The sequence below is a fragment of the Corvus kubaryi genome, unplaced genomic scaffold (genome assembly GCF_017639235.1).
Source record: "Corvus kubaryi isolate FWS band 111438036 unplaced genomic scaffold, C.kubaryi_AGA036_p1.0 134, whole genome shotgun sequence".
NCBI classification, from domain to species: Eukaryota; Metazoa; Chordata; class Aves; order Passeriformes; family Corvidae; genus Corvus; species Corvus kubaryi.
Genome location: NW_024580668.1, coordinates 5,195,996 through 5,336,048, shown reverse-complemented (window position 1 = coordinate 5,336,048; position 140,053 = coordinate 5,195,996). Strand labels below are relative to the sequence as shown.

Here is a 140,053-nt window from a genome sequence, read left to right as displayed (position 1 = left end):
TAACCAAAATCAGATTTATTTAGCCATGTTATTCATACCAATTTGGAGAGAAATATTTTCCAGCACTCATCCCACTCTAGTTTAAAGAATGACTAATAATCTCTTAACACCAATGTTCCTTCCATTTAAGCTCTTCTGCTATGAAATTTCTGTTAGTCAAGAGGAGTTCGTCAGAGTTGCTGTTCCCAGCTGGTCTCCCCCATTGTTACTGGCCCTTGGACAACTTCTTCGGATGGATCAAGAGCATTTCTCCTGGAGAAGGAAAGTGGAACATGAGGGAAGGTGGTGGGGTGTACTGATGCAGCTGGGATGCAAACTGTCCCCAACTGTCCCCACTGTCCCCAGCTCTCAACTCCCAAGATGGGGGGAGCTCAGAGGCCCGTGATTCCAGCACAGACCCGCAATTATGGACTAAAGCAGCTCTCCCACAGATGCAGCAATTTCCTTTGGGATCTGTAATGGAGAGTTATTGTCCCTTCTGGTGCTGTAGCTTCATTTTGGCCTTGTGAAAAGCAGTTGCTATTCCCACAAACAAGATACCCATCTGCTGGTCTAATTTTGCAGTGTGGTTGTGCACGTTTGTATCAATAGCTGTCTGCAGAAATGCTCTGCTTTGGGTTTTGTTGCCTCGTGTTTCTGCACACAGGTGATGTGCAGGCACGGCTGATAACGAGGAGGGAATTGCCCCAGCAGCTGTTCCTGAGTGCTCCGTGTGCTGCCTCCTCCACTTTCCCTCCATGCCAAGTACTGGCAGGAAATGTCAAGAGACATAGTTTAAAAATAATTCTAATTGGAAACTGAAATAGCAGGTAGCTGGAAATAATGTGGCTGTTGATCTACAATCAGCACTTCAACAGGATAGTGCAGTTTGTACCACCCAGATCTCTCCTTTCCTATAAGTGCATGGGGAGGGTCCTACCCCAAAAGCTGGTAGGGACCACCCCAAAATTGGGCCGAGTGCTCCTATGAGGAAAGGCCTCAGCAGCACATTTCTGTGAGCTAATTAATTTAATAAATTCTAATAATTCCTTGGCAAATCGGCCTCAGCCACACGTGAAGGATTCTCACTCTCATGGGCAGACAGCTGTGCTCTGTTGTCTTTCTCACAGACAGGGTGTTGAGCAAAGAGCTTGTCTCCTGGGATGCAGCCTTGCATTCTCGAGGCAGGGATCAACCTCTTCCCCTTTCCAGAAAGTTTTTGCCCAGGCAGGTTCCCCCTTCTGTCCTCACCTCCCTTTTACAGAGCTGGGCACCTACAGCTGGCCCGTGCCTGAGCCCCTGCCAGCCCTGGTCTCCAAGCAGGCAGAGGCTGAGCCTGCCAAAGAAGACATCCAAGATATCCACCCCTTTCCCATCCCACAGCCACCCCTTTCCTGCCTCTCTGTGCAGCACCTCTTTTCTCTCCCCACTGCCAGCGCATGCCCCGGGGAATTTGTGAATTCCCTTTCTACAAAATGAATGACAAAAGCATCTCTTCTCACCTTTACTTCTGCTCCCAGAAAGGTTTTAATCCACATTCCCTTTCCAGCCAAAGCAGAGGCCAGGATGAACCACTTCCTTCTGGTGCTCCAAAGCCTCCACCATAAATCCCCACTGTTTGTTTCGGAACCAGCCGACCTTTTAGCTAATCTGGGCTCCTTTTAATATATTTTGTGTGTGTGTCTGTGGCTTAAAAAAAGAAAAGAATCATGGAAACCAAGAGATGCCTGATCTCAAATATTACAGCAAGGCATTTACTTAAAATCTTGCTGGAAAATGTCACCCAAAGACCTCATCTATTTAAACTGCCCAGACTTCAAGCCAAGGGTCCCACTGTGCCTCAGATGTGAAGCCTCACTCCCTTTTATGTAGACTCAAGTATTTTTCATCTTTTCTTTTTCCAGGTGATTCCAGTCACTAGGAATTTTTCATGTTAATCCTATTCCTGCCTGATTTCACCAGGTGGGATTTTTCTGAAGGGCAAGGGAAGCATCAGAGGGAAAGCTCTGCAAGACGTTGGTGCTAAGAGACAGCATCAACCTTTTTTCCATCGAGCACCCAGCCCCAAAATGCTGTTAGAGCAGGTTCATGAGGCAGGGGATGCTGGACCGATTGAAGCCTTTAAAATCAGTTCCCAGTGGGTTCACTGTAGACAGGCTCTCCCCTAAAAGTCAGGAGTATCTAAGATGGGCTGGCAAGGTAAAATTCTGGAGTGTACAGGGATTTTTGGGGGGCATGCTGTGCCTGAAAAGCAAGGAAGTGAGGGAGAAAGGGGTGATAGAAAAAGGGACATCGATCAGCTTTGTTGGTGGCAATATTGACTGGATCATTACTTACAGGCACTTCTACATTCAACTTATTGCAAAATAAAGTGTTGGTTTGGCTGAGCAATAAACAATATTTACTGCCTTTGGCTGAACTGATTTTTCAGAAGAGTATTTTAAATCAAACCAGTTGATACACAGGAAATTTATTGACTCTGGTTTTCATAGCAGATTCACCCACTGAGGCTCTGCAGTGTGAGCACGTTGATGTGTGGGTTGACAAAGTGGACAGACACGCCCAGAGCAGAGCAATGATCACACACCCCAGCATGTGTGCTCTTGGGCAGCTTTAAAAACCAAAAAGGCAGCCCAAAACCCAGAACTCACTGTGATGTGTATGGTGCTACTGGTAAGAGAATCACCCTGAAGAAGGATCAGTGTCTGGGAGGGAAGAACTGGGAAATAAAGCGTCCAGGCACCTTTTACAGGTCCTGTGTTCCGTGTGCTACACAGTCAAATTCAGTCCTTTACTCAGGCGAAACTCCTTCTAAGATAATGAATGTACTGGTTGACAGACCCTGTAATATTTGTGTCAAACATCAGAGACTAATACATTAACTGGACACACACAGCAGATATCAACTGTTTTATCTTAGAGATAAAGGAGTTTGGGGTCCCTTGGGCTGGTACTGCAACAAGCCCAAATCTGATTCCTCAGGGCAATAAATGCATTTTATCTTCATTTATGCAGTACAAGTGCTCACCACAGACAGTCGTGCTCACACACTGCAAGCACAGTTTCTCTTTGGAAATCCTGGGGTTTATTCCAGGAACAAATATTATAAAAAAGAGACAGAGGAGTCTAAATGGAAAGTTTGCACTTGCTGTGGCTGGGACCCCTATCGTGGCCCCAAGCAGTGCACATGCAGATGGCTGGTGCTCTGCTCCCCAGGGCTTTAATCTGCTTTCGCAGCCCTGGCAGCGGCTCTGCCAGCCCTGCTTCCAACAGCTCCGCACAGCGGTGCCGGCTCGGAGCACAGCCCTGGCTGCCAGGAATGCTCCAGCTCCAGCTCAGCTCCATCCCTTCTCCTCACACACTGCGCCAGCATCTTTCAGGGAATCTCAGAAGTCAAGTCACAGATCAACCTCATCTTCTCAGCCCTCCTCCAAATAATTTATGCGATTTTCCAAACTTTTGGTGTGCCTGGCAATTGTAAAAGTCAAAGGAAAAAGCAGCACAGTAAAAATCCCTGGCAGCCAAATGCTCTTTGCTGTCTTTTCCCAGTGACCTTCCCATGTTTGAAATACTCCCAGATCCTTTTAAAAGCCTTGGATTTCAGGAAACACACAAAGCACCGGGCATGCTTTGTGCTCTTTCCTGGTGTGAGAATTTTTATTAAATGCTGGAAATGCCGTGGGCTGGAAGGGATTTTTCCTTGGCTCCATGTCACCGAAAAACAGGGCATGTCCAGACACCCCTCCACCTCAGCCCCTCGCACCAGAAAGCCCCTTTCCTTCTCCAGGGAGACCAGCACTGTGGGATGCAGAAGGGTCAGCACCAGAAAGGCTCCCAGTGGAACTTTCCTGGGACACCCTACGCTGGCTTTGAGTCGCTCTGTGACATTTCAAACTCAAAAACTTGGCACTTCTTCTCTTCCAAAGCACGCTGTGACCTGTGCAAATGTTTATTACTGGTTCTCTGCAATCCGGCTCGTTCCTGCTATTCTTCCTTTTAAGAGCCCATATCCTCCTATTTTTTCAAGCACTGACACCCCGAGCCTGGGCTGCTCCTGAGCCTGGGCTGCTCCTGGACCCAATCTGGCACCCCTATCCCTGAGTGAGGAGAAGGTGCTGACACTTCCGCAACCTCTGAGGGTATGACAAGGTCCCTCCTGATCATCACCAGGCAGAAGAACAAGGGGATGCTGAGCTCCATCCCTGCTCTGCAGCTGCCTGGGCACAGCCTGACCTCAGCCTGGAGAATCCCAGATTCCATCCTGCGGTTTCCTCACTGATGTCACTGCAGGGCCTGCTGCTCTGATGGGGAATGTGAGACTCAGAGGAAGGGTTTATTCACACTCCTGTGGCCAGGAAACTGCCGGGATCACTTCGTGGGCTTGCCTGGGGTCCTTTGTTTCCAAGGGAGTTGCTGTCTTGCTGAGCCACAATCTCACACCTCGGGCTGTGCTGGCTTCCTTCCTCCCCTTGTCCAGATTTACCCAGACAGTAAGTTCAGTTCAAGCATCCTGGACCAGAGATGACAAAAACATTATTAAGCCTGTTAGAGTGAGCAGAGAGTCCCTGAAGAGGGATTTTTGTTTCTTCTGTTATGGTGGAGAGGTTGTTGCAGCCAACCCAAGGGAAAAGGCTCCCACGCTCAGGTAAAAGCCCCAAATCCAGCCCAAATCCAGGGGCTCTATAGTGTAGAGCAGCCCTGGGACTGCTCTAAATTAAACTGTAAGAAAACAGCCAAAGGAAGCAGGAGATAAAGAAAAAATTACCAAAGAAAATGGCCAGGGAAGTTCGTTCCTTTCAGCCTGTGTTAGAGAGGGAGCTCATTCAGTGCCTTACAGTGATAACTGGGGCTACATTCAGGCCCTGACATCTTTTTTTTGTCTCATCAGAGCTGTTTGGGGAACTGCAGGTACTGAAGAAATGTCAGGAAAAAAAAAGGGCCCAGCTTGTGGGAAATAAATCTTTGGTTGATTTAGTGAAAAGATGTTTACTGAGAAGGGGAACTCTCTGGACAATAGCTATCTTTCTAAAGACTCTCATAAATCGCAGACAAACTGTTCTGATTCCAAGGGAAAATATTTCCAACTGTTTCACTGTTAAAAAATAAGTTGGACTTTTTCATCTTACAGAAAACAATATCTGCTCTTGTAGCATCTCTTTGGTTTTGATTCTAGAGACTTCCCTGTTCTGCTTCTTGTCCTGCCTAACCTGGAATATCATTCCAAAGCCTAATGCCAAAGCAAAGGCATGATCCTGTGGTATCTTTGCTAGAATTGGTAACTGGCTCCTCAGAAAACACTGCTGAATCAGAATCATAGAATGGATTGGGTTGGAAGGGATCTCAGATTTTGTTCCAACCCGCTGCCATGGGCTGGGACACCTTCCACTAGACCAGGTTGCTCAGAGCTCTACCCAACGTGGCCTTGGACACTTCCAGGGATTCAGGGGCAGCCTCAGCTTCTCTGGCCACCCTGTGCCAGGGCCTCCCCACCCTCACAGGGAAGACTTTTTTCCTAATATCCAATCTATACCTGCTCTCTTTCAGTTTGAAGCCATTCCCCCTTGTTCTGTCCCTCCATGCTCTTGTATAAAGCCTCTCTCCATTTTTCTTGTCGCTCCCTCAGGTACTGGAAGGCCACAATTAGGTCATTCCAGAGCCTTCTCTTTTCCCAGGCCCAGGCTGCAGTTTTTCTCTTTTGTTTACAAAGCCCATGTGTACAGATGTTGAAACCAAAACAAGTTCACTTTTAGTGCAGTACATGATTTTACAGCAAAACAGAAAAAGTTGCACGCCCAGCCTTGAATCCAGGTCTGAATGCCTGAGGAAAAAAGTCTGGAGAATGATTTGGGTAGAAGGGTGCATTCATACAAGAAATTGCTAAACATCAGCAAAGCCACACTGGTGACAAGGATGTGAAATAGGTTAGAAAAATTAGCTGGAGTCCTTCTTCCTCCATCATCAAAGAAAGTCATATTTCGCCAGGTGGCAAACCAAAGTAACGATGACAGAAACTGCCACAAAAGCAGCTGTGAGAGGAAGCAGCAGGCAGCTGCACAGAGTTCAATTAGCAAAATGATTTCTTTAAATGACTTGGTTCTCCAGAATTTGCTCCGATCCTTCAGCAAATTTTGCAGCCACGGGTCAGCTTGGCTCCGATATTGTGTGAGGTTCAGAGAGACACTTAAAGCCCCTGTTTTTCCTGGAGGTACGCTGGCAAGGTGAGCAGGTCGACCTCAGTGCAAGGAGAAATGTTCCTCTGCCAGGGAGGCACAAGGAGAAACAGAGCTATGAAATTCAAGAATTAAAAGCCAAAAGTCAAGCTGAAGTCAAGGTGGCAGGATCTGCCTGGATTTTGTTTGCATAAGTAATAGTTTTAGAGGGCAGAAGTGCCCAGGCAACACTTTCTGTCACCTCTACAGCTTAATTTGCGAAGCAAGGCCAATGCTTGGAAATGGTTTTCCAGCGTTTGGGGCCTATAATAATATGGGGCATATAATAAAATGTGGGAATTTGACCATAAATGCCAGGAGTTATTGTTAAAGATTTTTAGAATTACTTTTAAAGATTTTTGGGAGTTCTTCACCTGTTGTCCCCAGACAAGCTTGGCTTCAGGGATGTCTCATTTGAGTGTCTCCCTGGAGAAAGAGAGGCACCTGAGACACCTCAGTGGATCATAACTGGGAGAATAACAAATTACAGCACTGATGAGCCTCTGAAACCACTGGCAAACGAGCTGAGCAAGTCCTAAATTCCTCTTTGTGAGGACTAACCTCTGGACACATTAGGAAGATGTGTAGTTCCCACCTGCTTGTATCTGTACCTTAATGGAGATCTTCACCTCCCAGAAGCCCCTCCAAGGAGCTCAGAAATATACCCCAGCCCCCTGTGAGACTCTCTGCTTTCCTCGATAAGTATGCAAACCCATTTTATTACGAGCCTAATATGCCAGATAGAAGGAGAAATTGATAGTTTGCCATATAAAGAGATCTGAGGTACACTTGAAAAAGGGCAAACCTGCAAGAAGTAAAATCCATCTTGTGTTGCAATATGAGGAGATCACTTTATCTGTTCGTCTTTTATTGGAATAAAAGGGCATGTGTAGGTATTGAATTAGCTGCGTGACATGTCACAGGCTGAGCTTGAAGTATGAAAAGAAAGATTTTGATCAAATGCATGCTTGCTTCAAGATGTAAAAGGGATGATGTGAAGCAGCAATTTTGCAAATTTAAGCGAAATTGGTTTAGAGCAGATTTTGACAGCAAATAGAGACAGCAAATGTGACAATCCTACCCTCACCGACCAACCAACCCACAACAAGCCCAGCTGCAGGGTCTTGTCACTGCTGGTCCCTGCCCTCCTGCAGCCCATGATGGGAACTCACCCAGGGCATTTAGCACATCACTCTGTGAGCAATGGCAGTTCACAGCCCTTTGGCTGGCTCTGGCCTCAAAGAATGGAAGAAGGGAGCTGAAGACAGGGAGCCCAAGTGGGTACTTTTGCTTGAGGGGTGACTCCTAGTCCTGTTTGGCTTTTGGACCTAATCACAGAGGACTGGGGAGAAAGAGATGCTCCTAATCCAGGAGAGGAGCAATAGTCTCATGTTCAGTTCCTGACAGGTTGAATTTCTTCTTCAAGTGCTAAAAGTCAAGGAGGTAAGTCAAATCCATTTCTCTCTATAGATTCTCCGTTTTTCTAATTGCAGACTTCCTCTCAAGTGCCATGCTCATGGAGGACTCAGAAGACATGAAGCTATTTTTACTCTTCATTTAACTCTTCTCAGCCATTAGCAACTGAGAAGTTGTGATTAGTGCTGCAAGCTCTCCTGTAAAACAGTTATCCAGTGAATCACTCTTCACTGACAGGGCTCTGCCCACCTTCCCACCAGCCTCACCAGGTGATAGCCTACTATTATAACTCCTCCAGGAGACAGTTATTTCATGGAGACATTCCTTTTCTTCCTCTCCTGCCTGGTAGGGAGCTGCTCTGCTCAGCTCCATGGCAAACAGCAGCTGCTGCTGGGCGTGACCCTTCCAGCCAGGGTACCCTGACGGATGGGCTTCAACTGCTCACCCACCAGAGAGCCACAGGGAATGATCCTGCTGGCTCCAGGGAGCGGATAAAGCTGGAAATAAATAAATGTCCCCCCAAGTTCCTGGAGAGCCACTGTCCAGGACATGTAGGGGGATCTGAAGTCATAGTTCTGGTTTGTGAAGTTTTCCCCATGAGCACCAGTGCCCTTGCTTTAGCCACCTCCAGCTGGATCAGGAGGGCATTCTCCCAAAAATGAGGAATTCCCTCCAGTGTCTGGTGCACACAGCACTCCTGTCCCCCATTCCCTGCTAAAATCAATGCACAGCAATGCAAAATCAAAGCACAGCAGTCTGAGTGTCTCATCTGTGCTGTGTCTCACCAGGAGGAGGAAGCAGAAGCAGATCCAGACCTGCTGCAACACCTTGTCCCATGGTCCCAGGGGATGGGCTGGCCTGGGCTGAGCAGGAACATGGTTATCCAGAAACACTGCTATTGATCATGGCAGGCTGTGCTGGAGAGGAGCTGCAAATGACAACAACAATCATCATCATTCTCATTGCTTTATTTGATCACACAGAAAGAGCCCAAAACGAGACAATAATAACAGGAACCCCCCGAGAGCATCTTTGATTTTCTCTTCATGAAATCACAAGTTTTGCTGTTCTTTCTGAAAAACATTAGATGAGAATCATCACAAGGCAAATTAGGTTTGAACGTTGCCAGTTTGTGGAGAGAAGATGGAGACATGGCCTCAGTGAGCTCCTTTGCTGCCCAGAATCAGGAATCAGTGGCAGAGATCCACATCTGAGTCTGATCCTGCCCTCCTGACTGCCCAGACCCATGCCAGAACTCAGGAGTTTCTGATTTTTGCCACATCCCAGCTGGCTGGGAGCTAAATGACAGGCTGGGTTCAGAAATTACCACCAATATGTTTTCCTATTTCCATTAAGATTGGTCTTGACAATCCTGGAGGTCTTTATCAACCTTAACGATTTTATGCCACCACCTAAATCAAAAGGAGTGGAGGAACAGCAGGGCCAAAATCCACTCCCTTCCTCTAGCTTGGTGCACTTGTATCTTACTGTCTCAAGGTAATTATTACAGCCTGTGTTTATGTAGATCCTTTTGCCAACCTATAAAATAGCAGCGAATCCTCACGCTTGGTTTTGGCATTGAGCAAACACCTCAAACAATCCTCCCTTGAAACTCCCTGGTTCCTGCAGCCCGTGGATTTGTCCTCCAGGGTGTCATGGCTGAGGTTTGGTCCTATATGGCTTAAATGACACTAAGTGATTTTTACATTACTCCAACAGCAAACCCCATTCATGGGTGTAATTTCCAACCTGGCACAGATGAATTAAGTTAAATTTGTGTGATGATACCCAGAGAAATGCTTTTGCTTTGAAATAAATTAAGGTAGAGGGCTAGTGGTGCAGGTTGCAATAAACCTGCAGGAAAGCTGCTATTACTGCTCAGAGCTGGCACTCCTGGAGTCAGGCTGAGCACCTGCAGTGCAGGAAGGCAGATCATTCTGGATGGGATGCAGAATATGTGTAAATGTTTTACATAATGGGTTTCGGCCAGCATATGCGGATTTGAGTCCACAAGAGGAGCAGCAGCCTTTACTTTCCTTCCCCAATTCTGCCCACTGAGGATTTTCCTTCACAGATAGAAGACATAAATCCCAAGGTTTATAATCAATTCTGAGCGTGGGGTGAGAGGATGTTCGATGTTAAATGTTTAAATTAAACACAGCAACTTCTGCTGTTCAGACAGAAACCCACTCCCCTGGGAGGCTTTCTCGTAGGTGTGTTTAATGGGACCAGCTTTGCAGCAGCCAAAATCAATGTTGAGTCTGCTACAACACAACCCCAGGGCTGAAGCTGGAGAATGTTGCCTCACGGGTTTTGTTGTGGGCTCCCAGTTCAGCCTGTGGTGAGGGGATGTGCATCCCAGAAACTCCAAGGCAGCTTCTTAGTTAAGGATTAAAATTTTCTGAAGTACTTTGCTATAATTGCACGCTTCTCCTTAAATTAAATGCTTGAATAATTCTAGAAATTGGCTTGAGCTAGAAAATGCTTCACTTCCAACTATAATTTGCTAGGAAACAGGTAAAAAAAGGAAGAGCTCAAGCAAGAATAACTAGCACAAGTATAAAGAGGTTTGGGAGAGGAATTAATTGTGAATATGTATCAGCAATAACTTACATTTATGTTACTGTCACAGAACTCTGAAAATAAAATCCACAAAAAATCTGGGATAAATATTAAACCAGCATTTATGATCACTTTCATTTCAACAGTGCAAATACTTAAACACATTAAAAAAGATTTAGATTTTCTAGATACTCAGGGGTTCTGTAGGCACTGTCAAATTTGATTCAAGTCGATGAAGAAGTCTGAATACTCTGTATAAATATGCAGCTTAGTAAGCCTTGTGCCCAGCCCAAAAAGCAAGGTATTTTTAAGCAGCAGACTAGAAATGGGATCCATACAGCCTCCTCATGATTGCTCTGGAAATCTGGACAAAGAAGAGAAGCTGCATGGGAGTGTGCAGGGCGTTATAATGTGTGCTGAAGGAGAGGTGGGAGAACACAGCCCTCCCCAGCAGACAAAGCACATTTTCCTTGCAGGAGGCTGGAAAAGAGGAGCCAGGGACCTGCCAGGTCCAAGGAAAGCCCTCACTCCAATCTGACACATTTCTGTGTTGGCTCATTTAACAATTCAAGTGTGACCTGGGGCTGGAGGCTCAGCAGCTGCTAAAAGTCTTGTGATGTTGTGGCTGCCCAGCTGGAGGGGGTTGGGTGCCCAGGGGGGCTCCTGACCTGTGGATTCCAGCCCTCAGGAGCTGCTCAGCTTTGTCCCTGCCCTGCCTGTGGCTGAAAGAGAAGAAACCTCACAGGGAGATATCCAGGGCAGGAGCAGGCATCACCTCGTCCCTGTGGCAGCAAGGACTGCTTGGAGCCCTGGACTGCTTCCTGTTTGAAAATTGGATACATTTAACCTATACAGGATTTTGCAGCATAAAAGGGATCTTGAGGAGACTGCAGGGTGCTGTGTGCTTGGGCAGCCTCAGCACAGGGAAAAGCCCACATCCACTGAGGCTTTGGCCACTGATTCTGGAGCTGGGAAGAATGTGACAGCATCAGGATTGACCATGGATGTTGATGCTCTTTAATTTTCGGACTTGCAAACGTGGTTGCAAACTTGGAACTTTGTTTGACTCATGACTAAAAGGAACATATGATTATTACAGCATTTGGACCCAAGTATCAGTGAAAAACAAAAGCAGCATATGAGGCAACATATGGTAAATATGTATTTAGAAGCACAGAAAGTAGACAAACTCATCTGGGTCAAGATTTAATCAGATAATGTTTGGTTTAGACTCAGCACTAATGCTGCTTTGGAAGCATATTACATTTGGGATCAGTATTTAAAACTCTGTTACAGGCAAATGAAAATAAAAACTAAGGGAAAAAAAGAAAGAGTGGCAAATTCATGGCATGGCAAATTTAGATTTCTTTGGCAACTGGAAGATCAAGTCTAATTAATCTGTACTCACCTACTTTCTTTACACTTCTAGTACAAAAGGCTAGCCTGGGTGTGTAATGCAGTTAATAACTCATTTCCTTTTGGTTTCTTCATCTTTATTTATTAATTCCCAAATTCCAACCAGACCTACCAATACCATCTTAGACTTGGAAGAAGCTCCTGAAAGGAGAAAAAGGAAAGCTCTGATAATGCTGGAACTCCTTTGTGTTTTAGTGAAAGTCCTTCTGGTTCAAGAGGTCTTGCAGGTTTTTAGGCAAAATATTTTCCCCCAAAGCCAATGAATGAATCACAAAGCAGTCAATGCTGTCATGGCTTGGGGTAATCTTTTAAAAGCTCTGTGGCTCTGTAGGTGTGATATCATCTCATGTTTCTCTAGTACCTTTACAATTTCCCAATTCCATCGATATGTGACCTTTGACAGGCTCCATAAGCTTATGCACATTGTTCCAGCGTGCCAAATGCACCGATCACATTCAGATCTCTCTTACTGAGGTGGAGACAATAGAGTAACCCCTTTATCTGTAGACTGGGAAACAGATCAGGACCCATCCAAAGTGTTTTCCTCAGGCAAATAGTTACAGCTTCAAGCCGTGAATAACAAGAAATGTGGGAAACCAGCCTGTGCACGTGTGAGACTCGTGGAACATGTAATATCCTCTGAATCCTGATGGATGGAGCGGTCGGGATCTGTTCTCCACCACTTATTTCTCCCCCAGACCATTGCATTGCAGATGGCCCATCGCAGAACCGTGCCAAGCCAAATCCAGCCACCAGCAGAGCCGCTCACACCTGCTTTCCATCACCTCCTGCTTGAAGGAGTGCGTGCCTTGCGACTTTTCGTTGTTCTTCCATTTGATTAAATATTCACAAAATCTCTCCTCCGTTTGGTACAGGGTTCCCTACCCAATTTGCACTAACAGGTATGAATTCATTCATTTAGTGAGAACTCAAGTGGGAACACAGTAAAAAGAGGTCAGGGACTGCACAATAGTTAAAGTCCAGGATGAGCAATTTCTGAGCAGACATGTCTTTCTTTGAGAGTCAGCTTTAAGTTAGGATCAGGCATTTCATGTGGTCGCTGAATTTCCTACATATTTATGACTCTACACATGAGAAAAGTTGTCAGCTCAGAAATGAGATGAGAACAGTTTGCCGCTCACTCCCCGTTTAACAAAGGCACCAGGTGGCTGGCAGAGACGCTGGATTACTTCATTAGCAGCAAGCAGAGCAGAAGGCTGGCTGTGAACAAGCAGTGCTGAAGGAAGCCAAGCAGAGGAAGCTGTGGAATGGAGCCCCTCCAAGTGCTGATAGGAGAAGGGAAGATGGGCCAAGCCACTGAGAAAACCCTGGCACCTCTTTCAGGCACTCACAGAGCCCTCAAACACCCCTTTCTTACATCTGTGAAACCATCTCCTGTCGAGACACGCGCTCTGCCTCGGCCTCTGTGCAACCTTTCCAAACAAGGGCTGCTGTCCACGGGACAGTGATTGCAGCAGTCCCCCCGGGAGCCATAAAGCACTCAGACATATGGCTCTGCTCCTCCACATCTGCTGGGTATGGCTGCCTCCCTTCTCACACGAGATGCCCAGCAAAGATGGAGATGTGCAGTAGCGGCTCACGGGTACCTATGGCTTTGGAGGGAATCATTTCACTCTCCTGGTTTTCGGGCTGTCTCTCTTAATCCCATCAGATTATGTGTTAGTGAGGGTAGGAGAGGCAATAAGCTAATGCAGCAGCCTTTCTCACAGAGATGCAGCATGGTTTGACATGGATATTGGGAACCAGCCCTGAGACTGTGTAGCTGGGAAGCCAGGAGCTTCTCGTGGGTCCTGGAATTAATTAATTAATGTGTCCCTCCGTTTTAAAAAGGCACATCAAAATATCAGGCTTCTGGGGCACTTGGAAATTCTGTTACCAACAGGTATTAAAACGCAAATGGCTTGCTGCCTGCCAAGGACATCAGGGAAATGAGAAGGGAATATGTCCAATTTTAACTCAAGAGAGGGCTCAGATAAAGGATCACAAAGCTCTCTGACCGGGCATGCTGCCCCTCAAGGCGCTGTAAATAGCTACAAGCCAGGGATAGCAATTACTGGAATGTTTTCCCTTTCCTTCTTGGTGAAGATTCAACGTGCCCTGGCAGTACGGGTGACATCGTGCATCGTTATAACAGATGGGAAACTCAAACACACTTCTCAGGGCCTCACTTGGGCTGAACACAAGACAGTCTTTTCCAAAGCAATTGCAACCCCTGTGAGCTCCAGGGGAAATCCAGAAGCTGAGTTTATTCTATGATTTCTCCTAGCTTTTCTCAAGTAAGGATTGCAGCAGGCAAGGTGTGGCTGCCAAGCCTTTCTGTGGGAGGCAGCTTGGGTGTCTCCCTCCCTCTCTGCCCCAGCTTAGCAGGGATCTTGTGCTGACCCCCTGCCCATTCATCTGCTGTGCTCACCCTTCAGAGCTGGCACTGCAGACAGGGTAATCCTCTTTGGTGCCTCTAACTTTAATTAAAAGGTCACCTTTCAAACTCCAGTGAGAGGAGCCCAGTGGTCCTTTCTGCTCTTCCCACAAACCAAATTGTCCATCAAGTCACAACTGGGAAATTCAGCATCTCTCTGCCACCATGGTAATTAATCACCAGCTCAGTTTAAAGAACTCTCTGGTTCACCCAGGACAGCAGCACTGAGGGAAAAGAAAAACCTGAGGAGCTGTGAATGGGGATCTCAATACAGTGTTACTGTCAAGTGGATGAAGCCTTGAGAACAGGTTTACAGACTTGAAACACAAATAGAAAAAGATGGGAAAAAAAGGAAAGCTATCTCTTCTCCATGGCAGTCAAGTTCTGCTGCTGGTTTGAACTGGCATGATCACAAGAAGGGAGAACTGGGAATATTCTTGCATTATAATCCATGTAATCGTGTTTCTGGGCAGGTTACTTTGAAAGTCATTCTCTACTTAGATGTTCAAGGACCAGGTGGCTTTGAGTGTGAACACAGTAGAGTCAGTACATCCTTCACCAAAAACTCTCTGTTACTCCTCTCCTGCCCACGTGCCACCAACTACAAGGTCTCACCCACCAAGACATGCCACAGGAGGTGAGCAAGGACCCTTCCCAGCTGCCGTGGGGGGACGATGGAGAGGAGTGAAACTTACGGCCTCTGTTTGATGGGAGTAACACAGGACGAGCAGGACTGCTAACAAATACTGCAAAATGAGTAGCTAGAGCCACAGGGACCATTTCATAATGCCTCTGGAAATGGGGAGCTGCTCGCCAGTTCTCCCTCACTGCTATTTCACAACGCCGGCTGATTAAATTTTGCTGTCTGGTATTGAGTCTAAATAACAATGAATAACTTATGAGGAGCTCTTCTAATGAGGCACACGCTGTTCCTGCGATTCACTCAGTGCTGGGATTATTGCTCACCAGACCCAGGGGAGCCAGCCAGGTCTCCTGCCCATTTCCCATAAATCCAGATAACAGTTGGTGAGGATTTGTAGCTGCCACCCCCGTGCCACCCACAGCTGGCTCCCAGCTACCTCAGGCCATGGATTGGGACTACAACTTTTGCTCCCACATCTCTGGGCATCGTGGCCAGCTCAGGAGATGAGTTGGCCAGTGAAGTGTCCAGGGAGAATACAAAACCAAAATCCCACCAGCTCCCTGGAAGCATTCAGCCTGTCCCATCAGCTCTTTCTTCTTACCCAGCTCTTGTCAGGTTTTTCTCTTCTGCTGAATGCAGTCTCCACCAGAATGAAGTGCTGGACAAGACAACTGAAAATATTTTGAGTCCTGCAGTGGGTTTTAGCTCTCCCAGCCCCCATTCCTACCGGAGGGAGCCAGCAACTCTGCCCAGAAGTGGTGCAAAATGTCCATTTGCTTTGCTTAATTGAGGCAGCAGGAACTCCACCACCTGTTGCTCTGCTCTGCCCCAGGTAGGGGTGATGCTTAAACCAATTCACTTCGATACAAACCATGTAGAATGCTTCACAAAGGCAGCTCTGAATTCCCCAGGCTGAAATGCACTTAAGCAGCAGCTTTTGTGCAGCTTTAGCTCTGATGATCCACGATCAGACGGGTGGTGCAAAGTGCCTGTCTCTCCTCCAGACTGGGAGGCAGCGATTTCTCAGCCGAAGTGCTGTGAGTGCATCCGAAATGCATGAGGAGCTGTTTAAGCACCAGTTGCCAGAGCCTGCCAAACAAGAAATAGATTTGCCTTCTACATTCGAGTGAATTTTTATTTTTGTCAATCTTGCCACTCTTATAACATGTCCCCCTGTGAAATGTGTTGAGCTGAGATAACCGGGCATAATGGATCCGCAGGGATTTGCAGTGGCAAGAAAACAATCTTGATATTCACGATGAAAAATGTCAAGTAGTCTTATAGTATCAAATGATGATGGCTTTTACATTCTGTCTGTGGAGAGTAAGCTGTGGAAAAAGCTAGACTGTGCGAATTTATGTACGTGTGTGCGTGTGTATTTACTGCAACCACTGATCAGATCAAGAAAGCAATGAGGAACCTCAAACAAGCCTCACAGTTTCCCCTACACACACCAGGACTTCTTTTCTTTCCATGTTCTTTTTTCCCTTCCTAATTACAGTGATGCTATTACCCAAATTAGCAGCTGAGATCACAGCACACAGAAAACCTTTTCAGGACCAGGTGTGATGGCAGTGAGACAAATGCTACTGAGACCTGGCAAGATGCTGTCCCAGGCAGGAGGAGAAAACACACGGGATTTGGGGAGTCCCCTCTGTTCTCTGCAGCTACAGGTTCCCCCAAACAGGCGATCCTTTGTTTATTTAGCCTTTGTGGGCCACAGTCTAATTGCAGCTTAGAGTTCAGAGCACCTGTGGAGAGCCCATGTGTGGGGAAGGCAGTGGGAGGAAGGTTTACCCTCCGAAGGGGATTAATTAGGAGAAAAGCAGCTGGTGGACATGGGATAAATAAGAACTTAAGGGTATAAATGAGTAAGAACGAGATAAGAACATTTCTCTCTCGGCTCCTGGTTCCACCATGTGTTTTTGCTATCTGCCATCTTCTCCAGCAGGGATTGTGCTTAAAAAACCTGAGTTAGGGAAATTAAGCCTATTTTCCAAACGTGCTGCTGGCTGGGAGGTATGATTTGAATTAACTCTGTCTCTCTCATGTGAATTTCTAGAATGTCAAGTAAAACTTCTTAATTCTGAGAAGATTTGTGCAGAAATTTCAGTTTAGGAGAGGGCCAGAGATGGGGCTGAGCACCAAGACCCTGCAGGGGTTGAAGTCAGCTGGATTGCAGAGGTGCTGAGCAAGATGTAAGATTTACCCCTCCTTGAGTTTCAATTCAGACCTAAAGCTCCTAAAATTAAGTGATTGCACCAATGTTTGCATGATCTTATCTGAATTCAAAACTGAACCTGTCAAGGTTTGGCAGGACTTGGATCTGGTACAGAGTTTTAAGCTAATCTACCTGGTCGTCATGTTATATTGAGTCAAAATTGAACTTTTTTAATCTTTTCCAAGATACTTTCCAGTCTGGGTCCATTTAGTGTCATTACCCAGGCATGTAATACCTAATCAGGCAGCAGGACAGCAGGAGAATGCAGCTCTGGGCTCTGGGTGTTGTCAGGAGGCTGCCCGTGGTGCATTTCCCCACAGACACCCACGGCTGCACAGTCTCACTTCGTGCCCGTGTGTGAGAGAAGGGAAAAAGCTCCCAGCAGTGAGGTGGGGAATGCTGTGGAGCAGAGAGAGGGAAGGGAAGACCCTAACACTACACTTGTCAGACAAAAGGTTACCAGGAATGATCTCTCCCTGGGGCCTTCTTCACCACCTGCTGCAAATGACGCCCTTCAACTGGCTGCAGGTAGCAAAGGATGGATTTCCACTATTTCCACAGCTGTTTAGGAGTTTTAATTACATCTGGCACATCAAGAGAAGCCTAAATCAAAACACTTGGCACGAGGGAGGTTAAATGTTGCTCTTTTCAAACTACATATTGTTTTTGGTTTTATCTCTATAAACAGAATATTGCGGAAGCAAATGTGGCAACGCTCAGTGAGCGCTTCCTCCTTAATCCACCTCAGCGCCTGCCTGCTCTCAGTTGGTTTCTGCAGTAATCACATTTCCTTTATCTTTAATTCATAACCTGATCTTTCATTTAAAGTGTTTCTTTCTTCCTCTAGCCCTGTGTATGCGTATTCCTGCTCACGGCTCTTGCAATGCACAATGTAACCTAATGCCAGAGGGAAAGTGAGGTGAATTTTTGCAGTGCCAAACTTCCGAAGGAGGCTGACATTTGAGGAAGGATGCAGGTGCCTGAACATACATCATGTGCTGCTTTGGAACCCCCCCATGGTAGCTGAGGCATCCCCAGAAGGGCTGGAAGACGTGATAGGAAACCTTTGGGATGACACATCCTCGTGGGGACTGTGGTCCCCAAGGCTGGCTTAATAGAGCAGAGAGAAAATCCCAGTGTCACAGCAATCATTCCTGATGTTGAGACGATCCAGGGGATATTGGAAACCTCCTCTCTGGCTTATTTCAGTCAGGGATTCTGGGGAGATGAGGCCAGAGCTTTTAGCCTTTGCAGTGTGCCTGGGGAGGATTGTCCCTCATTTTGGGCTACGAGGGGACACAGGGGCCCTGGCCCTGCAGCCCTGGGGGGTATAAAACACTCAGATCTGCCTTTAATCTACTGACAGGATTTGTATAAGAATTCTAGGAAATCTGGTAACTAAAGCTCTCAAGAGGTAGAGGATTTGCTGTGATCCTGGGTGGAATAAGCTAAGATGTTATTTCTTTAAAAACCTAATCTGGCATAGACATGGGTAAAACCCCCCAAATCCACAGAAGCCCTATTTTAGGCTGAAAACATGCAAAGAGATGTGTTTTAAAAGAACTCGACTCCAGGTATAGGATGGGTGCTTTTTTTCTAAGCTGCAGAGACATAAAATGAATTTATTTTAGTAAATTTGGGATCACTCCCTCACAGGCTGAGCCTTGTGGCTGTGGAGAGGTGGCAGGAGGGGATGTGGATGGGAGAGACCCCCAGGGCAGCTGTTTGGAGGAGGAGGGTTAATAAATCACCTCCCAAAGCTGCTGCCCCTCTGTCCCACCTCCTCCTGCACTAAGGGCACTCCTTATCCAGGTAGGAAAACTGCTTTCCTGGGTCTGGATTCCCTGAGCTCTGCCACTTTGGAAATGGGAAGCCAGAAAAACTCAAGAATAAACCTTAATAACCAGCAGCTGCCTGCTGGCACAGGGCAGCACTTGTGATGGGCTCTTCCCTTAACATCTTGAGCCTTTGGATGCTTTGTCCTGCTGAAATGAGAAGTGTGGGCGATGCCAGGCGGGCGGGCGTTGGAGAGGAAATGAGCAACATGAAAGGAAAAATAATAAACAAATGCCAACCTAAATTAGCAGCAGCAGTCTGGGAAGTGGGTCCATTGAGCAGTTTGTCTGTGAGTCAGATCACAATGTGCCCAGCTCATTCCCACTGCTTCCCCCAAGAGCCTATGAACACAAAAATAATTCTGTAAATAGCATTATTTGCTTCTTGGAAGGGCCTTTTTCTCCCCTGAAATAAACAGAAATTGCGGGAGCTTTGGTGTGGGTCGGACGGTCGGGACGGACGGAAACGAGAGATCTCTGAAGTCAGATCTTGGGACATGCGGTTTATTGCAAAGGGCATGGGTACAGGGGCACTGCTTAGAGCTGCAGCTGGCAGCTCTGAGCAGGCCCAAGAGAGCAAGAGAGTAAGCAGGTAAGAGAGAGAGAGAGCGAGAGGAATGAGAGTGAAGAAGTGTGTGTGAAGAGAGAGTAAGAGTGTGTAAGAGTGAGAGAGAGAGTGAGAGTGACTGAAGTTCTGGTTACAATACAATAAATCATCTTCTGTACTGAATATTCTAATTGTCACTAACCAATCTAATACAAGATAAAATCCTATAGCATTTACATACAGCCTATAAGAGTTCTTATATTACCATAGAGTGTTACATCTTAACTTCTAAAAACTACTCTTTGGACCCCTTCTGCTGAGCTAGTAGGGTCTGCTCTGACCCTTGGACCTGCCTGCAAGCAGAGGGTATTGTTCAATCAAGAGGGGATTACCTTCAGTCGGCCATACCATTGTTTTCCAGTTGTTCAGTAACTAAGATTTGGTATTTCAAAAGTGGCTTTCATTTTGATGTCGCCTGTAGTTTTCATATTCCCAAAATCTTTTGTCAGGCAATCATATTTATAAGGCTTTCCTGTTTCATCTTCCCCAGCAGAAATAAAATTCCACAACAGCTCTATAGGAAGTGAGCATGAAACCAAATTGTTTGCATTAATCTGCTGCGAAAAACGAGTTTCACTCTTTGTAAAATTTTAAGGAAAGTTTAATAAAAGGGACAATTAGGAGACAACAGCAAAAAGGGCGGTACGGCCGGGTGCTTCGGCAGAGAGCCAAAGGCACACCTGTACATCCAAAAGATCGGCTTTAAAAGTACATCGCTTATTTCGTATTCATCACCGCCATGCATCATTCATTAATTCTTTGGAGTTGCTGAGTATCATCTTATCAGTCTTATCTTCTTCCTCGGCTCAATTCCGTCTGGTTTCGGGTTTTTTTTTTTTCTTCTGATAAGATTTTCCAGGAATGTGAAGACCCCCCCCCCAATCCTTGCCAAACTGAGCACCCAAACTGCAGACGTTCTACAGCATTACATTACAGAACCCAGGCAAAGCTTTTCTCACATTAAGGAACATGAAACAAACCAACATCACAATCCATTCATAACAATTCTGGAACACGCGAAAAGCCAACACCACAGTACATTTATAACAGAGGGATCCGCGGTGCTGCGGCCCGCCCGCGGAGGGATCCGCCGGAGGGACTATTTGTGATGCGGTCCGCCCGCGGAGGGATCCGTCGGAGGGACTATTTGTGATGCCGTCCTGGCCGCGGAGGGATCAGCGCTGATTCCGCCCCAACGGCGCAGCCGTGAAAAACGAGCTTCACTCTTTGTAAAGTGTTAAGGAAAGTTTAATAAAAGGGACAATTAGGAGACAACAGCAAAAAGGGCGGTACGGCCGGCCGGGTGCTTCGGCAGAGAGCCAAAGGCACACCTGTACATCCAAAAGATCGGCTTTAAAAGTACATCGCTTATTTCGTATTCATCACCGCCATGCATCATTCATTAATTCTTTGGAGTTGCTGAGTATCATCTTATCAGTCTTATCTTCTTCCTCGGCTCAATTCCGTCTGGTTTTGGGGTTTTTTTTTTCCTTCTGATAAGATTTTCCAGAAATGTGAAGACCCCCCCCATCCTTCCCAAACCGACCACCCCAGCTACAGACATCCTACAGCATTACATTACAGAACCCAGGCAAAGCTTTTCTAGCATTAAGGAACATGAAAAAAACCAACACCACAATCCATTCATAACAATTCTGGAACATGCGAAAAGCCAACACCACAGTACATTTATAACATCTGCCTTGCGATATTTTTTTTTAATGTGCATTCCTGACGAATAAACCCATTTTTCCCAGCTGGAGAGGCGCTGTCCCTGAGCAGAAGCTGCAGCACACACAGCCTGTGCTGCTCCTTTGTCACTGTCCCGGTGTGACCCAGATTCACAGGGGATTTGTCACCACTCTGGGGAATGAGACCGAACACGGCCAGGGAAGGTCCACATTTAGAGAGGTTTTGTATCACTGGCCTCACTCTGGGCTTTTATTTGCCCTGGATGGGCTCAGATGGACCATGTGTAACTTGCAGACTGCTTTCTGCTGCTGCGGAAAATTGGGCCAGGTAAATACAACTGAGAAAAAAACCCGGGAAAGAGTTTTCCCTCTGGGAAACAGGGCAAAGCAGTCTGAAGAAACAGCCTCTTGGTAAGTTCCCTAAAAAAGTCTGGAGCTCTTAATATTTTTATAACTTCTTTTATCCCTCTGGTAGGACAAGGAAAAGGGGAAATACGACCCTCGAGAATTTGTAGATGCTTGCAAAAGGAATAATTTGATGATCTAAATTTAATTCAACTCCTACACCCAGATCAGCCTGGGAAATCCCTCTGGTCAGCGTGTGTCTGACAAAAGATATAAATCATCTCACATTTATCCTTTTAGGAACTGAAAATTCCTGGTATAAGCAAAAACTAATACACAGATATTTATGAAACTGAAGGGGAAAAAAAAAGAAAATAAAAGAAAAAAAAAGAAAGAAGACCTGCAAAATGAAAATTTAGAGGTCTGATTCAGTCCAAACAAGTTGTGCAGTTCCTTTTATTAATTAGGTTTTCAGCTTGCTGAAGCCCCAATTAATATCTTTTTTTCCTGTGCAGAATGTAAAATCTTGTTGTTATGGTTTGGGATAAGAAAAAAAATTATGTTATTCTTGTGAGATTGAAAAAAAATCAGAATCTTTCTCCCTTTCACAGTTAATTAGGCACAAAAGATAACAAAGCTTCATTGTGCAAAACCCTCTGCTGTTCTGTACTTGGGGATTTTCGCCCATCTCCTCCCTTTCCTCTCATCACTAACAGCCCTGTAAAAATGCAAAGTACTTCACAAAGGCAGAAAGGAGATGTTGCCTTCGAGATAACACAACAGATTTGCAACTTCGGGCAAAGAGGCATTCGCGGCTCCGAAACTCCGCTAATGAGAGCAACCTTGCGCTTCGCGGGAATGTTAATCAATTAGACACACAGAGTATTAATGATGTTCTTTTGCCTAATTAGATTAGCAAAACACGAGTACAGCCACTTGGATTTTCCCCTCCAGCTCTCCAGCTTGTGCTCCCAGGGAGCACCACCCATCTGGCTGCGGGATGCTCCGGAGGGAGGCGATTCCCCAGGAGCGGGGAGCAGCTGGGTCCCGCCGGTGCCCACAGCCCCCTGCGCCCACCCTGGGGACGGGCAGGAGAGCGACGTGGGAAGATTTCTAGTTCTCCCTACAGCTTTTAAATTTCCGAGGCTGAAGGCAGAGGTTTAGCAGCTCTCAGTCCCACAGAGCTGGACCATGTTGTCCCAGTGGAGCTCAGGGAGGATCAGGTGCTCTCCAGCCTTGACAGGATTCAGAAGGAATCTAAAACCCAACTGGGCATTCCCAGGAGCCATCCCACGTGGAGCTACCAGGATCTCCAGGAGAGCAAAATAACAGAGCTATGGAAAAATGAGAGGAGCCTTATCTCCAAGAGGAGCATCATAAGATTTAGAGCAAGACAAGCAGATAAGGTACCAGAAACACAACTCCACTGACCTACAAAGTGTGAGATCCCTGAAAAACACTGATAAACTCAGCCTTCATCAATTTTCCTCCTGATTATCTGATTTATGCAGATAGAGGCAACACACTGCTGAGGCTGAGGGCCCAGCTCTCAGCACAGAGGAAATGAAAAGACACTGCAAGGTCTTAATGAAGGAATATTCTTAGAGCGGATCTAAATGAAGTGTTCAAAGCATTGCACAAATGATCTTCCCAGATTGCTGGTGGGGAACTGGGGATTATCACATTTAAAAATTAAAAAAAAAAAAAAAAAGAAAGATGAAAATAAGGTTTTAAGATATTGTTGAAGAGAAATGAGCCACACCTCACAAGGCCCCAGACTGGGTTCCTTTAGCAGCCTGAACTGTCTCTCAGGAAAAGCACAGGGAGCAGCAAGTTTTTGAGAAGTTAGATGGACAACCCTTGATGTTATAAAAGCACAAATTTATCCTTTTTTTGGTGCATCAAGCTCAACCCTACTGATTTTTCTTTTCCTCACAGAGTAAAACAAAAGTTACTGTCTGCATCTCCCAAGACAAATCCTCTGCCAATCCATCCTTAGGAATGAAGGCATGCAGAGACAACAAGTACTTTAATTTTTCTATTAAAAATGCTTTCATAGGTCCTGTTTTGGTGATAATTGAACAGTTGGAACTGGCACAGGGTACCCAGAGAAGCTGCCCCATCCCTGGAAGTGTCCAAGGCCAGCTTGGATGGGGCTGGGAGCAACCTGGGATAGTGGAAGGTGTCCCTGCCCATGGCAGGGGGAGGAATGGAATGATCTTTGAGGTCCTTTCCAACCCAAACCATCCCATGGTTCTGTGATTCTATGAACTACAGGGCAGATTTTGTCTGCAATGCCACAGAGGCCCGGGTAGGTCAGGATTTTCAATTCTTCCCCCTGCTGAGGTGGAAGGCTTCAGCTGTGGTTTCATTGACTTTCAGAGCATTGCTCCACTTGGAACAGATTTTGTATTTTTAAACCGGAAAGCCAGAATAGTAAGAGATCATATTTTTCATATTAGTTTGAAGCAGGGCACATTAGTATGTTGAACACTCATGACTGGAGCTACAGTTTCTATAGTTACTCATGCATCAGTGTCTCACTGAACTACTGCAATATTCATTTGACAGCAGCTCTGCTTCCCCCTTACTGGAAGGAGAGGTTTGTAAGAGCATTTGTGGTGGGTTCGTCCCATTGTATGCACTTTTAGGAGGTTTCTCAGGACTCTCTTAACTGACAGAATGTTACTTGGTAATGAAGCAGGTGAGATGTAACACAAATTTTAATTTAAATGTGAGATTCTTTTTTCCATGTATCTCTAGGAAATTGGACAGCAGGTTCCTGGCTGGAGAAGACATGCAGCACCTCATTAGAAGGAGCAGAATGGTCTCATTTTCCTCTTCTAAAATTGCTGCTTGCAGGTCAATATGAAAACTTGAGGGAAGACAAGAAAATTCTGGTGCTTATTCTGTTCCAGAGAAAAGTATTTTGGGCACAGAAAATGCCAGCACATTCAGTGTGATGGAAATCCAGTTCTGCTCCCACAGCAGAGCCACAGCCACCCCTCACACCTCCTGGCCGCCCTCACATTTGCTGGGCTGAGGCTGCCCAGGCTGGTAAAACACACACATTTCTCTTAACCTGCCATTCTTCTTTTTTGCTGTTTGATTTTAAAGCAAGTCAGATAAATTGTTTATTATGAGCCTGACCCAGAGCCCACTGGGCTCATTATAAGGTTTTCCACAGAGTTCATCTGGGCCAGAGCACCTGGGATTATTCCTGTGCACCAAACACAAACATCCCTTGTTACCTCAGGAGAACACAGGCAGGCTTTTCTCAGAGTGAGGTGAAAGGATCAGGCTAATAGCAACCCCAATTATAACGTCTGAAGAAATAAAATCAAAATATAGAGAGAAAAACTGCCCTTTGAGTGACAGCTCAGAGCCCTCCATCCCTGCTTGGGAAGCGAAAGCTTCAAATGAGAATTTACCAACTTTTGTAGACATAATACAGCTGCTCTCTTTGAACCCTCACCTGTTGCACAGCTTTCTGCTTACAAATTGTGTGTTTTCCCTAGAATAATGTATCGCTAGATACTAAAATTTTACTTTTGGACCTTATTTGCATCTCCTAAAATGTATTTGTGCTTTTGCTGTTGCAAAGCTGGAATCCAGTGCACTGCTTTGATTCCTGTCCTTTCCGTAAAGCACCAGGAACCCGCAGCCAGCAGCACTCAGAAGCGCTGGCCACGGCGCCGTGCTGCCATTGCCATTGTCTCCATTGCCATCTAGTGGCACCTTCCCCAGTCCCACCTGGCCCTGCACAAAATCCTGACCCAGCAGGGTCTGACCCTTGGAAAAAAGGGGGGGTTCTTCCTTTTGCTGAAATCAAATCATGCCAGTCACGTTCTGTTTGTTTGGCTTGTTTCTTTTTCCTTCCTCTGTTCTATGAAACTAAGTGTAAAAAGTGAATTGCCGGCATTTGCTCCCATTCCTGTCTCTGGCACCAAGGCAGGAGGGCTGCAGGGATGGGGCAAGGGAAGCCAAAGCTGCTGGGACAGGGAGGCATCGAGGCTCTTCTGCACATCCAGGCGTAGGAGAGACCACGGCAGCAGGAGAAGGGTGGGAAGCTCTGCAGAACCATCTGTGTGCCACTCAAAGCTTTTATTTACTGGCATTTTACAACCACCAGGAAGCTTCCAAACAAACTCCTCAGCAAAGAGAAAAACAGCTCATCAACTGCCTGGGATGTTGCCCACAATAAATAACATCCAGTTCCTCCTGCCTGCCCTCCCTCTGGGCGCTCATTTGTTTCACTTCCCCACGGTGTCTCCTCGACACTAACCATGGTTTGTTTGCATTTTCCAGCAGCGAGAATCGCCCTGAGCAAACCACAGGTGACACAGAACTTCTGACCTTATTGACCCAGTGCAGGGCTGGCAGACACTCCATGGCTTAAGAGGGTTGGTTGGTCTGTGGATGGAGAAGGGAAATGATTCTTCTTCCCCAGCAACCACAAACCTCTTCTTGCCCTCCTCTGTTTCAGGAGGAGAGGGTAAGTCAGCAGGAGACACCAACCCACAGGGCCTCGATGTCACCTGATGCCTGAAGCTCCTGTAGCCATGAGGGGCTTTATTAACACTACAAATAAACACAAACCTGAGTTCCAACTCTCCTCCCAGGAGATCCCACGATGACCTTGCAGCAAATGGCACCATGGAGTCACCCCTGCCAAGAACGGCGGCTGGGAAAGGGTGACAACCGATGAAAAACACGCACACAAGTACCTGTGAAATAGTGGTTATATTTCTATGCTTTTATAGCAATATAATACTTCATATCAGACTGGGAAACATACTTCCAAGTATTTTAAGTTACCTGTACACCTGTACAGCCTGCTTATGGAACAGGAATGCCATGCTGCTGCTTACTAAACTCCTTGACTTACCAGTCCCACAGCAACATCATAAATGCCCAGAATCCCACGAGCTTTTGTTTAGCTCTGGAAACAACACACTCAGATAAAGCTCGTTTCATAAACACTAAAATTGCATTGCAATATCCATATATATATATATATACACATATATATATACATATATATATATATATAAAGAAAAACTTCTACCTTCCATAAATACATCAATCATAAAATATGCTCCCAAAATACATTCATGCATTTCCCCATCTAAGATCCCTGCTTGTACCCAAAGTGTCTAAGCTGGGAAGGGCAAGGCCTGGATTCAGGCTCGTGTTTGCAGGTGGCTCTAGACCCAGATGAAAGTGCTGGGGTGGTGTTGGGGTTGCAGCAGTGGGTCTAATCCTGCCTCCCTGGAAAAACAGGACTCTCCTGCACACGGTGCCCCATCAAAGCTGCACCAGCTGCCCATCCTTAAGCAGCCAAAAGCCACCATCCATCTTGCCCTTATCACTTTTAGTCTTTCCAGCAGTTACTAGAGATAGAAATGGAATAATGGAAAAGTTTGGGTTGGGAGGGCTTAAAAGATCATCTTGTTTCAACCCCCTGCTGTAGGCAGAGACACCTTCAGGTAGACCAGGTTGGTCAAAACCCCATCCAACCTGGCACTGAGCACTTCAGGGATGGGGCAGGAGATGCACAGTCTGTCCCAGCACTCGACAGGGGCTGGAAAACAAGGGATTTGGAAGCAGGAAGGTCACCATGTGGCTTTGGTGGGAGGGGATCTGTGAATGGAAGAAGCTGCTTTCCACCATTGACCTGAAGATCGACACCACCATCCCTGTCTGCAACAGGAACACTCTGACAGTCAGTCCTTTGCTAATGAAGGAAGCAAATGCCCCTTCTGTGTCCGTTTGTGAAAGCATAAATACACAAAACATACAAAAACATCTACAAAGTAGTTCTGAGTCGGAGCTGGCACAAAGGAAGCACCAGTTTTGCAGCTCAGTGACGTAGGTCCTGTCCCCTGTGAACACGGTTACACAATGCACAACGCCAGGGGCTGCTCACAGCCTCCCCTGGGGATGCACCTGGATCACGTGGCTGTGCAAACACTGTCAGACCAAGCACGAACCCGGCCTGATCTGCACTGAGAGGGAAGCCAGACTCACACACGCCCAAACTCCACTTCTGCCCCCCAGAAAGGTCCTGCTCAATATTGCAAGAGCACATTCAAAGGTCATTTCAGGAACGCTGCCCTCTCTACTTGCAAGGAGGCCGGTTACAAGGCAGCATCCCCTTTCCACAAGGCAGTCCTATCCCTTAGTCTACTGGTCTAGACACAAACTAAATTCACTCCAACCTTTCCATTTACCCAAACCCACTGTTTTTACAGAACAACCCAAGAGAAGCATTGCATAGATCTGTATCTCACATCTTCCCACGCCCAGCAAACAGCAAGAAGTTCAAGTTTTGCACAGTACATTACAAAAGGCATCACTTTTAAACCACAAAAATAAAAAAATGAAGTGCCACCATGGTGTAAAACCTGCAATGAGCGAGGCAGTGAGTGTACAGTGCTCAGCAGCTCTGGGGATGGCTGCCCATAGTGTACTGATGGATTTGCTAATCAAATCTCCTCTCCCAGTAAGAGGAACTTGCATAATGAGGGAAGCTGCTCCTGAACAGAGTGGTTCTGTGTGCCACAGGAAGGAGGAGGGCACTGCCAGGGCTGTCTGCTTTGCATGCAGCAGTTCAAGGGCCAGCTGACCCCTTTGCAATGCAGACTGCAGGACAGCAGTGCTCCTCCCAGGCTTGGGAAGTCCCAACAGGAGTTTTGCTACAGTTGGCTTTACAATTGAGATATTCAATACAGTTGGCCCAGATCCTCTGGCGGTTGAAACTCCACATGCTCCATTGGAGTTACCAGTGATTACTTCCACGAGTGGAGAACGTGGTACTGGCTTGTCACAGACACAGAATAAAGCTACAGTAGCCCTTTCTTTAAATAAAATTAAATAACTGCATGTGGCACCAGCGCACAACTTTAAATGTGCTTCTGCCGTTAAGAAAATAGCAAAGCACACCAGTGGTTAATTAAATTATTTATCTTAAAAAAAAAAAAATTTAAAATATTACTGTTGATTTAAAAACCCCTTGGGAGACTGCATAACATCTTCTTGTGGTATTTCTGAGGCTGAGAAAGTCACTTGCACGTGGACAGCCCTATATATCCTCTTCAGCTGGCAGTGGAGGCTTGTGCTCCTGGAGGTCACTGGTGCCATTTTCGGATGCATCCGAGCTGCCTGGAGCTGACTCTGGCGGTGGGGGTTTGTAGAGTAAACAGGCTACTATAAAGAAGGTTGTCCCGAGCACCTGCAGCCATGGAGACACCCTGTTACTCTCTGCTCTCTCCCAAAACCAGGTGCCCACCCCACATCTCCAGTGAGCTTTGCTGACCAAGCTTTGGGGAGGAGGGGATGTTGGCCAGCCTGGGCAGCAGAGCCGCACACAGAGTCAGATGGGGTCAAAAATCTGAATTTAGCCAGCCCCATAGCAATGGGAATTTGGAAAAGTTCAGCCTCACACAGACACCCAGAGCACAGTGCTGCATGAGCTAACACTGCCTCAGCCTTTTGCTGGAAGGCTTTTGAAAACCTCTTTATCACAGCAGCTGCTAAACACTACTATCTAAGGCAAGTGCTTGTTTGGGAGCAGTTAAAATGATGTTTTTCTGCTAATAAATAAAACCCACAGCTCTAAGCTCTCTTATTCTCTAGCAGTGGGGAATGGTTATTTACAGCCTGCCCACAAAGCCATCCCTCACTCTCACTAACACACTGCACTTAGATATTTAACTCCATTTCTAGCAAAAATCATTTTGGCTGCTGTTGGGAGGAGGTATTTCATATGGTGCAATAGAAGCTGTAAGCCCAGAAAATAATGGGAATTTAACAGAATGATGGTGTCTGGAGCACCATTACCTGATGAGAGGCAAACAGGGCTTTTGCCTTCCCTGAGAAATTTATTGTGTGAAAATTTAATTTAGTCTGGGGGTGGGCCAGATCAGGAAAACCCAATTTAGCAAAATTTCTTCCCAGAGCAAAACATCACATCCTAAAGACCTGGTTGCTTTATCAGGGAGTTAAGCAGCAGCATCACCTTGTAGACCAGTCCAGCGACGAGGGTGTATCGGCTCATGGCTGAGTTCTGGTACACGTAGCAGGAACCCTGCTCACCACACTGGTCCTGCCAGAGCAGGCAGGATTTATCAATCATGGATCCAAAGGCGATGGGGCCAGGGATGCCTCCTGTGGGCAGAGAGAGGGGACCTTCAGTATGGGCAGCACCAAGCCTTGCAAGACTTTGACTTGCACCAGCCTTGCAAGTCACAAGGTGCTTGTGGAAAAGCACCAGGCTCTGCTGATACCACGATTAAGAGAACTCGTCCTGCAGAATCCAGAGCCACCAGGTATCAAAAATACACTGAATTTCAAGATTTGAGAATCCAGCAGGTCTTTTGGCCGTCCTAACCTGCATGTTGCACAAGAGCCAAAAGACACTCACAGGAGCTTCAACACCTCTGCTCCTTTTCCTTAAAATACGGGCACATTGGGAGGACATTGAACCTCTGTGACTGTTACAGAACCCTCCATTCAGTTTGCAAATCACATGCAAAGGGAATTAGGTTGTCCTGGATGACAGCAAACAAAAGAAAGCATCCTCCTTTCAGCAGTGTGTGACCTACTCCCTTCTTTTCCAACACAGTGTGTTTTATTCTTGGGTGACAGCTTGGCACATGCCTCCCAGAACCACCAGACCATTCTGGTGTGCAAACTCCCTCTGCTCCATACCTAGTGTTCGTACCACAATCCACTGGATCCCGAGTGCAAAGGACCTTTGTCTGTCGGAGACACACCTGGGGGAAAAAGGGGTTTGTTTAAAAATGCTGCCGGGCTGCACCTCCCTGCCTCACAACTCCAAATCCTTGAGTCCAGCACATCTGGGACCTCCATCGCCTCTGAAGATTTAGGATCACCCCAGTGCAATGTCCCCCCTCCACTGCAGTAAATGTCTGTATCCCACGTCAGAGGAGAAAGCTTCCAATGCTGAAATTTGCTTTCCTAGCTAGACTGGGATGGGAATTAGTCCTGATGTCTCTAGGCTACCACTAACTCACTGGTTCCAATCACACCTTTCCCACACTTGATCCAGCAGGATAAATCAGAGGAGGATATTGAGGCTTCTTGCAGCACTGGCAGAGGAGGAGGCCATCCTGTGCTTACCTCAGAGTGGCAGTCAGGGCAGGAATGCTGCTCAGGAAGGTGAAGAGGATGACCACGAACATGAAGCACAGGAGCAAGGGCCTTTTTGCACAGGAGGAGGTGCATTTCCCTGGCTCTGCCTCGCTACGGCCAGACAGGAGGGCTTTGTCAACACAGCCACACTCGTGGTAGACCTGGGAAACAAAGGCTGGTGGGGGCTCTGCTGAGGAGAGCATGGTGACAGTCAAAGCTTTAAAAATAAAGAAATTAGGGGGACAGAAAGCAGCTGGTTAGACTCCCAGAATGAAGTGGAAATCAAGCTGCATTCTCAACACACCTCTGTTTCCAAACAGGTCCATTAAGTAAGGGAAATTAACTCTGCCAGGTGGCCCTTGAATGCTAAATATCATCTCTACCCTTCCTAAGCCTGTGCCTGCCTCCATGACCAACATGCTGGAAGGATGAGGAGGTGCATCATGTTCATTCAAGACCCAAAATTAGCACTAGGACAGAAATCAGGTGCTTACCAAGCTCCCTGCGTGCCTGGGTGATTTTCCACAGATTTCAGCACAGTTTGACCCAGAATGAGGCAAAGATGATTGGATACAACAGAAGCAAAGCAGGGTGACCTCAGGGTACCTTCTGCCTTCATCCCACGTGGTACCTGAGAGCATCCACCCTGCCCTGGATGATTTTACACTGATTTGCAGCAAACCTTTCGCAGAGCCAGCCAAGTCACTCTGAAGATGTGCCACCACCCTGTTCATCCACAGTGCTTTCAGACCTACCTTCTTGCCACTCCTGACGTTCTCAGACACTGTCTTGCACCCAGCGTGGCAGGGGGAGTAGTACATGATGCCATCAGTGCCACAGACAGGGCTGTAGGTCTCCCGCAAACAGCCACACTGGGCATTGCAGGCTGCTGTCAGGTTGAGGTGCCCACCTGGCAAAGCACTGAGGGAAACACAGGAGCAGTGGGTGAGCAGCACTTTACAGGAGGCAATGGGGAGAGGAAGGGACAGTGGGAGTTGGGATGGATCCCCAAGGAACATGAAGCCAGGCTTGGAAATGCTTTCATCCCACCAAATTTTAACCATGCCCTGGAGCTGTCTCTTCCCACAGCCACCAAGGGAGTTTAAGTGACCGGCTCTTAGGGTGACACTTCCATCTGCAGAAGAGATTCCCACTTTTGGTCCAGTTTATCCCACTGGATAGAGATGGGGGCTGCTGCAAAGGCAGCTGAAGAGTGGAGTATCTCCCATTCTGGTGCTGCTGATCTTCCCTCCCCTAGTACCTCGGGAGTCTCTTCCATAAACTCCATCTCAGTGCAAAACTTAGGACATCTATTGTCTGTGTCTCAACCTCAACATCTGCCTGTAGGGCTGACCAGACACCAACTTTCACCCCCAACACATCCACACATGACTGCCACCAGCACTGTGTGTTTGGAGCTATCCTTTTATTCTGACCAGAGCCCCTTGGGACAGACAGAGTGGTTGTTGTTACCTTCCATTGTACATCTGGGTTACTCCTGCCATGGGCATGTTAGGGCAGTGGATAAAAAAAATGAATATGGCCAGCAGACTTGACACTGTGCAAAGCAAACACAACTTGATGATTCCTGAACAGCGCAGTTTAAATTTATTCACGAGGAATCCTCCCAGGAATGTGCCTCCCCCTCCGGCTGGCACGACAAGATAACCTGAAAAAGAAGGGAAAAAAACCCCCACAAGTGAGTTTAGAAATGTCAGCAAGGAGTTTCCAGGTTTGAATACATTAATTGCAGCGTGTTTTGCATATAGATGACCCCTTGTTTTCTGTGTAGCTTCTTGGTGGGAGTTCAGCAGATGCTGCTGTAGTAGGTGGTCCTCTGTAACAGCTCAGGTAATGGGGCATGAGCCTGGTGAGGCAGCTTTTCCTACCCAGAGATCTTAAAACTGCCTCTTTGAGGAGCACATCATGAGTGCTGATGCTTGTTGGACAACATTCCTTGGCCTGCATTACGGCATTTACATGAGGATCCTCCCAGTTTCTAGATGCTGACAAAGTACCTCCCTCAGCTCCGACATCTCTCATCACAGGAAATGTTTTGCCAGTGTTTCCTGGTGATGCACTAAGAGGAACTACAATTATTTTGCCTTCCTCTAGAGGGTAACAGATGGCTACAGAAGTGACACATTTTCTCCTCCTGATGTCAGTAGATGCAGCTCTGGAAATGCACTGGGTGTAGGTGTGCTGATAGGAAACGATCCTATCTAAGAGCTGAAGAGGATAGCCAGTCCATAATTAAACTGTAAAGCATTTGCCCCCACTCTAAATGAGCTAAAAGTGCTCTTCTATTTGTTGGCAAAATTGGAAAACATTGTAAAACCATGGTTTCCTTACCAAAAAAGGTGGCAGCTTCAGAGGCACTTAAACTAAACTGAGACTCCAGGAATTTGGGTCCAAACGTGGACATCCCAGCAATCAGGGTTGCTTCAGTTGCTCCTGCTAAGCAGAGGAAGATGAAGGTGGGGTTCTTCAGAAGCAGCAGGACTGATCTGGGAAAGATAAATATATCGGAATTGAATTACTGATTTCGGGCACATTTTGATTTGTCCCCGTCTTCAAAGTCAGAAGGATCACATGTAAGACGAGGCAGCATCCCATCATCCTGCAACTCTTTGAAAGGAAAAATACCAAAAGGCAGCTAATTGGGAAAGAGCTTTTCCAGTCAATGACACGAAGAGTGTATGTGTGCGGGGTGATGTAATTCACACTAAGGGCACCCACGGCTTCTGCATGGATGATTACAGCAGTAATTTTCCAACATTTAGGGTCAAGCTGAATATTTCCTCTTCTGAAATGGGGCAATACTGAAAGGACATTACTCCTCACCAAATCTCCATCATTTCAAGGTTTTATTAGTCCCTGTGGGAAGATATCTTGGGACTCCTGACTCAACCAAGAGCAAAGCTGTGCTGCATCCTCACACACACACACACACACACGTTACTCGTGCCCCCACGCTCTCAGAACAATAACAACCACTGATAACCCTGGATGTTTTGTAACTCAGGGGAAATACCAAGCAAGCCTTTCTATATGGAAGAAACACCTCCAAGACACCTGAGAAGCAGAAAGCAATCTTTCTGCCACTATCTAAGCACGGCTTTACTTGAAGCTTAATGTATAAATTGAGTAACTCCATTTTATTTCGACCCACTGGGATTTAGGAGAGAGCTGCAGATATGCCTGAAAAATTGCCATGTGTCATTTGTATGCAGATCCAGCAACAATTCCATCCCTGAGATGCAGAAAGGCCCTCAGGCACAGGGAATGGTCTCAATTATCTCTCACTATCTCAGATATTGGACTAAGAGGACTGATCTGTAACGAGCTTCAAATTCTGCCCCATGACTTTCGCCAAGCCAAGCCCAGATTTGTGCCATGGGTTATCCTGTTCCTGGGATGGGCACAAATCCTGCAAACAGGGACGCCAAGGGATGCTCACTGAGCAGAAAAGCACAGCCATCACCTCCTGCTCTGGTGGAAATGTGAGATCAGAGCAAAGCTGCCTTGGTACAAGCGAGTGAGAGATGTCCTCAGAGTCAGAGTCAGATTTATGCAACTTTACTCACATGAAGTGGAGAATTTCATTACATCAAAAGAACAAAGAAGCTTAAAGACAGAAATACCACACATTCCTACACTTTGATTACAGGGGGCCTTTACACTGCCTAGCTCTGGGGATTAGTTTAATGTACTATTTTATTTTCCAGATCTTTTTGACTGTGCTTAATTTGGAAGCACAAAGCCTAATATTTTAGTCAGAAAATGCTTGCGGATCTTGTGGCTGAGGCAGAAAACAGACAATGCCTTCACCTTTTTACAGAGAAGAGCTGCTCCCTGGCACTAGTGTGACTTTGTGCCCTTTGCCCAAAGGTTACAGGCTGGACTTGCAAGTAGGAAAATGCAAAGGAACTCCTTTCAGCACTAAGAATAAGGACTTACTCACTTCACTTAATCTGTCTGAAGACAGAAGATGTAATTGTGAGGAGCTATGGCACATAAAACCTCGCCAAAGACAACACAAACCTTTTTATCACATCAGTAGGACTTTAAACACACCAGAAATAACCTAACTCTTGAACAGCCTCGGTAGTGCTCAGTTCTTGCAGCCAAAGGGATTTCAGGAGGCCCAGCACTGCACAGAGAAGAATCCCACTGCCTAAAAAAGCTGACCCTCCAAGTCTTCACTGATATGGGCACATATAGGAACTCTTTCATCACATAATGGTTCTCTGGGTAGGCTGGGACCACTGTATGATCAGAGCCTGCTCCACTGGCACGCCCAGGACACCCCAGACTGTACCAGAGTACAGACACAAGCTAATGAATCATTAATAAATGGACATTTATACAATTTTACAGCACAGGAATGGGGGCTTTTCCAGCACAAAGGGACACCCACTGTCACCACCACCAAGGGAATGGGGGGGCAGCACGTGCATCCCACAGGAACATAAACCAACCTCCCTTCCCAAAGCAGGGAAGCTGCAGAAAAGCCACAAAATGAAACTAAGTCCCACTCTGCACCTAATCCAAGAGTGATCAGTGAAATATTGACCACAGCTTCTCGTGCTGTAGATCAGGGCTTGCCAGGCCAGGGATTGATCCTCACAAATGCCACCCTGAAGCTTCCTGGGATAAAGCTTCCTCTCCCGGTACAGCTCTACATGCCAGCTCTGCATGCCCTCCCTTTGAGTGCCTCTGCTCTGACAGGAGGGGTCACCCCATGAGAGCAATCATATGGAACCAGAGAAAGGAAAATGCTGTTTTATCAGGCCTTTTCAACCCAAGAGTTAAGACAGAAGTCTCTCCAGGGTAGACGATTAAGCTGTATGGGCTGCATTCCTGTAAGCTCCTGCTCTCAGGCAGCCCTGTGAATATGGCAATTCATTAACCTCACTTAGAAAGGACCTGATGGCATGGAAAAGTATTTTATTTCATCGGTATTTCTGCTTATCTTTGTGAGACTGTTACTGTCTGTACTGTGAGAAAATGTGCACACGATCCCTGACTGAAACAAAAGGAACAGTGAGTGTCCTTTGGCCTCACCCTCCAGCCTGGTCCACATGTCCCCAAGAGCTGCCTGCACAGATGGGATCTCCACTTTAATGCAAGCTTCCAGAGTAGAAAGCCCTGAAGGCACTTCCCTTTTATTAATCAAAACCAGGGACCACAAAAGCCTGTTGGGTTCTTGCTTTTAAACAAAAACCACACTGAGGTCTGGGCTGGTCTGGATCATCTGATAGAAGATAGTTATTTGTTATTCAGGAACGAGGTGGGAAAGAAGATGCTCCTGGAGGAGGATTGTCTCTGTTCCTGCTGTCAGACAGCACAAGCAGTGGGAGCTTTGCTCCAGACAAGCAAGAGAAACATCAGCCACTGGATTTCATCCCTCTCTGCTGCCCCGTTTGTGTTTGTTTTAGTCACAGCCATATCGTTATTTAAATGCAGGTTTTGAATTCAATTTCCGTGTGGAGAACAAGCCATGACCTCGGAAAATGGCACCCAGTCAAGAATGCCATTTAATAACAGCACTGAAATCTGTTCAATGTAATATTCTTCAAAAAACTGCCTTAACCCCTGGTAAACTTCCTATGAAGTCTCCAAGAATTTCAGATGGGTGTGAGTCGTTGTGTTGACACAACACAGCTTGACCAGTGCTGAAAATTCCTGTTCTGAGCACCTGCTTCCATCCTCCTCTGCCAGCACAACAGAGACCACAACTAAAGTTCAGAAATAATTGTTGGCAGCAGCCTAGGGTTTGGCAAAATCATCTGCCTTTGCAGGGAGCAGCCGTCACACATGGATAAAATCTCCTCCCTAAAAACAATCCTGGGAGAAATAATAAAAAAAAATAAGGAAGATCCCCTTATTGACTGCAAGCTCCAAAAGGAATTAATACCCAGGTATCTCTGCAACATCCAGAGCCTCCATGCCAGCTAACCCCAAGCAATAAATAAAGCAGCACCTCTCCCCCTGCCCTCCATTTAAATACAACTCAACACAACAACAAAAAAAATCGCAAAATATTTCAAAAATCCATAACAAAAATATGTGGTTAAAAGATCACATTTTATTTTGGCCGCTGCTTTGTTCCCATCACAGAGCCAAGCAGCAGCTCAGGATTAAGCAAGTTGCTGTGTCACTGCCTTGCTGGAGAGATAAGAAGGTAGTAACACACAAAAGGTGGCTGGAAGATGTGAAGGCAAAAGAAAACACCCAGGAAACTAAGAATAAAAGAGAAAGGGAACTGGAAGTTACAGTGTGGTAGATCTTGTTCCCTGGATTTGGAACGGAGCTGGGAGAATCATAGGGCCTGTTTCATCTTGTTTCTCATTAAAAATGACAAAACAGGGATCTAACACAAGTGAAAATAGAGGAAAGGAAAAAAGCCCCGAGGGGCTGGGGAGGAGGAGCCGTTGGAAAGCACGAAACTGGGCCAGGTGAGGCCCGGCAGAAGCAGACAGGCAGAAATAATGCTGCTGGGCACAGGGAGGGAGCTGGCAATGCCAGGGCACCTCCCATCACCTAAAGCTTGGCATCAAGCCACTCCTGGTGAAACTCAGCATGTGGCACAGGACTGCAGGTGGACATGAGCTTCTGAAAACCCAGATGAGACCAGTCACTTGTCCCCTGCTCCCACATGTGATCCCCAGCACCAGTTCTAGCTCAGCCTCTTTGCCAAGAGCTCCCAGACCTTTGTAAGACCAGGCACTTTCACACATCCTCTGCAAGAAAGTGTCATTGCTTGAAGATGGGCAAAACCTTTGAGCTGGCAGGGCTGAAAGGAAGCTCAGCTTGGGCTCATTACTCTCTCCCCTCTGGAGAGGGCTCCCTAACTTCTGCGTGGGGTGGTTTTCTCACCGAGGCAGATCTTTCACTGTTTTCCCAAAGTCCGGATCCGACGCTTTTTTGTGGCTCCCATCCTTTAGCTGATGAGCCTCTGACACCCTCATAACGATGTAGCGCTGGGATCCTGAAAATGAGAGGCAAACAGGATCGAGGAGCATGTCAGACACGGCATGTGGATGCTACTGAAGCAGTGGATTTGCAGGGGGAAAACGCAACGTGACATCCTCCCTCCGCCAACAGCTGCAAGGGAGAAGCCGTAACAGCGGCAGATGGAAAGCCAAGGGGGTGAAATCCATTTAGGAATTACACGGGAAGCTGCTCCTTTGCTCCCGAGTCCCCAGCTACACCCGCGCATGAGGATGCCAGCCCCAGGGCGAGCGGGAGCACCGCGCAGCCCCAGCCCCAATTGCCGAGCCAGTACCTGGGAGGCGCTGGGGGTAGCCCAGGATGGGGATGGAGATGAGCAGGGAGGCAGCTCCGGCCCCCAGGAAGCCGATCCACCATGCCCCCACCCACAGCGTGTTCTCAGGGGCGATGTCGATCCTGCAAGGAGCGAAGGCAAAGGGACACAAGGAAGAGAGGCGGTGGGTGGAGACGGAGCGGGGCAGCTCCGCATGCCTCTGGCTGAGGCTGGAGGGGCCAGGGGACACACGGCGGGGGTGACAGCGAAGGAAACGGAGTGATCTGATGGGCATGCCACGTCCGCCATCCCTCCTGCCACAGCACAGCACTGCCTTCCTCACCAGAGAGCACAACACTTCACAAGCCCAGGAAATCACACCATTTCATTCTCATTTAATCTCTGGCTTGCACATTCACTTCACCCCTTTTCGGTCGTGCTTTGAGGGTTGCCAAGATCCTTGTTCCAGCCCAAAAACACCCTTTGCAAGAAAACTGGTGGAAATAACCCATTTCTTCCCCTGGAAACCCATTCCCCATTTTTAATCCATTCATCTGGTCTAGTAAAAGGTGTCCCTGCCTCTGGCAGAGGGGTTGGAACTAGATGATCAGTAAGGTCCCTTCCAACCCAAAGCATTCTATGATTCTATGATCTACCAAAGAGCCTGTAAGGAATCAAGAATAAATGACAAATGCTACAAAGCAAGGAGGGACTAAGCATCCTGGTGGGATGACTGGGAGGTCGAGCAGCACTGCTGGGAGCACTGCCTCATCAGGGAACTCATTCAAAAAATTCACCTGCTGCTCGTAGCCTCATTAGCACAGGCAGTGCAGCGTGAGGAAGGATTTAAGCTGACAGGTTTGTCAGCAATTTCCCTCCAGCAGCAGCACTAATGCTAACCACCCTTCCAGCCTCCCCCGCCCTGCAGACACACCACCCAACACCCCAGGCACATTTCCACCCAGCCACCAGCTCATTGCTCCAGATCATTGTTATTATTTTTTCTACCCCAAAGGAAACACAGAGCAGAAAGGGAAAGGAACGAGATTTTTTTTTTAACGACTTACTCTCTGCCAATTTCAGTATAAATATTTAGAAACATTCCTCCTACCAGATAACCCGCTGCAGGCCCAAGGATTGCAGCAGTGTAGAAAACAGCTGAAAGGGAAAATAAGGCGTGTTAGACAACCAGCAGCACGTCAGCCAGGGATCCCCATCTCGATTCCCTCCTGGATGCAGGATGCTCAGCCTCTGGCTGCCTCACATCCTGTCCCCTAAACCACCAAGGCACAAATCCAGATTGTTCCAACAAGTTTTCCTTTCACGCCTGTGTTCCAGGGAAGCTTTTGCATCCAGCCTGGGAAGTTTTATAGTATGGGGCAGGCAAAATCGGTTCAGTAGAAAGCCGTATTCAGCAAGGATGCAGCTGATCCCACTGCCACATCCTGACTGCCACAGCAATGAGCAGCAGCATTCTCTCCCCACAGACATCACGCAATGTCTACACTAAACACAGCACCCCAGCACTTATTTCAGTTTGCAGTTCAAACCACAACACACAGAAAGATCATCAACTTGCTGATGATCTCCTTGTGATCTCCTTCCCACACTTCACAGCCTTCTGATACAGCATGCACAGACTGAAACATCTTGAAATTGCTAAAAGATCACCCTTTTGGCACTTTCACCAATAGGACTGTAAGTGTTTGGCAGCTGCTGAGTGACCAGTGATCCAGAGGAGTGAGGTGAGCATCTTCTCTTGGCTGTGCTTTGCACCAGCAGTAGCTGAGCAGCCCAGAGACCATCCCTGCTGTGCTGAGGCCTACAGGGGTGATGATATAAAGATTTAGATTAAATATAAATGATGGTGATAAAACACTGGCACAGGCTGCCCAAACAGGTGGTGGATGTTCCATCCCTTGAAACATTCAAGGTCAGACTGGACGGGGCTCTGAGCTACCTGATCGAGTTGAAGGTGTCCCTTCTCATTGGACTAGATGACCTTTAAAGGTCCTTTTGCACCCAATCATGCTGTGATTCTATGTCTCCTTGCACGGATGGGGTATGGCCTCATGGCTGTCTGCCAGAGATGCTAATGCCACATGGGCTGGCCCCATGCCAGGAGCAGGAGGCACTCCCCATCTTCAAGGCATGAGCTGCAGGAGGAAAAACACCCAACTGAGCTCACAGTTTTCCTCCTGGTAAATAATGAAAACCTCCCCAACAGCTGCCACTTCCCTCTGATTTCCCCCTCGTCCCTCAACAAGACCAAAAGGCTGAGCAGTGTTGGGAAAGGTGCTCCCAGTGTGGGCTGGACAAGGCAGAGGGACCATCATCTGTCCCTGCCATCACCCTGCCCATGGGTTGGAGCTCTCCTTCAGCCCCACTCACCAATGTACACAGGGGAGTAGTTGGTCTTGACGTTTTCATCTAAGTAGGTGACGCCGAGCGTGTAGAGCGGCGTGGCTCCCATCCCGTGCAGGAACTGCCCCAGCATGAAGACAAACCTGTAGCCAGAGAGGCTGGAGGCAGCCTGGGAGCAGGGCAGGCTCTGGTTGCCCCCGCAGACGCCCACCTCGGCTGCCGAGCGCGCCTCGTACTGTCCCGTGGTGAAGTGGGGCAGGGCGAAGAGCAGGGAGCCCAAGCCCATGACCAGCACCCCCCAGCCCAGCCAGCGGGGCTTGTGGCCATTTCCCCCGAAGTAGCTGACGAAGGTCAGGCAGACGCAGGCCGCGATGTCGTAGGAGCTGGCGATCAGCCCGCTCTGGTAACTGCGCAGGTCGAAGCGGCGCTCGATGGAGGTGATGACGGTGTTGATGAAGCCGTTCACGGTCATGCCCTGCAGGAAGGAGGCCACGCAGAGGAAGAACAAGACCCCTTTGGATGTGTTGCAGAGCTGCAAGCAGCCGGGGGTGAAGCCCCCCCAGCCGCAGGCCAATTCCTCCCCATCAGCAGACACGTATTTAATCCCTTCTTCGAGCGGCGTCTCCTCCTCTGCCGGGGTGGGGGTGCAGAGGGGCTCGGCACAGGAGTCGGAGGGGCTGGGAGCGCCCGAGGATGCGATGCCATTGCTCAGGGGGGTGCTGCAGCCATCCCTCCCACTCACCGCACCCAAGGTCCGGCCGGCCTCGCCGGGACGAGGGGATGGGCAGGAGAAGTCGAGGGGCTGAGTGAAACAAAAGCCATTTTCTCTGGTGGAGTTCTGGGGCATTGCCATGAACGGGAATGCGGAGTCCAGTGGCAGACTGAGGTGGGCTGATGGCCAGGGTGGCTTTGTGGGGCAGCGAGGACCAGCCCCTCCAGGAGATGCAATTTTCAGTGCTTACTTCAGTAGGGAGACAGTGAAGGTCTGAGCCAAGACCATTCTGATCTGTGCAAAGAGAATTTTACATGCCTTTATATAAAACCATGCTCAAACCCCTCAAATACTGTTCCTTTTTTCTTTCTTTTCCTTTTTTCCAAGAAGTATAAGCATTTCACTGTGCAGTTCACCTGGTCATGTGCCCTCCACCATGGGATGTGTTGGTAGCTCAGGTGTCAGGGCATCACTAACATTACAGAAAAGAATGAAACATTCAAGAGCATTAAAAGAAAAGCACCTCTAAGGCAGCTTCCCCACCAACTGAAGCCCCTCATCCCTCCTCTAATGAAGAGCTGGTTAGACCCCCACAATCCCCATCCCTCTCCTTCCCCCTGCAGAGAACAGCCCACACAGCTACAAGTTTCCCACTGCAGAAGTCCTTTGGTCTCTCTTTCACACTCTGCCAATAACAGTTTATAATTATCCTGAAAAGTTTCCACAGTCAGATTGATTTTATTCCAAGCCCTCAGATCTGTTTACAGCTATTCAGTAAAATCCTTTCTATAACTAATTACACTACATGCCATTACAGAGCAGGCTGGAGGGCAGAGGCAGCTGACTCTAACCTGATTACTGATGCAGACTGCCTTCTTTCACCCTGTTCCTGTGCATTGCAGCACCTGACCGTGCCAGCAACCAAGAGTACTTTTCCTTAAATGCCTTGGCTGAACTATAAATGATGAAAATAATAAGGTTCTCCCTTGAATGCTGGTCTTAAATATGCAACAAATGCTAGGCAAAAACTGTTTTATTAGAGAGCATCTTCAAAGCATCCTGCATTTCTCAATAATTTTGCCAATATCTGTTCAAGAGGATCCCATAAAAATGTTCCCCCTGAGATGCCAGCCTCATCAGCATGGAAGAGGGAAAAAGGGTGGTTTTTTCCCTGATAAAATGAACGATATTCAGATGGCTGTAACCTGGGAATATTGCATCTTTGGTGAGGAATTTAATACTTATCTGTGTGTTGCTGGAAAAAAATGACTGACATTTGGTAGGTAGATGTGCTTCTCTGTACCAGCAGGTCTTGCAGGAACTGGGGCAGGAGGACGTGGCAGAAGGTGATGCCCCAGAAGAGCAGAGGACAGCACACGTGTGCCACCAAATCTTAAACTTTCATGTCAGTAGTGCTACAACACGTCTGGTCCTTAAAGTAGGTTAAAAAAAATGAGGTTCAACTTTCATTTGCGAATAATTTTATCTTAATTACCCTGTCTAGGGAGCAGAGTGCATGGACTATTTCCTGTTTCAAGGTACAGATTCCAGCAGGGATTTGGTAACAGTGCAGGGCAAGTGGGCCTGGCGGGCAGAAGGGCACTGCTTTGCAGCTCCACGCTGGACTCCCCCAGGTAACTCCTACCTTAGCTGGCTGAGTACAGAGCAGATAACTTTGATGTGTAAAGTGCAAATTCAAAAACTGACTTCAGGGGTTGAAATTTTGCTGCAGAGACAGATTGTTGTAATGTGTTGGCACAAAAAAAATGATGCCTTGGTTCAAGGCTCTATTTTTTCCACTTTTTTTTGCCTCTCCAGTGTTCTTATGACTCTTGCAGCTCTAAATCTGTTTCTCATCTTTGGATGCAATATTGGGAGCAATAAATAAGCCTGCTTTAGCACTCTGTTAAAGTCAGGAGTGATTATTAGGTGCTGAATCAGGCTCTAAGGGGCGGAATGGTTCATGCTCATGTAAATCAAACGCCTCCTGCACAGCAGCCAGGACTGCAGCTGCACCCTCCTCCTATCAAACTTGTATCAGACTCGTGTCTGATGTTACACTTGACTGCACTTGTAAAGAAGGCTTCTTGGCTGGGGATTGATTTTGCTCTCACTGATTTCAGCAGACAGGAAAAGCACATCTCTGTTATTACCTGATGCAACCAGGAGCCGGGAGCTCCCAAACTGGCCCAGTTCACCCTGGAGGAAACACTCCTTATCAGAAAGGGGATCTCTCCTTTGATACTTCATGAATTTATATTGATATTTTGGTATTTCATGAGTCAGGAAAGAGATTACAGCTCTTCATCACAGGTTTCATTTCCTTGGTGGCAGCAGTCTGGGCCACCAGACCCAGGTGCCCACATCATCCCCCCCTCAACTTCAGCCCCTCTCAGTGTGAGTTACCAGCAAACAGGGTGAAACATTTCCAAGAAAGCAGCCAGACTCTCCTCCAGGCAGCAGATGTTTCCACCACCCAGAAGCCTTCTCAGCCCTAGCACCCACCTCCTGTACACGTCCCAGTGGACCTGGGCTAATGACCCGTGCCCAGGTGCTGTGGGCAGGGAGCCCACTCCTGCTCTGTGCTGTCCACCAAGCTGCTTGGCATCCCTTAAAGTATTTATAAACTGCCTGTGACACGTTCACTGTGGGCATCAGCTTTCACAGGAGCCATATGCCGCTTTAGAGGACAAAATATAATCTTCAGGGGAAAAAACCCAAGCAACTTCACGCACTTCCTAATCATTCATATTCTACCGAGCCATCCATTTATTGCCTCCCATTCATCTCTGTTTTTAATGACTCAGCTGGTGATTTCTTGCTTACACTGAACCAGTCCCAATGCTATTATCTCTCTGCCATAGATTTCCTCATTTTGCTGCAAGATTTCTACATTTTTTTCCCACTGTACAGCTGGTTCCAGAGTGCCAACATTATCGAGTCAACACAGCAGAAGTAGCAAGGCAGTGAAAGCATATGATTTGTATTTCCTGATGAAATCTGTAAAGACTCCCACCCCCCATAACATTTAGCATTAAATTAATAGTAAAACTTACAAGCTTTTCATCAGGTGATCATTTAAAAAGTCACAGGACCAATTAAAAACATTTTGTGTTTCTGCCAAGGACTGTGATGAGATTAATGCTGCAAATTAACTCATAACTGACATGCAAAATAATCCCATTTGCTGAAACATGCCCAATAATAGTTAATCTTCCCCTTCACATTACAGTTTTTGACTTTTATATGGTGTCATTGTTGCAAATAACATCTATACATAATTTCTGCTTTCCATAGCTGAGCACCGTTTATGAGTAGACTTGGCATTTTTTTTTTTAATTCTATTGCACACATGGAGATATTTCCTAAGGAACAGAGATAGGGGATTAAAAATGATCAGGAATTGTACTGCAAACACGGGAGGAGCAGCTCCAGGCAATGCTCAGTGGCTGTGATGGATCTCCTTTATTTTCCTCTGGGTCTCCTCTATTTTTATTTTCCTCGATGTGTGAGTGAGCCTGGCCTTACTGAACATGTACTTAGAATCTGGGAAAGTCCACATCCAAGTACCAAGCTCATGTTACTGCAGAAAGGGACAAATGCATCTGGGTTTGTGCATTTAACTTCTCTTGGTAACACACACTGAGTTTTCCTTGGAGAATTTGGCTTCAGAGGATTAGCAGCATTACTTCTATCATGGCTGATAAACACCATATGGATCAAGCACTGGCTGCTTTAGGAGTGGGGAAGCCTCCCAGAAGTGAGATAAATCCACATCCCAGTCCTGTGAACAGGGCTTGTCCTTAGGGCACTGGTTCAGTGCAAGGGAGATAAGATAAAAGCAAGCATGGGATGAGTGAGTTGTTCCTGTGTAACACTGAACTGTCTTCCTGGCAGCTGAGGAACTTCACCCAGGTCACACCAAGTGTGAACCTCCCATTTTTTTAGCCCACTTTTAAAGAGCATCCCTTTGGATCAGCAATACAGAGGATGCTGCTGTTGTGGGATTGGCACCAGGACCAGACTGGAGCCTTCGGTAAGCAATTCCTGTGGGAACAGCGTGGTCCTGAACACATGGAAAAGTTTCAGGAATGAGAAACACACGCAGAGAGCAGCCAGCTGACTGTGTACCCAATGCTGTGCTCACCATCAGTGCTGCAGGGACAGAGGATGAGGGAGGAAGTTCCTAAGAATGGGGGGCAGTAGGAATATCCTGACCCACCCTTCATGTCAGAGACCTGCTTTTACATAATTAGTCCTACTGAGTCTGAAGCATGGAAGAGAGCAGCAGAAACTGGCTTTGAATTATCACACGAACAAGGACATGTTTATAATTAAATAAATTCCAAATAGTAGAGCCTAGCACTCACAAACCCTTTGTAAGTTTTCCAAGTGCTTTCCATTTGCCGGGAAATTATTGTGATAATATGCAAGAAATCAGGAAGGTGGCTTGGATAATTTTCAATTAGCTGCTTGAAAATGCTTTGAAGATAAATCTAGCCAGATTTTCTGAGTCTATTTACTTGTTCCAGCTTATCTGTGTAAATACAATTGGCTGCAGCTGCCTCAGACCATCTTTAAAAACTTGCAGTGCCAACGTACAGAGCAGATTTAACCCAGACCCTGCTTTTTGCCATAGCAAAGATTAACCAGACAAAAGGGTCTTTTATGCTATAATTCCTAACTCCCCCTCCCTAATGTCACTCTTGTTTTAATGTCTTTTTCCTACCTGTGCATTTGGCCAGTGCTGGGAGGTTTCCACGTTGGCACAGCACTGTGCTCTCCATCACTGTCACTGCCCATGGAGCTGGGCGTTTCCAGATACACCACCAGCATTTTCCCAACATCTAGCCCTGCATGGTGTTACTTTCCATCATTTGGATTCTTACAACCCATTAGAGAATGTTCTGTACTCAGCACACTCTTCCTGCATGAGCTGCTGGTCAGCTCTTCCCAAGGATTACCACTTAGTTCCTACAGCTGTCCCTTCTTTGTTTCCAAGCAGAAGATGCAGACAGGCAAATCCTTTATGATGCAAGAAATTAAACAAAATGAGCAAAACCCAAATAAAGAATGTGAGACACGTGATTCTCTGGTGCTTCTAAAGATAGAAGCACTAAAAATGCAAAAAATGCAACATCCTGTGTTACACAACACAAGGATGCTGCGCTCAGAATAGATGTATTTGAATAATGTTGACATCTACCATGGTTTACAGGGACTTACACTTTTTTATCCTCATGGTTTGATCAGTTTGGAAGTAAAAACAAAAGGGAAAACCAGATGGAATGTTACCATGAAACTACCTACAGCTCCACTTTCTCCTGAGACACAATTGCCTTCCAACCCCTCTTCTCTGTACTGAGGGCACTTTCTGGGGAAAACCACATACCACAAGGTCATTTTGCTCTACCAGCCAAGGACAGACTTTAGCTTGAGCTTTCTATGACAAGTTCTCCAGCCCTGTGTTGGGGGGCTGGATGCCCACCCATTCATGTCCAACCAGACAACACAGAGCTCAGTGAGCACATTAGAAGAGCTAAAAACATCACAGAAAAAGATACTTTCTGATCATCAGCATCCCCTGCAACACTCACCTCTGGCAGGGAGCACAGGACAACACGAGATGAGCAGGTGGAAACACGGAGCCAGGTGGGAGCATGAGAGACACACAGGAAGGATTCAGCTGAGGAAAGGGTATTTCCCCACAAATCCACTTTTTTTTTCCAGATCAGCAAGTAACAGCTTTCCCAAACAGCCCTGGGAGCACGAGCTCACCGGTGCACACCGCTTAGCCTGGATCTTGTTTAACACCCAGCGATGCTCCCTAATCCTCTTAGGTATTAGTCTCGAGATTCCTGCCAAGCAGGGGAACAGCAGAGACTCTCAGACAGCACTTGAATGAACTCACTGCTTGAAATGTGCAATACTTCAAAATGCAATAGAACTCCAGCTGTTCTGCTTTGGTTAACCTCAGATTAGCACCTTGGAGGTCACTGCAGCTTGCAAAATGCAAAACTAAATCACCTCCATTTCTGTGTCTCGAGTGACTCCCTAGGAAGCCATTCTGCACTAGGACTGCAATTTTTTGTCTCATAATGACTTGTTTAAAGCTAAGTACCTAATCTGAGTTAGATGTTCCTGTTGTGTCTCTGTTGCCCACTGCAAGGAGATAATCACATTCAGGTTACCTACAGCCCTCAAGTCACGGAATCACAGAATGGTTTGGGTTGGAAGGGACCTCAGAGACCATCCAGTTCCTGTCCATGAGCAGGGACACCTTCCACTATCCCAGGTGGCTCCAAGCCCCATCCAACCTGGCCTTGGACACTTCCAGGGATCCAGGGGCAGCCACAGCTTCTCTGGGCACCCTGTGCCAGGCCCTCCCCACCCTCACAGGGAAGAACTCTTCCTAATATCTAATCTAAAACTGCTTTCTTTCAGTTTGAAGTCACTCCTGCTTGTCCTATCACTCTATGCCCTTGTAAAAAGTCCTTCTCCAGCTTCCTTTAGGCAGTGGAAGGGGCTCTGAAGTCTCCCTGGAGCCGTATTTTCTCCAGGCTGAACAACCCCAGCTCTCAGAGCTTGTATTCTCAGCAGAAGTGCTCCACCCTCAGCCTTCTCCCCTGTCTCCACAAGAACTATTCTGTGTTGCTAAATCACCCATTATTGCAGATATGATCTGGAGAAGGAACAGGTACATAATCATATTTCTGTTGGATTAGCTGAGCATATTACCCCGAGCTTATTCTGGCCTCATGTTGGCTACCACAACAGAAACAATATTTGATCTAGCACAAAGCCAGATGGTGCAAAATTAACCCATTCAGCACAAATCTGATGTGGCACAGGGAATTTGGTCCAGCACTGGCACAGGCTCACATGGCTGTAGGATGTCTGACGTGGCATCTGCTGCCTCTAAGTTTCCTGATACCAAGTATTCCCCATTCATCCCCCAAAGATGAGCTAAACAGGCATCACACTTCATTTTATTTCATCCTTTTAGATAAACAGAATGTCAGCTTGCAGATAATTTGCATTTGCTCATGCAATACCCTAGATCCTGACAGGCTGTGGCAATTTGGGGGATTTCTCGGAGGAGGGCAGATCCCCATTTGTGTAATCGAGAGGAAATGATGAACACTTTCAAAGGGATGACTTCTCTTCATTCTCTGACTCAAAACGCCAAACCACTACCACAACCAAAAATTAGAGCAGCTAAGAGATGAAGGGCAGGAACCGAGGCCCAAAGGGGAATTGGGGCAGAGCATGAGATCAACACAGCGGCAGCGTGCAGGGCTGCTGACCACTTCCAGCAAGGACGGGTGGGAACAAGCCAACCTGGCATGCTGCTTTCCTTAGAAACCTCAGACTCATTCCAATGGCAACTCCTTGTGCTGTGAGTTCCAACAGAGGGTGCAGCAACATCTCATGTAGAAAGCACTGAAACTCTCAAGCATGGCCACAGAGCACAAGGGGTTGCAAATGGGCAGGTGCATCCTGGCTGTGCTGTCCGTGGCTGCTGGCTTCTCCCATGGCTGCCTGCCTCTAAATAAATAAATACAAATCCCCCCTGATCAGCAGAGGTGAGACTCCACTGACTCCTTTGAGAGGTGGAAAAACGCTAAGCCACATCCTTCAGCATTAAGAGGCCTCTCTGAGAACCCCAGTTCAGTACGAAACAGCAATTCCACACACACACACACATCAATACCCACACTAAGGGACAGAGCAAGAGGTGTTCAGAGGTGAGTGCACAGTCCCTGCAAGCACCACAGGCTCTGCAGGCCACCCCTCTTGCAGGCTGGCACCTCCTCCATCTGACAGTGCTCAGCCAGGTCAGCAATTCATTCCAGCTGCCAGGGAGCAAATTGGTGCCAAATGGTGTTTCTTCCTGAGATAAAGGAACAAACAGGCATATAATGTTCCCACTGTCAACCCAAAACATCTGCTGGGATTTGGAGGGGTTTGCTGTCCATGCGCCATGGGGAGACGCGCTCTGCCTTGCGCCTCCCATTTCTCACGCATCAGGAATCACAGCCCCCAACAGCAGCTGCTGGAGGATGGATTTACTTGAAAATCTGGAAACTGCCTTCAAGGGATTCCCACTTCCACTCAGCAGCATAGTGTGGTTTCCCTTTCTGGCTCAGGAACTTCTCTACTTCCCTTGGTAAGCACCTGCTCACATCCCACAGTCCCCACACCACGAGAAATGGACACAGCAGAATAACCTTGTCCTTGGTCATCGGCTCGAAGGAGGTCACTGAGGACTGAGTTTGACCCGTGTTCCTTAAGAAATTATGGTCTTCATCCTGCCACTGCTCCTTACCCAGGGTGATGTTTGTTCACACAAGGCATCCAAGCAGGGCTCGATCGCTCAAAGAAAGCAACACGGAGTTCGAGGGAACAAAAATTGGCTGGCTTGTGGTGGTAGGCAAGGAAGTCTTTTTACTGCCTCTTGAAAAAAGGCAGTATTTCAAAATTTAAATTATATAAAACCAAGAAAACTGGAGACAGGTAATCAGTGTATCACAGCCTGGTTACCTACTTTTCACTCCTTTTACTTCAGTTTCTCTGAATGAAGAAGCTCTTTTCAAGGTTTTCTGCCAAATAAGAGGAGAATATGCAACATTAAAAGGATCCCAGGTTAGCCAGGGTTATACGGGGACTCCAGAAAAGGCTGATTCTGCTATAACCAAGACCCACATCTGGCTCAAAGATCTAAATCCTCAGCAACTGAATTCACTCCAGCAATCCAAGGAGACCATAAAGTAGCTTGAAAGCACTGCAAGGAAATCCCTTTTTTTTGGGAATCCTTATGCTAACATAAAACTCCACGGCATCTGCCCTGCTCTGACTGGCTGAGATTCTGTTTCCTGCGGGGCTTTTAAAGCAAAAGAATATTGAATTAAATTTTCAAATCTGATTTGTTTGGAGTATGGCAAGCTAAAAAGATTGATGCAGTTTTTCAAGGAGAGGCTGTGTGAGAAAAAAAAGTCTAAAAGAGCTCAAGTCCTTCAGATATTTTGGGGACTTTTTATTAAACTCTAGAATCTAAACATTTTTTTTTATCTCTTAATGCTATCTAGAAAAATAAACTTCTATCACAGAGGATATCCAAAGCACTTGAATTGACAAATATGAAGCTATAAAAATTACAAAAAGTAGTTTTTCTTGGATTTTTTTTCAGCCAAAACATTACAAAATCGAAGTATTTTTCAGGAAAAAAAGTATTTGATCTTGCTTTCTCAACAGCTCCCTAACTCCTTCAGACCATCAGCCACAGTCAAACAAAGCTTGCCAGCATTTCATTTTTTTTCTTGAAGCAACCAAGCCAAGCTCTGGGAGTTCCAGTGACTGAAGATTATCAATGCCATACAACAATATGCCATTAACAATAGCAATTCGATTCAGTTTCAGTGTAACTCTACAGACACCAATGAAACAGCACAAGAGAAGAAAGGGGACTTCACTGCTCCAGGAATTTCAAGAGCTGCTGGAAAGGCTCAGCACTTTGCTGAACGAGGTGAACCAGAATAAACAGAGTATTTCTCAGTGCTCAAGCTCATTTACAATCTAGAGGTGGAATGACACTATTTTTTGGCAGCAACAGCATTGTAGAACCCCAGGTTTAGGGGTACTTCTGACTGAAGAGATATTTAAGGTTAGAACAACACTACTCTGCTAATATTAAACACTTCACTGCCTCATCACATGCTCTCCACTGTACTAGTGAGAGCTCTGACATAAAATGCACTAAAGTTAGTGGCCCTCTCCGAGTACTTTTCTACAATCACTTATCCCATCTACTGAAGTAGAATGGATGCTTCTGTTTGGGATTCATAAACCAGATGAAGTCTTTGACCTCTCTCAGAGCATTTTCTGAGCATTTTCCCCGGACTGTGCATGCAGAAACTCTTTGTTCTCAAGTCCTGCCGTTCAGCATCCGCGCTCGCACGCCAGGAGGTCACTCAAGGCCAAGATGGAACAAAACTAATTCTGTGGCGGGGAGGTCTAGCAATAAATCAGTTTTGAAAAGGGAAAGGAGAGTGGCTGCAGGAGAGGAGATCCTGCAGCTAGAGAGAGCAGGGATAGCCGGGAACCTGCTGAGGGACAGGTGCAGGGAGAGCCCCGCTGCCACCGACCCTGCGGACAAAGCCCCCAGTCCTGCCTGTGGCGTCCCCTGGGCTGCCACAGCTCCCAAATTCTGCTTCTCTGCACAAGGATAAGCCCCTCACAGACCAAGACAATGCAGTTTTTAACTGTGCTGGGGAGGCACAGGACACCTCAGGGCGGCCAGAGAAATCCTGCACAATGCATTTCAGATCTGCTCACACCCATAACAGCCTGTGCATGGTTGATAACTCTCACACGTTGCCTTAGCACAGTGACCTCAATTCATTAAGCACAAAGCCCAAAGGGGAAACACTTCCCCTGAAATCATACCCATCATCTCACTAACCCACCAGCAACAAGCTGCCAGCTCTGTTCCGTGCGTGCAGAGTCTTGCAAAACTTTTCCACCATTCACTGAGATTCTGCAAGATACAAACATCCCAAACTCTGAATAATCAACTTACAGGCAGCAGCTCAAGGAACCACGTGAGGAAGACAAAAAATCCAAATGGTAAAGCAGAGTGTATAGCAGTCCTGCATATGAGCACCTTCATTCAAGCAAAGGCAGAGTTCCGGGCTTGGTGCACTCAATTAAAATAAAGGAAAGCAAAACAAGTGCTCAGTGATGCTTTTTGGGGTGGACTGAGCAAAATGAGCAGCATAAAGCATAGCCAGGATTCCCTGCTACCGAAGGGTGTAAAGCCCCAAATGGGAGGGCAGGATCCTCCCAAAGCACGCTCCGTGCTGCAAAGACACGCACGAAAAGAAGATTAAAACTGCCTGGAGGAGTTTGCAGTCGGAAATCATGAGGCACCGAGCAGCTGGATGCTGATCTCCCTAAGCCGGTGGGTATTTCTTTTGTTAGTGGCTGATCCCATCTTCCCCCTTGCCTGAAAATCCCTAATCTCTGTAAAGACTTGGAGCGAGTACTTGCTCAGGTAGCTCCTGGTTTCACTGGCCAAGAATATCCAACCCTCGCAGGACTCGCTGCTTCCTGGTCTCATCTCTCATCCCAGGGTCACACTTCATGTTTCTGCCACTGTCACTTAGCAGGTTTGCCCCACAGGCAGGACAACTTAAGGCAGTATCGGTGGAGTGGCCACTTCCCAGGGCTTCAGGTGGCACTTGTCACACCTGACCACGCTCATCACTCACCGCACGCCTCTGGTGCAGTCCTGGCGGGGCAGGTGGCTGTGATCTGTCCCCCCCAGCCCGCCCAGTGCACAGAGCTGCTGCTTCAGTTTCCAACCACTTTCAGCAGTTTGCAAGCCAGACCTCTTTGCATATAAATAGGCACATTTTTTTTCCCCCTTTTCATTATTTGAGTAACCTGCTCCCCCCGCAGTTTCATCCTTTCTCACGTTTACAAGCACTCTGGTACACTTTTTCTAAAGATCTCCTTTGTGTTCATTTCTGCCTCAAATGCTATTTTAATGTATGTTTTTACAACCAAGTGGCACTAAAGAAAGTAGGAACCCAGAAATATATATATATATATATATATATATATATATAAAGAGGTGCTGGGATAACTTCAGGTTTGTAGTGTGTTGCCTGGTAAAACCAAAGAGTCTATAAAATGGCAATAAAACGTTAATGCAACAAACTCATGTAATTAAGGTCCACTTGTGCCTTTTAGGCTCTCAGAGCTGAAAAACATGGTTTTATTATAGCAGCTTTTGATTTGTATCATCTGAACAAATGGGTTATAAAAGTAATATAAGGCAAGCAACTAAAGTGCTCCAGTTTCACCCAGCATCCTGCCCACTACTAACTTCAGTTCTGCTCCTGTGAAACTGCGATTATTTTATCGTTAACGTAACATTTGTTTCTTGTTGTAAGGATCCTGCCATGCCATTTTAGTACCTTCCCTTACTTCCCGTCTTTTATCAGCATCTTTTAAATTTTCCATAAGAAGACACAGTCACGCTACAAAGAAAACCCCAAACCGCAGTGATTCAGCCCGAACACAGTTGCAGGCAGCAACCCAGCCTTGCAGCATCCTCGGAGACTATCGCAGAGCGGAAAACCTCAATGAGTTGGGCCATTTCGGTGACTTTGCCCCCTTGACATCCACCGGGCTGTTCCCGGTACGGACCCCGCGCTGTGGCCACCAGCCCACCGAGCGCAGACAAAAGCCCCCGCAGCGGGGCTGAGCCCCAGCCGAGCCCCCCGTGAGCTCCTCATCCCCCGCGCCCATCCCCGCATCCTCGGGGCTCCCCCGCGGCCGCGCGGGCACCGCCCGGCACGTCCTGGAGAGGCTCTCCCGGGCATCCCCCGGGCTCGCATCCCTCCCCGCACCGCCTGCCCGGCGCGGTGCCCGCTGCAGTGCCCCGTGCGATGCCCCGTGCCCGGTACCTGCAGCCGCCGCCGCTGCCCGCGCTCCGCCAGCCCCGCGCTGCCGAGCTGCGGCGGGGGCCGGGGCCGGGGCCGGGGCGGGCAGCGCCCTGACGGACGGACACCTCCTCCAATCGCCGGGGACGCACCGCCCGCCGCGCCAATGGTGGGGAAACTGAGGCCGAAGCGAAAGCGGGGGAGAGGCAGAGGGTGTGGGCGGGAGGGATGCGGGGAGAGGGATGGGGATGGGGGCTCTAGAGCGGGAGAGGGTCCTGTGTCTGGGGGAAAGAAAGGAGGAGAGGGATGGAGGAGCGAGAAGAAGGGGGGTGAGGAGAGAGCAGGGGTGGGGGTTAGGGTAAGGGCTTCGGCATCACATCAAAGCCGCTCTATTTCCCGGCCCCCTGCGCACCTGCAGCCTCGCAGCCCCCAGGCTCGGGCTGCCCACCCTCGTCCGGGGCTATCTCAGCCTCCCTGCAGCCCCGGCAGGCTCATGGAGAAATTCTGGGATACATCACTGCGCCAGACCGAGGGGAATACAGTGCTCAAGGAGCTGCATCCGTGTCTGTGGTGGCAGAGAGCAACGACAGGACTTTGGTCTTTCCTCCAGCTATTGCTGGAGCTGAGCTGGCGGAAAAGGGAAAGTGGAGGAGCAGGTGCAGGGGCATTATTGAACCCAGGACAAACACGGCTATCGAGGCACTATCTGCATGGTACGATACCGTGCCAGACACTGTCAGGCTGGGCATGGCTGAGTTACTGGTTGCAGAGGAAGCACAACCCCGCCAGAGTGGAGGGAGCTGAGTAGGAAAGCTGTGGGATACCCCAAACCCTCTGCATTTGCATTAACACATTTGTTTGGGCGTTTTTCTTTGCTTTTTGGGGACTTGCTGTCACTGTGGTTGGTTTGAGGTGCAGAGGTGGCTCTTGAGCAGTTTCACAGAAGGGTCTCCAGATCAGCAGCGACACCTGAGCACACCGCACCCTCCAGTCCATAAACCACCCGGGCAGGAAGAATCCCAGCAGATGTGATGTGCACGTGTGAGACTCTGACCACACAGCTCCTGCATGCCCACCCATGCAGCCTTTGCAGCCCCTTTTGCATTTCTTCCAAGAGCTGTTCCACGTCACTTGGGGATTTGGCTCATTTCTGCATGCTCACAGATAAATAATTCAGGCCCTCCATGTTTTGCTCCTGAAGTGCAATCACCGCTCCATTTCCCAGAGCGCAAAGCATAACCTGGGTAATGGAAAAGCCCAGCTAATACTGCACGAGGCAGAGAGGAGGGCAAATACATGGGCAGACATCTGACATCCAGCTGCCATGCCAAGCCCTGCTGTCCCCTCTCTGCCCAGTGCAGGGGCAGCAGTGGGGCACCTTTCCCACAGCTGCTGCCAGAGCTCAGGACACACACAGAACCAAGAGCTGGGGCAGAGGCTGAGGAAGAAGCAGACCCAGCAGCTCATCAAAGCTCATCTTGGGCTACGGTGATGTGCTGTTCACATCACTGCCTCCTCCTTCTTGTCTGTGGCTCCAAGATGGAGCTGGAAGGTGCTGCCTTTTTTGTGCCATCCTTGCTCCCCATGGAGCTGCAGGTAGATGGGGTCCTTGTGGGGCTTGGTTAAACTGGGAGCTGTTGAATATGCTTTTAAAGTAAAATGAAGCGTAGGAGAGCCTGTTGTTTACGACAGGCTGTGGTCAGGAAAACCAGGAAACATTTGCTTCATGTATACTCCCTGATATTGCTTTATTATATACAAATCATTTCCTGCACACCGAAGCTGGGGCACTGTTTTTGCTGGTGCTGTGTACTCACTGAGGAATAAGGCCCTGTTTCAAACCGTTTATATTCTAAATAGACAAGGTGGAAAGGACAACAGATGTGCAAAGGTGAAGCAGTGTGTCAAAGGCATCCGAGCTGGGGAATCCCCCCAACATTTCCTGTTCCACAGTGCAGAGCTGCATGAATCATTGGCTCTGGCTGCAGCAGGATGCATCCTGCTCCTCAGCTCTGCTCACTTCTCCACATTCATTTGGGTCCATCCTGCCTTGGGTGAAGCTGTCCTCAGACGTGCAGAGTAATTTTTTTACTTAGTTTTTAGTGATTTTTTCTTTTTGTTCAGCATCTCAAAGTCAGTTACCTCTTGGGTGAGGAAGATGTAAAGATAAGGAGAATGTGCTGTGGATTTCCATGAGCTAATAGCAACTGTGATAAGGTATCCAAGGGAGAAGGTGTGGTGAGGCAGGACAGAGGACATCTGGAAGAAGTCTGTCTCCTACTTAAGTCTTTAAGAGATGCTGGGCAGGCACAGCAAATCAGCCTTGCCATCTCTACTGATTCACTTGTAAATAAAAAGAGTCTGTCCCAGGGGCAGGTTTAGTTGAACTCCAGTTTTTCAAACCCCAGGGCTCAGCATGAGCCAATGCACACCTTGCTGGGTGAGTAGCAGAAGGCTGCTCCAGAGCCTTTGGGGCTTATCCCAAAGATCTTGGTAGCTGTTCTAAGGGATAGGAGAAGCTGGAGTTTGTTTCCCAAAGCACAGAAGTTGTTTCTGAAAGCATGGGGCTGTGTCTGCCTCTGTCCATCCTTGGAGCTGAGAATTATCAGGGCAGTGACAATAATAAACAATAACAAGGAGACTGATAACTGCATTAGTAGTGTTATTACTAACATTATAATTATTATACGATTGGTATTGTATATGTCACTATCTCCTCAGGTTTGGGGCACATTCATAATTTTAGTTAGTCTGAATTCCTGATTTTATGAGTCGTGTTAACACTTGCAGATAAGCCTGCACCGGTTTTCATTCAATATTTCACACCAGGATGGATTTATGATGTGTTGTACTCCTGTCAGAGGCTTTGGGAGTGTCAGCAGCTCTGGGCTACCATTTTTTATAAATCTCCATAAATCATTAAAACTCTAGGTTTAATGAATGCAAATTCAGTGCCACAGAAGGGAAGTCACTGGCTGGAGGCACTCCCAGAGCTGGAATTGCTCTGTCGTGAGCGGATGTTGAAAGATGTTCCTTCAAGTTCAGTCCTGTGAGCCACGTGGGGGCTGAGATGATTGTGACAATCTTTTGGCTAAACCTGTGCAGACGTCAACCTTTTCAGTGCCCATCAAATCTTGTTTTTCCAAGACCCACAGAGCTGACAAGGCAAGAAAGGGGAGTTGTTGTATATTCATCATGTGAAGTCCATTTCTGGGAGCATTTACATTTTTAATATAGTTAAGTGTGCACGTATTTACAGGATTAGATTAACACAGCAATAAACAATTTATTTAAAGGCATAATGTCTCATATGGATTTCGGGTGCCTGAATGACCATTTCCTAATACTGCTATTGTAAATACTTCCATGATTCACATCTCCTGTTGCAGAGCAAGCAGCAAATCTCCAGGAAGGAAGAACGGATCTGGATTTTTTTTTTTCCCAGAAGAAGATTTTTTTAGAGTTTTATTGTAACTCTAATTTGAGCCAGAAATCCATTCACAGGAGACGTGTAATAAATAGCAAATAAAGATGGGATTTTTCAAGAGTGCTGGTGCTGGTTTGCAGTGGGAAAAGCACTTCTGAAAATCCCCACCTGGGATTTTTATCAGACTTTGTGTTATCCTGTTGTAAGACCCTGCTGGCTTTGCAAACTGGACCATCTGAATCTGTTCAGGTCTGTGAGCTGCCTTTATTATTACAAGAGCAAAGGTTGCTGTAAATGAAAGGGTGAGGTAGGAGATTTAAAGTAGCTGCTGATTAAACAATAGCAACTGGTGGCAGAGGCATCACAGAGCTGAAAGCATAACTGTGTTTAAGGAAGAATTATACAAATTCCTGCATGACACATACTTTGCTGGCTGTTAAACCTCATAATCTCTGTGCAAACCTCTAGCTCAGGGTGCCCCTGAGGTGCTGGTTGTCACTGGCCAGGGCAGTGAGTGTCCTGCTCTCACCCTCTTTATAAAGCAATAGCACTGCCCCGCTGGGCCTGGGGGTTATTGGGAAGCTATATTAGGAACTTTATTGCTCAGCATGTGCAGAGTATGATGTGTTAATTTTAAAGGAGATAAGGGAGAGCTGGAGCTTCTCTTTGGAAGATTTCTGAAGGGTCTGAGCTCTTTTTCCTCAGCTCTTTCCCCGAAAGTGATGTGCAGACACCACAGCCTTCCTCTCCTAAGAGAGAAACGCAAGTAAGTTCTCGCACTCCAGTTGAGTTTTATTTGAAGAAAATATGACATTAAATTGTCAAGAATGATAGCAAAGTCCAAAAACACCATCACCTGAAGGGAAAACATGCTGTAGCCAAGTGCAGCAGCCGTAGGTCTGTCCTTGCAGAGTCTGAGCAGTGCGTGGCACCCGGCAGCTCTGCCTCCCCACCAAGGACATTTCAGCCTTAGGAGTTATAAGGGAAATTTTCACTGATAAGCACAATATTTTTGTAACTGTTGCTTTTTGGCAGAAAGCAGCCCAGATTTGCAAAGCCACACCACTGGTGTGTTCCAGGTGCTGTTGCCATCAACACCCCCAGCCCCTCTCAGGTCTGGGCCCGCTGCTCTGGGCAGGCTGTCAGCAGCACAAGGGCTCCTTCTCTGTCCCAATGTGCACAGGAGCTCCTCAGCCGCGTGTGGGAGTGCTACAGAAATGCAAACAGAAAGCATGAATAACAATATTTACAATCCAGATCATTGCATGTGTCATGCTTGGCTCCAAAATTTAAATTCTTTGAGCATGACCAACCTTCTGAGTTCTTATTTGGGAGGGACTATAAACGGTGCCCTCTCTCCTGAGATGAGGGCTGGGACAAGGCATGTGCTGCACCTTACCTTCATGGGTTGCTAGACCGAAAGCTGCACTCCAGGATGAGGATCACCACCTTGGGGAGCTGTGGGAATCCCCCCAGCTTGGGGAGGGAGTGAGGGCAGAGATGTGCCCCAGTCCTGCCTTTCCTCTGTTCAGGTTACTGTGGGGGAAAAGCTATGAAGAATAATCAGACAAAAACATATAAAATCAGAGCATTGTGACAGCTCAGAATTCACCACGTTCTTGTACCACTCAGGAGTGCAAACAGGAGTGTGGGGAAAATCCCCTGCACTCCGGTCTGTGCTCCGTATCCACTCGCTGTGCCATTGGCACCGTGTCCAGTGGGAATATTTAGTCCTCATTTATCAGCAGCACAAACTCCAGCACAGCAAGGAAGAGCACTCTGAGCTCTCACAGGGCACGAGGGAGGCAGCAGCATCTTGGAGAAGATCCCAGCAATGCCTGCGGTGTGTGGGAAGTGGTGGAGAGCACCAGCACAAGGGTTTGAGCTCTGGTTCTGGCTGAGTTGCCACGGTCAACACATTGTGTTTGTACAGCAAGAGGAGATCTGTTCATCAGAGCAACACCCTTCCTCTTTACGTGTGTTTCTGAAGTGTAATCACCATCAAACCACACTTAGCACTGCTTCTCTCTTGCTAGGAAACTAGAGAATGAGCTTATTTTCAGTCACCAAAGGCTCTACTTTTTATTTTAATAAAGTCTGATGAAAAACAACATTATAACTAAGGCAATAGACTTTTAATTACTTTTTTTCATAATCATTTTATAGGCTCCTGTTGAACTAACTGAGTCTTTCAACTTTTTTTTGTTCTTGGCTTAAAATGCTGGCACAAGCATTGCTCCACCTCTCAGCAATTTGCTCAGCCCAACGCCCCCTGCAGATTTTGGTAAATGCTGCCGCTGCAGTGCCGTGGGGTACTGAGGTTTATTGACAGTGGTATCATCTGCCCGTGGGATCTGGGAGATGGTCAGGAGCAGCACGTGTTCGGGAAGAATATATTCCAGCATGATCTGCAGCATACAGTTGGCTGTATTGGAAAGATTTCCAGATAGCTATTGATTTTCCAGTCCTGTAATTAGTTCAGAGATTATAAACGTAGAAAATATTGCTCCAGAAATTGATTTTTTTAATTGTTCATAGCACCAAAATATGGTGTAACTGCGAAGCACATCACATGCTTCCTGCAGAGGAAGACTTTGAACTTTGGAAAAATATTATCCCTGTAAACATGGAGAAGAAATCATGAGGCTTATTTCTATCACTATCTCAGAGAAGGCCTTGACCGCACTGGTTCTGGCTGGTTTTGAAAATCCAAGTCTGGAATGTCTCCTTTTTTTTTTTTTTTATTGCTTCCAAGCAACACTTTTTCACCTCTAATTATCAACTGAAGGAAGATGTCTCTTCTTTTCTCTGAAGGGGAATTTGGGTCTTCCCCTGGGAGGTGAATGAGCTGGTCACTCCTTCACAGTGACTCAGTGGCCTCATTGCACACCCAGGGTGGGGTGGCTGTTGCTTATGGAAAATAAGAGTGGATAGGTCCAGTAAAAACCCAGACTTTGTCTTCTAAAGAAGCTGTTATTTCTGTCTAGCAGGATAATGTCAGCTGGTGACAAAGCCAGGAGACCCCAACAGAGGCAACAAGGTCACTGCAGTTAGGGAAGTTATTAGAATTATTTCACCTTCATTGCTCAACTGTGCCAGGCATTCAACAAGTAAGTTGAGTCACTTCTCTAAAGAAGTTGCAAATTAAGAAGGTTGGGCACAGGGAAAAACCCTCCGAAAAGAAAATTTCCACTTTACAGGAATTACATCTTCTGATGTAGTCACACAGGCAGTCGGAAAATTTGTCTACTGTGAGGTTTCTTGCAAAATCTGTGAAATCTCAGGAAGTGAGGAGAAATGTTCCTTTTTAAAGCCCCAAACCTAACAATAATAAAAATAGTCCAACTGGACAATCTGATTTGGTTGAGAAACTGCTTCTGCAAGTATATAATTCCCGAGTAAACCCAGTCTCAGCAAAACCTTGGGCAGTCTCAGGAGCTGGGAAGTGCTGCAGTTAAAGGAAATTTACTGAGACATTAATGAACCTGGGGCTGTCCCCTCCCTCACCCACAGCAGCTCCCGAGGCGAGTGGTGTCAGACCAAGGCATGAGTTCTCCTCCTGCACATGCAATCATTGCAACAGCCCAATTTCATTTTCTGCAGGAGAATGGTATCACTGGGAGGATCGTTACACGAGAATCCTATAGGAGAAAGGAAATCCTATAGAAGGAAAGGAGGAGAAAATGCTGCTTTATTTATATTTTACTGTTGGGTGTTGGACTAGATGATCTCCAAAAGTCACTTCCAGTCCCAACCATTCTGTGGTTCTGTGACTCTTTACCTCCCCAAAGAATTTTAGGGTCACCTGGATTCCTGGGAAGCAGGATTTGGGGTATGGATGAGAGGAGTGAATTGCAAGTGCTTCCCCCATCTCCCTCTGCTCTAGGACAGTGGATATGCGGAAAAATGTGAAGAATCTATCCAGTCTTTGTGTAAGTGAATCCACCTTCCATGAGGGCAGAGCGGGATCCACAGGGTTCCTGGTATTTTGGGAAAGCACCAGGCAAGCCTTAGTGCCCCTTAACCACGCACTTTTGGGGTTAAGCAACAACCAGGCATTTTGGGAGTTACCCGCACCCTTCCCGAGGTGGGGGGGTTTGCGGGATGACCTGCGGCATCTCTCAGTTCTTTTCTCCCCTCGGAATGCCTAACGGGATAGGGATGGCTGCAGCCGAGTTAGCCCAGTCTCACTCTCCCATCTAGTGGTAAAATCAGGAAAAGTGGTGCAGGTCGAAAAAAAGAAACTTTGGCTTTCTGGAGCTTTTGGAGGGGTGTCGTTGTGGTCTCAGTTAAAGCCATAATCCCCACCTTGGGAATGTCACTGAACTGATCCAGAGGGACACACAGCAAAGTGCAAAGATGGCTCTGAGTCCTTCCCCGGGTCCAGTGGGGTTTGGGGTGCCCCTACTCCAGGAACGAGCCATGAAGCAAAGAGGTCTGCACAGTGAGGGATACAGCCCGGGAGGAGCAGTCTGGGTGTAAAAGCACGAACTTCTTGAGCAAAACAATCTCCTAAAGCACTCGTGGGGGGTGGGAGGTGGAAAATTTTACGTCTTCCCACAAATAACCTCTTACCGTCATATAACCACACGTGAGCCCCACAGCTGCTCCCTGCCTTCTCAGAAAGGCCACTGTGGGCCCCCAAAAACAACCCACAAAGGCTGGTGCATAGGCAAGGTCATCCTCTCAGGAAATGTGCTCTCGGAGATGTGAGCTGGGGCTGCGCTGCTGAGCGTGGGATGCAGAGCCCAAAACCTCTGCAGTGCAACAGCCTCTCCTAGGAGGGGATTAGGGGAGGCTGAGGCATGGAAAGGTGGGTTACTCTGAGCTGTAAAGTTGTGTTTTACTTCAGCCAGACCCACAGAGCTGGAGGGGAAGGGTTTCACATCTCCCACAAAAATTTAAGATGCTCAAGGTGATTCAGGCAAACCCCCCCCCACACACACTTTTTCTATGAGGAACTGGTGCAGAAGCAGCTCAGTGAGGGCCAAACACCATGGGGGTGTTTTTCCCCAGGTAGAGGAGGTGCAGGGGCTCAGGTTCTGCAGCCCTGGATTCAGGAGGCTGAGATTCCCACTCCAGTGTCCACAACTCAGTTCCAGAGACCTGAGATGCAGATTGGATGAACCTTTACAGAAGATTTATGTTCTCATGTCAGACAGAAGATTTGCGGTATTTCCTGGAAGGCTGGCTGATGTTTCACTTTCAGCAAATAAGGTCAAAATCACAAGGGGGGGCGAAAAGTCATCTCTCATGGATCAGCTGTTTGCCAGCCCCAGAGGTGCGTTTGTCTCGCATCTCTGTTCATATAAAAACACTTTCCTGGAGCAGCATGCTGCTAAACGTGGCTTTTCCAAGGGTGTCACCCACACAGTCTGCAGCACAAACAGACTCAGCTGGGAAAAGATAACTCAGAGGAGTACGGGATTCACACCTACACTACCAGATTATAAAAAGGAAACAAAAAGGAAAAGGTACTGGGCAGGTTTGGAAGGGTAAAAATGAAAAGACTGGTCAGGTAAAAAGGAAAAGATTGGTCAGGTAAAAAGGAAATCGGCAGGAGGTTCCTCAAGCAGCCTCCCCATGATGCCAGAGAGGGATGCAGGTTGTCCAGCATCAGAGGCAGCCGGCGATGGGGCCGGGGCACCTCGGGGGATGCCCGAGGCAGTGCTGGGCTGTGCTGGTGGGACGGGACGGCGCTGGGCTGGGCGCGGTGCAGGGGGAGCAGGGCGGGCGCTGGCGGAGGGTGCTGGCCCCGGCTCAGCCGCCGCCCCGCTCGCGTCCCGGCGTGTCGGGAGAGGGCAGCCTTGGCCACGGGCGGGTGAGGGAGGGAGGATCCGCACCCCACCGGCCCAGCACCGCCCAGGAGAAGCTTAAAGGAGAGCGTTTAAGTGCCCAGTGTGGAAAAGGGGCTTGTTCCGATGAAACATGAAGCCACTGGCTCTGCCGGGAGTCAAGCACCGTCCCATCTGCATCCTCGAGGATGTCCCAGGATGTGATCCACACGTCCTTATGGTGGGATGAAAGCACACCTGGAGCAAGGCTCACCGTGACCTGCTGCTCCCAAATCTCCTCTCCACCAGACTTGTAGACATAAATTATGTTTCCCTTCTTCACCGCAGACCACCAGGCTTATCCATTTGGCTGCAACAGCACCACGTGTGCCACAGCCTGGGGACCCACCTGGGACATCCTGGACTTGCAGCTCCAGTGACTCACCCGCAAACCCTCCCTGGAAATCGTGTTCCCTGCTACAGCACAAAAAAAAAAAAAAAAACAAACAAACAAAAACAAAACCAACAGGAAAAAGTTAATGAAAAGACAAGCTGGAAACGTGGAAGCACAGTTAATGCTACTGCTGTGATGCTTCGTTTGAGCTGCAAAGAGAAGATAAAGCTCTGCCTCCCACCAGAGATGTCACTGGGGAAAATGATTCCTTCCTTCTCTAAATGGCATCGCATTGTTTCTTCTCTGCAGCTTGCTGCCAGCTTGGAGTCACAGCCTGTTTTTCCAGGGCAGTAATCTGGTTAACCGACAGTAGTGGTGCCCTCCATCCCATCTCCCCACCACCCTCCCAGACAAGATCACTACAAAAGATATTCAAAAATAGATTCACCTAGGAAAGAAGAATAAATAAGGGTTGCTCTTCGCATGTGAATAGCTAATGAAGACCCACTTAGCAGTCTCGGCAGACTCATCAGCACCGGCGGCTGAGCCTTGATTGTGTGTCTGCAGCTCCGTTCCTCTTCTCTGCTCATTAGACCCAGGTCAAACGAAACACACACAAACCGTGGCAGAAATGCTAAGAACCAATGGAGATGGGCATAGTGAAGACCCATTCCAACTGGAAAATTGCAGGTTAGGAATTTTTATTGCCTGTTACATGGAGCTGTTTCGTCCAGCACCCAGGGGTAGGTCACTTCTAATCCCCAAGGGTGAGATCCAGCCCGTCACAATGTCCCATATCTCTCACTGACCTGGACAGTCCTGCATGGGGAGCACTGGGGCACATTTTGGGGTTGTTCAGGATCCAGTCTGCTGGTACTGCCCAAAGAGCTGCACCAACTTGGGTACAAAGGCAGCAGGTGAGGGTTGAAGGGGTGACACCTCTGCTTGGCACCCATCTCCTGGAGCAGCTCTGCCACCCTCATTGATCACTGCACTGCTCTCCTCTGCCAGAAAGACTTGTCCCTCTTAGCATGAGATGTTTCAACCAGCTGTAGAGTCCTGTGAAACTATAGTGAATACCATACATAAATAGATGAGGAGCTCTATGAATATAGGGAATCTTCTAACGGGATTTTCTTCTTAAACACCTTAGGACACTGATTTCTCTCTTTCCTGAAACCAAACCTGGTGGGCTCAGGCACTGCAAGCTGAAGTTAATCTTAATACTACATTTGCTAATAACCTGGGAATGAAGAAAGGGAACAAAAAAAAGTAAGAAAGAGCAAGGCAGCCAGATCCTGCCTCACCCTGTCTTGATTGTCTGTCACTGAATTGTGGCGAAGCATAAGATGGGAGAGGGATGCAGAGGTGTGAAGCACCATTGCCAGAGGATTCTGCTGCAGTCTGGATTATGTTGGTGTAAAACCTGCTCTGTTCTACTTGTCTGTGCTCTGAGACCTCCCTGACAATGATTACTCACAGAACATTCCATCTTCACTCCTCTCTGTTCCTAACCTAACAAACCATCCTTTTCTCACCAGTTCTGGGTCAGAGGAAAATGTTGTTATTAGGTTACCTCTATTTTATGGTCTCTTAATTATTTCCACCTCTGTGATTACACTAATTAGCTAACTGGTTTCTAATGGCTGTACAGTAGCTTGCATTACACTTTCATTAATCACAGCCTTAGTCAGCCTAGTTAAGAGTCCCTGATTTTTTGCATTATGATTTGAAATTATTAAATGCAGAAGTAATCTGAAGGGGAGAAAGGAGTCAATAGGAATAGACACCACCTTCTCCAGCAGCTTGGCAAAGAGCCTCTGATATATTTAGAAATGTTATGATTCACAAGAGCCCGCCAACCATTTACTTAGTATCTATAAAAGTAAGAAAAAAAGGTAAGTCTGAAGTTTTCAATCACAGCTGTTAAAGGCTCCTTCTCACTTTCTTTGATTCGAGGCAGTTGACTGACACATTCAAATGGGATCAAAAATAAAACAACTGACAACACATCTCCTCCATCCTGATGGCTGTGACCGAGCACTCGCTGCAGCTACACCCAGGACAAAACAGAAATGAAAATCAAAGAGGAGGTTGAATTTTTGCTGCTGGAAAAACATTACTCTGACAGCTCTCAAGACCTTCCTATAAATCCTTGCCTAGGGAGATTATTTGATGTGCTAAAGGACTTCTTAAAATAATCAAAATTAAGAACAAAGCATCTCACACTGGATAGCTTAAATACCTGCACAGGGGAATGTTCATCATTGGTTATGATGGAAAGTCAGAATAACAATAAAAATAATAATCAAATAATATTTTTGGTTTTATTATTGTTATTGACACCTACATAACGGGAAGTTCAGAAGGCTGTACAAACACCAATAAATTAATTCTGCCAACCTGCTGCATATCAGGCACCCAGTTCAGTGAGGTGCTTCACTGCAGCACAGTTTTAGTGAGCACTAAGTCAAATGCTTTTAGAAGGTGGGACAAGGGTGACGATGCTCTTGCCTGCCAAGGTGTCTTTGACAGGGAGGTGGAGGCAGAGAACCTTCATTTCCTGAAAATAAGAGGCTGAAGAGGCCCCATGACAAGCAAACCTTTAAATAGGAAAAAAAGTAACAATAATACTGAGCAAAATATTGCTTCAGGGAGAAATTTCTGCTTGGTTTTAGCACAGATGTTGATATTGCACGCTCAGAAATGGCTGTGTGGAAGCACATTATTAGATGGTGCACAACGAAGAGAGTTGGATTTGCAAGGGAGGAACTAAAGCATTTAAAAATTAAAAGACATTTTAAAAATGCCTCCTGAAAGGCATCTTTTCTCTGAAGAAGAAGTTATGAGTGGAGAGACTGAGCTTCCCCAAATCACGGAGTCTTAAAGTCAGAGCCTGTCAAGCACTTTTCCGACACTTTGCTTCAAGAAAAGGGAGCTCTGGTGGGAACTGCCGCCTCTGCAGATCCCCTGAGGGCTCCTCTGCGTGTGGAAAGGCTGTGCCAGGCTCAGCTCCCAAAGCCAGCCTGGGTGGGAACTCCTGCATCACCTAACCTGCAAATGTGCGTTCATGTGCTCAGGAACACACCTGGAGCAGGGATCTGCACCGGGCCAAATTTCCCCAGGGCAAGCCTGTCCCAGACACCCATCCAGCCTGCTGCCTGCACCTCTGTGTGTGAACTCCAAACAGGTTATCCAGGCAGCACCCTCACTACCTCCCAGGAAGATCCCACAAAGCACAAGGGCACTCTTTTCAAATTAATGAATGTAATTTCAAAACCCACATCCCTTGGGAGGAGGGAATCCTGAGCCCTGTGGGCCTCGGGAGTCTCCGGCTGAAGCAGAGAGCAGCATTTTGGGCCTCGTGCATGCGAAGGTGGCACAAAGCAAGGCTGGCACAGAAAGGTGATGGCTCTGCACTTTGCATATTCCCTCTGTGCACCGGGCTGGGATTTTTCATTTCATCCATAATTCATGGTTTGCTGCAGCGACTCCACAGAGGCAGCACAGAACCTCAGCCCCGCTGATAACAAGGGAAAGGCAGAGTTGCTTTTGTTGTCAGACTGCAAACTGTAGAGCTCGGGTCCAGCTGGCCCATCACTCCATCCCAATTAACCTGCAGGCAGAGGTGTGAGCAGACAGTGACACAAGGGCTATTTGCCCCTATAGATAAGTGGCTGCAAGTGGCCACTGCCAGCCCCACACGAGCCCACGCTGACCCCGCCGTGTGGGCTGTTGGTAGCCAGGGCAGGCTGTGCCCAGCACAGCGCAGGGCTGTTGCTCCTCCAGCCCTGCACCTTTGTTACACATGTACATGTGATTGCTAACCCAGCTCAGTGTTTGATGCCCCTGCACTGCTAAATTTTGGGGCCAGGCTGCTTTTTTTTTTCACCTGGCCCCAGCAGTGCTGAAAGGTGACAGTCGTTGCTGTCCCTGTGCACAGGGAGGTCACTGTGCCACTCTGGCTGTGTCACACACACAAAGCAGCCCATGCTCCCTCCCACGGCTGTAAACCTTCCTCCTCCAGCCCCGCTGCCTTTCCTCTCCATAACACACAGACCAAAAAACCTGGTTTGTCAGAAGCGAAAGTGTTTGGGGAGATTAAAATGTAAATGTTGCACTTGGCTTTTCAAAGGGGGTTTGATATTTTACTTGTGACTCTGCAAGGAAATAGATTTTTGATAACTCTGCGGAACTGCTGCTGCCCAGCCACTGCTGCAAACAGCCAAGACCTTAATAAATAAATTCTCTGTCTGGCAGCTCCGAAAACCAGCTTGCTGGTGGTTTGGAGAAATACTGGGAATTTCAAAGCAGTCTTGCACAAGGAGACCTGTAATTACAGCAGCCTCTCCTACACTGCCTGGGTCTGGGTGGAGAGGGGGAATGCACAGTGTTCTCCTTGACAGTGCTGGCAATAAACACTATATATTATTTTCTACTACATTTATTAACTTGAAAATATGGGGAAAGGGCCATGTCAGGTGTCATGCTTTGCACTAGATATTACCCATGGATGGGACATTAAAAGAGAATGTGAAAATAATTCAGACAGAATTCCTGCCTGGCTTGGCTCTGGTTTGCAATCTCATCTCCTTGGAAAACCTGCAGAAAGGTCTGCCTGAACCCAAAACTAGGTCCTTCCTGAGGCAATTTTTTTCCTTAACTTTATGTGATGGATCCAGGTCTCTTTTCTCTGACTCTCTGAGTCTGCAGAACCTTGCACTGTCCTCAGCACCCAGCACCATGCACAGCTTTGGCTCCATGCTGACAGACACGTGACACCGTGGCCTGTGCATTATCCAGGCACCTTGTTGATCCAGACTGCTGTAAACCCTGGGGAAATTCAGGGAAAAAGTAATTAAAAGAAGTTTGCTGACTTTCTGCTGACCGCCAAAGCTCTTGTCCCCCCACCAGTGTGACCAGAACTGAGCTGCTGGGATTTTTGGATCCCCAGATGGGACACATTTAAATAGTTGAACCTCAGTATAAAAAGTTCTTGGCACAAGGCTCTCAGTGGAAAACTATGACCACATAAATATGTACAGCTTTGTTACCAAAAAGCTTGATGAGTTTAAATTAACCTTTCTTCCATAATGCATGTAATAACCTGAATATGACCATTGCACAAGTAGACCAGCAGTACTTGGAAATGATGAGCAAGACAAGAATCACTCACAGCATTAATCTGGAAAATAATTTCAAACAATTGAGATCTATATGAAAATGAACAGACCACACATTAATAGAGCTTGAGCCTGCTCTGTAAACTTAGCTACTCACTTTTTATCCCTTAAGTAAACTAGGAAGAGTAATGTATTTATAGCCTCTTGACGTAAGTAGCCTCAGTGAAATATTGTATGTAATAAATATTCTGCCATCCCTGGGAGCCTTCAGGACAAAGCGGTACCAAGGTACTGCAAAGGCAAACTGTATGTGGCTAACGAGTCTTGGTGAGCTGCCAGCCAGCTGAAAACACTGAAATGAGAGAAAGCAATGAAAATATAGACTTTATTAATATAGGAGTGAGTTTTATTAACACAACCGCAATGCAAGGTCAGTGGGTAAAGATTTTTCCCTTTCAGCTTTGCAGGGCACCTTTAATCATTGCTTTCAACTATCACCTTGGAGTTTGGTCAGCTTTATGCCAGTGTTTTGTTGTTTGTCAATCATTTTCTCCACTGTTTTTTTCCCCCCTTTCCTTGCTGATGCAAAAATCATAAGATCTTGGCCCTTTTTCCCTACCCCGTGCTGCCAGCATTGCTTTTTACCCAATTACAAATTACACAGTGCATCTGCATTAAACCAAAATGTGTTCATCACTAATTTTAAATAAGGATGTCATTTGTAAATGCTTTATTCATAATTAATGGAATTATTACTGGGTGCAGCCACATTCTTCATCCATGTACTGTAAGATATGTTGTAAAGTGCATTAGTAAAAAGCTTTATAGATGAGGATATGACAACCCGACTGTGAAGCACATTACGTGATGTACTGTGGCTATTGTTGTAACAATCTTCATACAAGATTTTAAGCTATCAGTAAGCCAGGGGCTGATTGATAGTGTAAATGTTAATAATTAATAATAGGATAATGTTGATAGCTGTGATTCTATGATGAGTATGGATTTTTTTAGTCAGTATTATGCTAATATGCATTATTCACTGAATCATAAAATCACATTAGAGATGAGAAGGTCCCTCTGGCTTTCTCCATTCATATCACTGATGAGTCAATGCTGCTCCTTCCTAACATTTCCAAAGCAGCTTTTTTCCTCTGCCTTTCTGCATGAAATCTCTAAGTTAAGAAGTATATTTTAAAACAAATTTAGAGCCCCTGAATATGTGCTTACCAGAGTGATGTGTAAACTCACGGCCTTCAGAAGAGGAGTACAACAAGCTGCCTGCTCTTGGCATGGGAGACAGAGGACATGAGGGACCCTCCACTTTGTTTACAAGAAAATAGTTTGAAATGAAGGAATTGCCACTGCAATTCCTTTCACTTTGGCACTTGAATCCTCCAGCAAGTTGAAACCATCAGGCACACGTACCTTGTGCAGTGGCTACAGGAAGGTCCTTGGGCTGATGAGCAACAGGTAACGCAGGTGGGATGTGAAGAAGGAGACATAGGAGAGAGAAGCAGAGAGCTGTAAAGTGGCTCAATAGTGATGTCATTTTTTTTTCAGCTGAAATTATCTTTTTTTATATCCACTAGACAGGACGAAAACAGGCATTATGTCATGCGGGGGGAAGTGAATGTCGGTTTGCCGCCGGGCACAGACTCCTCAGAGGATGTGAAATGCCAATAGCACTCTCCAAATCAGGATTTAGAAATGGATATGGTGTAATGGTCCCGGGGACGTGCTGGATTCCAAGGTTCCCAGCAGGGAAATCTCCCCTTCTCCACCCAGCAGGATTGTCTCCATCGCCCGTCTCACGGCCGCCCTCGCAGGACCAGAGATATAATTTTGCCTTCTCCAGTTTCAAAGCCTGAGATTCAGGAGAGCTCCTTCCTGGTACTCAGCTGGTTGTAGATAACCTAAGCCAAAGGCATCAGATACGCTGAGCTCACTGGCATTTTCCTGCTGGCATGGTGTCCGACAGGGAAGGGTGTGCTCCACGCACCCCCTTAATGACATTTTAATTCCTTAAATTGTGCTAACACCCACCCGGCTCTCTGGCAGTGCAGGAACACAGCTTATGGACTAGTGTGAGAGCCATGTTCAGGGAGAGAGGAAGTGCTTGTTAGTACAGGAATTCTCTTATTAAGGAAATTATTATTGGTAGCTTTTTCTTAGAGAGATGAGAGTGCTCAGAGCTGATCACTGATTACCTTTCCCATCCCTGCTCCCTCCCCACCTCTAGGACTTTGCGTTTGGCTTTTCAACGTTTTTATTTCAGATAAATCTGCAAGCGCATTTCCAGGTGGATGTCACCAGGATCCACTTCCTCCCAGCCCACAGACAGTCTGTCTCTTATCTCACTTACATTAGTATCAATTATTTACAGCAGGAATGCTAAATCATGAAAACCAAGTTGCAGCAAAGCTCTGCCTTGGCTGAGTACCCCACCCTGGTTGCAGCTTCCCAAGCCCCTGTGCTACTGGTATTTGGCCTTGCAGAGCAACAGCCATGAATTTCTTTCCCTTTCAGAGCTGCAGAGAAGAGCAGTGCCTGGGCACCCGGAGCCCGTGTTCTTCACGCAGATAAAAATCATGAGGGAGTGCATTGGGCAGCTTGTCTGTAGGGAAAGCTCTTCCATGGTCACTAGGCTTTGGAGCAGCACAGTGCTTGCCAGAAGGTTTCTTTTGCTTTTTCTTTTCCCTCCTTCCACAGAGGCTTCATGACACTGGAAAGTAACATCTGGGTGAAGGACCATCTCCAGTCCATGGGTGATGGAGCTGACTCCCCAAAGCAAGGTGCAGCCAGCCTGCCTGCAGCTCACCACCCCTTTGTGGTGCAACACAAATGTTGTTGCCATTTCCCTCCTTCTTCTTCTCCTTCCCCTGGGTATAATCTCCCTTCTGGGAGCCCATAATCTGGGGAGAAGAAGCTCTTTCCCCATGAGGTTTGAATGAGGCTCTCACATGCAGTCACTGATGAGTTTCTTAAATCACTGAGTGCATAAAGGCTTTTTTAAAATTTGTGATGAATAGTATTTAAACATTACTAACTAAAATCTCCAATAAACAGGGGTGTTATATGCCTTAGGACAGTACAAATACAAGTGTCTGGGCTCTCTTCATGTCTTTACTCTTTGGATACAGAACAGCAGAAGTGCTTTGCTTCTGTTGAGAAGTTCACCATTAAGTGAGGTGATGCTTCCACTCTTGACCTTGGATGAGTGCCTACGTTTGAATTTCCAGTAATTCTCCATATTTTTCAGATATATTTGCTCCAGAGAAGCTGTATTTTCCTAGGTTTGGTTCCTCACCCAGCACATTCCTACTTTGCTCATTACAACTCACAAAAGTGAAAAGAAACCCCTGAGAAAAAAAAAAGAAGAGCAAATGAACCCTTTGAAACCTGGTTGTAGAGAATATTCAGAAGGTGAGGAGATCTCTGGAGTGCAGACCAGAGCCAGCAGATGCTGGGCAAGCTGGTTTTGACCCACTGTGGGATAGCAAGGTGGTTATCCCATGAGACCCAATCTAGTCCTGAGGTTGCAAAGCTCCAAGCCTACAACACAGAGCCTTAAAGGGATCCTCCAACCACCAGTGGCCAGTTCAGCTCTGGTGGGATGATTCTGGGCACCTTTGAGCCTCCCTGGCAATGTGCAGTGGCTGTGGTGCATGATGTGGAGCTGAAGGGCAGAGCTTGCCTTGGATGGAGTTTTCCATGGCTCAGAGGTTGGTGCTGGACATGGAAACCTTCAGCCACGGCAAGTCCAGTGCCCAGCCCTAAACAACCCTTGGCTGGTGCTTTGCTGTCACCCACAGGTGTGATTTTGGGCATACACAGGGATCGCTCCTGGAGGGGAGGTACACAGGGGAGGATGGAGAAAAGGAAGGGTGTTTTAATTCCAACCTGCTGTGAGTCACTTCATTAGCCCTGACCCTGTTTGACCCTTCTACTGTTATATCAGCCTAACTGTTTATTTTCCCCATAACACTAAAACCAAATCGATTACCTTTGTCTCAAAGCCCTTTATGTGTCTCGGCGCCCAGGAATAGCCCTGCTTTTAGCAAGGGGCCTGATGCAAATGAAATCTTTGGGAAGTAGGGACAGTTTGGAGCAGACACCAAGTCGACCTCCTCATCTTCCTCCTTTTCTTTCCTGATTAAGCTTCATATATTGCATTTAGAAGAGAAACTTTGTTTCTTTTTAAAATAGCTGTACAATGCTATCTCTATAAATGTGCATGCTGTGTCTTTGTTGTATACATCTGTACAATCAATAACTGTGTCTTGCAGGGGATTTAAATATTAGTCTTCAAAACCCAGGTCTAGAGCACCAGATTTATCTGTAGGAAAACATACCCTTTCCTGCTTAAGGAAGGATATTAATTATAGATGCAAACCCATAAATCTTGTGGCTTTAGGTGAGATATTTGCTGGATTATAAATATGAATTGGAGATGAGGATCCTGCTCCTCCTATTATTACTATTATTATTATTACTTACTGGTTATTATTTTCTATATGATCCATATCTTCAGGTGGGTCAAACACCTCTGGGGAATGGGGAGCTAAGCCTTCAAAGGGTGAACACATGTTGAATTCATTAAAAGGTTTTCTATCCCAGCCTTGCACCCAGCTGCATTTTGCAGCCGGGTGAGTCATTAAACTCCCTCTTCAGTTGCCTTCACCTCCTCTCCAGCCTGCTTTTGGTACCTCATTTCATTGTGCTGCTTTTGCCTGATCATATCAAGCCCCCTAATGTTTATTAATGTGGCCCTGTGCATCCTATTGAAAATGTGCTATTGTTTCTCAGGTTCTGCTTCAGCACTGCTCTCGGAAAGCAGCCAAACCAGGAGCCACTGGGGACCCCAATATCACCCAGAGCTTTGTCATAGGTGACAATTTTCTTCTCTGCCATTTGTTATGGGACATCTGGGGACATCAGTAATAAGCCACAAGGGCTCGATTGCCCAAGGAGCTGAGCACCCAGAATATCAAGTGGAGGGTTTGCTTGAGGCAGGGTGTGAGTGCTTTGATGTGACAACTGTGGGCAGTCCTGAGGCCACTCAGCACCTTCAGGGCAGGGCTGGAGGGGCCTCGCCACAGAGACCCCAGAGCTGGAGAACTGAGTGTCTCTGGCTAATTCAATACCAGCCAAGTCAGGGATACATTGCAGTGGATCCCCCAGACTTTACCAAGTGCTCTGAATGCCAATTAATGAGAGTTAAACTGAAGACATCACTGATGACCCCAGGGCTTGCTGATTTGCCTGTTTCCCTGCTGATCTCTGCTGCTCCAGACACTCTGTGGCACGTCAAGGACCAAACCCAGCCAGGTGACAAATGCGAAGGGCTGGATGCTCACCAGCATCAGCAGAAGCAAAAGGCATGGAGCTGGACTGGTGTGCACTGGGAGGAATTCCTGAAGGCAGCTCTGGCAGGTGCGGCCCTGCAGCACGCTGCTGACCACAGGAGAGCACATACTGGGATCTCAAAATAAATTCATGTAACGCACTACCCTGAAATTAATAGGCCCTTGTGTGCCAGGGCTGTAAAGACAGGGCTCTGTATAAGGTCTGGCTTTTTTGAATTAGACTCCTGTGCTTAAATAAATTAAGCGAGTTGTCAGTATATTAAATGATTTAATGCCTTCTTCGGTTTTGCAGTGGAATCCTAATGAAAATACTCTTCAATATAAAATGCTGAATAAATTAAATGGTGAAGTATTTAAATAAATGGTGTGTTGTTACTGTGAACCACATTAAATTAGTGTTTGCCTCTATGGTAATGATGCTGCCCTGGCTGTAAAAGAGTTCTGCTGGTTCAGGCTTTTTTTCTGACAAAATATAAGTGTTGTGCTTAAGATGTTCAGTTCAAAAGGATCTGCACTGTTCCTGGGCCAAAACCTGATATCAGTGGAAATCTTGTTGGCTGGCTAACAAGGAACTGGATTAAATGGCATTAGGAGCAAAGGGCTCTGGCAGACTGAATTGGAACTGCTGAAGAAGTTTCTGGGTGGTGGCCTCTGCCCTGAGCAGGAGGTACAAAGGTGTGAGGCGGGGTTAGTGACTGTGGCAGGCAACATCCTGCAGTGCTGCCTCCTCCCCACTCACTGATAATCTGGGTTATCAACTGTGGTGACAGCAGCAGAGAGGTGGCAGGTGGTGGGGGCAGCAGCCAGGGCTTGAATCAAACCAGAGGTAAATCCAGCACAGCTCAGGACACACGGACATGGTCCCAGATTCCCATCTGGCTCCTTGGTGTGGGCAGAAGGGATGAGACGAGGTCCCAGCATCCCAATTTACACCTGGATTGATTCTGCAATTGAAGAACCACACTGATGTCATGAATAAACTGTGGAGGGCCCTAAAAGTCTTTCTTTGCTGATCTCATTACAAGATAAGATAACAAATGACCTCTCTTTTCTATCCTTTCTATAAGGTAAAGACCTGCTTTTAAAGGTAAAGACCTCACCAGAAGATAAAGTCCCTTATATAGAAATCAATTGTGAAACAAACTCAGTTATCCACTTTTGGATATCAGTTCTTATCTCATCACCTCTACCAATCACAGTATTTCTTGGGAACGAAAATTTTTTTTGTGACACTGTTTTCCGAGCTTAAAAAGCAGAAATAATGTCCCAGTACACAAGGAAAATCAAAAAATAAATTATATATGTATATATATTTATACCTGCTTCGTCCCCAAGCACGTCTAGATGCACAGTAAGATGTCAGCTGGGGCTTGCAGAGCAGTGCCAGGAGAAGTCCATGCGTGGCTCCTGGAGTTTCCTGATTGAGGGGTCTGTAGCTGAGACTCCTGCTGAGTAACTTCCATGGAAGGAGAAATTTCAGCAGCTTCCAAACCAGAGAGCAGAGACGTGATGGAGCTCCTGCAGAAAGTCCCCAAGACTGCAGCACTCTCTCATTCTGTGTTTTCCTGGGTGTAGATGAATCTGTTATCAAACTGCACCTTTTCCACTCACAATTTTAGCAACTCTTAAGGAACATGGTGGTGTCATTTCCCTGAAAAGTCCATCAAGCTACAGCAGCAGCTGGGGATCAGCAGGATTTTACTGAACCACTGGAATGCATGTGCTTCATGCTTTGAGCTGCTCTCCTTGGCACTGCATTTTGGGGGTTTTTTTTATAGCAGGGGGATATGGGCTGGGCTTGTTTTATGGGGTTTTAGAGGACTCTTCCAGGCTCTCCACTGGCAAAGATGAAGTGCCAATAGCACTGAGGTGTCTGCATGAGTGCCCACCAAGGCCAGACCAATAACTCTGGGAAAAGGGAATGGTTCCACTCAGTGCTTGAGGATGATGTCTTAAATACTTATTATTAGGAAGATTAAAAACCCAAAAAGGCCCATCCCATTCAGGCACTGTGTGTGCCTGTGTGTTGATTCACAGTGATCTTTGGTGAATCCAGGATATGGCTTTAAAAAACCAAAAGAAAAAAAGAAGCACGAGTCTGAAATGGCCAATGATGATGAAACCATCTGTTGGGAAGTTGTTCTGCTGTTACTTCTCCCAAACATAAAGCACACCCTTCCCAGATGGAATTTAACAGCGTCAGCTTCCAGTCACCAGCTCTTTTTATCGCTCTGTCTGTTAGATTGAAGGGCTCTCCCTTTCTGCATCCCTGTACCCTGTCTGAATACATCTGGATTGTCATTAAGCCATCTCTTAACCTTCCCTTTGTTAAGCTAAGCACATTGGGGTCCTTGAGTCTGTCACTATAAGGCATGTTTTGTGATGCTTCAGTCATTCCCGTGTGCCCTCTCCCATTCATCACCATCCTTCTGGAGTCGCAGGCACCAGAAATAGCTGCAGTGTCCCATTAGGTGTTACACCAGAGATATTTCACTCCACTGTTTTATCAAGTTTCCAGCACTGTGTAAGAGGATCCCTCCTCCCTGCAGTGAAATCCCGGTTCCTGGAAGTGTGGCTTTGTGTGAAACCGACTGGGGTTTGCTTCCATCTGGTTCAGCAGCAGTGCAGGTCTGAGGCAGAGCCCCATCCACATTCCAGCCGTGGTCCGACTCCAAATCTCATCAGCAAACTTGGACTGTAATGAGTTTTGATTTTCTACCTTTTGCTAAAAATGCTGAACAGAAAGGCAGCCTCTTGGGATGCTCCTCGGATATGTTTAAACCTATCACCAGGGTTCTCATCCGTTTAGCGCGGGCCGTGTTGATATTACATTGTTTTAGCTTCCTAATAAATGAGACAACATTAAGTTAAATGCCTCGCTGAAGTCAAACGTAACAGTGTTGATGAAATGTACTAAATCAATCAAATCTATAATCACATTCTTGAAAAATTATATCAATTTCATTTAATAAGATCTATTTTCCATTAGCTCATGTTGATTGTAATTAGTTATTCTCCTTAAATTGTTATTAATCAAGTCCCTTATCAACTCTTCCATTATTTTTTTTTTTTCCACAAAATCAACATCAAACAATCAGATTTATAATTACGCAAGTCATCCTCCTCATCGACATTTATTCGTTGGCTCAAAGTCAACACTGCTTTGATCTTCTGGAAAACTCTGTGCTGGCCTGGGGTGCTCCTGGGACAGGTTTTAAAACTCTCAGGCACTGAATATTGGGAGCTGCTGATCAAAAAAAAATCCTCTAGCTGTAGTAGCAGCTGTTTAACATCCTGAGTTGGAGCAGAAGATATTCCACATCATCATATTACATGGCGATTTCACTCAGCTTTTTTTTCCCCCGAAATAGAGAAATTAAATATTTAGTGTCTGCCTTTTATGTATTCTTTTTTTAATGTCTGCTATTTTGTCTAGACAACTACTTTGAGTCTCTTATATCTAAAGAGCACATCCCTGTTGCCCTCAGCTCTGCTAGCCACAGGTTTCACCTGACAGCCTCCTGCTTGGGGCTGGTTTATGTTCATTATTATTCACTTTCCCTTCTTTCTTTCTGGGAGTTTACCTACTTTCACTCTCCTTTGAGCTTCAGTTTTCAGCCAGAATAACCTTCTCTTTCCCAATGCTGAGGTTTTGCTAGATTTCCTAGAAGCCAGAGTTTCTTTAAACAAGGAGTTGCCAGATATGACTCCAATTTTCTGTTTAAAATCCTCCCAGGTGACCTGGCTCACAGCACTGAAAAGCACAGGGACCCATGGTCAGCTCAGGCTTTCTTGTCTGTGCCCAGCTTGTATGATCGAAACGGGGTCACCTCTGTGCTGGCTGTAGCCAGTTTTGGGGTCTGTAAAGTCCTGCAGCTGTCAGGATGATCCTGTCGAGGATCCTCCTGGTTTTGATTAGGAAACACTCTTCTAGCACATTTAGAAAACCCCCAAACCAGCACTGTGAGCTCTCCAGCTCACATCATTCGAGTTGAAGTTCCCCAGGACAGCATAGGGAAATTTTCTTAAGTATTAGAGATATGTGACTAAGAAGTGAGTAATCCCTGTTTTCTAGTGAGGGTTGATGGTCTGGAGAAACACCTTCTTTTGGTTTTTATTTGTGTTTGAGGTCACTTTCTCTTCAGTTTCTAGTGGTGCTCAGAATGCAGAAATGTCACTTCTGATATTGATTGTCCCTCCTGTGCCTTCTTTGCCCACTCAATTCTTTCTAAATAGGTTAAAACTATTGATTTTAGTATTCCAGGCACATGGATTTTCTCCCCAAGTTTAAGTCATACTCTCCGGAAAGAATCTGTACTTATAAATTAGCCATTCCCAGCTTTTTGTTTTGTTCAGACTCTGCTGTACAGGCAATTAAAGTTCTCCTCACTTCTGTAGGTGCATTTGTTAGCTCTTTTCTCCAAAGCTTCATTTCTTACTTGGGCAAGGGATAGGGATGGATCCTGAAACATTTTTGTGCTTTTTCACACTCCCCAGTGCCTGTTCCTGCTCATCCACTACAAGTTCCCTCCTTCCAGAAAGGTCACCAGCCCAAACAGCTGGCACAGTAGAAGGGAAAACCTCAGCCCAACCACTGCCAGCCGCAGCACAGATTCCAGGGTCACCATGGCAGTGGGTGCAGGATGGCTCAAGGAACAATCTTTCATGAGTCTGCTGCTGACAGGCTCCAACCTCACGATCTCTTCTGGCAGCCACTTCCCATGCTCAGCTCAGCCTGCTGCGACCTTTCCCCAGACCCACAGAAGTGCTTTTACTTGGCTTCCATGGAAACATCACATTTGGGGTAGAATCTCACTTGCTTTTTGGTCCCCAGAGGATTTCCAGAGGTTTCGTGAACGCCAAGCCAAGAGAAAAAAAGAATTTTGCTTAGGGCACTGCACCTGTGGCTGGAGGTCTGAAGGTTTCCTCTCACCTCCTCATCTTCTGCCTTTAGCATGTGCTCCAAGGTTGTGTTGGCTTGAATTCAGCTCAGGACCAGCTGTGTTGACCCCATAATATGGAATCCCAGAATCATAGAGCCATAGACTCGCAGGATCAGAGCAGTACATGTTAGAAAAAACCAAACCACAGCAGTTGTCTAGATCTGGCCATAGCTGGGCTCCGTGCCTGGGGATGTGCCTATTCCTGCTTTTGAAAATCGCCCCCTCCATGTTCTTTAATCCATCAGAGTATTTAGGGCCAAATCTGTGAGTGGAGAGGTGGTGAAGCACAGGAGAAGAGAGCAGAAAGTCTGTAAAATAAAAAAAGCTACCCAAAGCCTCCTGGTTGCTCTGAACTGCACATCCTTCCTTTTGGGAGGTGTCTTTTTATCTCCTCCTGGATACTCACCATCATTTTGTGGGATGCCTCTGCTGTGGGTTTATGGTTACATTTCCATCCTTTTCACTGCCTTTTAAACAATTTTGTTGTTACCTTCTAAAATTCAGAACATGAAGAGCAAGGTCCACCCTGGACGAATGGGAAAGGATAGGTGATCTGTAGAAGAGGTCGGTGCCTGCTCCAGGACAAGCATCATCCCAAATGCCTCCTGGTAGTTTTCCCCTGTTTGAGCCCAGGACAGATGGACAGTATGGAGCTTCACTGGGACAACTGGGACTCCCTGCCTCTTGCCAAAAAAACCCTGGAGGCTCTTGTGGGTAAAAGCCTGAGCTGCTCGTTTCCTTAATGCAATTGGCACTCTGCTCCATTATGAATTCCATTTATAAATTGTAGCTTCCACTTTTTTCTTTCCCTTTTCTTTTCTTTCCTTTCCTTTTCTTTTTTTTTATTAAAACTCTAAATTTCATTAGTTTGCACTTACAAAAATAAGCCTGGCATCAACTAGTGAGCTCTCCTGAGATTGTGTCATCAATTTACCCTGCCATCGAAGCAGTCCGGTGTCATGCCTGGCACGGTGACAGCATCCAGCTTCAATCCTGCGGCTGCCTGCAGTCACCTGCCCTGCCTGGGAGCAGAGAGGCACTTACATGGACTTTTCTGATTAGGAACTTTGGTTTCAAGGTTTCAAGGGGATTAAAAAAAAAAAAAGAAAAAGGAAGTTGATTGTAAATTTAATTCCTGCATCGTAGTCATTTCTGCACCACGGGTCATTAAGCACACATTAGAACTGCCACCCATTTCTCACAGGAGCTGCACCAGAGACACAGAGCGTGGCTGCTGCATCCTGGAACATCCTGCCTGCAGCCTGTGGGCTTCTCAGGTGGTGGGGGGCACCCTTAGCCTGGATTTTTACCTGGCAAATCTCAGGGGAGAGCCAGAATGGTGGCAACCCTGAGTGCAAGTGTGACTGATAAATGCTCAGGGAGTGGTGGCTTCTCCATATCTTACATTAAAACACCTCCTTGTCTTATCCTCTCCCAGTCTCCCGTTCATTTCTGACCCTTCCAGCTAGCGAAGGTCTAACAGTTCCACGCTTCAGGTCAAGGATTTGCCCAGCCCTAACAGAACCAGCACTATTTGTTGCCTGCCTAAAGTGAGGTTTTCTTCTAATAAAAAAGTTCCATGTGCCCAGCAATGTGAAAGATAGATCTGTGAGCATGTGAAAGACCTGAACCCAGACATGCTCAGCACTGGCCAGAGCTGCCTGAACACTGCCCATGTCAGTCTGTCCAGGCTTGACAAACAGCCTGAGGAAGGTGGCTCCTTTAATAGGCTTCAGGGGTTTATTTATAGCCCCTTGGAATAAGTGCAGCTGATACTTAAGATCAGCAGAATTAATGACAGCAAGCTGGCAAAAGGCCAGGTCTGCAAATAGTGCCACTAAAAGTCTTCTCCACCATAAAATTTGTTTAATGTAAGAAATCATATCATGCAGGGTTTTGTCTGCCATTTTTGTAATTAGCAGGAGAAATCTCCAGTTCGCTCCTGAGAGCAGCCAGTGCTTTATGGGCTGTCTTTTGGTGGTGGTTTGGAATTTTATGTCTGTGTTTGGAGGGACTCCTTGTGTCTGTGTCCCATGGGAAGGGTCCCTTGCCCACTGTGGATCTCCTCTCCATTCCCCAGAGATGTGGGGAACAGAGAAGAGAATCAGGACCTGTGCCAGGTCCATGTGGTGGCTGATCACAGAGGAGGATCACAACCTGCATGTGCCAAACCTCAGGATCAAATCTTTGCCCAAAGAGCTGCCAGCCAGTGCAGTGACATTCCTCCAAGATTTCACCAAAAATTCATCAGCTATCCAGAAAAGCAGCCTGTGGGCTGGGCAGAGCAGAGTGGGGCAGTCTGTGATCTGTAGACAAGCAAAATGCATTGAAACCAGCCACTTTGGTCTCACTTTGTCCGTATTCGATAACTTTGAGATACTTTTCTCCAAAGAGCCATGTCAAACTTTGGCAAGTATTCCCACTTTCTACAACCCTCTCAATCATACACAAAATCCCCAGCAAATTGCCTCAAACGGAGTTATTCTATTCCCTTTTTGTTTCCTTCCTCTAATGGAACAGAAATGAGCTTGGGTGGTTTTGCTCACTAACCACAACAAATGACTCTAATAACACATGCCGCAGCATTCCTGCTGTATGGGCTGGCATTGTCCCTGCCAGCACATTCCTGGGAACAGCCTTTGCAGGTGAGCATCTACCCTGGGGTGCAGAGGGACCCCAGCTGTGTTTGGGGAAGAAGGGAGATCTCCTGTTCAGCTCAACCCACAGGCTACTCTGCTTTGCAAAAGGCTGGTTTGGGGCTCTCATAGAGGTTTTCCTTCCCTGGGGGAGCAGTGCCTTGAAAAAACTAAGGTTTCAGGGTAATAAGCAAGGAGAATGCTAGCCAAAATGAAAAGGTTGGTAACGCCATAAAGTTTTGAATATGGTTGTATTTCGGGAGCTGTACACCTGTGATTGAGGCACAGTGTGATGGCAAACAGGTCACCTGCTTTCTCTTCCTTGTGCTCGCCCATCCAGCACCCACCACCAGCAGAAGGGCCAAGAAAGAGGCTTCTGCCCATCTTATTTTCTGAAGGGTCTCCTCCAGATGTGTCCTCTGCCCTCGCACCTCTGGATCAGCCATCACCTCTCACCCGAGGTGCCCATGGGGCTGTGAGACAACCTGGAGAAGATGGGATTACTCTGGCATCTTTATGGGAACACCTTTCTGTGGTGTTTGCACTGTGACATCCTCTGGACATCCTGCCATGCACAGATTTTGGTCCAGCTCCCTCCCAGGACAAAGGTTAGCCATGGGTGAGCCCCAGCCAGCTCCATTATTTAGGTTACTCGTTTCTGCAATGGATTGAGCACTTCCCTGCCTGATATTTATAGGCACACTCAGGATCCCAGATAAAATGCTGTATCTTTAGTTAAAGATGCAAGAGATGATTAGTGTCCTTTCCATGGCATATGTTTTAAAGTCAAAGTACTTCAGGGGTGCCTTAATGCCTTGCTGACCTGGGACCTACATTTGGAGGAAGCTTTAAAACTAAAATAGCCATAGAAAGGAAAATAATTGGGTGGATTGTGCTGAAAAAGGTGTTAGGTACAGCTGTTCACTCTGTCTTTTTTTAATTTTTAGGCTTTTCCTATCATATTTTTCCTCCAGGAGGATGAAAAATTGAAAGAGCCGGGCACACAGTGCCTCCTGTTCAGATACAGGCTAGAAGTGCACACGCTGGCATTTATTTAGTGGAAGGAGGATAACTCCATCACACAGAGACGTGGAAGTGTCTCCTGCAATTCCCTCTGCACATTCAGGGCTCAGAAGTCACAGGGGGAGCTGCCAGCACTGGTGGGGTTCAAGCACAGGGAAAACGAAGCCCTTGCCAGACCCCTCGTGCCCTATTTCCAGGTAACAACCAGGTGTCAAGGAGGCACCTTGTTGGCTGTACACATTTTAGAGCTGAATTTCAAACTTTCTTCGTCTTAGGGGTCTCTGGAGGCTCCATTGTGCTGCGTGGGGAGTTTGACCTTGGGAGAGGTTTGCAGGGCTGCTGTGGGCTGCAGCTGGAGAGGCTCCTGCCATGGCAGGATCCACGGATTCTGTGCCTTCTGGGATGCTCCACATCACTCCAGAGCACAGCTGTAGAATCCCCTTTGGGAGAGGTTAATGCTGCTCAGGTGCAACTGCTCTGGGGACGCATCTTGGAGCGATGCTGTGGCACATCTGAGAAATGAGCCCTCCCCTGGCACTGTGCCCTCAGTGGGGACAGGCAGCTTCGCTTTTCATGGGACACCTTCCTTCCAGATCCACGTGAGAGGTGTCTGTAGTGATGGGATTAGGGAGAGAGGCTGGCAGCTGTATTTTGAGCCCCCAAAAAGGTATTTTGAAATTTCAAAATCCTCCAAGAGACCTGACCCCTGAACAAACACCGTGCAGCAGCTCCAGCAACCCTAATTTCAGCACATTGAGTCTTTCTCCTGCTCTCACATAATGCTACAAATCCAGAGGCTTTTCACAAAAGATGTATCAGTTCAAGTGAGTTCCCTGTAGAGTTCTCATCCATAATCCAAATCCAGTGATCAGGAATTGCTCTTCCCACCCTGCGTACCCTGGAGCGATGCAAACCCACCCACAATTGCTCTGGACGGGAGCTCCCAAAAGGATTTCAGGACTTTTCTGTGTGCAGTGCCTGACCCTGCAGCCAAGGAGGGTGATGTCCTCTGTCCCTCGGTGCTGTCCTGCAGGTGATGAGCACCCAGCAGGGGTTTCTTGGTTGGTACTTGCAGACTCACAGAGTGGTTTCAGCAACTGGGGGTTGTGCTGATGTATAAAACTTGAAACTATTTAATGCAGGGCAGAGGGAGGAATCCAATGGAGCTGCTCCTGGATTGATACAGGACCTGTGCCCAGGGCCTGATCCCTTCACAAACTCCAGTGCATCCTATGTCCTGTGCAAGGCACCAATTCAGCCCAAGCAAGAGTGATAAACAATTGTATAGGAATTACACATTTGCAGAACAAAAGTAATTTTGCTACAAAATCTACAATTCCAAGCAGTGAAAGCCCTGATCAGAGCCCGCTGTGCTTTGCTAGCATGCACACCACGAGCAGAAGAGGGCATTTCACCCCGTAAAGCTTCATGTTTCCAAATAACCGGGATTTTTATATCCCAAATTACTAATTGCAAATTATTCACCCAGTTCTCATAAAATGTCCTGTTTTTTGCTGAACTAAACCCAGCTGTATAATACCCTGTTAGCCTACTGGGCTTATCTCCAGAGCTCAAAGCTGTTCAACTTCCTTGTCTCTCTTTTCCCTCTCATTTATTTTCCATATGATAAATAACAACAAGAACAACAAAAAATATCAAAATAAGACAGAAGTTTAATTTTTTAGTGCATGGTTTTCTGGGGCATGGGGAGAAGGCTGAAGAACCTGAACTATTATCAAGAATGCCACTCAAATTACAATATCATTGTTTGAAAAAAATTCTGGCAGCTAATTCTGATTGCAGTGCACATTTCTGTGCCTGTGACAAATGATTTCTAAAGTTAGACTCAAGGACACCAAGCTTCCAAGAGGTCACTCATCTCTGGTGTTTTTTTTTTTTATTTGCCATACCCAAAGATTTTTTTAAATACTTGAATTAAGAAGAGGTGGGAAAAAAAATAAAGGGAAGGAAAGCAATGATGATCTGAAAAAGACTGAAGTGCTTTGGTTTAAAAAGAGTGATGCTCAGAGCCATAAAGTATGAAATAGAGGAGGGGAAGCAGATTTGGGGCTAACCTGTGATATCACATTAGACTTTAAAGCTGTTCCAACAGACTAAGCATTTGAGAAAGAATCAGAGCTGTTGGTGATAAGTTGCTCCTCTTATCGGCAAACTGTCATCTGTCTTGAGTGAGAACATTTTGTCCACCCTACCAAAACAAGTCAGAAAAATTGGATAAAAACAAAAATATAAATCAGAAGGGTAGCTGGGAGCAGAACTGAAACGATGGCAATTTCCTGGCAAGGATTGCTGTACAGCTAAATGTCAGATGTGGCAGAAAGAATTATATTTTCGACTTGAGGTCAGGAATTATGTGTGAGCATGTGGTGGCCAGAGCCCGGCCAGTGCAGCCGTGTGGCTCTGGTGACAGCCGTGGTGTCCCGACGGGCAGCGGTGCCCAGCGTGTCCCGGCTGCATCACCCCGGAGCGCCACAGCTCTGTCCCTTCACTGTCTCTGCTCCTTCCCAGCCCAGCTCTGCTGCATGATTTTGGCAGGGGCTGCGCTGCTGGGTCAGCCCCTTCCTGAGCCGCAGCAGCCCTTGGTGCCTGCAGGTGCTGAGGGCAATCTTTGCAACTGGAGCTAAACGTTGCCAGAGCCATCCTGCCCTGTGCCTGGCTCCCCACAGACACTTCTCCATGGCAGAAGCGCTGGCAGATAACAAGAAATTAAGTGCTTCTCAGGCTCTTTCTAGATTATTTCTTTTTAATTTAGTGTTCAATTTAAATCTTGATTTACTTTCTAAATCATAATTCCATTGAATTTGCAAAGCATACCTGGAACTACGGCGTTGGATGGGGAATGGAGGTGCACGATCTTCCAGGGAATGCTCGTGTGTGCAGGGTCCTGGGGACCAGCTGCACCCCAAGTGCTGGACTCCACCTCTCCTCTGGGTCTCCTGCAGGTAAATCCTGCTCAGGTCAGGGGGAAACATCAGGATACAACCCATTCCTGGGCATGGATCACTGCCCTGTCTGCCCTCCCCTGCTCACAGACATTTAACTGCACCCAAAACTCTCAGTGCTTCCTGTCCTCAGGCCAAGGGGACAGTGCACGGGGAAGTCACAAGTGCATGTGTGCCTCTAGAGCACGGAAAAATATCTGGGGACACGGGCACAATGTCACAGCAGCACCTTGACATTTGAGCTGGGGGTGTCGGTGACACCCCCGGGATGAGCTGTGCTCCTGTCCCAGGCAGAGGCTCGGCAGCCCAGGAGGGCAGACATTGCTCTGTGCTCAGGGCATGCACCAAATTTAGGCAGAGGAGGGTGAAGGGGAGCCAAGGTGCCGCCTGCCAGCCACGCCTGCACTGCACCTGATGCTCCCAAGTGTTTTTCTCCTTCACTTCAACACCCTTAACACAGTGTTCCCATTGCAGCAGCCAAACTGATATTACTGGAGGCAGGACCTGAATCAGATCCTGAAAAATCAGCTATTTAAATGCACCATAGCTGCTGCGCTCTCGGCAGCAGCGAGACCACAAGACACACAACTGGGGAGTGGAGGTACAATGAGGGAAGGTTTGGTGATTTTACAAAATCACCGAATGGGAAAAGAGAGCTGCTGGGTGGAAATGAGACGTGTGGTCCCTCAGGTCGTGACTGGTGAAGACATGTCAATGTCAAAGGCTTGTGCAGCCTGGGACAGGGAGCAGGGCAGGGATGAGTCTGTTCTCTGCCCTGAGGAAAGGAGCAGATGAAGGGGAGTCACTGGAAAACCCCCTAAACCCCTTTGGGGCAGGGGGAGTCCTACAGCCCCAGCAGATGAAGGGGAGTCACTGGAAAACCCTCTAAACCCCTTTGGGGCAGGGGGAGTCCTACAGCCCCAAGCACTGCTCTCTGCCCAGACTGCCCCAAGGTCACTGCACCCCTGTACCAGCAACCCCCTTCCCCAGCCCTGAGTGCTGCAGGAGTGGAATATCCAACATCGTGGGGTTGTTGGGGCTGTACCAAGGTGGGTTCCTCTGCTTTAATTTGGTTTTTATTTCTTTTTTTTTAAATTAATTTTGCAACAGTTTGGTTTCAGGGCATTGCAAGTGCTTCTGTAAATCCTGATGAATGAGCTGAGCCTTTGCTTCAACCCAGGTGGGAGCAGAACATCCCAGGAAGGCTGAATTGCAGGCACTGCAGAGCCCTGGTGCCAACAGCCTGTGCACATCTCCTAAAGACTGAGCAGTTTGTAACAGGGGTCTGGGATAAGGGATAAGTCATTCCTTGTTGGAAATATCCCAACTGCAGGACATCAAAGCTGCCCTTTAAGCAGAAGCTGTGAGAGGCTGGTGCAAACTCATCTCCTCGGAGCACCATTAATGCACATTTTGTTGCAAGAGGAGAGTGACCCAAGCAAGGGTTAATCGAGGCTGTGCTGTGCACCTGGCACACGTACACTGCCTCTGCAGCACAGTGGGTGCATATATATCTATATATATCTTATAGAGAGATATTTATTTATCTATGGCATGTGGGCTGGGGAGCAGACAGACTCTCCTCTCACCATGGTGGGGTGTGGAATGCCACACGAATTCTCTCTGTCATTTCTCTGGAAATCCTGGCAAGCCCAGGGGAGTCTGCAGTCGATCAGCTCTGTATCCCTGTGTACCACTGAGGGAGATCTCTGCGGCGTTTGGGACACCCTGGAGCAGCTGTCACCCACACAAACACACCTTCCCCAGCACCCCAGGGACAGCCAAGCACTCAGCACCTCCTGTGCTTCACCTGCTCAGTCCTGGCCTGATGAGACCTTTCAGTTCCATTTAGAAGAGCTTTACTGGCTTTTTCTATTTGAATTGTAATGCCCCAACATCATGGTTCGTAAGAAAGAACTGGAGCATCAGCCAGGTCACGGCCATCACACAGGGCTGAACTTCTGCTTCGGCTGCTTTCGGCTGCGCTGTTTGCTTGTTTGCATGGATTATCATCTTTCCTGCCTGTATTGTACCACTGACGATAAATTCAAAGCAACCAGGGCCCAAATTTTTGAAGAGGTTTCCCTAAGGGAATGTCAATTACCTTTCCCTTCCAGCACCGCAAATGTCCTCTGGCACTTAAAAATCACAGCTTTATTGTGAGAAATGCAGCCACTTGCTCTAATTATTCATACTGCACTCTAAGGCAAGCAAAAGAATAATAAAAATATTTAGTAGGTAAATTTGAAAAGGCAAGGGGTTGGTAATTCTGGGCATAGACAAGTACAACCCCTGACAAAAACAGTCTATGCAATGGTTCATGCATGAAAATATGAAATGAATGGAAGAGCATTGTAGACTCGTTTTGGAGATCTCATTTTGGGTGGAATTTCCACTGAAGGCAGCTTGTATTGCTTCGCTGCTGGGAATCTGACTGGACAGAATACTGCTGGAACTGGGTGGGTGTTTCTGCCCCTGCCCAGCACGTTTGAGGCCACCAAGAGCCCTGTGCTTCCGTGTGCTGGTGCATGTGACAACACTGGCTTTGGAAGGGGAAACTCAAGAGCCTTTGGGTCCAGAAGAGGATGGAGGAGAGCCTTCCTTCCCCTGATTTGACATCACCCCAGGGACCAAGGGGTCCTCCTGGTGCTCAGGGAAACTCAGGGAATTCCTCAGGGAGAAACTGTCCTACTCTGCCCTTGGGGAGTATGGTCCCTTCTCAGTACTTGTCCTCCAGGGCTTCATCTCACTCCATCCCCACTCCTTCTCTTCCCCAGCTTTTTCTTCATGGGCTGCCTGGCTCCTTCCACATTTAGATGCCAGTCTGTCCTTGCTCATTGTTATTCTCCACCCATCTCCTTAGCTCAGCCTAGTTTCAAACTGCTTTGTCAAGGTGCCAGGATCCCCTGGTGGAGGTGAAGGTTGGCACATCAATGCCACAAATGCATCCCAGAGGATGAGCATCTCTGCACATCTTGTGCCTGGAGAGAGGCACCAGGGGCTCAGAGGTGCTGAGGACCCTCCCTGCAGCAGCACTTCCAGATTTGCAGCCCTGCCTCAGCTGCCAGCTTTACTCCAGCCCTTGGCTTTCCCCTGGGCTCAACAGCCCAGCTATGAGTGCTGTAGTGTTTGGGAACCAGCAGCCTTAATTATCTTTTAAACCTCATTATGCTCTTTCCTATGATCTCCTCTTTGTTCTTCCTTCCAACCCTCTGTGTCTGCGGGCAGTGGAGAGCTCTGCCTCTCCCCACAGTTCCTCATAGCACCGCCACGTTCCCAGACAATGTGCATATGGAATTCTCATCTAAATCACCCCCCCAAAAGCAGTGGCAAGACCCAAGGTTCATCATCATGAATCACAACCAGACCACAGGCAGTGGCAGCAACTCAAGAAGATGCAAATGTCTTTGTAGAAATGGCAGGAACATGCCCCATTGCTGACAAGGGGTTCCCAGGGATTTCCAGCCTGGGCCCATGGGAGAAAAAAGTGCTCTCATCCCGGGACACAGAGTCTGGCTTTGTGTTACATATTATTTGTGAGCAAAATAACCCTGTTTGTCCTAGACCAGCTCGTTGTGGAGGCTCTGAAATTAGGTGTCATTACCAGGTGTTATTACTCTGCAGGCAAGAAGTTGTACCTAGCGAGCAACCCAGTGAGCTGCAGACAGATGAGGAGGATAATTTGATTCCATCTTTGGAAATGTCAGACTTTATGGGTGGATAAAATACATTCCATTTTCTTCTGTTTATCAATATTGGGTGAAAACAGACTAGAAATTGCTTATAAATGGGGAGTGTTGAGAGAAGGGCTGTCTATTTGTTACCCCTTGCAGATGCACAGCACTGCCACAGCTACTTCTGTGCAGTGTGAGAGAACCACACAGAGCAACAAAGCAAGGCACAGATGGGAGGAAGAGTAACCCTTGCTGCCTTTCCATTTACATGGCACAAACGGGTCCAGGTCCTGCAGCTGATGATAGTGGTCACACAAAATAAAATGTTCACAAAGCCACTGCAAATTCTTGTCTTTGAAGGAGAATTTGAAGAACCCTGTAAGGATATGCTCACCTGATCTCTGAGCCAAAGGCAAAGCAGAGACCTGGGGCTGGATAAGTGGAGCTCTGTGCCCTGAAGAGCAGATGAGCCCATGGTCAAAGCTAGAGGGGGCAGATGGGGCTGGTCCAGGGAAACACCAGCACCAGCTTTGTCATGTGCTTGAATTGCCCAAACCAGGTCAAAATCTGAGCACACAGAAAAGATGCAGCCCCTGAGAGCACCGTAATGGTAAAGGGAGGGGTTTCAGGAGGGAGAATAGAACAGCATTGAATGAACTTTTCAGATAAATTATACCCAAAGAGGAATGAAACATTATAGCTTCAATTACCGCTGTGCCCAGCCACGCAGGTAGTAATTCAAACAAGAAACAATTGCTGGATTGTCACCCTCAAATCAGACACATACCATTTAATTCCATTTACTGTGGGTTCACTGACTGTATTTTGAATCAAATACAGCCATTAATGTGCAAAGATCTGAAAAATGCATGTGTCCCTTTTACAAATGTGACAGCGAGACTGTAATTCCTGTAAAATCTGTTTTCTTCAGGTTGGGCTGCTCCTATTGCAGTTAGTTATGCAGATATTAAAAGTTTCACTATGCCAAGCTAGACCTTTTTGAAATGGCTTGTACTTTTTTGTTCAGGGCACATGAAAACCATGGCCAGTTCCAGCCTTCTATTCCATCACCCAAACTTAGCAAACTGATTTGAATGCAGAAAAAGCCACTTTCATTAAAACAATTAAACCCTTACTATTATGGCTGTATCTGGCCATTCGAGCACAAGTATAAATCATCAGTTACAGGAACTAAAAGCTTTCAGATGGAATTGCTCTAACACCTGCCTCATGCAATGGGCACAGGAAGGGTGACGTGCACCCGGCTTCTCCGGGGCAGCACTGCTGCCTAAATAAAACCTTGTCATATCCAGAAAGTGAATATTATTGTGCTGCCCTGGTTGGCTCTGGCAGAGAAGCAGCACATGCCTGTGGGCAGGCTGAGCAGCAGGAGCAGTGCTTGGGATGGGAAGGGATGAGAAGAGCTGGCATCTCTCCCCAGGTGATGATGCCTTGTCCCCAGCAGGGCCATCACAGGGTGCGTGTGACCCCAGCTGGGTTTTGCATCCTTCAAACCCTGCAATGGCACTGCACAATGGCTGAGGTGATGCCTCCCCCATCCAAGAAACAATTCCGTGGGTGGAAATGTCCTGTTCAGTGTGGTACAGGGAAATGGGTTTGGCACAAAGCTTGGGAGATGTCTGGAGTCCTTTTCCTTCTTGGAATAATACCTTCATGTACTCCCTGTGTCAGCACCGTCACACATTCTCTATGGGGTCACAGAGTGTGCTGCCTAATAAAACCAGACCTTTCCACAGAACTGCACTCACTCTTCTGCTCTGCCATAGGATGCATCAAAGGGCAGATTGTTTAAACATTTCACTGGTTACTGTGTGGGTCATCAGAACTGGACATATGTAATTTGAAAGGCTTTTCTCCTCCTGCTCCTCACATCATTCCAGGTCACACTTCCCTACAGGTGCTCGCTGTTGACTCAAGGACACTTCCAGGCAGCAGAATATCAACGGGGCAGGGATGGACAGGCCAGCTCATCCTACACATTTTAAATTGCTTAAAAAGGCCCAGAAGCCCTTTTGCAAAGAGAGTCTGTGGCAGGGGCTGAAGTCAGTGCTCAGCATGTGGCTTAGACAAACAGAGTGGTCATTAGTGACTGTTCTCATTGTCACACCGGTGCAGACTGTTAATTCAGCACAAGAGTCATTAAAAGCAAGCCTCGGTGGAGAGAGAGGCTTTTGTAAATGCCAGATGACTTGGCAAAAAGTGAAGAAGACCCTCAATATCCTGCACTGCTCTGCTTGTAAATTCAGAACAAAAACTCCCAGGAATTTGCTGGCGACAGGATTAGGCACTAATTATTTTCTTATGCTGAAAGCTGTTAAAACCTAACCCAGCTTTCCCTCACCCTGTAACCAAGATAAGCTCACTGGTCATTCCATAGGTCCCTCTCTTCCAGAAGAGTGTCACTACTTCCAAATCTCTCCCCCTGACTTTGTCTGTGGGTTGAGAGGCTGGTATCACCCTCACACTGATTGGTGGCTTTGGCTCCAGGTTTGGGGATTATCCATGGACATTGTCCCAGCCTGTCCCCAGCCCTGCTCCAGCCCCAGGGCTTTAATTGCCTCTGAGCTCACAATTAAAGAGCAGCATCCACTCTGCTGCACGGGTGTCCCTCCCTTAGAGTTCCTCCTACCAGGTGCTTTTAATTTATTTGTATTTCCAGCAGCGATAATTGAGTTATCAATTTTGGGCTCTTTTGGGCCAGAAGCAGAGATCAGAGAGCTATTTTATACACCTAATTATGGATTATTTCCCATAGCTATAAAACCACGGAGAGACAGATCCAGAAAATATGTCATGAGGTCATCTGTGTCCTCTTCATCTCTACTGGCTTCTCCCTATTGCTTCCTTAAACTCCAGGCTGAATACCCTCTGGATAGAAGAGTTGTCAAAAGCAAGGGATGCCTATTTACCCACAGGACAAAATCTCTTCCCACTCCAGAAGAGAGCTGCTTAAAATTAAATTCAGCTTTTACTGAAATGATCTGTTTAAACCTTTAGCACCTTGTTGAGTCAGGCTGAGATTTATCCCATTTCTGTGCAATTTGGCTATAATCTGGCTCATTATGGTGACCCAGGGTCCTGCTGAGGAGTGAAGAATTTGATTTTCTTTCCCACTAATGGTTTTTGGGGGGGGTTGAACAGGATGATCCTTAAGGTCCCTTCCAACCCAACCCATTCTGTGGTTCTATGAATTGGATGTGGCCCCTCATGCCCCCCTTAGCTCCCCACTCCCCTGGCCCAGGCTTTTTTGCTGCAGAGCCTCCCTCCATCCCGTGCAGGTCTGAGCTGCCTGGAGCACGCTGCAGTGCAGAGCCAGTGCTAAAGTCCAGCAGATCCTATTTTTATATTTACGGAAAGAGACGGGAATCATCTGTGTGTCAGGATTGGGTTTCTGGTGGTGACATGAAGAGGCCATCCAAGATGTATGACCCAGCAAATGTACTGTAATGCACACATCACATTTGTTCTCCGAGTAAGTAGATATTGTCTAGGGTATATTACAGCTGTGCTTTGGGGTTTAATTTAATGTGAGTGAACTGCCTTAATTTCTCTAAATTGTAGTAATAAACATAATGCTAACAGTGATATTGCTAATAATTTATTTTGCAAGTGATTAATCAACAATGAACTATTTTAATTACCTGTTCGGAAATGCCAAATTCTAAATTAATTATGTGTCATTATATGAATTCACATGTATAAATATATACACCTATACATGAATTCCAAGGGTAATTAAAATGAATAAACCATCAGATTTGGTGAATTCATAGAGCTGAGGGAGGATTTCCTCTCCCCTGCTCTTCTGCCTTTTTGCATTTCACCCTCAGCACAAAGAGAATCTCATTCCAGTGCTTTATGCAAGTCATTTGTGGTCCTAAAAAAGATATTACCTGGAGAAAGTAGCGAATTCCCTGGATCCCACAGTGCAAAGAGCAGTGTCAAGGGCAGGGGTGTGGGAAGTGGGAGCAGGGGAGGGGGTGGGGGCTGCAGCATTTCTGTCTGTGGGAAATGCAGAGTGTGACTCTTTGGGGTGATCTCTGTGCCAGACCTTGGAACTCCCTGAAAATAAACCCCAGTGGGGACTGGAATGGGTGAGAAGGAGGTGATTCCCTGCCCTCAGTTGTTACCAAGAATTTCTGTAGGGAACTCAGGCATTCAGTTGGCAAATTTGGGGTACAACCAAAGAGTTTTCCTTTTTGCCTGGGAGGCGGCTGCACCTGGAGGTGCTACAGGGCACAAAGCTGGCAGTGTGGGGTATTTAGCAGTGGGAACATCCCCAGGGGCCCTAAAATGATGCTGGGCAGAAAGGGGGGACCATCCTTTTGCAGTAAGACTGAAGCCCAGAGCTCATGACCAAGAGGCCCCCGGCCATCCAGCACTGGCCCAGCAGCAGCAGCAGTGGTCCCCAGGGGGTTGGTGGCCCCTGTGGCACAGAGGGGCAGGGGAGGGAATCTCTAATTTAGCGGTGGGGAGCGAGACAGTTCTAATAGTTTGTAGCACTGGCTTGAAGACCAGGATGATTAACGAGAGCAATACCATGGAGGAACCAGAATCTAAGTAATGAGACCTTTATTTGATACATAATACCACTGGGACCTTCTAGAAAGAGAATACCAGGAGTAGGGCTAAGTTTTTCTGGCTTGGGAATGCATCAGGAAGGGGGAAAGTATTGCTGACTCTGCAGTCAAATGCTGGGGCTGTGTGCAACAGGGCTGCAGTGCTGTTCAACGTGAGCCTGGGACATGTTAATTCAGTCATATATTTTCAAATGCTGGAAAGACACCCTGATTTAGTGTGCTGCCTGGATCTATGCAGAGTTGTGGGTTTAAAATGCAGTGTCCAGAGCCTGATTCCATCACCTCATGGTTGAATTCAAGCCGAGAGAAGAAGAAGAAGCCATTAGATACATACTAAGACCTTCCAGCCAAAAAATTACTTATGGTTTCAATTGAAGGAGAAGAAGTTGTAGAGAGTTTAGGTATGGATGTCAGAAACACAGCAGTTAGCAGCAGAGATGTATGAGAGATTGGGAGGTGATAACTTAGATAAATTGGTGTCTCATCCATATTAAGGAGACAGCTCATCCTCAGTTGCTGCCGGATGACATGAACGGTGGAGCGTATATGGATACTAAAATACATTGGTCTTAAAGTTAAATCCCCAAGAACCATCAGAAATAAGTCTCAGAAGCCAAAGTGAGATTTGATGCACACTGCAGAAATATGCAGTCTGTCAAAGCATGCTGCTCTCTCCATATAACTTCCACCGTTTGTGGGACAATTATAGGGAAAACAATACTGTGATCTGTAAAGCAGTTCCTGGAGTGGTTTTATTCACTAACTCAATGCTATGCATAATCATTGCCAGCAACATCTCCAGAGGTGTGTGCATAATAGAGAGTCATCAAGTCAGTGAGTCAAAACATCAGAAAATAAAATTCAGATGAACGTCACATTCAAAAATTATATTATCTGTCATTTAACACTGTCTGAAGACCTCCTTATTGAAATAATACATCTAAACCAAAAGCTACCCCAGGCAGTAATACCATATTGCTCTGCTGTGTTTAGGATCTACCAGGAACTGGGGGTTTCTGCACCTTGAGCTGGCTGCCAAAGCAGGGGAGCTGGGTTTATAAGACCTATGGGGATCTTCAAACTGAGCATCCAAATGACTCGTAGAGGGGAAACAGAGAGCACTGGGAGGGTCTGTTCCTCTCCTGTACCCATGTCAAAGCCTGCCAAGGTCAGGAGTGGTCCCCCAGCGTCACCCATTTCCTTTGCTGTGTAGATGTGTACAGTAATTTTCCTTTCAACAGCCAAATTTGCCTCTAAAAGAGAGTTTGTATCCAAATGCAAACTTAATTTGCCCTCGCTGACATTACACTTCACTGGATTAGATCCTTCATGCCTCCTGTTCCAAAACACCCATGGAGATAAGAAGTTACCCTTTTTGAAAATGCAGCCTTGGAAGACCTTTAAATCCCCTAACTAAATTTTTATCGTGCTATTTTCCCCAAAGCACCATGTACAGCATTGTCTCTGCACTGCAGCTTGAAAGGAACAATTCCCTGCGGATGCAGGCGCCCGCAGCCAGGAATATCTGCTCCGGGATGCTTTGGCAGGGATATCACAGCATGGGCCATAAGGCAAGTGCATATACAGGTATGTATGAAATGTGTATGTCCACGTAGGAGCTGCACACAGGCAGGTGCAGGCAGGGAGTGCCAGTGCTGGATAATGAGCGCGAGCTGCTCCCGAGTGTGAGAATGAGCAATGAGCATCTCTGCTGGAAGCAAAATCAGGAACTTGGGTGAGCTTTGCTACTTAGACAACAAATCACTGGGTGTGCTCGAGGGTTCATTTTTCATTGGGAAACACCAGTGAAACGAGTACTTTGCTGCTTATCTCTTTATTGCTTATCAGCGCTTCTTTGCCCTTCATTTCTTGGAAAAGGCATGGTGCTTAAATGGGTTGAAGGGTGGATGCTGTGAAAGAACTAAGCCACCTCTTTAATCCCAGAGGCTTCATCAAGGGTTCATTTTGCTCTCCGGGAAAATCTCTGTCTTCCCAGATCACTCACCTCCCTCTCTCCACCATCCATCTAGGTTGCTTCGTTTGTATCTGAAGTCATGCTTGCCATCCTTTGAAGAGGTAGTCTCCTCTAAAAAATCAATAGTTAACATTGTCTTTAAATAGTCTGACATTTACCTTTACTGCAGTTTTCATTTCTTTCTGGGATTGCTCAGACATTTGTATTACCAGTGTACATTCCTTATTTCTCTGCCTGTAGCCACGGACCAGGAGCTTTGCAGGGATGGCAATCCTGGTGGTGTAGCTCCCAGCCTCAAATAAGGAGACTTTTGCAAGATAATTGAGACGACTGGAGCTTGCTAATAGAACCCTCTTTAATATATGGAAGACATCAACTGAGAATAATTACAAGCAAAAGGGTATCATAAATCCCTGAAGAAAATACAATGCTGAATGCAGTTTTCCCAACAAGCAAATTTGAATGCTAGCCCAAAGGTCAAAATAAAAGACTGTGAGCTTTAACCTCCTGAGCCATCCACCTTTCCTTTGGCTCTTGTCAGGAACTTGTCTGGGGGTTCATTTAGAAAGCTGCCTGCTCAGAGCAGGGCCATTTGCAATCTGGGAAAGTTAAGCAAATTAGCAGAATTATTAGGTAAGAGGCAATTCTCCACAGCCTGCAAAGCAACTGCTTGTTAAATTGGTTCACACGGGAGAATTGCACTGATCGAATGATGGTTGCAGTGTTTGCAGAGGGAAGGCTGTGCAGGCATTTCCTTTGAAATAACGCTGCTGTGCTCCAGCTAAAGAATTAAAAAAGGAGAGTTTGTGCAGATTCCCTGGCAAGCTGGGACAGACTCCCTGCGCAAATGCGCTGGAAGATCCCCTTGTCTTTTAAACATATTTCTTCTACCCAGTTCCTTCTGCAATAATAATAATAGTAATAATAATAATAATAAAACTAATAAAGAAGAAAAACCCAACCCCTTCAAACTATCTACTTCTAAAAATAGGGAGGGTTGCAGGAGAACTAATGCCACCAGAGCCCTGGAAGCAGGTGGCTCGATGCACCCGGTCCCCTCTGGGACTTGCAAGGACACCTGGGGTTTTGCAGCCTTGCTGTCCTGGGAAGATTTTGGGAATGTGGCTTTCAGCAGCAGAAACAGAGTGCTCCAAGAAGCCAAGGAGATGGTGGCTCACCCATGGTTTCTGATCTGTCAGTCTCATTTTTATATAGTCTTTGGCTATTGATTTGATATTTTTATACCTTATGTAGTGCACTTAGTACAGGAAAAAATGGATTCACCAAGTAAATGTGCTTTATTAGCAGGTCTCTGATGGAAAATTATGTCAGTTTTCCATTTAAAAGATGCATCAGATTAATTCACTCATGAATCAATCTGTCTATGCTTGAAAATCTACTCACACCCCACATTAAATCGTCCGGTGTGACACTGCAGGCTGGAGATCACAATGGAAGTTTTAAAATGATGAAAAGGTATTACTGTGAAGTTTATAGCACTTCCAAGGCAGCTGGGAATGAAAAGCTCATCCCCAAAATGAAGTGAGAGTGTTACACCAGGCTTAGCTCCAGCTTCCCTCGCAGGAGAGGAAGCTACATCAGATAAAGTTTGGTGATTTTTTTTCTTTTTTTTTCCTTTCTTTTTTTGTTTCTTTCTATGCCCGACGGATGTCCCAGCTCAAAGGGTCATCCCAGGTTTTGTTCTTCACAGGCTTTTTTTGTCTCACAGGGCCATGCTCCTCACCCTGGAAAGATGAATTATGCCTGTACTTTCCAGGTGATCCACAAAAGGGGAATAGAATTTAATTCCTTTCCCTGTGCTGAGTAGAGGCTGCAGGATCATTCATTATTTGTTCCTGAGTGAGTGCTGCATAGGGCCACCTCTTACCCCTGGCAGGATATCAGCTCCTGGCTGGACACTGGAATATTTGGGAAACAGTTTCAAATCTCTCCCTCTCTCACTCTTTCCCCACTCCTGTCCTATGCAGGAGAAAGCAGAAATCACCTGTCAGACATTGCACAAAATGATTTATAGGAGGGGAGGACAGGAAAAGCTGGAGGCAGATTTTATCAGAGATGCTAAAAGATGTGAAATAACTGTCCCACGTGGACTTGGAAAAGAAGCCCTTGGTGTTGAGTTTCTTCAAGAGAAAGACTGGCCATGCTGTGCCCCATCACTCGGTTACTGAGCTCCTTGTAGCCCCCCTGTAGCAGATGCTGCTTCTGTGCTCAGCCCCAGCTCTGTGGTGCAACTCCACTTTTCAGCCCCGGGGCTACATGAAGCATCTCAGTGTTTATTTTTGGTGTTGTAGAATAAAAGACAAGCGCTCAGAGCCAGCTGAGATCCCTGGGTGCACATTGGTAGCACAAGCATAAGGCAAGAGCAGTTGAACATGAAAATAGGGAGTCTCTCTTGGAATCATTCAGGTTGGAAAAGACCCCTAAGATCATCGAGTCCAACCATTAAATCCATATCCAATCCAGGCAGGCCAATTGCATAGATAATTTACGTGGAGCAGCCACAAGCTATTTTCCATTGTCCCTCTCCTTGCTGAATACCCCAAAATGAGGGATTTTTTTCCTTGTGAGGAAATGAAGGACGGATCCACACCCCAGGCTGGGTGCTACTACAGCTCAGCCCTGCTGCAGGAGCTGAGGTAATGCGTGGAGCCGCCAGGCTGCTACGCGCGGCCACGCGGCTGCTGTCTGGCCACGTCAGGCACAAAGGGAAGGACGTCTGCTCCAACCTCAGCCAAAAAAGGGCACGTGGACATGGTTCATCTCCTGCTGCAAACAGCTCAGGCTGTGCAGGCAGGCACCGTCTTGCAGCTCACCAGGAAGGGCGGCGGAGGAGCAACCTGCACAAAGTAGCTGAGGGATCCTTCCTCTGCTCTTGCTTGAGTGTGCAGGAGATACCATCATCCAACCCCTTCTTCCTTTGGAAAACGTGTGCAGCACATCCTGCTGTTTGTGTTAATCCAAACCAAAGTCCTACGGCTATGATACATGTGATTATGGCAGTCATTTTTAATTAGGGATTGTGTCAATGTATTGACATTTTTATCGCTTTTGGGGGAAGTAGAGGATATTTTCCTGCAGGTGAACTCCTCTCTTCATGGTTGTCTATCCCTCCAGCTGCACTGCTCGCTTATTAAAAAAATGCAATGTTATTAGGCCCATTCTCTGTGCAAGTTAAGCAACTTACACAACACCAAATCCAAGAAATGCAGAATTCAAATTACCTCCATCCTATGGCAAGATTTATAACCTGATTTCAAGTGCAATATTTATCATTAACAGAAGCCCTGGCAGATTTGGGAAACAGTGTGATGAAGAGAATGCATTCAATGTCTTGCTGGGAAGTGGAGTTAGACTGGAATGGCTCAAGACACTCATTGCCTGCAGTGATCAACACCCCCCAGAAGATATTGTTCACCCAGAAAGAAAAGGGAAGGCAGATCATCACATTTATTGGTCATAGCTTTTCAAGAGTCAGTAAAAACCTACTGGAAAAGGCATGGTTAGTAGCAGGAATAGATATTTTTTATCTATCTCAAAAATACTTTCGGCTCAACAGCTTTATATAACACCAAGATCTGACTTCTGCCTGATACGTCAGGATGAATCTTCCTCCTAGATGATGGTCCTGGCGTAGATGGTGCTCACATTGTACAGTTTTTAATGTCTTTAACCATCTTTAGCTTTGTATCCTGATAGCCCCTTCAGGCTATATGTCAATGCCATCTGGGAGGAAAAGAAGAGACTTCTGCTCGCTCGCCCCTGTAACGCAGATCTCTTAACTAAAATTGTTCTTCCATCACTTGACAAACTGTCAGCACAGAACAATTATCTGCCTGTTGGCTTCCTTGTCCTTTCTTTTCTCCCCTCTCAGAAAAAAAAAAAATAAAAGAAAAACAGGTGAAGGAAAAGGATGCTCAGAAAAAATCTCCATGGACAGAATCCAGCTGATTTGATCACACCACCTAAGACACCTGAAGATATAGCAAATGCAGAAGTGAGTCCCTTCTTTGCCACCTCTTTTGCCACATCCTCTTCCTATGCTTGACTGGTGAATGCTTTTAGGTCTTTGGGACAGAGAACGTGCCTGTTTTTTGTCTGTCTTAAGTCCTGCACAAATATGGATATTAGAGTATTAGTGTATTTAGGCTGATGCGTTCAACAGCTCTAGATTATGAATTGCTCCTCAAAATAACGTTTGCATTCGCCGACAAAGGTCTTTATTACAGAAGAGGGTCAAGCAAAAAGGATTATTCTTGCTAATTATTCGCTGTTATTTAATATTTGCACAAAAGGTTTGCAGGAGTGAGTCCTCAGGATTGCCTTGTTTGAGAAGCTAATAGGGTTTCCAGGAAACCAGCAGTGTCTGGTGAGCCATCAGAAGCAGCCTCTTAGAAGATATGGGAAACAATTAGATTTGATGTAGTTAAGGATGGTTGGCTAAAGGTTTCTAATGACTTAGCCAGGAGTTTTTCCTGGGGTTTTCAAAGCCAGTGGTAAGACTTCCCCTCAGAACTGTGCTTTATGGGAAATCGACTAAAGCAGATCCCATTTTCAGACCATGGATGGGTTCAGGATCTGGGCAGCTCCCAGCTGCAAAGGGCAGATATCAGCGAGCTCAGTTTGCTCCAAACCCTGCTGTTGCCTCAGGAAGGGTTTGTGAGTGAGCAGAGCTGAAACACAAATTGTTGGGAAGGAGACGTACAATTTTTTGGCCCATGCCTTACATTTGTGCCTACACATTATCAGTCCCTAGAGAGCTCTTCTGAAGTCTACCTGCTGCCTTCTGCTTGGGCCTCATATTTCCTTGACTAGACCTTAATGGCTGTATTGTTATAGAAATTCCGTGCTAAGTGAGCTGAATTTCTCATTCCATAAAGATATAATTAGGCAATAAAAACACAGCCAGAAATCTTCAAGCATGGGTGCCTGAAGGTGGGATCCACATTTATGCATTTAAATGCACGGCCCAACTTTTGGGATCCCTGTGTATTCATACCTTCTCTTGCTTCCAGAGAACTGGAAGCTTCCCTGCTATTCAAGGTGGCTTTGAGGGTACCACACTTCTTTAAGGAACAAATGTTTTCATTTACATTCCCTGGTTTTGTTCAAGTTGCAATGCCTCCAGCTTCCCTATTTGACATTTTTTAGCAACTTAATTATCATTACCAAGGAAGAATATTAATAATGGTGTTGTTTACATTGGATTCAGCCCTGGGGAACAAGGGAAAATAACCCAGACTGTGGGAGCAGGCGGGAGGAGCATGGTATTTTGGAAACCCAGGCCACAACCTGCTGAAAGCATCTGTTTCTACTCAACCTTTTCCTCTAGAGTCTCAACATCATTCACAGCCCAGGCTGCCAGCAATTAGGGACTTGTGCTGAGGATTCCCCTTCCCTTGTGCTTTCATCCCAAGGATGTTCAGGAATCTCAGGACTGGCAGCGACAGCACTGAGGTGGTTTGCTTGGACAGTCATTCCTGCCTCAGCAGATGCCTTTGCTTGATGCTTCTGAGATGGGAATTAGGAACTGGGATTGAGTAGTGTTCAGAAACCAGCATGGATAACTACAAAGCAATTAATCATCCAGGACAGATAAGGTGTCAAGAGGTGACTCAGAGCTACAGAACTAGTGGCCATTTGGCTCTTTTGCCAAGGGCAGAGCTGTGCTGTGAGGCTTCAACTGGAAAGCAACGAGCACCCTCACTACCCACGGCATCACACTGGCTCCATGCTAATGCAGGGATTTGTTGGAGCTGCTCCTTTTCCTCTGTTTGCAGGCACAAATGTCAGCAAGTGCATTTTGCATTTGCTCGAGTCTCTTCTATCAGGCCAGGTCAAAGCCCTTTTGGGTGCATTGTTGGCTGTTTGGAACGATGCTGCAGTTGTGAAGATAAATAAATTAAAAATAATAGAATGTCTAATTTCTTTTACATATTCCCAAGAAATCAGCTGGTGGCAAGAAGGAAAACGTGTCTGATCTGATTGAAGTATATGGGGAGAAAAAACACATGTAGACTTCAGTAGGATATCGACATGGATGCTTAGGCACTGTTAAAGTACAGAAAAATGAGCCAGCAGGATTGAGTAAGCACTATTTTCCTTTTAGCTGAGGAAAGGCGCTCCTGCAGTAACATTGCTCCTCATGTCTTTGCCTTTTAAATACCCAGTGACATAAATATTAGATGCATGTTAAGGCTCAGATCCATCAAACAACTCCTTATCTTGAAGCACACGAATACTCTTGGCCCTAGTAAGAACACTTAAACGGTACCTAAAGGACCAGGATGTGAAATGAAGTAAACCTAATTTCTAGCGTGTGAAAAGAGACAAATCTCTGCACACTCTCATGCCAGGGGTTAACTTGGGCCAGGTGTTGTTAAGAAGTAAAGACATGAATAATCTCCCATCAGACTTTTGCATCCAAATGGCTCATTAAAGTGGCAATATTCATAGCTTGTGAGAGTCCTATAGATTTACGATGGCTAGGAAAGGATGACGCCCAGCTTACTTTCCCACCAATCATTATTACATGGGAAAGTGAGTGATTTTCTTTAACTCCATTAGCATAACATTAGTGCTTATAAGGACCAGACTGGGGTAGAGACTTTACAAGTCTTTTAGGTCAACAAAGTCAAACAGGAAACTCTTTTTTTAGGAGCACAGCTTTTATCTCATTAACAAAAAAATATTGTTGGCTAGTGCAGACCGTGGATACTTGCAGTTTGGGGTAGTGAGGAAGCAGTTGGTATTCCCAACTCCTTCCCAGCTCTGGTAGCCCTGTGACAGCCCATTTCTTCACTAGAGCTGTTGAAGGAGCAGCTCGGCACGTGGTACGAAACACAAGGAGGGAACTTCAGATCAAAACCTTTATTCTTCCTTGCAGCAGATGAAACGCCGAGGCACAGGGCTCCTGGGTGGGCATGAGCAAACACATATGAAAATGCAAGCACTTGCAGTGGGAATACACTGGGTTACAGCTGAGATCAATGGAGGAAGGTGATAGGGATTATCAATCTTGAGTGGTCTCCGTTAGGCAGAATTGACTGGCAACCACATAATGACTCAGGCTCAGCCCACCAGTTTAGAGCCCGAGTGATAGATCTGTAGATGCCAATCATCATGATTTCCTTATCAGCAGTGTTCACGTGGCCATTTGTCTTCTACCTGAGCCGCCCTGGTCGGGTTCAAGTGTTTCATCCTCCAAGGTGCGTCTGAGAGATCAATGCACAGCTACAGCTGGTTGAAGGGGACCAAATCCATTGAACAGTTGATTTGGTTCCATTTTACCAGCTTTAGCAAAGCATTTGGCCCCATGGGCTGTGGCAGCAGAGAAGAGAATTCCTCGGGGTCTTTTCTTTCCCAGCTGCCTGGACCTCTTCTGAACTTGCTGCCTGATGCCGCACTGGTTCAAATGGCTTCACTTTCAGGCAGTCAGGATTTATTTAAGCTTCTTAGAGGCTACGGCTGAAGAGCGGGTCTGAATTAAAGAGGCAGGTTGAACAGCAGTGGAATAGTCTGCAGCAGTAACCATCAGCCTGAAGCATTTTAAAACCTGATATTTGGCTCTGTTTTGAGAGCCACGCTGCTACAACAGTGTGACATAAGTAAAGGCTATTGTTTTCCTCCAGATGTTTTAATTATCACCTCCTGCCTCCTTCCTTTCAGTGTTTTATCGTGTGCTGTCCTACTCCATGCCCTGTGTTTCAGTGTCTGAAGTGACATCCAACACGTAGCAGCAGAGGTGTCGTTTGCTACAACCAGCCCAGCCCACAGCCAAGGAACTCGGGCTGCAGAACTCTTCTCCCCTCAGGGCTCTCCTTGAAAAATGGGAGGGAAAAGGCTGGAACACATGAAATATTTTTTTAGAGGTTAGCAAACTTTGCTTCCCTACTGTGAAGCCTCCTGTGTTTTCTCATCTGGCATTAAAATCAGCATGTTCAGGAGGTTTAAGACCTGCTCAGGCAATGGTTATGTTTGCCATCACCAGAAGCCAACAGGAAATTGGTGGAAAGGAAACAAAAGGGAGGAGGTAATGAAAGAAAAAAAAAGGCTTTTCTTTCTTGCAATCTCATAATCTGGCAATTTGTCCCCAAATGGGGAAAACAAGTCCCTGCTACACCACTACTGTCCAAGTCGCTCCTGTGATGGTTCACATCTCAGCACTGGGGTGTTGATATCTCCTGGAGAGCCCTGCAGCATGAACACCCCACGGCTAAAAATAACGCGGTAAATCAAATTTAAAAATCACAGCAGCTCCAATCATTTCTGCAGTGGGAGCCAATAAAGTCAGGCCTTTCCTTCTTAACCCGGAGCCAAGCGCAGACATCGCACATTGCCATGTGCATAACCTATTTAAAGAATTTATATGCGTCATGAGGCAAAGGTGACTTTTCCCCCCTCTCCCTCACAGCCCACCGTGCTGCAAGACGAAACCAGGGAAAAGCACCTGTGCTTGGAACCTCTGCACGCAGAAATATTGCAAGTGGGCCAGCATTTTATCTCCCGAAGAATTACAGGCTTCGCATTGTCACGGTAAGCACTGCAGATCACTTAACTGCCCAAACCCGTTACTCTAAGCTGCCTATAAATAAATGGAGAGAGAGATGGAGAGAGAAAGGGAGAGAGAATAGCTTTTTAAAAAGAGCTCAACAATTAATTTAATCAAGTTATCTCTAGGTACCTTTTCAAGAGACAATCAAGCCAAGGAACTAAAAGGAAGCTTAGACAGTGAAGACCTGGAAGTATTAAATTCATCCTTTGGTGACTTACAGGAGACAAAGGAAAGCAATCATTTACTGGTGGTTGGGTAGAGGTGGAAGTGCCATTAGCAAGTGAGGCTATACTGAGCTAAACCCTGATGGACACATGGATTTTGGGACAGAGTGCACCAAACTGCCTGAGCATCACCACCTCAAACACACTCTGCTCCCAGGTACGTGTGCTCTGTCCCAGCCCTGTTGATTTGGGGTCAGTCCTTTGAAAGCAGCGCTGTGGGAGAAAGGTGTGGGGTTACACTGAGCATCTTCTGCTGGGGACCAGAGCTGTCCCCACTCCCTCCTGCTTTGCTTTCGGGGAGTGCCTTGGAACATATTTGAAATCAATGTGAGTCGGCATGGATGTTCTATAACATTTTGTTTAAATTCTCTGCAGTGAGTTATGGGTAAGGTTTTCCTTTTTAGAAAATTAGGTTTTCTCTTCTGGATGCCATTAATCAAAACTAATGATGTCTCTCTGGTGGTGAGGCTTTCCCAGCAGCTGAGAAAGAGCAGCCCACGTTATAAAGCTGGAGAGGGCTGCAACCCACAGGGATTTGTAGCATCCCAGCAGGGAGGGTCCAGGTCTCTGCCAGCCCAGGCACTGCCAGGCTGGGCTCTGGGGCTGTACCAGCCACCCAAGCAAGATGGATTACAGATGTGGTCAGAGGTCGGAGCTCTGCTGAAGCCCCTGATCTCTCCAGCGAGGCAGTGCTGATTCCCAAATGCCTGTGGGCCCCCACTCCTGTGAAACAGGATGGACAGGCTTCACCTCTGCCTGCTGAGCACTGCCAGGCTCAACAGGCAGGATCTGGCAGGAGAGTTTGCCAATCCTACATTGGGATTGGTGTTGCTCTCCCTTCCTGCCTGTGCAAGTGCAGCCGGCAACAGCACCCCAAACCAGGCCTGAAACCTCAACCACCCAACACCACCACGTTTGGGCTTGTGTCCAAAGTGAAGTCAGGCCCAATCATCTCCTCATGAAATTGGGTCTTGCATTGGAAAGGTGTGGAAGGAACAGGTGCTGGTGCCTCCCTGTTATCCTGAGCTGGGCAAAGCCTACAGGCGCTGTGGGATGGCACTGGAGAGCCATGGGCATGCTGAGTGAGAGCCAGGGGCTAGAGGTGGATCAAAGCCAAAATAACAGAACAAACACATGATGGCTTTTCCCTCTCTGGCCACCCTTGCATGGTGCCCGTGCCTGGCAGTGCTGTCCATGATTATATCCAGGAAAACGGGCAAAAGCCCGCAGTGCTGTGGCAAGTAGGATCAGTAGTACCCAACATAAGAGAATCTCCTCTATTGCAGATCTTTCCTCTTCAGCCTCAATATTCTAATAAAGACACGTTATAGACAGTACAGAAAAGCCAAAGAATTTATCAGCATTTGTCGATATTCCTAATGAAGCAGAAGATTCAACATGCAATAGAATTAGCCTACAACGAACCCTTGCATGGGGCCCATCCTTCTGAGTCCAGAAATCTCCTGCTATTCCAGTCCAATACACTTTTGAGAAATGAGCAGCCCTCCAAGCCATTATCGTTATAAGCTAAAAGGCCAAATGAGACAAAGTACTGTTGCTCTTCATCTGAATAAACAAATCATTTTTAGATCAAATGCATGAACAATTTATCATTCTAAAATCCAATCAAAAGGAAAAAACAACAATACAGAACATTGATTTCCTACAGCTTTATCTTAATGAAGTGCACATTCCCTTTGTAATTAGCTTTGGAAGGATTTTTTTTTTCCCCTTTCCCCAAGCTAATGTGTTATTTGATTTCCATCCAAACATTACTAAATTGGAGGAAATTTCCTCAAAATGAAGTGGCTTTTGATAATATAGGAAAATGTCTACTCTCTTGCATTGCTATTTTTTCCCCCAAACAGCCATACTTATACTGCAGATGATTCAACTTTATTGCATGGTGTCTTTGCAAGGATGTTTAAATCAATGCCACAGTCGCAGGGTTCTGCCCAATGTGCCATTTGTAAACCAGAAAATACAAGCTCACTGCTTTTATCCTTTTCCTTACAGACATCAAATATTAATTGAACTTATATTATTACAGGGAAAAAGTAGACTGTGTTTTATTAACATTTCTAAAATTAAAGATGTTCAACCCAAAAAGTAGACTCCAGACAAGGCTCAAGAGCCTTCTGCTTGGATTTTATTTGACTTAATTAAAAAGCATTCAGTTCCTTTGTGCACTAAAGCAGTTGCTGACATCGCAGTAGCCACTCAGTCTTTCAAACCAAAACTATTACCTGAACTTAATAAAGTGTCTATTTAATTTATACACCCTCATGAACTCACCTGTCTCCAACAAACACAACGTGCTAATTGCTAATGAGCAGCGAAGGCAGCAACTTGACAGCAAACTCACCAGCACCCTGGGATAACTTCGCTGCCCCAAAACATTATTTCCATCTCCTTTAATCTGCCTTCTCCACCATTATTGCTGTTATCCAACATCCCTGAGCCAGTGATCCCCGTGTACTGCTGGAAATGCTCTTTGCCAGGCCACCTCTCCCTTCCTCCCCTAAATCTCTCCTTTAAATCTTTTCTTCTTTAAATGGTGCTGACCAGAGGACTGTTGCTTTCACCCTGCTTCAGTGAGTACTTGCTGAAATGAAATAGCTAATTTGATCGTCTGGTTTTATTTGGGTGTATTGCCAAGGTACGCAGCAATACCTAGGACAGGGAATAAAGTTCCAAACCCTACGGTTATCACCTTATTCCTTAGTTATACAGAGCATCTAAAGTAACTTTATCTCTGTTTCAACCCAAATTTTGGTCCTAGGCCTCTTGTCAAAATAACAGTCCCGTTTCAAGCACAGACCTGCTCTGTTCTGACAATGCAGAGCATCATTACCTGGAGGGAGCTGGCTTCATGTGGGATCAAGATGGTCCCTCCAAAGCTGTTTTTCCAAAGACTCTGAGCAGGTCTCTGGGAGCTGCACCTCCTGAAACCAGCCATGGAAATAGTTGTGGAATTGGATTTTTTTGTTTTGCTACTCATACTCTCAAAAGAGAACAAAGTCATTCGCTAATACAGTTTGTGCATTTTATGGACCTAACAATTAAACAGGTTTTAAAACATGTGCTGACTGCATAATCCCATACAGGGGAGTGCACTCTGCGTTTTTAAATAACAACTGATAGGAGATACCACTTAATAGTACAAAACACCAGCAGTCCCGTTAAAATCAATAGAAAATTAGATACTATGAAAATGCAATATGTGTCCAATTAGTTATAATTGGAGCAAATGGTGATGCAGATAAACTCCTGGAGGCAGATGGATTTGTCCGGAATGCTCCCTGCCGGCCGTGGGCACGGCGCAGGATGGGCCCTGGGGGGGCTGTGCCATGCCCTGGGCAGGAGGGATGAGCCATCTCATAGAGGAATGTTAACTCTTGTCTAATTATGGAGCTGCTCCGAGCCACCAGGACGGCTCTGGTGCACCACTGTGCCTGGTGAAAAACGATCGGCTGTCACACGGAAACCTCCCTGTTGGACTTGACAAATTATGCCAGCAAACCTGTTTAAGAACTAAAAAATCCTTGGACACGGTGACAGGCAGAGAAAGATGCTGTGTTATTTATTTATTTGCCCAGCAGAGTTTAAGAATTGTGGCTTAGTCCCGCCAATGCTCACTTTTTTCGCCCTGCCTGTCTGTTGTTATATCAGTTTAAACTCCTTCCCACCAATTATTTCTCAGGCTTCTTTCAACTTCTAAAAACTCAGCTGCACGGCAGGAACTAGGTTATGCAATTCTAACGCTTTATTTTTAACATCTTTGGTGCAACATATTGCCCTCCTCTTTGTTTCGTCTCATGACTAAAGAAAAAGAGCGAAGATCCCCTATTGCAGCAGCGTGAAGGGACATCCCCAACCAAACATCTCTCCAACCCCTTCCAGCCCTCACACTGGATGAAAACACATCACTTGCAGTACAGCAATTATTAATTTGCAGTGAATTTTTTCATATAAATACTATAAAGTAACAGTTATTTTACCAAAACTATTGGCTCAGAGCAAAGCAGCAATAACTTTCTCCAGGGTTCGTATTTTCTTATTTTAAATTAGTTATTCAAATCATTACAGACTTATGGCCACAAAGAAAAAAAAAATGCCTCTTGTTTACCCAGACCTGGAACCTTTTTTGCATTACTGGACACAGTTACTTATACTGTTAAGGGAACTGTCTCTCAAGAAAGGGAAAAAAAAATAGAAGTGGCAGCTTTTATTTGTTACGCTGACTCAGCCAAATGGTGGAACAAGAAACATTAAGCCCCAATCCATAACTTTTGTGGCCGCTCAAAGGATGTATTCTTCCTCGACACTGATAAAAGTTTAATATGTAGTTGCCCAGGTTTTTAATAAACTTGTCAACAAAAGAGCAAAGCAAATTGATGGGGACCTTCCCAGGAATAAATTCAGTTTCAAATAGGCCAAATGAGTGTGGAGGACAGGGAGGGGACGATGCACGGGTGACTTTTGCTGGGCTTTGCAAAAATGGCACAATAGATTTTAGCGGGTGCGTCTTATTGTCTCAAAGACAAGGCTTTAGGACAAAGCTGGCTTAATTTAAAGGAGGTAAAGTGGTGCAGCACAGCCCTGACACCGTGAGGGACAGAAGGGCCAAAGCCTGGGCATAAATACCCATCCCACCCTGCCTGCACATTCCAGTCCCCATCCCACAGCAGACCTGCTCAGGGACAAGCTGCCGTGTTGCTCCATGATTTTATCCCCAGTCTCCCACTGCGCACATTTCAGGACATCCCTTCCAGGTATCACCTGCACAGCCGCCTCCTCTGTTTGGCCAAACCTTCCCCACTCCCTGCTCCACCTTTCCCTTCAAATATTCAAGGGTGAGCTTAATTCAAGCACAGCACAGTCCTTCTCCTCTGGTCTTACAAAAGCTGTTTCACACTCCTGCAGTCCATACCTATTAGCCCCCTCACATTTAGGGACCAGTTACCCTACATCCACATGGCCATGAGCTCCAGGCACTGCCCACGTCCTGTCAGGTTGGGAGTGAAATCACAGCATGAGATTCATTACTTTCTGCTAGCTTCAATCAAGCTGGTGTCTTAAATTATTAAGACTTGGGGGTTTTTGTTAATTTGTTTACCCGAAGTAAACACAAATATTAAATCAGAGCTTCCAATAGTCTCGCTGCCAGGAAATTAACAAGCAAATTAACCCACAGCGTCCCAGAAGGGGACACCTGTCTTTTCATCTCATCAACTCCTTGTGACACTTTGCTTCCCGTGTCACCAACTCCTTCCTGACACCTTCCTTTGCTTGCACCAAACAGCTTGAAAAGCCAAAAGCCAAGTCCTGTGTCCAATGCCAGGTCACATCTCAGATTGGAAGCGCTGTCCTGGCCGTTGCGGTGAACTTTATTCTCCATTGCTCTTAGGTCACTGGATTCCTGCTTCTGTGGCTTTATCCGACTCCCCAAATGTCAGGCTTGACTTGTCTATGTAAGGTCTTTGCAGGGATGGCTCCTGTCCTTACAGCTGCTGGGTGACTTCTGCGGTTGGTGGTCACGAGTCCCACGCCTCCTGGCTGCCCAGATGCCACCTAATCCTGTCCCCCCAGAAGGGCAGCTGAGAATGAGCACTATTTATAGCAGTTGTTCCCCAGTTCCCCCAGGCTCATCAGTCTGCCCAGGGCTTTTTTAGATAGAGGCACAGGTCCCAGCACAGGCCATATCTGGGCATGGCGAGGCATTTACAGGCACAGCTCTGTGCTTCAGGAGAAAAAAAAGGAAAAGGAAAAAAAAAGGAAAACCCTGCATCTGTTGGAGATGTCAGTCGCCTGCTTCCCTTGGGCCTCCTGAGCACCACCAGCAACTGTTCCAACTGCTAAAACCTTTGACTATCAAATCTTGCTTTAGTCAAGACATATCTGTGTCTGAAAGCCTTCCTCTTGCACACAAGGGTGTCATCCACCAGCCCTGCTCCTCCGTACAGACCGTTCTGGAAAAATACAGACTAACCCAGGGATGCACGCTGGTGCTGCTCACTCAGGGCAAACAAAAACTCCTTAACAGCATCACGGAGTGCTGCAGTGGTTGGGAGACAGCAGCCCACAGGCACACTGCTCCTCCTGTAGGTGCCCACCAAGGTGCTCAGGGCTGGGCATGTACAGCTGGTTAAGCCTGGCATAGCCCAACCTGCCCAGTGCTGGCAGAGTCACCCAGCAGTGATTGCAGCCACACTGGTGACCAGCAAGCAGCCCCACGGTGCCGGAGCACCCCACAGACCCCATTGCCCATCATCCTACTGGGATATCCCCCAGTCAGCCACGGCTCTGTGGAGTCCTGGTTGAGGTCCAGCCTCCACACCTCACACCTTGCACCTGCTCCAAGGTGTGGAGAACCCAGGTGAGTTTTTGCATGGCAGCACGAGGGCAGAGGGGCACAGTCCAGGCAGGCTGTGCCGTCTCCCCAAATACATGCAGGGCAGAACTGTGCAAGCTAACACCAAAGCAGGGAAGTCCTTGCAAACCCAGAACAATCTTGGCCTCAGGTCGTTGCACCAACCTGCCTTGGCCACCTCCACCTTCAGCCTCGCAGTGCAAACACAGCTTCAACAACTCCCCAGCGAGCACCTACTTTGCCTCAGAGGGAAACTGAGGCAGGCGAGCTACACAACTTGTCTGCAAGCCCAGTGAGCCAGCAGTGGAGCTCATGCTCTCTCTTGGCTCCCGTCCTTGGAACACTGGGCTGCTCTCAGCATGACCCCCTGCATCCCAGTGGGAATGCAGCTCTCAGCATCACTGCCTGCTTGGCTGAGGTCAAGAGCAACTTCAGCATCAAGCGGTGAACATTTAACCCAGCGTCTTCTCTGGGAGGCACCCGCCAGTGCGGCACTGAAATCAGCCCTGGGCTTTCAGAGAGGGATCCGAGCTGAGGAGCGAGGATATTTCTCTTGCTAGGAACACACCACCCCCTCGCCCACAGTCACTGCTAAGTGCAAGATGTGGTGAAAGTCTTTAAAAATAGATATATTCCCAAGCAATTCATGCCGCTTGCATCTGGCAGGGCAAACCTAGCATGGAAGCTCTTTCTACTGACTAAAAAGGATTTGTTAGCAGCTCAAGGCTCGTGCAACCTTGACTCTCTCCTCCTCTCTTCAGGGCCTTCTCTTGTTCTTGGCCTAAACCAGTCCTGGGAAACACAAGGGAAGCCCTGCCCAGCTAGGCTGGTGTCAAAGGCAGGGAAAGATACTGCAGTGCAGTGCTGATCTCTTCTGCAATCGGACGTGCAGACTAGCCTGAGTGCTGAGTCAGCACAATTTCTTTTTTGATTGGTTGATCTGAGTAACATATTTTCAATGTATGCTAAAGGGGCAGTAATTAATACCTTTTCCCCCTTTCCCCACTTTCCCAAACCACTTCGAATTGAATGCACAAATCTCACCCCCAAAGTCACTCTCTGGTCCTAAATATTCTGAGGCTCTTTCATTTTTAATTTAGGGCATTAAAAAAAAGAAATTTGCAATCTAAGCGATGCTCACTTTGATCGACTTGTGCTGCTGCAGCTAAAATATCTGTCCTACAGGTCAATCTAATCATGCTTAATAGCAGTTTATTCTTCAACGCAACATTTTTCACGTTGGGTCGACAGTTTTAAATGAGATTGCTGATGCACCCCTTTACTAATGCTTTTACCAGGGCCAGCACATCCCTTGAAATACTTGTGCAATAAAATGCTTTATTGCTCTTGATGAATGCACTATTAAACTTGAATTGCAAACATGCCCCCCCCCCCCCCTTTATTAAAAAAAAAATTGAGGTGCTAGAATTTATGGGACCACCTGTCTTCCAACATTAAGTAATAGTAACAACTGTAATAATGGATCATCAATGTAACAAGCACACAAAAGTACAGAAAAAAGAAAAACCCGCCAGGGAAAACCGCATGGCACAAATTTGTCCCTGTGCTCTCGTATGCACGTGCGAAATATCCATCTTATACCTGCCGGTAGTTCCGCTTACATGCGGGGAATTCATCTCCAGAACGGCTGGATTTTGTGAGGCATAGAATAGAAAAATTTAACTAATTTGGTCCACTGGATTTATGGCTTTTACAATTCTCAGAGCTCCTGTTTCCGTGCCTGGCGCTGCACAGTCCTCGGCTCGCAGGATGGATGGGTGCACCTGAGCATCCCAGCGCTGCAGGTCCAGCACGGATGCTCCTTGTATCACACCCACCACGGCACTCAAGGTCAGGAGATGCCCACCAGTTCATAAAAAGTTTAAGAGAAGTGGCTCTAATTTAGCTGTAAAATAGAGCGGGCAATGTAACGGCTGCAGTTTTCATCCAAAGAGGTGTAAAAGGGATGAAGAGCTGCCATGGAGCAGAAGAACGGTACAAAGTGGTTGGCAAAGGCCTGCAGCCATCACCTGCTTCCATTGGTGTCAACATCAAGGCTACCATGGCTCTTGGGGGGCCACATCCACCCCATTTCATTTTTAACATCGCCCAAGCCCAGGTGACGCCGTCCATGGCAAAGCCTCCCCTGCCACCTCCGCTGCCATGCTGCGAGACAGCGCTCAGAATTATAGCTTTGAAAATATTTACATAAAAAATAAATCTGAGCACTTAGCGACTTCCTAAAGTTAGCAATTCGATGTGATTAACAAGCGTATTAATTCAGAGAGGCGGGGGGAAGGAGATAAAAATTGCATTACAAATGCAGGTATCTGCTGTAAATCAAACCGTGAACACCTTTGCAAGAGCAACATGCAGCGGCACGGGGGTTTTAGTGCTGAGAAGGGGAAGGAAACAGAGAGAGAGGGGAAGAAAAAAGAAAATTTAAAAAAAAATAAAAAGAAAGTAGAAAAAAGATATAAAAAAGGAAACAAGAAAAAAAAAGAAAGAAAAAGGTAGAACAGGAAAGAAGGAAGGAGAAGGAAAATGAGAAGTGGGACAAAGGGTCAGCAAGGAAAGGAGGGGAATTTCATATATAAATTATATATTAGATATAATGTTATGTTATATTCAGAATGGTGGGAATTGTCCTCATTTTTCATCCAGAAACTCAAGACAGCATTCCTGATTTACAAGGGAGTGGAACTGCAGCCCTGTGTGGAACCCGTGCCTTCCTGCTAGGGCTCAGCTCATTTCCCAGCATCCACCAGTTTCAAATTTAAATCTGACCCCAAAATGGGGCTGGACATCCACAGGAATGATCCCTGTGGGGTCATGTGAGCCAAGGATTGTCCTCAGGCAGGGTGGCTGCTGGTGGGGCTGAGCCCAGCGGTTGCTGCATCCCTGCGGCCGGGTCCTGAGGGACTGCACCGCATCCAGCCAGGAATGGCCTGGCTTTCCAGGGCCCAGCACAACCAGAGCATCCCAAAAATCAAACAGGATGATGTGCAAACCAGCCATCCTCCAACGCAAAACCCACCCTTCCCAAAGCCACCTGACAAAGAAAGCAAAGGCTCCTCCTCTGCTGGGAAGGGGCTTAGCACTGCCCACGCCTCCATCAGCCATGGTATTTAATTTAAACAGCAACAACAACAAAAAGGCACCTCAATAAACCCCATAAATCCTATAGGTAGGAAATCTCCCCAACAGCCCAACCTGCCCTTTCTCACTCTCTACTCACGAGCACCTGCTTACAGTTCAATGCCCCTTGGCGTACCTGGAACAAGTGATGACTGTGCTCACCGTGAACAGAGATGGATAAAGACTCCCCAAAATCCAAACTCAGAGCCTCACCTGTTTCCCATGCCTGGGGGAGGATGCTGCGATGGGAAAGACTTGATTAACCTCTGCATGACATGTCCTGGCACCACTCCTACCAAATGATGCCTGAGGAGCCCGCAAGCAAGGCGAAGATGGGGTTGCAATTGCAGGGAAATGACTCAAGAGCAAAATGTGCCCTCAAGCAGCCCCACAGAGATGGAAACCAGAGTTTGGGAAACTGGGGAGCAGCTTTTTGAGGAGTTCAGCTTTGCACATCATTGCGACATCACAGAAATATGAAGAAATTTGGGGCTGAAAGCTTTAAACCCTTGGACGTGACTCCCACCTAGGCAGAACGTTAAACTTGTATTTAAACCGAATTTCCTTTATCTTGCCACATTATTGTAGGATTCTGGAAAAATAGCCAACTATTTTGCATCGGAAAATGTTACAAAGGAAAAGGCTTCCAGAATTAAAAGATCTAATTTTCTTGTTTTCCTTTGGGAAAATAAGACCTCTATATTCAAGGCACTCCTCTGGCTTTAGCTGTGATCCGCTGACTCGATGGCTCACACTGACAAGGAAGGTCTCCTTCTCACCAGTTTCAAGCACAAAAAGTTTAAATGTGGGAAAGATCCAAAAAGCAGAATTTGCACACTAATTTAAAGCTAAAACACTGCACACCCGGGCCACAACTGTTGTCTCCTTTTCCTCTCTCTTCTTCTCCCCCCACCCTCCATCTCCTTTTGTTGTTCCTAGATTTAAAGACCAGCCAGCTTTGTTTGCTATCTAGCCTTATTTTTGGGGTAAAAAGGGTCGATGGGGAAGCAGGAAGAGGGAGCGATTGGCCTGCATCCCTGTTAAAACCCAGGAGCGGACAGCCAGCTTTCCTCTGGCATCGCCTTTCAAAGCCCATGCCGCAGTCAGCATATTGAATATTTAATGTCCTGATGAGCATTTCCACCTGCTGACACAGGCAAAGTGACAGAACAATACACGCGCTGGAACAAGATCATCAATTGACTCCCCAGTCAGTCTGCCGGGTCAGGCAGTTAAAAAAAATAATAATATAAAATAATCTGTCTGTCTTTCTCCCCTGCCTTGCCCGGGGTCACACATTGCTCCTCTGAGAAGGATTCCCACCTGAAATACATACTTCTTTACATTCCATAGCTTGCCAGGTTCATATGGGCATATAAAGAAGTATGTCTCTCAAGCAGGTAGTTTCAATATGCGCATTTATATGGTCACAGGAGGAAAAATAACGCTGATTTACAATTTACATCCTGAGAGTGAGTTACGGCTCAGTTCAAACCAGCAGACTTTCCTCCTGCCCAGCCCATGTGCAGACAGACACACACCCCAGCTCCCAATCCTCACCCGTAATGCTGGGCTGTACCCTCGGCAGATGATGGATTTTGGGTCCTGGGAAGGGGAACTGCATAATTCACTGGACACAAAGCAGCAGAGGTCCAGTAGCTGCCCTGGCAGGGGCTCTTTGAAACGTAAACGGCACAGGGTAAAAGCCAGCCTCCCACTCCACCTAAAAGTAGGTGTATCATTCTAAATCATAAACTTCTAGCATTTAAAAAAGAACAAAATGTGGTTTAGAGGAAAGCCTTTGCTGTATATGCATATAGGTTTCATTTCAGACAAAGCCATGTGGGAGAAAGTTAAATATGTATCAACTCCCAATTGCCTCCATCCTACAATTTGGAAACAAAAAGCCAATTTGTTTCCAGAAAGCCAAGAATCGAATGGCCAGCTACTGCTTTACAAACCACCACCGGGAAGGACTGCTCCATTCGCCAGAGTAAGAGAACTCATCAGAACCAGACACGCGATTGCTCTATCAGTAAGTAGAGATTAAAGCATAGGAAGAAGAAAGCATCTTACCTAGTGAATCCAATGATTTTTCCTCTGCTGGTCACTGGGAGCGAGACGCTACCCCACAGATAAGCAACCCTCAAAAGATAGCACATGCCTTTTGGCGAGTTCAGGGCATTAAAAATAAAAAAAAATAATTAAAAATTGCTTCTAATAACTCATCCGGTTGAGCTCCACGCCAGCTAAGGGGCTTTGGGAAGACCTGCAGACATAAAAGGCAGCCAAAGCGAGGTGCTGGGAGCTCGGGCCAAAGTCTTGCCGAGTTCTTCCCGCAGCCCCCGTGGGCTGCGCGCCCTGGACACCACCGCGCTGTGCCCCCGTGGGGATCGGTCCCGCACGCAGCCCCGGCTCTGCCCCTCTCCCTCGCCTCCCTCGCAGCCGTGCTGAGCTTTAAAGCTCCCTGAACAATGTGGGCCGAGTGGCAGGGCTGCGCTCGCCGCCCGGGCTGAATGGGAGACTATAATGGGCAGGATTTAGGCAGGAGCGCGGCGGAGGTCACGCCGGGCGCTGCCTGCTCGCTCAGCAGGGCGGGCACGGTGCCTCCTCACCTGCGCCCGCCGCGGCCGCCGATCGATACCAATTTACAGGCAAATGTGCAATGGCTGCCTCCGTGTTAATGAATTTTACCGTTTCTCACAGTCTTCTAATGAACCCTTTAAAGAGGGTTTAAGTAAACTTAGCAAGTGGCAAACTAAGCACTTTGGAATACCTAATTGCATCGATGCTTCTCACTGCTTTTTAAAATATCACTGCCAGCTGGGGAGCAAGTATTTCCCTGCGCCCCATCGACTTCCAGCACCACTGAAAAGCAAAGGCCGCATGGAGCCCGGGTGTAAATCCTCTGTGCTCAGCCCCAACCCCCAAAATCGCTTCACACCCCTCAAGCAATACCCAGCACATGCCTGAGTCCTGGCTCTGTGCAGCTTCCCCCTCATTCCCTGAGTTTGTTGGCCCTTTTAACCATCATTATTTGTCTCATTTAAAGGCAAATTTCAACCTTTAGTTTGGATTAAGGGGAAGAGAGATGGAGCTATGGCACTGGTGTAATGCATGACTGCAGTGAAATTAAAGCAAAGGGAGAGCTGAGGAGTGTGAGGGAAAGTCTGAGTGCTTCAGATTAAAAAAAAAACCCAAACAAACATACAAAAACAAAGTGTTGGTGGTGGGGTGTTGCACAGCCAAGCACTCCGTGGTATTGAATTTCCTTCAGACTGACAGCAGTAGGACAGCTACTGGACTTCTTGGGCTGTTAAACATCTGCACCTTTTACCCAACTTGATTTCTTCAAATGCGTTTGACATGGGCAGTCCTGAACAGTCCCCAGCTTCTGCAGACCAGCGGGACAGCAGCTGCCAGCCACCAAAAGCGAGCCCTGTGCAAGAGCTTTAAAAAAATGACCTTTTAAATCCTTACTAGAACGGAAGGCAATGACACAACCACAGCAGCAGAATTGCTTTGAGGTTCTGGGTGGAATCTTATTCTTTCCAGGGTTGTGCCTTTTGGTGGAGGAGCAGACAAGTGGCTGTGATGGTGTCTTTAATGTAACATCAGATGCACCCTGTGGATCCTATCCTCCGGCTACCACCAGGAGTGGAGTGATGGTGGGTGAACATCAGCCACTGTCCTCAACCCACTTGGGCTCGCTGAGCTCCTACATTTGCTCTTGGCAGAAAAACACGTGCAATAAAACTCTGGCTGTTCTGGAGAGAAAAATGGATGGAGAACTGGATCATGCAGAGGCCAAGGGGCAAATAAAAGGAGAGGCAAGAGCCTGAGGTGTTGCCTGAAGGCGAAAGGGGAAGAAGCGTGGTGAGAGGGATGGAAAGCAACATGCTGTATATTATATCCCTGCTCTGCCCCAGGCTCAAGGTGCTGCTCAGGTCCAAGTGGCAAAGTCAAACTGAAGCTGTGCAGCACAAACCTTTGGGGACTTTGAAGTCAGCCCCTGTGTAGGGCTGGGCACTGGAGAGGGAGACACCAGCAGGGCCGAGGTGGAGGCAGGCGCTCGTCCCAGCACAGCCCATGGCAGAGAGACTGGGCTCAGACCTTGGGAGCCACAGTCACAACCATCTGCTCGAGAGGAACCCAGCAATTAAACTGACAGCACAAATCACGGATTTCTGCCTATACAATTACACAGTGCACACTCCCTCCGGCACAGGCACACATATACCTGTATCCACACTCCACACAGCCTGGAGATGGGCTGTGTCTGGGTGATACATTACACCTGCTTGTATATAGCATTTATATACCTATGCATAAAGATGTGTATAAAATATCCATATGCATGCTATAAAAGGTACTTAAATCTACATGAGTGTGTGTGTGTGTGCACCACAGTATCCAGCTCACAGAACTGGTGTCTATATATTCATGTGATAGATACCACCACTATCATATAAAATATAATGACCATAGTCAACTCTGAGTTGCAGAAGCAATAACAGTCAATTGATGCTACACTTCATGTAACCTGAATTCCAAGCCCTTGCAGGGAAACCGAACTTCTCCGCCTCCCCATATTCTCTTTCTGATCGTCCACAAACCATGCGCCTGTAATTAATACTCATTTCTCGGCATTTTAACAGTTAATCACCACAGCATTGAGATCATTGCAAGTTAGGCTAAGTTTAACCACATTTCACCCTTTTGCTCTGCCTGGTATCAGCTCATAGCACTAGTTTGTTGCAAATAAATAAATAAAGCCCCAATCCCCCCAGGTGTCATTAGCCAGCCTGTGTCTGAATTAGGGATTTAAAGGCCGGTTTAACCTTGCAGAACGGTTGCATGTCAAAGTTCTAACATTTCAGTTCAGATTATTCTAGTGCACTGCTTGCTCTGCAGTTTGTTAGTGGTTTGTTTTTTTTTTTTAAATGCGGAGTATGCCACGGCAGAACAAAAAAAAAAAAAAAAAAAAAAGAGGGGGGTGAGGTTTCCTAAGCAATCCACAGATTAAACACACATCCAGCACATCCCCACACAGACACACACACACACATACATTTGCCGGATACAGAAGCCCACATTTAAGTCCCCGGGTAAGTTGGATGGGCACTTAGTCCTGCATTGGCCAGGAAAAGTGTTTAAACCAAGCTGAGCTGGTAGCGGTTAAAGGCAAGGCAGGGAGCAGAAGAGAGGGGGGAAAAAAAAAAAAGAAGACATACCAGTTAGGAGCTTCTGTTGCAGCAGAGGACTCACCAGAGCACTAGCTGAAAGCTGAATCAGCTTTCGAGAGTTAGGGATGCATAGAGGAGGGTCATGGAATCACAAGGTAATAATGCGCTTCATGCTGCAGCCGTCAGCCTTCTCCTTATAGCCAATCTCTAATGCAGGAAGGGAACAGAGAGCAGGCCCAGGGATGGGATTAGTCCTCACTTGGAGAGAAAAAAAAAAATTTAAAAAAAAAAAAACCACCAGGCAAACCCTCCCCTCCCACCCACCCTTACCTCGCCCCCGCCGCCCAGCACCGCCACAACTCCATCCCTCCATCCCCGCTGCTGCACCGCATCGCAGCGCGGTGCCGCGGGGAGGCAGCGAGGCAGCGCGGTGCCGCGGGGGCTGCGCGGGGCGGGCGGGGAGCGCGCTCGGGCAGCGCCGCGGCCAGCCGGGGGTTAAGGAGCAGCCACCGTGCCCGCCCGGATTGCAGCACACCTTGATGCGAGAGGCTGCGCCGGCACAAGTGCCTGCGCCCCCCCCTTCCCTCCTCCTCCTCCTCCTTGTCACCCCCCCGGGGGTCAGCCCGGGCCGGGGGTCAGGCTGCGGGGGGATGCACACGGCTGGGGGGGCTGGCGGAGGGAGGGGGGAGCTCTGGTCAGGACGCGAGTCCACCTTTCCAGTGCTTATATACCCAACGAAGCATCCCAAACACGCACCCCCGGGCGCGCGGCCCCTGCTCCTGCTCTTCCCTCCCTGACCATATTTAGTCAACCACGGCAAAAAATAGCCCGTCAGCTGGAGCCTGCCGAGCAGGGCTTGGAGTTCAATCGCTCCTCGCAGCCCATTGACTACTGGTCCTGCAGGGTCCTGACTCTGCCTTTTTTTTCCCCTCTGCTATTTTTAGCTAGGCCAAATAAAGAGGGAGCTCATCTTACTACTCTGTGCCGGCCCGAGGTTTCACGGGGCCCTGGCTATGTTTGGTAAGCGCCAGCAGTGAGAGACACAGAGCGGAGACCTTGTCCATGCTGGAAAACCTCAGGCTCTCCCCTGCTTTGGTTCTTTTCTTCTCCTTTTCTTTCTTTCATGTGCATTTCTTCCTCCATGATAGAAAGGTTTCCAGGCGAGAAGGTGGGGAAGAAGCTCAAAGGATCCTGATTTTCACCTTACAGAAGGAGCAACTGCATTTCAAACACCTCGCGCTGGGGCCAAGTCCTTCACCGCAATGTCCCGAGCACCTCCATTGTCTGGCCACGTCTGTCCTTCCATGTCTCCAAAGGTGCTGAAGACTGGGAAGGTGTTGAACTTTCTGCCCTACATGGGGAGCACTGAGGAGCCTCCTTGCCAGGCAGGGAAACCCCCCAGTCAGGGTGGGTTAATGCGCGTTACCAACACAGCGGTGTCTCCTGGGTGTTGAGGCCACAGGATCTTTCCAACCTCCAAAGTTTCATCCAGCGGTGCAGCAAGGAGGGGAGATTTTGGCAGCACAGGCACTGCCCTTGGCTTGTACCCGGAGAAGCAGGTGAATGTCCCTAGAAACTTGAGTTAGACCCAGCTTCAAAGTAAATATTTCCTGGGCCCTGGGGAGGTCACTTGGGGAAAGAGGATAAATGATGACAGACATGGCGATGGCTGCACTCAGCCAAACTGTCCTGCTTGCTTGCAGCAGAACGACCATGACCTCTCAAAACCCAAGGGCACCTCATGCTGCTGACTGACCACTGCTGTGGGCAGGCTTTGGGGGATCAGGGCTGGAAGGACCAGCAGCTGGCACCAGACGCTTGGGTGGTGGTGGCTGGATGTGGATCTGGAGTGGGAAGTTTGCATGAGCCCGATGAAGTGCCCAACATCCTCTGCTCCTATCAGTGATCCATGGATGTGGAGTGGCGTGTGACAGGGATGGCCACCCGGCACTGTGATCCTGACGGACACCTCCACTTAGGACACCAACATGAGACCATCAGGCCCCACTCATCTGAGGCTGTTAGACTTGTTGGGAGCTGATAGCAAGACCTCTAAGGATAGGAAATGCCTGCAGGAACCACCCCATAGTGGCACAAGGTGGGAAGGGCTCTCAGGAGGTCAGGGCGGTGCTTCCCTGTGCTCCCGGAGGTCCCCAGCTCCGGGAGCGATGCCAGAAATAGCCACAAGTGACGCATCTGCTCTCTGTCCTGGGTTGCTTTGGGTTTTTCTGTCTCAGCCTGAGCCCGTGTTGGGAACTTGGATTTCCCTCTGCTGCCCCCCAGCCCCAAAGGCAGTCTGTTCACACCGTCAGTGTTTGGATAGTCCAGGACAGGTGTGCAGCAGAAAACCACTGAGTCTGGTGTCCCTGTGGTGACAGAGCCATCTCTGCAGTGACCACAACATAGAGCAGCCCACAGGCAGCTCTGCCTGACCCCGGGAACCAAATCTGCCGCTGCTCATGGGACTGGCAGTAGGGACAGAGCCTGTAGGAGAGCTTCTCCCCCATCCCCACTCCTCTGACCCAACACTGGGTCCTTGTGACCACCAGTGGCCCCTCTGCCCCCTCAGCTCATTTCCCTGTGGAACAGCTGGGAATTTCTCCACAATGACATAAACTGCTGTTGGGTTTTTCTCCTCCTTTTTTCCATTATTGCAAGGATGTCCAAGCTGCTCTTCCTTGGACATCAGTCAGGACTGTCAGTGCTTTCCCAGTTCATGCCCTCTCACTAACTGAAGCTATGGAAGTCCTTCTCCTCCCTGTCTCACCCCAGATTCACCCCAGGAAAGCCTTTAACCAAAATGCCAGCCCAGCCAGCACAGGGGAACATTGCCTGGTACTCCCTGGGGGTGCATCTGAAATCACAAATTCCAGGAGGTGTGTGGCTCCCTGTGCCCCAGCAGGACCCTGCCCTGGCCACAGGGGAGCTCTTAAGAACCACTCACTCTTACAGGCACAGCCATGCCCTTCTTTGGATTGAGCGAGTTGTTATCACATCCCTGACAGGTTCCCTGGGGTTGAGAATCCATCCCGACACCAAGATATGCTGGGAACAGGAGCAAACTATAAAGGGAGATGAACCAAAAGCAAATCTGTGAGATGTGAATTAAGAGATTGTTTAAAACCCAACCCTGGTTTTGCACACAGATTTCTTCTCTTCACTAATTGCTTTAAAAACCACACTCACCCTTAAGCTCCCAGGGACTAAAATATCTGTGTTCTCTCCAAAGGGCATGGCATGTTTTTATCAGGACTTGGTTTGGGGCTAGCTCCATGTGCTGATAACGCTGGGAGTTTGGGATGCAGGGAGTGCTGGGAGAGATGGGGCCTGGATGTGCAACCACCACCATCTGACAGGCTTTATATATATAAATATATATATTTGCATACATATATACATATATGCCTAATAATATATTCATGTGTGCACATAATAATTCTGCATTAAAACTCCTCTAAACGAAGAAACCTGAGGAAGCTGCACAGCAGTCTGTAAAACTGAGCCAGTTCAAAGTGATATGTGAGAGATTGCAACACTCCAAACAAAATGCAAGATGTTACTTTAAAAGAACCAGGCTCGGGCTTTTGAATTTATGTAACCTAAACTGATTTTGTCTGTTTGAAATTGTTGTTGCGTGTTGGGAATCTCAAAGAGGTGAGGAGCAAAGCTGCAGACGTTTCCTTTGGAGTCCAAGATTACAAGCCCCTTTGCTTCTCCCTTCAGCTCCAAAGCTGTTAATGGTTTGCTTCATTTTATTAACAGCAGACAAGAAAAAAAAATTCCTCCTCGGAGCCTGTGTTAGGTGACAAGTTGGATAATAACAGCTCCTTTGGAAGTTTTTATAGTGCATTAGGCAAACATAGTGGATGTTTATAGACTTTTAAAAATGCTGATTATATAAAAATGCATTTATAGCCTTCTAAAATACCAAGCTACTGTAATATAAATATTTCCAATAATAAAAACTGAAAATGCGGATTATTGGCTCGATTGGAGCATTTTTTTAATTGATCTCTCTTTTTCTTTGGGCCAAAATCTGATCTCAAACCAAAAGACTGGCCAATACCCTGTGATATGAGTCAGGTCAATCAGGTTTTCGCATCCTGCAGAAGATGCTGCACTGTCCTGGGATGAAGCCAAACCAACTGAACCATGCACCCCATTCCCCCTTCCAGCACCCCGAACACCTCTGGCTCAAGGGAGCTCCTGGAATGCCCACTGCACCTCCCAGCACCTGCTGGCCCCGCCACCTTCCCACCTCGCTGGTGCTGAGGAGGCTCTTGGTCACCCAGTGGCTGGTCTTCCTCTGTTCTCCATAAGAACTTGTATGAATAATTAATTTTTTATTGGCACAGAAGCCTGAGTGTGGCTCTGTCCTGTTCCAAGCTGATAAGGTTGCTGGGGATGTGCCTTCTCCCTTTTTTTGTCTTTTTTTTTCCTACTTTGACACGAAATTCCATCAGTAGGTGGAATTAGCTATTGCCAATGGCTGTTGTCTCAACACAGATAAATTCTTTCAAAAAATTAAGCTCCTGACAGTATGGCATGTCCCTACCAAAAAATACCCTAAACACTTAGTGAAAAATGAGTTATTCTTTATTTTATAACAGCACTCTTCTTTTTTTTTTTTGGCTTTGTCTTTTATTAATGATTGGGAAAGTCCAACTGTGAGCTTTGGAGCTGTCTGCAAAGTCCCCCAAGTCAGCATGAGATCAGGCTTTTACATCATACAATACACAGTTTGACCCAAAAGACGAGTGTCTATTTCAATTTCATCTCCCTGAAGCTAATTTTCTTCCTTTTGGTCGTTCAAGTTCTATTTTTTAAATAAAAAGCACCTTTTTTTTCAGTGTCCCACCTCTCCAGCAACAGAACCCATTGCAAAATTTCCAATTACTTAAGAAAATCTCAGCCCCACTGGCAAGGAAGGATGGGGGAAGATGCTGCCTACAGCTCTCCCACCAGATGAAAGCAGCAATTGCATCACCATTTTGCAACATAACAGTGCTTAAAAACACATCTCATAACTTCTCCCAGAGGCCAACTCCAGCCTTCTCTGCTGTACACAGACATAACCCATCTGTGTGACACACACAGTTCATGCCATATAATGAAAAAGGTGGGCTAGGTTTTTTCCCCATGTTTTTTTCCTTTCATTTGGTGTTTCTGACAAGAGAAAGAAAATACAATTGTTTTCCAGACTAATGACAAGTGGAAGTGATGTTCACTGACAGCACAGTAATGACATCTTTTCCTCTCAAATCCTAATGTGGGAGACAGTGTTGTGATGGTCTCCCTTGTTTAATTGGGAAACTGAGGCAGGAGAAGGGGTTCCTTTGCCTGGGGAGGAAGGGAACAGCGGGGCTCTGCTGCGGCTGTTCCCCAGTTCAGCCACCTCCAGGGCTTATCAGCCTCTCACTGCTGGCAGATGAAACAGTGACATAAGAGATAACTGAGCCAGTTACCCACCAGCTGACTTGAGTTCATTCACATGTTGCGAGGGCTTTTTTTTGGTCAGCAAGATGTAAGGGTTGGGTTTTTCCTTGACTTTTCCGAAGTTGTGGAATCCAGCTGTCGGATGCTCTCTCAAGGATGAAATAGGGCTGTTTCAGGGGCTGGCTGCGAGGCTTTGGCTCTCTCTGTATGCACATCTATGCAAATCCAGCATGTTGTGCCTGAAGTTTGCATGTGTAATATAATACTCTTGTTTTAGAAGGCATTTCCCTGAAGACACTATCCACCTCACCTCCCAACACAAATGGTTTTTAATTATTTGGGGGTTTTATTCCTTCATTGCTGGAGCAAAATGAACAGTGGGCAAAAATGCAGCAGAACAAAATATTTTCCTAGTGCTCTGTTTGTTTTTAAAACACCCATCTCTCAGATACTTGGCTCTTACTGTAGTTTTAAAAGATTATGCCATCATACTCTGAGGGAAAGAACAAAGGACCACTCATAAATTTAACTGAACTCCCCATATTTTCCAATCTGTCTGATGCCTCTGAAACCTGGGATCTTCTTTTGTGTCAGGGACATTTATGTCTTCTCCGATGTCCTTCCAACAATATGTGTTCCAGCAACAGGGATTGCATTATATACTGTGGTTTTGTTTGTGGCAGAACAAAATTAAATGAGTACATAAATTACTCTGCTCCTGGAATAAAGAAACAAGCTAAAGAGCGCTGTTGCTTTTTTTTTTTCGAAGTGGAGTGGGGTTTTTTTGATAGGATGAGTTAGATTTCCTGAAACCATGTGCAAATTAAAAAGTTCACAGTTCAAGCTTATTGTGAAGACTAAATCTCAGCCTCATTTTGAGAGGCGGTGCATTTAGGAAGATACATTTGGATTTATATAAGAACTTGTAATTGGCTTCCCGCATCTCCCTTGGGTGAGCACGCCTCCCGCCCCTCCCAGATTAACGCTGGTGCTGCTTAACAGCAAAAAAGGACACTTGTGGCTTGGTACACTCTACAGAAATATCTCCTGGTGGTCATGGAGCTCTGCAACGTTCCTCTGAGAAGACCCACTTCCTCAGATAACTCATTCCTGAAACGCAGTGGTGCCCTTTGCACCCCCAGGTGCAGCCTGATGCAGGGCATTGTCCTCAGAGAGGTTTTAAAGCAGCAAGAAGAGCATCCTTGGAGGGATGAGGGCTGCAGCAAGGACACACTAGTGGAGATGGTCCAGGTCCCCTTAAGCACCTCTACGCCACCCGCTGAGCACAAACCTGCTCTCGGTTCTCTTACCAGGCTCCTCCTCCACTGCAAGTCTCAGACCAGGAGTGCCTGGGGTCGCTGCTGGTGGCTGGCCAGAGCCTGGGCTATACAGACCAGTTTGGGAGCAGAGGAACTGAGGGAGGATGGGCAGAAACCAGATCAGGAGCTGACACAAGAGATGCACAGGCTGGTGGGAAAGGCAGAGTGCTGGAAGGGCTCCGCGCTTTATTGCTCAAACACATCTTTTCCGTGCGTACAGGCTAAGGTAACAAGATGCATGATTTATTTAGCACAGGGAAAGCAGCTGTTCAGAGGCAGTGCAGGAGTTTTTAGGCAATCATGTTCACTTCCTGAGGAGTCCCATTTACAAATGCTCACTGCTTCATTTTACCCCCTCCCTGCCTCCTGCTCCCCTGCCGCTATCTCGCTGTCAGGCTGTGCTGCAGATGCCTCAGGCTCTCACTCAGCCCTTACGTCTGCCTTCACTTCAATTTCCTGAAGTTCTTGGGACTGCCTGGCTCTGAGGGTCACCCCACCACCGTTATCTAATCTAGGAGACTATTTCTGAATTTCTCACAATGTCTGAGCCAAGGAACTCCAGCAGCATTGTGGCATTAAAAACAAGCCACCCACTGCAGCCAGGGGCATTGTGAGGCTTTGCTGCCTACCTGGGAGCATCTCGGAGGGACCTGTGCCAGCAGCTTTGTGCCCAGTGCTCAGATCAAACCCTCTGCAAGTTCACCTTTCCTGCAAGGTCTGTGTTCCCACCCAAAATGCATTATACAGGACTTGGATGTGTGGCTGTGACTGGGGCCAGCCTCATCCATACAAATAATAGCTTCTCCTCTTTTCTCCCATTCCAGGGCTTGGAATGAAACCACAGAACTTCTAGATACAGTGCTGGTGGTGCAGAGCTCACTAGCTCACTGGGCTCAAGGTTTGGGAGTCACCTGGGAAGCCCAGCACATACCCTCAGCCCTTCTGCAGAATTTCTAAGTGATCTGGAATTAACTGTTCTGCAAGTAACTCGCTAATAGACGTGATTAGCAATTAAGAAAAACATTATTTTCTGTCACATGGGAATGAGGAAATATTCATTGCAAACCTGTGCGTGACAGCAGTAGGAAAAGGGTCCAGGAAGGCTAAGAAAATATCAGTGAGACGGTGTCAAGGAGGTTATCATGGGCAAAGACATAATGGTGGGAGAAGCCAACAAGTTGATCCACAAAAGATGGGAATGAACAGCAATGCCACAGCAGAGTGTTCAGCATTTTGCCTTGACAGGAGAGAGTAATTTGTCATTAAATATGGGGAAAAGTTCTTCTGAAAGATCCAAGAATCCTTTCATAAGCCAGGAAAAAATCAACAAAGAAAAAAAATAGGTGAGGCAATGAGCAAAAATTATTTAACAAAACAAGGTGTTCTGTACTTACCAAGATGGGCAGTTAAAAATTTGCTGTCCTTCATGTCTGTCTTGTACAAAGCCTTCCAGACTGGTCTGAAATGTCTGAGGAGATTTTAATGGGGTCCCTGCCCCTGCCAGACCTTCAACAGTGATGAGGCATCAGACCATGCAGACAGGTTGGTGCTTGGTAAGGTTTCCAAAAGCACCAGCAGTGAAGTAGATGCTCACTTATGGCAAAGTGCTTCTGAAATTCAACTGAACTTCCTCCCACATTTTAAGAGACCCAAGTACCTTTGGAAATCTGCTCCTTCCAGGCACACTGTTCTGCCTCCAGCGAAGCATGATGGACCTGAACTAGTTGCCACCAAAGCAGTCCTGGAAGAGCCATGTCAGAGATGCCAGGCTGAGAGAGGGTCAGATGGCATCCAGATCACACCAATACCCTGCTCAGATATCTCCAGCTGGAGCTTTCCCAGACTATTGAGACACAAGAGCTCGATGGGAGCTCAGTTTCGTGCTTGCTACATTTCCAACTTACAGCCACAGGCTGAGTTTCTTTTCCCTAAAAAATGTGGAGCCAATATAAGGGAAAGTAAAAGGCATTTTTTCCCGAAGCTGCAAAAGTTGGCTTAGGTTTTCATGTTCAGACTGCATCAAGATGCCATATAGTCAAGAATTACTAATTTCCTCTCAGGATTGCTGGAACTAGAGCAAAGGCTACTCTTAAGGATGAACATAAGTAACCCTTAGACATGTTCTGATTGAAAAAGATCATCTCATTTAAAATTGTAAAGAAATTCCCTTCTGAAACACATCTGGAAGCGAAGGCTGTAATGCACATTTTGCTAAGCTGACTGGCACTGAAGCCAAACCTGAGCAAACCAGGTTAATTAGGACATAGCCCTCATGAGTCATGAACTTACAGTGGCACCGATGGGATTTTGTCCACTCCTTTTGGTCATGCTTCTCTATTTATTTAACATTATCCAATTTATTCAAGTGTAAGCTAAGAACCAGTGGATTATAATAAATATTTATTGAATTTTAACAAATCCGTAGGACCTGTATGTATATTAATCCTCATTATAAGTGCTGCCACTTGCCACTTAACCTACAGAGGCTGCCTTCCAAATTTATTATATTAAATACATATTTGAGATGACTAATTTACAGCATTAGCAGAATACATTTATGTCACTTTCCATATTTCCTGGTTTTGCTGGCTCCTGGTTCCTGAGAATCCCTCAACCAGCCAACACGCCCCAAAACTAGAAGCAAAATTAGTACTTTGAGAAGTTCACTGACTGCTTTGTAAACCAGGAGTCCTGAGAGAAACAAGCCCCAGACCTGTGGAGGACACTGCTAAAGCCAAAGGTCTCCTTGGAGGTTGAAGCAGAGGGCAGATGCCACAACCTTCTTCTTCTGGGACCATCAGGAGTCTATGCCTTTACCTCAGCCACATGTTTTGCTGGATAGATAGAAACTAAAGACATTCTGTCTCCTATTCCTCCCATGAACATGATTAAATTTGGCTTTCAGGTTCAAAACTTAGTGAAATGTCCACAGATTGTGAATACCCAATCCACACTTCTTTAGGAATCCATGCCAAGAAGCCTGAGGGTCATCATCCAAAGCTCTCTGCGGTCAATAAATGGTTCATTTTGATGCCAGTGACACAGACAGAGATTTTCTACGTCCAGCCCCTGAAAGCATCTGTAGGTTTTGCACATATCTGACTTGGGGCTACAATTTTCCAAGAAGCTCCTGGATCTCTCCTTGATTGTTGTCCCAGAATTGAGCGTGCCCCACAGTGGGTGCAGTGAGGTGTGTGCCCATTCCGTGGCAGGGGTGAGGTATGTTGTTCTGCAGTAATGGCATGGTAACTCCATCAGAAATAATGGCAATTATATTGTGACTCACCTTAACGCTACTAGATTATATCCTAATGACTGTTCAGTTAATTCATTTTTACTGTCTGTGTCTTGGAATGGAGTTTTTGGAGTGTGCTGCTAATGCGCTGGAAATTAAGAGTGTACGTGGGCCCGTGGGGTGATCCGTACCCATCTGCATATTTGTGTTCCTAAAGCGAAGAGGCTGTGAAATCAAAAGGGATTTAGCCGAGGAATAGGAAGTGCAGCCCTGCCATGAGTCCATCAGGAATGTCACCCTTGCTGGGAGGCAGTGGGAAGTGTAAACAAGTTCCTGCTGCTCCCCGGGAAACCCAAGTAGGTGTCATTGGATGCAGGAAAAGTGGAGCAGCAGCTGAATCATTGCCTGTTTTGTAGGGAAGATGTCTGGGACACACACTGGCAGCTGCACCAAGAGAAACTACCTTGGTCTGCCCAAACTGCAGCCCCAGTCTAGTACTTTCTTCGTTAACCTTTGTGCTAATGGGAGATAACGACCAGACTCTAGGCTGAGGCTGGAGCTGGAGCTTTCCCTCTTGCTACTTTGTTTACAAGGAACGGGCTCCTTTTGTCTGGTGTCTTTGTGGCTCATTATGGCCGTAATTTATTTGGGGACACTGTTTCTGTAATGTGCAAATTGCCTTCCTCCAGGGAGGACCCGGCTTCAGAGCGGAGTCGCCGCCTCCTCTCCGGTTCGCAGCTCTCCAGCCACCCAGACGGATCACCGCAGGTATTTTTAGAAGGTCATTCTGAAGCAGCAATTTCATCGAGTGATTTTATCTCCTGCCTTTTAGCAAATATTGTTGGGGTTTTTTTCCCTCCCTGCTGTTTTAGATGGCGACAGGTTTTAATGTCAACTTCAAATTACCCCATATTTCTCAGCCCAGTTCCTGCACCAGGACCTCTGCTGACACACAGAGTCACGCTGGTTGTCATTCTCAGCAGAGGGACCAAGACCGTGTGAGCCCGGATGAATAAATTTCTTCCTTCCCTTTTAGAGGTGGTCCCTCGAGACCATTTTTTCTGGCAGAGGGATTTTCCACTCTGCAGGACAAACAGTGCCATTCATAGAAAAAATATGTTAATGTAAGGGAGCTTCATGCCAGAATCTCTCTGTGTGTGTATCAGGCTCAGCAGCGATGACAGTGCAGCTCCTGCAACAGGCTGCTCCAGCTAGCCAGGCTTGGGAGCTGCTAAAGGAGAAATGCCTGGATTGCTGTGCACCCTAACAAAAACCCCAGCATTTTTCTTTTTATTTAAGTCAGGAATTTTTTTCCTCCACTTTTCTTTAATTGCAGGCATCAAATTTACAAGAGCAAATTTACTCAAAAAAAGCCCCCCAACAAAACCATCTGCATTTTATAGAATTACCCCATTTAATAAGAGCTGGGTTTAGGTAGATCAAACCCGTGGCCTGAAAACCCTTGGCAGTGTCCCTTTGACATATTTAAGTAGCCAGCAAAGGGTTTGATGTAAACAGACATACATCTTTTAAAAGAGCAAACTGGATTGCATCAGCTGATAATTTCATTTTGGTGAAGGACTTCTTTCATTTTGCCTTTAGCTGGAATCTGAGGTCTCCAGCAGGAGTTGGAGGCAGCAGCAGGTTGCCAAGCCCAGCAGCCGCATCACAAGGGGCAGGAGAATGTAGCCATACATTTGAAATTCCTGCAGAGAGAGTCAACCAGACTTAGGAGGATTCATTCTCCTCTTATAGGTGAGCACAGCGCCTGGAGATAGTCACAGGCAGCTCAGGGAAGGTTGGGTTCATTTCTTCTGCAAAAGAGACCCAGGCAGGTGAAACCCCCTTCCCCTGCATCACAGTCCCATCCAGGATGGGGTGCTGGTGCTGGTGCTGGTGCTGGCCAAGCAGGAATCATCTCCTCATGGAAAATCCACTCCTGCCTGCTCCTGCCACTCATGTCTCTTCTCAGTGCTGCTATGAGCAATGTATCTTGACATTGTGCTCCCCGTGCAGGAAGGTGCCCGGATGGAGGCACGGAGGGCTGGAGGACGTTGTTGGTCCTCCCAGAAATCTTAAAGTTGACAGGTACCACTCATAGCAGCGAGAGCTCTTTGCTCAGAGCAGGGCCTTGCACCACCATGAACTGATTTTCATGCCAGTAATGTGACATGTACCTCGGTCCTGGAGCCTTTTCCACTCCTTGGAGCACTATTAACACAGAATTTTGTCCAACGTCCTGGAGGTATTAGTTACATTTACTGGTCTGCCAAATAGCTATTTCTTTCTGGTTTGGCAGGAAGCATCTCATTCAGGAGGGAGATAATTGCCTGGCTCAATAGCTGATCTGTTTTCTACCCAATGATGGTTTCCCTTTTTGAAAATTGATGATCGATCAGTTATGTTAAGGATCACCAGATGTAATATTTACCACATAATATGTTTATTCCAGTGTGGGAGGAATGCATTAGGCTTCATATCATTCAAAAGGGATATTTCTGATGTAAAACTGTGCTGCATTAATGAGACTACCCATCAAGATGGATGGGTCAAATTAAAGCAGAACAAATTGCAGACTCCTACTTAAAAGTCACACAGGAACCTCCAGCCTACATTATTTGTAAAATTCAAATTGAGCCCATTTTTGGCTCAGACATGTTTACATTCGTATTGGAAAATATATTAAACTGTATTTAATTATATCCAGGTGAAAGGCTGTCTAATTTTTTTTTTTTTTTTTGATGCCACCCAAGATAACTGAACCTCGAGTTCAGGACTTTAAGATACTACTGTAATTCAAATACTGATATTATCTCTGCAAGATAGGTCTGGGAGCAGAAGCAAAGCCTTTCCTCTTTTCCAAAGGAATCACAGTGATTTAGGAATCATTTCACCTCCTTTTGTTACATTTCAAGCTTTACATTATATTTTAATAAGTCTGTCATACTGTACAGACAAAAGGATGTTCAGCTTCTGCTGTAATTAAAGAAAATCACTGCAATGGATAACATCAACCCAGCAGATTCCAATGGTCTCCCTTTCAGCATTCCAAACTCTGCTGCTCTTTGCGTACTGAACTAAAACAGGACCAGTCTCCAGGCTGCTGCTCTCAGGGTTCTTCTCTCCCAAATCCAACTTCTAAAGACAGGCACTAAATCAGTCAGAGCCTCACTGTAGGATAATTTGTCCCATGCCAGCTTAGCCACCTGTGTTCAGCCTATTAATGTCTCCTGCACTAGCTCTGGGAGCAAACTGGGCAGGAGGCTGGCAGTGTGTCTCCAGCAACACCAGAACCATCACTTTGATGTGTCCCAAGGACATCCCACAGGAGAATAATGCTTTTGGTGCTCCCATTAGCATCCCTGGCCAGTATCCAGAATTTCTTATGGAATCTCAAATCTGAAGCAGCTTGCTAGACCAGAGCCACTCCTGACTACAACCACAATCACCTGGTCAGAGCACCCTCCTCAGATGTGGAGGAAATCCTTCCAGTGCCACACTCAATAGATTTAAATAGGCAGTGGAGCTCCCCTTTAAGATTTTATTTCTTCTTCTCCCTTAGAGGAGTTAGCTGCGGAAAAAATCACCTATAGTTAAAGTTAGCTAATTGGAAACCGTGAATATTTTATTGTCCTTTGTGAGAGAAAGGAATTAAAGAAATGGATTTGGCCTTGATTTTTTCATTTGAACTTCTCTGCTTGAACTGCACTTTTCTATTACCTCTGCAACTCTGCCTTCGTTATGTTATTAAAAGAAAAGTAATTTATGATTGCCAGTCTTGCAGTCTCTAATTATTTCTGGCTGTGCATCGCAATTACTAACTTGAGTATCCACCCTTTTCCTAACAGGACAAAAGACTTTCAACCTCTTTTGGGTGAGTTACTCATAGGTAGCCATGCATCCATTCTTGCAGGCCACTGTCCCCAGCCAATAATCACACTTTTCCAGTTTGATATGTTGTTTAAACTTTGGTGCAAGCCTAAGATTGGATTCACAGTGAGGATGAAACACAGTCACTGGTTACTTGAGGCCTGAGTTTAGCAACCAGGTGTCCTAAAGCATCTTGCACTGTTCATACCCTCCTTCAAGAGTAGGCAATAAAATACCACTCAGCAGCGACCAGAATATCAACATATCACTGCTGTTCTCTTTCTTTTCCCTTGGTTGCACTGGTTTTCCATTTACTTCTGGTGGGTAATGAAGACATCTGTTCTTATCCCAATAGCTCTCTGCAACTTGCTTTCTGGGAAATGGAATAGCAGCGTTTCAGCAATTTTGATCAACTGAGAAAATACTGCCCTGTATTTATGGAGGTCAGGACAGTCATTATATTCAGGACATTTCTGTGAAAAGTCTCAAGGAATGGATGATGAATGGAAAAATCAGATTTCTGAAACAAGTTCGGATACCCCAGAGATGTTTTACAGGTAGATCTCAAGCAGAAATGCCCTGGCCAGGTTTAGTGCTCATGAAAAGCAGCAAAATTCAAAAAAAGGCTGGGAAATCCCCCACCTTTCACAGCAGAAACCCCAGAGGCACTGGAGAAACTAATTTTGTGTCAGTGAGTGTGCATTCTCTAGCTTCCATGGCTCCCAGCCCCTCGACTGACCCGTGTTGGAGTAAAAGCCTGGAAAGTGCTCTGCTGAATTCCACATTCATCTGTATCAATCATTTTCCCATGTACCAGTACAAAAAGTATGCTCCCTGGCCCAAATACAGCAATCTAAGTGCTGCATGCCAAACCACACATCTCCATGAGTGAAGCCAGGCTAGACTGCTTTTTGGGTCCAACCTCTCACTTTTCTGTAACACGACCATTTGTCTATAAAGCACCTCATTTTTACCATCTTTAAGATAGCCTTTATGGTAGGTGTAACTTCATGCAAAGGAAGGAGAGGGGGGAACCCTTTAAGCATTTTGCATTTATAGTTATATGCAGCTTTATTGCACAGTCAGTAAAAATCCCTGCTGATTATGTCATTGCTGAGGCAATCAGGTGCCAAAAATATTTTTTTTTATTTCATCCGAGCAATAATCATTTTCTGCCTGAACAGTAGACCCAGTTATTGTTTCTTCCCTTATGTTTTCATTAATTAGAAGGAAGTGGAGAGGTAACAAACGACTCCCTGGATGCTGAAGTGTACATTTTTCACTGTCAGGTTATAAGAGGCAATGGGCAAAGACAATATATCCTGTCAGATGTGAGAGTACTTATTGTCAGCAGGGCTTGTAAAAATAGAAAGTGCGGTAGCTTTTCTGGATGGAGTTGAAGCTATCTATGGATGGGGTTTAATCTGACTAATTATAACTAAAGACTTTGGCAAACAGCATCATGTAGCTGCAAGAATGCTGGACAGTGGTTTTTTTCTTATGAAGTCCGTGCGAATGTTAATGTGTGTAAGTGTAAAATCGACTTCTATTAAATCTTCTAAATTGCCAAGCACTCCTTCACCCGCAGTGCCTCACTTCTTCAGAGCAGCGCTGTGGAGTTACTGGTAAAAGTACTAAAACTCTTTGAAATAGCCATATATCTTCTGCTTTACAGGAAGTGCTTCAAGTGGAGGAAAAAAAAAAAGAGTACTTTCCAAGGAGCAGAGAGGAGAAGGGAGTTTCAGCTCCAGCTGAACGTCTGGCCAGGCTCCATTTTATCAACCAGCTCCCTGATCCCCACCATGAGGAAGGCAGCCTGGCTGGTGGAGATGAGATTCCCTGCTGCAGAGGGACTAAGGAGCAAATCCTGGGGCCCATACCTTGGTGTGGGCATTTCAGGGAGCTCAAGCCACTGCTTCTGGCCCTCTCTTGCCAAGATGCAGCCCCTGGAGGGTGCAGAAGCCCAAGACAACCAAAACTCCCCAGCCTGACTCCCAGCTAACTGGGGGTTCATGGAGAGTCTTTGCTCCTGGAATGAGGAGTCAGGGGATTCATGGAGATGAGTATTGGGTGGAGTGGGGGCTGCCTGGGGGGGAACTCCTGTGCTCCTGTGCACCCTGAGCATCACCCCAGCCCTTGTGCCCCCTGCCCCAGGCCCATCCCACCACTTCTCCAAGGCCTTCTCCAAGGTGAGCTACTGCAGAATATGAAAACAGGCAAGAAAAACCAAGCTTAAGCTTTTCTGGCATGCAAACTGTAAGTTAAGCTCTGCTTTTTTTCTGCACTGGTGAATCTTAATTGCATCAAGCTGCTTGAGATTCCCAGATGCAGAGCCTCTGTAGCCATAACCACAACCATTCCCACCTTTCTTAGCCCAAATGCTTTGCTAAAACCACCAGTCACCTTTGCTTTGGCAAGGGCTGAGCAGCCCATAAGAGCCAGGGACAGGCTCTTCTGCTTGATGTGAACTTTTTCATGCTCTTCTCAGAGTGCTGTGAGAGAGACCCTCTGCAAGACCCCCCCAGTGTCCAACACCCCACAGACCCCAGTCACAGAGGACTCCTCTCCTGCACAGGCATCAAATCTAACAAGCTGGTCATTAGCAATGCAAAGCACTGAGCCACAAACCCAGCTCCAGACCCTGGGAGAGGAGGCAGGAGAGGAAACCTGCCATGCATGGCAGATGTGAGCTGCACCACTTAGTGCACACATGGCAAGGAGCACTGTCAAGGGTGGGGAATAGAATAGAATAGAAAGAATAGAATAGAATAGAATAGAATTTAAAAATTGTATGTACTTACTATGTATCAAGCTGTGCTATGCAGGTTAACATCTTTACAGATACATCCCCATTTTTAACACACCCTATTTTATGTTCTAAGAACAGCAGCCATGAAATCCACTCTGTATGTGCCAGGACAAGGTTGATGTTTAGGCAGCCGAAAAAACCTTACTTTGTTTTATTCTGATGGTTCATTTTGCGTGCTTGAGATGGATCTGAAATTTTTTCTTAGTTTTCCAATTAATAGATAGTTACTGACTTAGTACCAGTGCTAATATGCAGGAAACAGCAACTGAATTACAGCTGAGGTACTCACTGGTTTAATTTGACTTTTCTTCACTGGCTTCAGTGAGATTAGAGACTAACCCAGCCAAAATCTGGCCCAGCTCTCTTGGCAGGGTCTATCCATAAATGCTGTGGTAATATTTCCAATGCATAGCTGTGGGTATTTCACAATTTCACATTCCAGAACAACTATGATGACTGCTGAGAGCTTTTGCTTGATGGCATTGCTGCTGCTTGGATGGCTTGGTTTTGGGGATGTGTGTATTTCAAAAGAGAGAAAGACAGAAAGACAGAAAGAAAGAAAGAGAAAAAGTAAAAAGAAAATTAAAATTTATCTGAATTCAATGAAGATTTTATCTTTCATTCTGCCTAATCCTAAATGTGAAAGGTCAGCAAGGACAGTGCTATGAAAAGGGAAATGCTGTGGGGTTGATATAAAGGAGACTACCAGTAAATTTCAGCAGTTTTACGTAAGGCTGCAGCTCCAGCATGGGGAATTAGGTGACACCAGCCTGAGGGGAGGGCCAGGGAAGCCTGAGCTTCGTCCCAGTGCAGCCTGAGCCTGGGGCTGGAGGCTGTGCCTGGGTTCCCTCCCGCACAGGATCCTGCTTCCCCCTTAGAGCATCCCTTTGCCACCATCAGGGCAGCCTGGCATGATCAGAAATACCTCTCCATTCCCCACACTGTGCTAAAATCAGTGAGAGGGACCTGTCCTTGCTGCTATATCATAAAACACATCTATAAAATGAAGAAGGAAGAGAGAGAATAAAACGCAGAAAGTGGCATTGTGTGCAATCGAGCCTTTTGCCCGTCTGAGAAGTAGTCTTGGAGTTGCCTTTGCACTGTGTGTGTGATGGGTTTGGAAATGAAAGATGAGGACTGAGCAAACCTGTGGCCATCAGAGTGCTCTTCGCCCAAGGACATCCCTCCTCAAACCCACGCACGCCACTGGCAGCTGCCAATCACTGTGAGGAAGATGTTTTACAGCCTCAAAAATATGAAGTCCCTTGCGACACTCTGCAGGTTTTATTCCCCCTGCCTGGTTCTCGGTGGCTGTTAAACACGGTGGACATTGAGGGCCTTTTCCAGTGCATGCTCAGCATTGCAGCTCCTGGAGCCAGCGCTGCCCGCAGTAATAAAAGGTGATTGCTTCCGAAACTGAATACCCCCTTTCTTTGGATCATTCTTTTAATTGACTTCATTAATAAAGGAAAGGCCCTATTCAAACATAACTTCATCTTGCTGGCAGAATATAAGCAGATGTCATAAAGAAAACAACACACACTGTTTTTAACTCAAAACTTTAATACTAAATTGCATTAACTAATAACATAAAAACACCAACCATCTGGCTTTTTGGTGGGAGGACTCTAATTCCATTAGGACTTTAATAAATGTACTGCACTGTAGAGACATTTTACTCTGATAGCCTGGGCAAAAATGAGGAGCGTTTACAAGATTAGTTTACACAGCAGCCCCGGGATCTCTCTCTTGGAAAAGCTTTAGACGGAGCCAAGGGGACATCACTGAAGGACAGAGATGATGCAAAAAGTACCTGCACTGGGGGGGTGTATTTTGGGCTCTCAGGTGCCCTTGGGTGCAATTCCCTGGCATGTGGATGTGCTGCTGCCCAGTGCAGGGGCAAGAGCTGGTGGTTCTGGCACTAGTGGGGCATCCAGGCTTTTGGTGGAGTCAGCAGAAAATATGCAGGAAAGGAGTGGATAGCGCCAAATTCTGACATCTTTGTCTCTCTGGGGTGACCACTGTCATACCCAGCACAAAGGCCTGGCGATGTCATGGTGGTGTTCTTGAGCATGGCTCTGCCAGCCCTCTGTGTCTGCCCTACTGATAGACCCCAAACCCTCCTGCCCCAAGCAGATCACAGCATCAGACAATGGATTGGGTTGGAAGGGACCTTAGTGGTCATCTCATTCCACCCCCTGCCAAGGGCAGGCACACCTTCCACTTGACCAGTTTGCTCCAAACCCCATCCAACCTGACTTTGAACACTTCCAGGGATGAGGCAGCCACAGCTTCTCTGGGCACCCTGTGCCAGGGCCTCCCCACCCTCTGAGCCAAGAATTCCTTCTTCATATTTAATCTAATCCTGATGTCCATCGGTCTGAAGCCATTCCCCCTTGTCCTGTCATGCCCTTGTAAAAAGTCCCTCTCCAGGTCTCTTGGAGCCCCTTTAGGTTCTGGAAGGTGCCATCCCACCTTCTGATTTGAGGCAGTACATGCCAGCTGCCTGGCTGTCTATCCCTGTGCCCACATGAGTCACTTTTTCCCTTTAGGAAAGGGAAGCACAGCAAACGTCACACTGATTGCAGGGAAGGTGGAGCCTGTAACACACCCTGTCACCAGCAAACTGAATTTCTGGGCTGTGTAAACACTAGCAGCATTCATTTCCCTGCTGCACTGGCAGGACAAAGGAGGCAGAGTCCCATTTTGCTCTTAGGATGTTATTAAGGTGAATTAATCTGAGTATGTTGTGGGACATTAGGGCAACTCTGTGTCCTTCAGTGGGGTTGATCAACAAGCCCTGACTAATGCAACGTGCCAGTTCCCGGCATGCTGAACTTCCCTGGATGAGTACCAAATGGGAATCAGTGAGGGTAAAACCTGACAGCATTATTTTTCACTGAGATTAACATGTGACACAGAATTATAGGTCTTCCTTCACGTCAGTTTCTTTTCCCTGGCTCTATTTTCTTTCAACACTTTCAGAGCAGATCCTCACCTCTCCATGCAGCACAGTTCATGCCACAGTGAGAAAAAGTAAGCAAACAAGGCAGAGAACATCCATGCATGTTATCATTAATATTTTTAACAAAATTTATTAATGACGGGCGTGTTTGGGTTATTTTGAATAAATTCCAAACTGGTCTTAATGCCACTCAACCCTTGTGATCACCTCGTCAGAGTAATTACTGGAGCTTTTTTAAAAAGCATCCTGTGCCCAGAAATATTTGTGAGTGAAAGTGCATTTCCATGTCGGTATCTTTGGAACACAAAGTCGATTTGCAAGGAGTTGCAGTGTCAGATAAAGCTTTTAAAAAGTTGGCTGCCTTCCAGATTTTAATTTACATGATCATTAATACTGACTTACTCCAAATATATCAATCAGTTTAAAAAACACCATGTCTCACTCCTCGTCCAGGGAAGAATCCTTAACCAGGTGAATGCTTGAGCATTTGCTTAGCTTTAAGCAAGTGCTTGAGTCATATTGAATGGCTCAGTGTTAAGCACGTTTTCCACTGAGAGAGAGCTGGAATTAAGTCTTCAAAATGCACATCCAGATGTGGTGTGAGAATAGAATTCCTGGGAAACCGCTGCATGGGGGATGGGTGAAGGTCTGCACCCCACAGCCCCCCAAATCTGAGCCTGAGCCATCCTGGAGAAAAGGTGAAGTTTCCCAACAGCCTGTTTGCATTTAGACACGCTGCTACAACTGAGCAGATGCAGCTCTTTTCATTAATGCTCCTTATTATCAGCTGAAATAATATTTCCTCAGCTGCCAGCGCTTGCACAGCACGGCATTACCATCAGCCAGGAAACCCCGCAATCCCTTTAACCTGGCGAAGGATCAACCTGGGGTTTTTTCAGATACCGAAAGCTATAATAAAGCCATCCAGAAAATGACAGGTTACAGGGCTCTGTGATTTGGAAACTGTTTCTATTAAGTTGCCTTCTTGTCTGGTGGCTGCGGGAGGGATGGTGATAGTGGGCCCCAGCCGAGCCCTCGAACGCGCTGCTGCGAGAGCAGCTAATGCCATCCTTGTACCTCTGGCTGTTAGTGTCATTTCTCTGTAATACACTGCAAAATAAACACCCTTTGGGTTTTCTACCTAAATCCACTGTACAAAAGGGGAGTTGACTTGAATTGCCTGGCTGAATCATTAGAAAATGAATGCTTTGGGGGAGGAAAAAAAAGAAAAGAATTACATTAGTGATCCCCCAGCTTGCCTTTGTGTCTTTTCTCTTTCAGAAATCTCTCATGTTGCTGCTCTCTGCATTTTTCTCACAGTATTGATACATGAAATAAAGCATAAATAACCTCCCTTTCTATTCTTAAGCCTTCGATCCCAGATCACCCGGAGCCTCTTGCCGATAAGACCATTTTCAGCATCCGCTGGCCTGGAAGTAGCCAGTGACAGTCAATGAGCTTAGGAAATTTGTCCTGTCACCATCCGGGATGTGCTGTCATCCCACCAGGCACCTCTTTGGTCTTCTTCCAGGTGTACTGTGGGAATTTTTTTATCCACAGATGAGCAGTCACGGGATGTGCTCGACATTTTTGGGGCATTTCAAGGGTATGGGCTGCGCTGACATTGCACAGGGGCTGCCTTGCTTGTGCTTTGGTGATGGGCACATTTTGGTGAACAGACTTAAATTAACCCAGACCTGCCCACATAAACA

The 140,053-nt window shown here is 46.8% G+C and overlaps 1 protein-coding gene and 2 long non-coding RNA genes across 6 annotated transcripts; all 3 read right to left on the bottom strand.

The window, feature by feature from the left end:
- Window positions 1–26,085: 26,085 nt before the first annotated feature.
- Window positions 26,086–53,402, bottom strand: SLCO4A1 (solute carrier organic anion transporter family member 4A1). The gene is made up of 12 exons (XM_042046335.1): window positions 53,337–53,402; window positions 40,179–41,157; window positions 38,855–38,945; window positions 37,809–37,930; window positions 37,400–37,511; window positions 32,870–33,024; window positions 31,991–32,186; window positions 31,273–31,438; window positions 30,506–30,678; window positions 30,074–30,138; window positions 29,382–29,530; window positions 26,086–28,595 (listed from the first exon to the last, which is right to left on the bottom strand). The coding sequence occupies exons 2-12, from the start codon at window positions 41,002–41,004 to the stop codon at window positions 28,446–28,448; spliced, it is 2,205 nt and encodes a 734-aa protein (XP_041902269.1). The 5' UTR covers window positions 41,005–41,157; window positions 53,337–53,402; the 3' UTR covers window positions 26,086–28,445.
- An 800-nt stretch (window positions 53,403–54,202) lies between these two features.
- On the bottom strand, window positions 54,203–79,010 carry LOC121673214. The gene is made up of 3 exons (XR_006019163.1): window positions 74,719–79,010; window positions 57,596–71,392; window positions 54,203–57,488 (listed from the first exon to the last, which is right to left on the bottom strand). It is a non-coding gene; the product is annotated as an uncharacterized LOC121673214 (long non-coding RNA).
- A 19,653-nt stretch (window positions 79,011–98,663) lies between these two features.
- On the bottom strand, window positions 98,664–119,390 carry LOC121673200. 4 transcript variants are annotated; one of them, XR_006019160.1, is made up of 5 exons: window positions 119,038–119,390; window positions 118,756–118,965; window positions 117,510–117,658; window positions 115,598–115,685; window positions 98,664–102,145 (listed from the first exon to the last, which is right to left on the bottom strand). It is a non-coding gene; the product is annotated as an uncharacterized LOC121673200 (long non-coding RNA). The 4 variants fall into 4 exon arrangements; XR_006019162.1 differs by having other exon boundaries at window positions 118,756–118,914; XR_006019159.1 differs by having other exon boundaries at window positions 119,243–119,390.
- Between the last annotated feature and the right edge of the window lie 20,663 nt (window positions 119,391–140,053).

What these genes read in the sequence shown, in the direction of transcription:
- SLCO4A1 (XM_042046335.1), bottom strand. Translation starts at nt 41,004, where the DNA reads ATGGCAATGCCCCAGAACTCCACCAGAGAAAATGGCTTTTGTTTCACT. An exon ending in CTACTCCCCTGTGTACATTG is followed by an intron (nt 38,946 to 40,178) that starts GTGAGTGGGGCT and finishes TTTCCCTTTCAG; the next exon opens with CTGTTTTCTACACTGCTGCA. An exon ending in ACCCAGATGTACAATGGAAG is followed by an intron (nt 31,439 to 31,990) that starts GTAACAACAACC and finishes TGTTTCCCTCAG; the next exon opens with TGCTTTGCCAGGTGGGCACC.